This window comes from Saccoglossus kowalevskii, chromosome 1 (genome assembly GCF_978046115.1).
Source record: "Saccoglossus kowalevskii chromosome 1, keSacKowa6.1, whole genome shotgun sequence".
NCBI lineage: Eukaryota > Metazoa > Hemichordata > Enteropneusta > Harrimaniidae > Saccoglossus > Saccoglossus kowalevskii.
This window is the reverse complement of record NC_140641.1, coordinates 34,510,766-34,632,248: the sequence shown is the minus strand read 5'-3', so window position 1 is coordinate 34,632,248 and position 121,483 is coordinate 34,510,766. Positions and strand designations below refer to the sequence as shown.

Sequence of the window (121,483 nt, the reverse complement as noted above, 5' to 3'; positions counted from 1 at the left end):
GTAGTGTATCTAAATACCTAACTCGTATTGTAGTGTATCCAAATACCTAACTCGTATTGTAGTGTATCTGAATACCTAACTCATATTGTAGTGTATCTAAATACCTAACTCATATTGTAGTGTATCCAAATACCTAACTTGTATTGTAGTGTATCCGAATACCTAACTCATATTGTAGTGTATCTAAATGCCTAACTCATATTGTAGTGTATCAGAATACCCCACTCATATTGTAGTTTATCAGAATACCCCACTCATTGTAGTTTATCAGAATACCCCACTCATATTGTAGTGTATCCAAATACCTAACTCGTATTGTAGTGTATCTAAATACCTAACTCATATTGTAGTGTATCCAAATACCCCACTCATATTGTAGTGTATCCAAATACCTAACTCGTATTGTAGTGTATCCGAATACCTAACTCGTATTGTAGTGTATCCAAATACCTAACTCGTATTGTAGTGTATCCGAATACCAAACTCATATTGTAGTGTATCAGAATACCCCACTCATATTGTAGTTTATCAGAATACCCCACTCATTGTAGTTTATCAGAATACCCCACTCATATTGTAGTGTATCCAAATACCTAACTCGTATTGTAGTGTATCTAAATACCTAACTCATATTGTAGTGTATCCAAATACCCCACTCATATTGTAGTGTATCCAAATACCTAACTCGTATTGTAGTGTATCCGAATACCTAACTCGTAGTGTATCCAAATACCTAACTCGTATTGTAGTGTATCCGAATACCAAACTCATATTGTAGTGTATCCAAATACCCCACTCATATTGTAGTGTATCCAAATACCTAACTCGTATTGTAGTGTATCCGAATACCAAACTCATATTGTAGTGTATCCAAATACCCCACTCATATTGTAGTGTATCCAAATACCTAACTCGTATTGTAGTGTATCCGAATACCAAACTCATATTGTAGTGTATCCGAATACCAAACTCGTATTGTAGTGTATCTAAATACCTAACTCGTATTGTAGTGTATCCAAGTACCTAACTCGTATTGTAGTGTATCTAAATACCTAACTCATATTGTGTATCCAAATACCTAACTCGTATTGTAGTGTATCCGAATACCTAACTCATATTGTAGTGTATCTAAATACCTAACTCGTATTGTAGTGTATCCAAATACCTAACTCATATTGTAGTGTATCTAAATACCTAACTCATATTGTAGTGTATCTAAATACCTAACTCATATTGTAGTGTATCCAAATACCTAACTCGTATTGTAGTGTATCCAAATACCCCACTCATATTGTAGTGTATCTAAATACCTAACTCATATTGTAGTGTATCCAAATACCTAACTCGTATTGTAGTGTATCCGAATACCTAACTCATATTGTAGTGTATCTAAAAACCTAACTCGTATTGTAGTGTATCCAAATACCTAACTCATATTGTAGTGTATCTAAATACCTAACTCATATTGTAGTGTATCTAAATACCTAACTCATATTGTAGTGTATCCAAATACCTAACTCGTATTGTAGTGTATACGAATACCTAACTCATATTTTAGTGTATCTAAATGCCTAACTCATATTGTAGTGTATCCAAATACCTAACTCGTATTGTAGTGTATACGAATACCTAACTCATATTGTAGTGTATCAGAATACCCCACTCATATTGTAGTTTATCAGAATACCCCACTCATTGTAGTTTATCATAATACCCCACTCATATTGTAGTGTATCCAAATACCTAACTCGTATTGTAGTGTATCTAAATACCTAACTCATATTGTAGTGTATCCAAATACCCCACTCATATTGTAGTGTATCCAAACACCTAACTCGTATTGTAGTGTATCCGAATACCGAACTCATATTGTAGTGTATCCAAATACCTAACTCGTATTGTAGTGTATCCAAATACCTAACTCGTATTGTAGTGTATCTAAATTCCCAACTTATATTGTGGTGTATCCAAATACCCCACTCATATTGTAGTGTATCCAAATACCAAACTCATAATGTAATGTATCCGAATACCACTGAACTCATATTGTACTGTATCTAATATCCAACTCATATTGTAGTGTATCCCAATACCAAACTCATATTATAAAGTATCAAAATACCCTACTTATATTGTACTGTATCCAAATACGCAACTCATATTGTAGTGTATCCAAATACCCAACTCATATTATAGTGTATTCGAATACAAAACTCATATTGTAGTGTATTCGAATACCCAACTCATAATGTAGTATATCCGAATACCAAACTCATAATGTAATGTATCCGAATACCACTGAACTCATAATGTACTGTATCTAATATCCAACTCATATTGTAGTGTATCCAAATACCAAACTCATATTATAAAGTATCAAAATACCCTACTTATATTGTACTGTATCCAAATACGCAACTCATATTGTAGTGTATCCAAATACCCAACTCATATTATAGTGTATTCGAATACAAAACTCATATTGTAGTGTATCCGAATACCCCACTCATTGTAGTTTATCAGAATACCCCACTCATAGTGTAGTGTATCCAAATATCCCACTCATATTTTAGTTTATCAGAATACCCCACTCATAGTGTAGTGTATCCAAATACCAAACTCATATTGTAGTGTATCCGAATACCCAACTCCTATTGTAGTGTATCCGAATACAAAACTCATATTGTAGTGTATCCAAATACCTAACTCGTATTGTAGTGTATTCGAATACCCAACTCCTATTGTAGTGTATCCGAATACAAAACTCATATTGTAGTGTATCCGAATACCCAACTCCTATTGTAGTGTATCCGAATACAAAACTCATATTGTAGTGTATCCAAATACCCAACTCATATTATAGTGTATTCGAATACAAAACTCATATTGTAGTGTATCCGAATACCCCACTCATTGTAGTTTATCAGAATACCCCACTCATAGTGTAGTGTATCCAAATATCCCACTCATATTTTAGTTTATCAGAATACCCCACTCATAGTGTAGTGTATCCAAATACCAAACTCATATTGTAGTGTATCCGAATACCCAACTCCTATTGTAGTGTATCCGAATACAAAACTCATATTGTAGTGTATCCGAATACCCCACTCATATTGTAGTGTATCCGAATACCAAACTCATATTGTAGTGTATCCGAATACCCAACTCATATTGTAGTGTATCCGAATACCCAACTCATATTGTAGTGTATCCGAATACCAAACTTATATTGTAGTGTATCCAAATACCAAACTCATATTATAGTGTATCCAAATACCAAACTCATATTGTAGTGTATTCGAATACCAAACTCCTATTGTAGTGTATCCGAATACAAAACTCATATTGTAGTGTATCCGAATACCCCACTCATATTGTAGTGTATCCGAATACCCCACTCATATTGTAGTGTATCCGAATACCAAACTCATATTGTAGTGTATCCGAATACCCAACTCATATTGTAGTGTATCCAAATACCCAACTCATATTGTAGTGTATCCAAATACCAAACTCATATTGTAGTGTATCTGATTAATGGGGCTCTTGCCATGAGAACAATGTTTTGAACGTACAACTGATTTGAAAGAATGGGAAACAAGTAACCATTCAAATATTTAAATAGTTCTTTACTTGCCGCAAAGATATTTAGAAGTTGCCCTAGAGTAGTGCAAAACGGCACAATATATACTAGTATACGAGTATATATATATGCCGCCTTTTTGCCAACTCTCTACAAATACAAATTCTGGTCGGTAGAGGGCGTTCTCAGGGTAAACCTTGTATGATTTTGTACGCATATGTCGGTGACAATAAGATTTGTTTTGTATTTGACCACGATGTCCTCAATTAGTGAGACACTATTGGAAAACTTAGACTGGATTCAGTAGGACGATTAATTTTGTATAACCATGGAAATGAAGACTTCATTGTGAAATGCGAATGTACACGCGAATTTCATGTGTGTATCATTATTTTGCAGTCAAGTGATGAATTTCAAGAATCTTCAATGTTCAATTATTCATAGTAAACAAAAACCTACTACCATCGAAACACTATGACTAAGCGTATATTTTTTAAAATCGTATTTTAGTTACAATGATGATACTAGGTCACCATTGTGTGGGAGAGTTGTACGAGTAGATAAGAGATCTTGACAATAAATGTCCCCTAACGTACGCCGTACTTGCAAGGTGCGAGTTATTGGTAAATAAATATAAATGTTAAAACCACATGTAAATATATAAAAGTACGCTATTATATTCGTAAATATAATTATTAATTAAATCTTAAGATATGTATATAACTGCAAGGACGCAATCGATAAGATATAAAACATATGTGTGGTCAAAACTATTTCTGGAGTGGCGAATGGTGGCCGACTCCCGCCCACTGTATATTTCATACATATTACAATTATCTTATTAAAATTATCTGTTGTTGGAAGTGACGGGAAACTGATACCAAAGGTCATGTTGCAGAAACTACCAGTAAATACAAATAATACATTTATAAACAAAATACAACAAACTATCAATATCACAAGCACCTCTGTTTGTTCGCATCTTGGCAAGTGTATGTGGAAGTTCAACATGCAAACACCAGATGTGTTATTTTATTAAGGATTATAAAGGATTGACATTATTTTGCGCGACGTTGTACATATTGCTAGCCTGACATGTAGGCGTAAGTAGCGCCTTCGCCGGCTGAACGGCATCTAACCTCACTAACTGTGTTGTGTTTGGCACCGCGGAGGGCGCAACTCATGTGACCTTGTCAGGCTATATATAATACGTGTCGCATTTTAGTTCTCTTCTATTGTTCCCTTATATTGATGATTAAAAAAAACATCTCAAGAATGACCACGTACCTTTTTACCAAACATGAAAATAAATAATTGCTATTAATTGAGAATAGTATCGTCACAAAAAGAAAATATTCCAAGATGCCTACATAACATGTACCAATGTATTTCTAATGTTTTATCTGGCATCAGATTTGTTTAACTTAATTTGTCACTATAGTACTTATTCTAATAACTTGTCAAAAGATCCCATCCTTATCTCCTGTATCTGTATAGATTATGCATGTTATGATCATATGCGTGTTTAATTTGTTTGCTTATTTGCTAAAGTAATGCGCCATTTACGTTGGAAGTTAACACGATGTTCCCTTATATTTTGACTTTTACAATGACATGTACGCAATACTCTCTACACCTGTTTTTAGTAGAACACCGGGAAGTATCACACTGGAAATAATATCGCACGTTAACGTTCTACATTATTTCCTGGCCTGATTCGCGCATATGCCATCAGATTTGATTCTTAAACACATATTATCAAATATATTAAAAAACTGTAAAATGTAATTATGAATTTGTTTTATCTATTTATTTATTTGTTTACTGTAAATGGAACTTTCATTTCATTTCTTGTAAAAACGTAAAATGTCTTTTTTATTTTCTGTAACCGTACCAACTACCCCCCTTGCCCTCAATGAAGTTGGTACAGATTTAACAAACAAATGTTTGGAATGATTCATTTCTATAAAACACGTGGAACATAGCAGGGTGCTGGGCTACATAGTATGATGACCAATGGGATATTCAGTGAACCAGTGAACAATAGTCTCAAACAAGAAGAGTCCTTTAAATTACAACATATATAGTGTTTTAACTAGACAAAATGTGATGTGTCATTCCCTAATAACTGTCATATATGAAGCCTAATTACCGCACCCCACAAGCAGCAGGCGCGTTTGTCGATAGCTATTCTCCAATACCCATATAAATATCTAATTTTTAATAACAGAGAGGTATTTGTTCATGTTCCGGAAATGTTATAGACTGCGTGTCGAACTAAGCAGATTGAAAGTTTGTAAAACAGTTTAGCATCAATAACAAACTAGGCTTTGTTTTAAAATAACGACGATTGCCTAAATTCTGCATATCCCAATCAATATTAAACAAACATTAGTAACTTAATACCCCATTTACAACGTGGGTTAGCAATATTGACCCATTTACACTGTGGGTTAGCAATATTGACCCATTTACACTACAGGCCAGCAATATTAAACCAATTACACTGTGGGCCAGCAATATTAACCCAATTACACTGTGGGTTAGCAATATTGACCCATTTACACTGTGGGTTAGCAATATTGACCCAATTACACTGTGGGTTAGCAATATTGACCCATTTACACTGTGGGTTAGCAATATTGACCCATTTACACTACAGGCCAGCAATAATAACCCATTTACACCGTGGGCCAGCAATATTAACCCATTTACAACGTGGGCCAGCATTATTAACCCAATTACACTGTGGGTTAGCAATATTGACCCATTTACACTGTGGGTTAGCAATATTGACCTAATTACACTGTGGGTTAGCAATATTGACCCATTTACACTACAGGCCAGCAATATTAACCCAATTACACTGTGGGCCAGCAATATTAACCCAATTACACTGTGGGTTAGCAATATTGACCCATTTACACTGTGGGTTAGCAATATTGACCCAATTACACTGTGGGTTAGCAATATTGACCCATTTACACTGTGGGTTAGCAATATTGACTCATTTACACTACAGGCCAGCAATAATAACCCATTTACACCGTGGGCCAGCAATATTAACCCAATTACACTGTGGGCCAGCAATATTAACCCAATTACACTGTGGGTTAGCAATATTGACCCATTTACACTGTGGGCCAGCAATATTAACCCAATTACACTGTGGGTTAGCAATATTAACCCAATTACACTGTGGGTTAGCAATAATAACCCATTTACACCGTGGGCCAGCAATATTAACCCAATTACACTGTGGGCCAGCAATATTAACCCAATTACACTGTGGGTTAGCAATATTAACCCATTTACAACGTGGGCCAGCAATATTAACCCATTTACACTGTGGGTTAGCAATATTGACCCAATTACACTGTGGGTTAGCAATATTGACCCAATTACACTGTGGGTTAGCAATATTGACCCATTTACACTACAGGCCAGCAATATTAACCCAATTACACTGTGGGCCAGCAATATTAACCCATTTACACTGTGGGCCAGCAATATTAACCCAATTACACTGTGGGCCAGCAATATTAACCCAATTACACTGTGGGCCAGCAATATTAACCCAATTACACTGTGGGCCAGCAATATTAACCCAATTACACTGTGGGCCAGCAATATTAACCCAATTACACTACAGGCCAGCAATAATAACCCATTTACACCGTGGGCCAGCAATATTAACCCAATTACACTGTGGGCCAGCAATATTAACCCAATTACACTGTGGGTTAGCAATATTGACCCATTTACAACGTGGGCCAGCAATATTAACCCATTTACACTGTGGGCCAGCAATATTAACCCAATTACACTGTGGGTTAGCAATATTAACCCAATTACACTGTGGGTTAGCAATAATAACCCATTTACACCGTGGGCCAGCAATATTAACCCAATTACACTGTGGGCCAGCAATATTAACCCAATTACACTGTGGGTTAGCAATATTAACCCATTTACAACGTGGGCCAGCAATATTAACCCATTTACACTGTGGGTTAGCAATATTGACCCAATTACACTGTGGGTTAGCAATATTGACCCAATTACACTGTGGGTTAGCAATATTGACCCATTTACACTACAGGCCAGCAATATTAACCCAATTACACTGTGGGCCAGCAATATTAACCCATTTACACTGTGGGCCAGCAATATTAACCCAATTACACTGTGGGCCAGCAATATTAACCCAATTACACTGTGGGCCAGCAATATTAACCCAATTACACTGTGGGCCAGCAATATTAACCCAATTACACTGTGGGCCAGCAATATTAACCCAATTACACTGTGGGCCAGCAATATTAACCCAATTACACTGTGGGCCAGCAATATTAACCCAATTACACTGTGGGCCAGCAATATTAACCCATTTACACCGAGGGTTAGCAATATTGACCCATTTACACTACAGGCCAGCAATAATAACCCATTTACACCGTGGGCCAGCAATATTAACTCATTTACACTACAGGCCAGCAATATTAACCCAATTACACTATGGGACGTCAAGTTCTGCGTTTTAAGGACGTCTGCAAGCGTGACTTGAAACTGACAGGCGTCGATCCAAATTTCTGGGAACAGCTTGCGGACAACCGCAGTGGATGGAGACAGGCAGTGAGAGAGGGAGTCAGGCGAGGCGAGGAAAAAAGAAAGCAACAGTTGGAGGAAAGAAGAGCAAGAAGGAAATACGGGCAGCAGAACCCGGCCAGAAATAATATCCCATAATTACAATGTGGGCCAGCAATAATATCCCATCATTACACTGTGGGCCAGTAATAATATCCCATCATTACACTGTGGGCCAGTAATAATAACCCATCATTACATTGTGGCCAGCAATAATATCCCATCATTACACTGTGGCCAGTAATAATATCCCATCATTACATTGTGGGCCAGCAATAATATCCCATCATTACACTGTGGGCCAGCAATAATATCCCATCATTACACTGTGGGCCAGTAATAATATCCCATCATTACACTGTGGCCAGCAATAATATCCCATCATTACACTGTGGCCAGCAACAATAACCCATCATTACAATGTGGGCCAGCAATAATATCCCATCATTACACTGTGAGCCAGTAATAATATCCCATCATTACACTGTGGGCCAGTAATAATAACCCATCATTACATTGTGGGCCAGTAATAATATCCCATCATTACACTGTGGGCCAGCAATAATATCCCATCATTACATTGTGAGCCAGTAATAATAACCCATCATCACATTGTGGCCAGCAATAATATCCCATCATTACACTGTGGGCCAGCAATAATATCCCATCATTACACTGTGGGCCAGCAATAATATCCCATCATTACACTGTGGGCCAGTAATAATAACCCATCATTACATTATGGGCCAGTAATAATAACCCATCATTACATTGTGGCCAGCAATAATATCCCATCATTACACTGTGGGCCAGCAATAATATCCCATCATTACACTGTGGGCCAGCAATAATATCCCATCATTACACTGTGGGCTAGCAATAATATCCCATCATTACACTGTGGGCCAGTAATAATATCCCATCATTACATTGTGGCCAGCAATAATATCCCATCATTACACTGCGGCCAGCAACAATAACCCATCATTACATTGTGGGCCAGCAATAATATCCCATCATTACACTCTGGCCAGTAATAATATCCCATCATTACACTGTGTGCCAGTAATAATATCCCATCATTACACTGTCGGTCAGTATTAATAACCCATCATTACATTGTGGCCAGCAATAATATCCCATCATTACACTGTGGCCAGTAATAATATCCAATCATTACATTGTGGGCCAGCAATAATATCCCATCATTACACTGTGGGCCAGTAATAATATCCCATCATTACACTGTGGGCCAGTAATAATAACCCAACATTACATTGTGGCCAGTAATAATATCCCATCATTACACTGTGGCCAGCAATAATAACCCATCATTACATTGTGGCCAGCATTAATATCCCATCATTACACTGTGGCCAGCAATAATATCCCATCATTACACTGTGGCAGCAATAATATCCCATCATTACACTGTGGGCCAGCAATAATAACCCATCATTACACTGTGGGCCAGCAATAATATCTCATCATTACACTGTGGGTCAGCAATAATAACCCATCATTACACTGTGGGCCAGTAATAATAACCCATCATTACATTGTGGGCCAGTAATAATAACCCATCATTACATTGTGGCCAGCAATAATATCCCATCATTACACTGTGGGCCAGCAATAATATCCCATCATTACACTGTGGGCCAGCAATAATACCCCATCATTACAATGTGGGCCAGCAAAAATATCCCATCATTACACTGTGGGCCAGCAATAATATCCCATCATTACACTGTGGGCCAGCAATAATATCCCATCATTACACTGTGGGCCAGCAATAATATCCCATCATTACACTGTGGGCCAGTAATAATAACCCATCATTACACTGTGGCCAGTAATAATATCCCATCATTACACTGTGGGCCAGCAATAATAACCCATCATTACATTGTGGCCAGCAATAATATCCCATCATTACACTGTGGGCCAGAAATAATAACCCATCATTACATTGTGGCCAGCAATAATATCACATCATTACACTGTGGGCCAGCAATAATATCCCATCATTACACTGTGGGCCAGCAATAATATCCCATCATTACACTGTTGGCCAGTAATAATATCCCATCATTACACTGTGGCCAGCAATAATATCCCATCATTACACTGTGGGCAGCAATAATATCCCATCATTACACTGTTGATCAACAATAATGACCTATTTACACTGTGGCCAGCAATAATAACCCATCATTACATTGTGGCCAGCAATAATATCCCATCATTACACTGTGGCCAGCAATAATATCCCATCATTACACTGTGGCCAGCAATAATATCCCATCAGTACACTGTGGCCAGCAATATTATCCCATCATTACACAGTGGGCCAGTAATAATATCCCATCATTACACTGTGGGCCAGTAATAATAACCCATCATTACATTGTGGCCAGCAATAATATCCCATCATTACACTGTGGCCAGCAATAATAACCCATCATTACATTGTGGCCAGCAATATTATCCCATCAATACACTGTGGGCACTGTAATAATATCCCATCATTACACTGTGGGCCAGTAATAATAACCCATCATTACATTGTGGCCAGCAATAATATCCCATCATTACACTGTGGCCAGCAATAATAACCCATCATTACACTGTGGGCCAGCAATAATATCCCATCATTACACTGTGGGCCAGCAATAATAACCCATCCTTAAATTGTGGGCCAGTAATAATAACCCATCATTACACTGTGGGCCAGTAATAATATCCCATTATTACACTGTGAGCCAGTAATAATAACCCATCATTACATTGTGGGCAAGTAATAATAACCCATCATTACATTGTGGCCAGCAATAATATCCCATCATTACACTGTGGGCCAGCAATAATATCCCATCATTACACTGTGGGCCAGCAATAATATCCCATCATTACAATGTGGGCCAGCAATAATATCCCATCATTACACTGTGGGCCAGCAATAATATCCCATCATTACACTGTGGGCCAGCAATAATATCCCATCGTTACACAGTGGGCCAGCAATAATATCCCATCATTACACTGTGGGCCAGTAATAATAACCCATCATTACACTGTGGCCAGTAATAATATCCCATCATTACACTGTGGGCCAGTAATAATAACCCATCATTACATTGTGGCCAGCAATAATATCCCATCATTACACTGTGGGCCAGAAATAATAACCCATCATTACATTGTGGCCAGCAATAATATCCCATCATTACACTGTGGGCCAGCAATAATATCCCATCATTACACTGTGGGCCAGCAATAATATCCCATCATTACACTGTGGGCCAGCAATAATATCCCATCATTACACTGTGACCAGCAATAATATCCCATCATTACACTGTGAGCCAGCAATAATATCCCATCATTACACTGTGGCCAGCAATAATAAGCCATCATTACATTGTGACCAGCATTAATATCTCATCATTACACTGTGGCCAGCAACAATAACCCATCATTACATTGTGGGCCAGCAATAATATCCCATCATTACACTGTGGCCAGCAACAATAACCCATCATTACATTGTGGGCCAGCAATAATACCCCATCATTACACTGTGGGCCAGTAATAATAACCAATCATTACATTGTGGCCAGCAATAATAACCCATCATTACACTGTGGCCAGCAATAATATCCCATCATTGCACTGTGGCCAGCAATAATAACCCATCATTGCATTGTGGCCAGCAATAATATCCCATCATTACACTGTGGCCAGCAATAATATCCCATCATTACACTGTGGCCAGCAATATTATCCCATCATTACACTGTGGGCCAGTAATAATATCCCATCATTACACTGTCAGCCAGTGATAATAACCCATCATTACATTGTGGCCAGCAATAATATCCTATCATTACACTGTGGCCAGCAATAATAACCCATCATTACATTGTGGCCAGCAATAATATCCCATCATTAAACTGTGGGCCAGCAATAATATCCCATCATTACACTGTTGGTCAACAATGATAACCCATCATTACATTGTGGCCAGCAATAATATCCCATCATTACACTGTGGGCCAGTAATAATAACCAATCATTACATTGTGGCCAGCAATAATAACCCATCATTACACTGTGGCCTGCAATAATATCCCATCATTGCACTGTGGCCAGCAATAATAACCCATCATTACACTGTGGGCCAGTAATAATATCCCATCATTACACTGTGAGCCAGTAATAATATCCCATCATTACACTGTGACCAGCAATAATATCCCATCATTACACTGTGAGCCAGCAATAATATCACATCATTACACTGTGGGCCAGCAATAATATCCCATCATTACACTGTTGACCAGTAATAATATCCCATCATTACACTGTGGCCAACAATAATAAGCCATCATTACATTGTGACCAGCATTAATATCCCATCATTACACTGTGGCCAGCAATAATAACCCATCATTACATTGTGGCCAGCAATGATAACCCATCATTACATTGTGGCCAGCAATAATATCCCATCATTACACTGTTGGCAAGCAATAATATCCCATTATTACACTGTTGGTCAACAATATTAACCCATCATTACACTGTGGCCAGCAATAATATCCCATCATTACACTGTTGGTCAACAATGATAACCCTTCATTACATTGTGGCCAGCAATATTAACCCATCAATACACTGTGGCCAGCAATAATATCCCATCATTACACTGTGGGCCAGCAATAATATCCCATCATTACATTGTGGGCCAGTAATAATATCCCATCATTACACTGTTGGTCAACAATGATAACCCATCATTACATTGTGGCCAGCAATAATATCCCATCATTACACTGTTGGCCAGCAATAATATCCCATCATTACACTGTTGGTCAACAATATTAACCCATCATTACACTGTGGCCAGCAATAATATCCCATCATTACATTGTGGGCCAGTAATAATATCCCATCCTTACACTGTGGCCAGCAATTATATCCCATCATTACACTGTGGCCAGCAAATAATATCCCATCATTACACTGTGGGCCAGTAATAATAACCCATCATTACATTGTGGCCAGCAATAATATCCCATCATTACATTGTTGGTCAACAATGATAACCTATTTACACTGTGGCCAGCAATAATAACCCATCATTACATTGTGGGCCAGCAATAATATCCCATCATTACAATGTGGGCCAGTAATAATATCCCATCCTTACACTGTGGCCAGCAATTATATCCCATCATTACACTGTGGCCAGCAATAATATCCCATCATTACAATGTGGGCCAGTAATAATATCCCATCCTTACACTGTGGCCAGCAATTATATCCCATCATTACACTGTGGCCAGCAATAATATCCCATCATTACAATGTGGGCCAGTAATATTATCCCATCCTTACACTGTGGCCAGCAATTATATCCCATCATTACACTGTGGCCAGCAATAATAACCCATCATTACACTGTGGGCCAGCAATAATATCCCATCATTACACTGTGACCAGCAATAATATCCCATCATTACACTGTGAGCCAGCAATAATATCCCATCATTACACTGTGGCCAGCAATAATAAGCCATCATTACATTGTGACCAGCATTAATATCTCATCATTACACTGTGGCCAGCAACAATAACCCATCATTACATTGTGGGCCAGCAATAATATCCCATCATTACACTGTGGCCAGCAACAATAACCCATCATTACATTGTGGGCCAGCAATAATACCCCATCATTACACTGTGGGCCAGTAATAATAACCAATCATTACATTGTGGCCAGCAATAATAACCCATCATTACACTGTGGCCAGCAATAATATCCCATCATTGCACTGTGGCCAGCAATAATAACCCATCATTGCATTGTGGCCAGCAATAATATCCCATCATTACACTGTGGCCAGCAATAATATCCCATCATTACACTGTGGCCAGCAATATTATCCCATCATTACACTGTGGGCCAGTAATAATATCCCATCATTACACTGTCAGCCAGTGATAATAACCCATCATTACATTGTGGCCAGCAATAATATCCTATCATTACACTGTGGCCAGCAATAATAACCCATCATTACATTGTGGCCAGCAATAATATCCCATCATTAAACTGTGGGCCAGCAATAATATCCCATCATTACACTGTTGGTCAACAATGATAACCCATCATTACATTGTGGCCAGCAATAATATCCCATCATTACACTGTGGGCCAGTAATAATAACCAATCATTACATTGTGGCCAGCTATAATAACCCATCATTACACTGTGGCCTGCAATAATATCCCATCATTGCACTGTGGCCAGCAATAATAACCCATCATTACACTGTGGGCCAGTAATAATATCCCATCATTACACTGTGAGCCAGTAATAATATCCCATCATTACACTGTGACCAGCAATAATATCCCATCATTACACTGTGAGCCAGCAATAATATCACATCATTACACTGTGGGCCAGCAATAATATCCCATCATTACACTGTTGACCAGTAATAATATCCCATCATTACACTGTGGCCAACAATAATAAGCCATCATTACATTGTGACCAGCATTAATATCCCATCATTACACTGTGGCCAGCAATAATAACCCATCATTACATTGTGGCCAGCAATGATAACCCATCATTACATTGTGGCCAGCAATAATATCCCATCATTACACTGTTGGCAAGCAATAATATCCCATTATTACACTGTTGGTCAACAATATTAACCCATCATTACACTGTGGCCAGCAATAATATCCCATCATTACACTGTTGGTCAACAATGATAACCCTTCATTACATTGTGGCCAGCAATATTAACCCATCAATACACTGTGGCCAGCAATAATATCCCATCATTACACTGTGGGCCAGCAATAATATCCCATCATTACATTGTGGGCCAGTAATAATATCCCATCATTACACTGTTGGTCAACAATGATAACCCATCATTACATTGTGGCCAGCAATAATATCCCATCATTACACTGTTGGCCAGCAATAATATCCCATCATTACACTGTTGGTCAACAATATTAACCCATCATTACACTGTGGCCAGCAATAATATCCCATCATTACATTGTGGGCCAGTAATAATATCCCATCCTTACACTGTGGCCAGCAATTATATCCCATCATTACACTGTGGCCAGCAAATAATATCCCATCATTACACTGTGGGCCAGTAATAATAACCCATCATTACATTGTGGCCAGCAATAATATCCCATCATTACATTGTTGGTCAACAATGATAACCTATTTACACTGTGGCCAGCAATAATAACCCATCATTACATTGTGGGCCAGCAATAATATCCCATCATTACAATGTGGGCCAGTAATAATATCCCATCCTTACACTGTGGCCAGCAATTATATCCCATCATTACACTGTGGCCAGCAATAATATCCCATCATTACAATGTGGGCCAGTAATAATATCCCATCCTTACACTGTGGCCAGCAATTATATCCCATCATTACACTGTGGCCAGCAATAATATCCCATCATTACAATGTGGGCCAGTAATATTATCCCATCCTTACACTGTGGCCAGCAATTATATCCCATCATTACACTGTGGCCAGCAATAATATCCCATCATTACACTGTGGCCAGCAATAATATCTCATCATTACACTGTGGGCCAGCAATAATAACCCATCATTACACTGTGGCCAGCAATAATATCCCATCATTACACTGTTGGTCAACAATGATAACCCATCATTACATTGTGGCCAGCAATAATATCCCATCATTACACTGTGGCCAGCAATAATAACCCATCATTACACTGTGGCCAGCAATAATAACCCATTATTACATTGTGGCCAGCTATAATATCCCATCATTACACTGTTGGTCAACAATGATAACCCATCATTACATTGTGGCCAGCAATAATATCCCATCATTACACTGTTGGCCAGCAATAATATCCCATCATTACACTGTTGGTCAACAATATTAACCCATCATTACACTGTGGCCAGCAATAATATCCCATCATTACACTGTGGGCCAGCAATAATATCCCATCATTACACTGTTGGTCAACAATATTAACCCATCAATACACTGTGGCCAGCAATAATATCCCATCATTACACTGTGGGCCAGCAATAATATCCCATCATTACATTGTGGGCCAGTAATAATATCCCATCATTACATTGTGGGCCAGTAATAATATCCCATCATTACACTGTTGGTCAACAATATTAACCCATCATTACACTGTGGCCAGCAATAATATCCCATCATTACACTGTGGGCCAGCAATAATATCCCATCATTACATTGTGGGCCAGTAATAATACCCCATCCTTACACTGTGGCCAGCAATAATATCCCATCATTACACTGTGGGCCAGCAATAATATCCCATCATTACACTGTGGGCCAGCAATAATATCCCATCCTTACACTGTGGCCAGCAATAATATCCCATCATTACACTGTGGGCCAGCAATAATAACCCATCATTACATTGTGGGCCAGTAATAATATCCCATCATTACATTGTGGGCCAGTAATAATATCCCATCATTACACTGTTGGTCAACAATATTAACCCATCATTACACTGTGGGCCAGCAATAATATCCCATCATTACATTGTGGGCTAGTAATAATATCCCATCCTTACACTGTGGCCAGCAATTATATCCCATCATTACACTGTGGCCAGCAAATAATATCCCATCATTACACTGTGGGCCAGTAATAATAACCCATCATTACATTGTGGCCAGCAATAATATCCCATCATTACACTGTTGGTCAACAATGATAACCTATTTACACTGTGGCCAGCAATAATAACCCATCATTACATTGTGGGCCAGCAATAATATCCCATCATTACAATGTGGGCCAGTAATAATATCCCATCCTTACACTGTGGCCAGCAATAATATCCCATTATTACAATGTGGGCCAGTAATATTATCCCATCCTTACACTGTGGCCAGCAATTATATCCCATCATTACACTGTGGCCAGCAATAATATCCCATCATTACACTGTGGCCAGCAATAACATCTCATCATTACACTGTGGGCCAGCAATAATAACCCATCATTACACTGTGGGCCAGCAATAATATCCCATAATTACACTGTGGGCCAGCAATAATATCCCATCATTACACTGTGGCCAGCAATAATATCTCATCATTACACTGTTGGTCAACAATGATAACCTGGTTTGCCGTAATCACATAGGTAATAAAACTTTGTAATCAAAACCTAGATGCATAACTAACAGGAATGATTTTATTTGCAACATAGCTTTCATTATATGAACTCACTTTCCAATGTGTTACCTATGTAATTAATGAAAAAAGTCTCATATCCTCGGTGACGTGAATTCCTGTTTTATGACATACATGACATTAACACAATCAGTGATACCACATGGTACTTCAACTCGAGACTTCCTTTTGATTACATTATTAATTCTCAACATTTTTCTTTCCATAAATACCACATTATTGCTGCTAATATAAGTGTGTAGTATGGTTTTCAGGCTCGAATCGAATGCCTCCTATGGTAACTATGGTAACAAGATTAGCTACATATTATAAGCTCGAATCGAATGCCTCCTATGGTAACTATGGTAACAAGATTAGCTACATATTATAGGCTGGAATCAAATGCCTCCTATGGTAACTATGGTAACAAGATTAGCTTTATATTATAGGCTCGAATCGAATGCCTCCTATGGTAACAAGATTAGCTACATATAGGCTCGAATCGAATCCCTCCTATGGTAACTATGGTAACAAGATTAGCTACATATTATAGGCTCGAATCGAATCCCTCCTATGGTAACTATGGTAACAAGATTAGCTACATATTATAGGCTCGAATCAAATGCCTCCTATGGTAACTATGGTAACAAGATTACCTACATATTATAAGCTCGAATCGAATGCCTCCTATGGTAACTATGGTAACAAGATTAGCTACATATTATAAGCTCGAATCGAATGCCTCCTATGGTAACTATGGTAACAAGATTAGCTTCATATTATATAAGCACGAATCAAATGCCTCCAATTTTAACTATGGTAACAAGATTAGCTACATATTATAGGCTCGAATCAAATGCCTCCTATTGTAACTATGGTAACAAGATTAGCCACATATTATAGGCTCGAATCAAATGCCTCCTATGGTAACTATGGTAACAAGATTAGCTACATATTATAGGCTCGAATCGAATGCCTCCTATGGTAACAAGATTAGCTTCATGTTATAGGCTCGAATCGAATGCCTCATATGGTAACTATGGTAACAAGATTAGCTACATATTATAGGCTCGAATCGAATGCCTCCTATGGTAACTATGGTAACAAGATTAGCTTCATATTATAGGCTCGAATCGAATGCCTCCTATGGTAACTATGGTAACAAGATTAGCTTCATATTTTAGGCTCGAATCGAATGCCTCCTATGGTAACTATGGTAACAAGATTAGCTTCATATTATAGGCTCGAATCGAATGCCTCCTATGGTAACTATGGTAACAAGATTAGCTTCATATTATAGGCTCGAATCGAATGCCTCCTATGGTAACTATGGTAACAAGATTAGCTTCATATTATAGGCTCGAATCGAATCCTTACAAAATTAGCTACATAGCTTTGACACATACTAATTGGCCAATCAGAGATTTTTTTTATTTAGTGAGTTTGATGACCAATCGAATTCTGGATAGTGAACTACTTCGGTAAGTGTGTCCCGGTCGACGTTCTACCAATGATACAGATCAATGATCAATGTGTAACCAATATTTCCAATATTATTCCTCAGCGATCGCCACTATGTCTGTGGAAGTACTATGGAAGATTGCATGATGGGAGAGAAAAGTCTTTTGATCAGTAAAATAATTTTAGAAACGTGAAAAGTAGAGTGACTGTGAAATAAAGGTTGGTTTTAAATATTAATATCATGGAATTTGGATGAAATAATGAAAAGAAATTGACCGGTATGAAAGGGCAGTAACTGCGGTATGAATGCAAGGTCAGAATCCACGTGGTCAGAATCCGGGGGTCAAAATACATCCATCATGGCGGCTGTCAACAACTATGGATGCGGTCAAAGTCTTGATTTGCGTGAATGGTCGGGGTGGTGATGCAAATCCTCTGCCTCAGTAACAGTATTTGCTGCTTTTTGTGCAATGGAAATTAATACAAGAAATGCTGCCAAGGACATTTCCTTCTATTAAACAAAACAACCTTGGGACGTTTATCTTGAGAAATTGAAAAGACGAAAGTCCCTTGGGACAGTCGTTGTTGTGAAACAATGGACATACTTCTCCAGGCTATCAAGGATATTTTTGATTATTTGCTGCTTTATGGAAGAGCAAAGTTCAATGTCATTGGCCACAGTAATTCTAAATCGATGTTGGTTTTCAGATCTGTTACCTGGTGTAGAAGTAATAACATTACGATGTTTTCGAGTTTCTCGCTTTACGTCTTGTACAAGCCGAACCGGCCTTGATAATTTATCAATATACATATTGTAGTGATGTATAGGGAGATGAAATTGCACTAAAATCACCAATTGAAGATGTGAATATAAATTATCTTTGTTTTCTCTTGGGGACATCCAAAAATACCACAACAGTGGACTTATACGATGAACTTAGGCGTTTTATCAGAAAACAAATGATAAAATATTTTAATCGTGTACAGAACTCGTCAAATCCATTATTAAAACAAGCTTTCTAAGAAAACAAAGAAATTAATAGTAAATGGTACACTAATAAAGACTCCCTTTTGAATTATATAAACCAGACTGAGTCTAACCTGAACATTAAGAACATTTGCATTTTAAACCTACCTTTTTACTCTGCAAAATTTTGAGATGCGCAAACATTTAACTAAATTCCGCCTCAGTGAAAATTTAGACTGGCAATCACAAAGGAATACCCCTTGAAAATATATTATGCAACCCTTGTGATCAGTATCAAGTAGAAGACGAGTATTACCTCATGATGTCATGCAAAAGTTATACCCCGGATAGAAATGGCTTATTTGTAATGGCAAAAACCACAATTCAAAATTTGTCACCAAAGACACAATTCATAGTCTTGCTAAACAACAGTGGTCTAACACTCCCTGTAGCAAGGTACCTAAAGAAGTGTTTTGAAATAAGACAGCAGCCCCAGTGACAATTTTCTTTCCCAGTTAAACTTTGCATTTTGTTTTCTATCTTTTTATAGTATAATAATTTAGTCTTACAATTTTTCTCTGTAATGTATTTACTTATTTTTTGTATTTTTTCTATACTATTTTATTTATTTATTTATTTATTTATTTAAATTTTTTTATTCTTTCTTAAACATTTGTAGCCATTGCCAAACCCTCCTGGGAATGTGCAAGTGTTAATAAAATTATTATTATTATTTAATTAATGACCCCGCACATTAGTGATTGACCTTGGCTAGTTGAAGAGGTTTTTAAATGGGTGCTTTGCTAGAAGTATTCGCCGTGACTCCGGACTTTTTTTTCGGGTTTATACAACACTTACCTGTTGTTTGTATTTGCACAATGTGAAAGAGGGGTTTAGTGTCAAAATATATATGGGTGTTTGTATGCGTATTGAAACTACTAGTATGCAAAATGTTACTTATGTCACCAAACTGTACGTTATGATGACTCGTATGCAATTGTAAGATTATATTTCAGGTATACTCGAAGTGAATCTCAGCACTGTGCTTTTTATAAATGTTATGGTTCGGTTGATAATTTTCTGAAAACTGTACAGCAAATCACAGATTTTCATTATTTATTGTTCATAGTTTTTCTAAATTTCAGGTTTTTTTTGTTCATAATTATTTATTTACAGTAATAAAACAGTTTTCCGTTCTGAAACCATGTCTATTTATTATGATTGTGTACATCACAGCTTTGATATGGATATGTGCGAGTATGTTTCATGGGTTAATAGGCTACTCCTTTGCTTCAATTCCAACTATATCTCTGGAAATATTACTTCCTGTTTATCATCCATATTCCGATATCCCATAATGTCTGGCAAAATTTGCCCAGCCTTGCTTCTACTCCCATACTGTCCTTAACAGTGAAGGTTAATGCATATATATTGTAAATTACACAGAGGTAACACTAGAATACATTTCCCTTTACATTCCCTTGTATTACACAACAGTCATTGTGCTGAGGCAGTTATGGTTAACAACCATCGTCAGTTCTCTTATGATTATTGAAGTTCAATCCACAAATCAGGATAATCGAGAGAGGATATGTGTGGTCAGCTACCAGTATTTGCCGGCTATATCCGCGTTTTCATGCCACGTCCTTTTCCACCCATTTCGCATAATGACGAGTAGTGAAAAGAGGCGTTACCGGGCCGATGGGTCAAGGAGGAGCCATGCCCATTCTTTGAAGACTACGCTACCCACATGCTAATTGTTGCTATGCGTTCCAAACAGCACCAATGAACGGTCTAAGTTCATTCAACCCTGTACCTGGTTTTCATTAGTATATTTAATGTATAACAGTAGCAAGTTTGTGATTATTGTGATCATGTCGAGTGTTCCCATGCCAACCCTGGACGCCACTGATCACGAGTCCCAAACACAATACACCATTCCATACGTTTTACGCATACGTTTCATAAGTTATGATTATGCGACTTCCGTTAGAATATTATGAAACAAAACAATGCACAGTACTATTGAAAAGAAAGTACTATTTTATTTGAGTTCTAATAATTAGAGTAATTTCGATACACGTTTCATGTGAACCACGAAATCCACGTATAGTTCATTGTAGGTTAATATGTATAAAAGCTGAAAATTGTCATAAAACTCACGAAATCAGAATCATACATATCGTTTTAGCAGGCAAATGACTGACTGGTTTTATTCTTGACAAATTAGTGGGCATTCATAGCAACCGACCTGGCAAGTTTTTTTTTTTAAGTTATTCACCGGATGTTGTGTATTCATATACAACTATTGTCATTATTGTTGTCAGGGTACTCATCACATGATCAAAACTAACAAAACTTCATATGCCATACCCAAATACACCCTTTTTTTAAATGTTGGCTTCCAAAATAGGACATGATTGAAGATCAGACATTGCTCCGAGTAAGATCTCAAGATGACCTTGTCGGTGAAAGGAGTGGTCTGTTCATGGTTGCCGAGACAACTGTTTACAAATGATAACACATTTCAATTTCAATATTTTTTTTATGTTATACTCTTCAACAGTGTCTTAGTTCCCTTTGTGTGCTTTAAATATTCAAGTGTAGGAGTAAACTGCCCTGTGATCGTTTTTCAAACAAACAAACAAACAAACAAACCCACGTATTATAATTTGCGTTAAAATATAACGTCGCGGTATCTTAGGTTGTTATCGTGATCTAACTATTAGCTCTCGTTGTGTAATGGTGATTAACATGATCATAGAACGGTGTTCGAGTTTACTCAGTGGCCTTATTTATAACGTGTTACATATATATAAAATATTTATAATGTATGATACATATCAATACACACTTTCTGTAGTTTTGTCATTTGTTGGAACAGCCTCATATATCACATAAATATAAATGTCAGTGAGGTGAACACATTTCAGTACAGTCACTTTGACGCAGAGACCTGATTCAGCCTATTCTGGGTAATATAGCACAAACTTCCGAAGTGGGCAATAAACTTAAAAAGTTCTTCAATATGGTTCTGGTGCTTTTGTCCCGAGATGAGCAATACGCACTTCCTGAACGTCACTTCCGGGCAACCTGCGTATGCGAAAAACTAAACGATAAGGGACTGTGCTCAAGGTCACTCCATTGGTCGGGCAGAAATGTCGTGTACTGACGTCATTGTGCTTTGACACGTACTACGAAGCATCGCCCGAGACGCTTAGACAGAATAAACGATTATTGTACCTAAACATTTTGAAAAGTTGCCATATAATATGAAAGGTATATTCACTTGAATAATTCACTGCGTACTATTTAAATACAATGTATCCAAATATCTACTGAACTCACAATCGTCATTCTGGTTGGTTCTTAATGATCCACCCTGTATTCATTTCACATATAGTGAACATCTATGTGTAAAAGGTACATGTGTTGTAAGTTTGGTTAGATCACGTGACACGCAACTTACAGATCATACAACCAAGTTGATATATGGTTCAGATAGTCTTACTTTCAAACTTATAAAATTAAATGTGTTTATTGAGTATTTTATTTACTACATGTAAATAAGATTGTATTGCGATTGGATGAGTTTTGAGCTTCGCAGTCGCGATTAATTTTATTTGAATTAACTGGTACTGTTCACTCTTTCTTCTGATATATGAGTCGCCATTATACATTCTGATTGGGTGTAGAATACACATACTAGTAATCTTATTTTATGATAATGTAATACGTGTGATTATATTAATTAATTGACGATTCCATATGTCCTAGGATTGAAAGACACAGTAAGTTGACTTGATGAAAACAGTGAACATAGATTAACAACATGTTGTGTTTATTTAGTTTATGTAGAGTGTTGCTGTTACCATTATCACGTCATCGGTATTATTTTTCGTTACCATTGTATGTTAACTTACTTATTAAAGCATGACTGAACCCATAGAGAACGCCTACGTAATAGATAATAGTGTTAACATGTCGCTATACTCCCTGGCAACATTCCAAACCCGTGACAATCATGAATTAGGTCGCCACCCCTGCTGCGTTAACATAATCGCCCTGTGGCATTTTGATTCGACAGTCACATCACCTGTCGTTTGTTGCGTCATCCTATGATGTCACGTGTACATATTTTGTATATATGTCACGTGATGAATTCAGATAGATTATTATTACATGGACAAAGTGTCGGATCTTGTGATATGCCATTTCCAATAGCAAATCTAGCAAAAAAATATCTTAAAATAGAAGTGTTAAGCTTTAGTAGTAGTAGTATCAAATTGGAAAGTGTGAAGTAACCATGGTTTCAGGAATGTGAATGCTCTTCTTCATGATTCACTATCTTTTTAATGTGCAAATGCTCGATTTTTTCAAAGAAAAGAAATTTAATTAATTCAAGTTTATTTAGCCATACTGCTAACGGAAATAATTCGGTTTATGCGCCCATCCCATCGTCGCCAAAATTGTTCCCCTGAGGTTAAACATGGTCATTTAGGCTACTGTATTGTAGGAACTTTAAATTTTATTTATTTATTTATTTATTTATTTATTTATTTATTTATTTATTTATTTATTTATTTATTTATTTATTTATTTATTTATTTATTTATTTATTTATTTATTTATTTATTTATTTATTTATTTGTTATATCAAGAATATGTAAATGTGTTTATGAATAAAGATTCAATTCTATAGTCTGATATTTGGCACAGGCAAAGCTCAGGCTGCATAGCTGCAGCTATTTGAGTCATATACTGTAATATCTTTGATAGGACGTGAGTCAATGTGAGTTACTTCCTAGATTGCGTCCGATTGGCTACCAAACCCTAATTTTTAACAGTCAGACCAATCCGAGAGCAGCTGGTTTGTTGGCAGGTTTATTCTTCGACTCATCAGGAAAATGGTTTGCATATGATTTTGCGTCATGTATGGTGGGTACATTTCACTTCATGGTATCTCCATACCTCGACCATACTATACCATAACAGTTCATTGTCACCTAAATTTAGGATAGAACGACAAAACGATAAGTTTATTACAATTTCATCTCGTTGAATAATCACCCCTCATTACTCATTAGGAAACCAGACGTATGTATGAAACCTAGTAGTTGTTATGAAAACAAACAGGAAAGAAATTCACACTTCACGGTTGGAAGAACACTTTCTCCGGCCCAGATGGTTAAACAAGGCAATGTTTTAGTAATTACAATAGTAGGATCAAATTCCAATACAAGAAAAAAGTTTATTTTGAATAGCCGCCAAGAAGTCCTTGCTGTACTTAAGACCCTCCGTGTGTTGACATGTATTCCACTGAGAGGCACGTGCACGACTGGCGGGGTCCCAACTATTCGACGTTTTTTTTAATATATATAGTGTTAGTAAAAAGTTTGTCATCGATTAACCCTGGCAACATATCAAGAAATAGTGCAACGTAAAACTGAGCTCGGCATTATACCCCCTGGTCTGAGAGAGCATCATGGCTTTTAGTCTTATTAACATACGCCATGCTGAGAAGCAATAGCAGTATTAAGGAGGGCTACAGTTAAGTAAACACATCAACAATTAGAGCGGCATCAACTGAGATTACCATCGTACTAATATGGTAATCAAATTACATCAAAGAGATAAACCGAATACGTTCAAGTTGATGGATGGTGACACAGTAGCGTGTGCGATCTACGTGACTCTTTAGTTTCCATGGTTACCGACTTATTGTACTGGAATGTGGGGTCGCAATGCGTGCGCATAACACGTGGATGAAAAGCTATGAGATGGAAGGTAACTTTGTATGCTTTTCCCAAGTGATGAGCATGGGGTGAAAATAGATCTTTTTACCTCCATGGTATAATGTACTCGTGTATACGAACCACCGACCCTCTCATAGACTTCATTCTAATATAAAACCAGACATTTTCACGACAAATTCACGGAGTCAAACAAGTTTAATGTGCATCAGTGAGCCACATCCGTTAGTGGTCGGCAGCATTGCGATAACGTGTCTGGCGACCCAGCCATTGTTATGGAATGTCTGTGTGACGGACAGAGATGACATATTTGAAGTTTAACAGTATGCATGCTGGTCAAATCAACATATGTAACCCTACATGTGACACAGACAGACGCAGAGATGTATTCACATGGAAACATTTGTGAAAGTAATGACGTACGTTGCTGATATTGTTAAATAAAATGGACGAGTGGTCTCTCTATTCACTGTGATAACCTAGATACTGAGGTTTAATGTCTGTAAACATGTTTATCGTACTGTATGACAACATGGGTCGTTGACGTGCCATATTTGTTAGTTAGTCACTCGTTTAACAAGTTTGACGCACAATCATGCTATCAGCAGAGATATATCTGCTATACTTCAAAAGGCTCGCACACTAGAACCCCTCTAGCAAAATGTGTAGTATTCAGCCGAATTGAGCCCGCCAGGTGCTTTCGTGTTTTTACCTTCATTATCATTAAAACTAGATTGTTGTCAACATGTTTAGTGTAGTAATGTCAAAGTGTCTGCATGCCTCGTCATTTTGTATTGTCGGTGTTCTTGTTGTATGATAGGAAGTCTGAGAAGATATACACCTCTACTCGTCCTTGACTCAACTCGGGGTTTTGACAATATATGGAATAGCAGGAATGTTCCATTTGCTAAATTTGTAATAACCTATAGGGGCATGTCACTTCTATAAGGGGGGCATGCCGTGTTCTTTAGTTTCCAGCAAAATATTGGCGGTTCATTTTATAATGTATTAAACTTAAGCAAACAAGCATATTCAAATTTTGATTATTTAGAATTGGTTTGTTTTACAGGGCGTAAGAATGTTTATATATGGGAGCAGTTTATGATCGTCCCTCTGGTCGGTTACTAGTATTTGACAGGGCAGTCATTGACTGACTGCTATTGAATACATAATAAACATTATAAATGCGACTCGTGATCCATTTCATGAATGAGTGTGCAGGAGACACCACAACATACACTCACTCTGAACTACAGTGACCGGAAATAAGCAGTGAGTTCTACCCGGGCAACAAACAGACAGCACCTTGAACGCTCGGTAGCCGATTATTGCACACATTTTCACCACGCTGTAGTCGACGATCTGTTGGTCACAGTATCCAAGTAAGAGAACAATTATATTTCTTTGTATGATATTTTTACACGTGTACGTGTTTCTTGCTTGCGTGCGAACACATCGTCTTTACCGGCTAAACAGTGGTCCACAGGACTGTGAGTGGTTGTGATTGTTCGAATAAAATTTGGCAAGTAGCTGTATAGACCGATAACCGATGTTATCACAATATGAAATATGCATTGTTTTATATCAGTAAATCTAAGCAAGCAGTCGTTAGAAATGTGTAACTGATTTGTTAAGTTTATTGATTTTATTTAATATACCGAGTTAGAAGCAATTCGCGTGTGTGAGAGGCATAACGTCTAAACAAAGACGCCGCAGTTCCCTCAATGACGGGCTCGGTAACTCTACACGGCCGGTAGTTTATCGCCTGCTAAACACCGTCAAGGCCTATGACCCTGTGAAAAGTCACTTTGTTGAACTGCTTTGAAATATTGTCAAACGCCCCAGGTGCACAAGTACGTGCTTTTGTATGAAAGGTCTGCAAAAAATCCAATTGGATTCCACATCTAAATTCAAGTTACAATTGGTTGACTACTGTGTACTACACATATCCTCTCATAAAATTCCCTGCCTTAGGCACTGAGACTCGTATTCTGTTTAGTGCAATATGGCTGTGTCAGATTTCCAAGTTACATGGTCCTTTACCGTTTCGGAGTGTCGATTTATTTTTAGACTGGCCGCGATTTGAGCAGGTACTAAGAGACCCTTGAAAGAATACCGGGACGCCGGCTAGACTATAAGGTCATTGTGGTCTGTTCAAAATCTGTTAGCGACAACAAATATACCGTGCAGGCTCCAGGCGGCTTCGCCTTCTCTCTATTTAAATTTCGATAAAAAAAGTTTGACAATCCTCTTTTTTGATATCTAAAAAGCCACAGTCTGAAACGTATCGGCCCGTCCGGCTCTGATTGTACAGACGCATTTGTGTAGGCCGGGGCTTCTCCAATTACTCGTGTAGTTATTCCGCCCACACAGCCTGTGCAAAACAATACAGTACTATCGTAAAGTACAACTTAGACATGCATTTCCGGACACCGTGCATAGATAGGCCATGGACGTTCTAACACAATAATTGATTACAAGCAGACGAACAGAGTAAGTTTGTTATCACTTTAAAGAGCAACTGTGTTGTGTCATAGACCCTAGACTCAAATCTTTGCAAATGCAGACAAGTTGACAAAATAAAGGTAGTAATCGAGACAGCCGCTGCAGACAAGCACTCTTAACATATATTATCCAGGGATCTTTTATCTCCCGTGTATTGTCTTCTCAGATCACACAATTGACAGGCCTGGCAAACACTGTGCAGTTATAGATGAGCCTCGCAGTGGAATCTATAAAATCATTTTGGCTTCACTGACTTGACTTTTTATTTTAAAGACCCTCTCGGTCCTCCATGTGACGTCATTAGTTCTGCTTTGCATATACGTTTCGAAGCAAAATTTTCATTTGAAATGATACTAGGAACGGGGGTTAATAACTAGGGAAGGTGTGTGTTTGCTTGTTTTGGAGGGAGTGATTTTAAAGACCCTTTCAGTTTTGACGTCTTTTGATTCCCCATTGCATATACGCCTCCAAAATAAATTGGCCTTTAAGATGAGACTGGGAACGTGAGTAATCACTATAAAGGTGCGTGTGCGTGCGCTCACGCGCGCGCGTGTGTATATAAGGGTAATCTGTATAATTTATTTCTTTGTATTATTTTAAATGAGATTACAATCCATTGATAATTCTACCAATCAGTGGCTATGCGCGTGCGTATCATGTGTGTGGTTTTGTTGAACAACCAGTGTGCGGACAAGGGCAATCACCAATATTCACTGAGTATGCTTTACAAAGCAATGACTCGGGTTCTCAGCACTTTTAGCGGAATGACAATAATGCCAGTGACTGTACCATCCGCCAATCACGTCGGTCTGAATGTATAGCAGGTGTGGTGTGGATTTGTAAGCGCGTTATTGTACACTATTTAGTACACACGTACTCTTTGTCGACACTAGTGGTCTCGTTGTATGTAAAGACACCTTATAACACTAAAGGCAAAAAGCAATCGAGGAGAGAGCCGCATTGTGGGATATCAGGCCACCATCATTGAAGGTCGCCAATAATGCTCGGTCGAATAAATAAAAACATGTCACGTGGTTTATCCAATCATCTTTCCCCCAACCACCTAAACATCGTGTCTGTACAGAGAGTGTGTTAGCACGTACTTGTGACGAGTCATGAATATATTATGTGTATAGCTGTGATCACAATGTCTCGAAATGAGGAACCCTCTTCAATTCCCGTACACACATTTGTGGGAGTGTCATCGAAATCACAAACCCACCTGCAGCACACGTGTTGTACCTGTGTATCTTTGTCGAGACAGCTGGATCCCAGTTTACCTGTACAAGGTCCCGACTAATGCACACAGCAAATATTTGTGGACGCAGAGGATCGCACCGACAATTTCGATGTATCCTAGCATATGTTCAAAATGTAACGTACAATCATGGCATAGACACTTGTGAATTTCTTATTGGATTGTGGTGTAACACACTTAATTGGCGTACAGTTGTCGACATTTAGTCAACATACCGACGTATTTGTGGGGCCAACTCAATAATATATGCGTCAAACAGACTTCCCAGAGACATACCGAAGGCTATTTGCAGTGTCTATATCTGCTCAGCGACTTTTTCAACATTTTCATGGGGAGACGGGAGAGTTATGTTCCAATAGAATGACACTGAAGCGTACATTTGCGTGCAACCACCATTATAAGTGTTAAACTTGATTTGCTGCAAGTAGTCATATGTATTACCGTCGGCGGATCTCTGTTTTATATTAATATTGCCAACGCATACAGAGTACTACGTGTTTAAATCACTTTTACAGTCGTTCAATGATTGATTCTTTTTTAATGTTGCTAAATATCATTGGTCGATGTGTACACTAAAAACTGACCAATGGGCAGCCAGCTTTGATGGGAACATTTCTGTCTGGATTAGCTAGTGACTCGAGTCTCCCGAGATATCATATCGGAAATGTGTTGGTACTCATAAATGGTGTTCATTTCCCGCGAAAAGTCTAGGATTTTCAGACGGCAGACAAGTAACGAAAATCACCAGGGCATTACCTGGCATGGAAAGACCATTATCGCAGTTTGAGTGTTTGATTGGAGAGGTTCGACGTGAAAGAATTTCTCGTGCTCTCGTTTCAGTTTTACCTGTGTATAAATTTCACTGAATACTTCAGTAAATTGATTTTCACATAGTAGTATTTTCTGCACTTGATACATATATCGTATGTAAAGTAGTGCAACCCCATTCCCCGGCGTTCTTAATCGCGTGAAACCCAAAGTCAGATTTTAAAGAATCTGATCAAGACTTTTGGCTAGAACAAACAAAATATCACTATTCATATAAACCAGGGAATTATTAGAAAAACGCTTACGGCAGTACAAATTATGTCGTTCTTTGAACTTCCAGGTTCAGGCTTATAGGGAGCCGAAAGCGGGCAAACTGTACGAAGTTTCTATGTGGCTGAAACGTACTCTTCAAAATTGTTTTAATAAACACTAATGTTAACACGTGATCTTGAGTTTATCACTGCTGACATATTGACTTTATTGACAGGTAGTGAAGTTTAAGCTGGTATCAATACCGACATGTAAAAAGCAACTGAAGTTAACGTACTAGTCTCTAGACGGAACCTCGACATACGATACTCCAATATAGTACGTGTTTCAATATAATTTACACAGACTGTGTTTAAGATTGCCACACACCTCTTAGACAAATGTTTTCGTTTCCCACAGTTGTATAAACAAATTAACTTTAGAAAAACATTGCTCGTGGACTTAACCCTGCTGATGTGATTATAGACGAAAAATGTCACCTCGTCATGAAAAAGGTTATGTTATCAACACTCTCAGTTATCCGCGATTACGTCATAGGTGTAAAGATATGCACTTTTGAAAAATATCACCAAGACGGTCGTTTTTTGCCGATCATTATTTAAAATATGTGTTTATGGCTATTGGTCGAGGATAATATACATTTATTCGGTCTTATTGTAATACACATTGAAATTATTAAAATGGTAGACGTAAAAAAACGCAATCACGTCAGTAATTACAAACAACGTGTGTGGCGTGGTTTTTATTTACTCTTTGCCCCGAAAACGACACAGAGCAGTACGCCCAAAAGCGTAACTAGTAGTATGTTTGTGTACGCTTGAGTAGAGCTCAAAGCTCCTGACAATCCCTGCATATGGTATATACGTTTGATGTTTACTGAATTCAATTCGAATAAGTCATCTATAGTAATGTAATGTGTAACCCTCACCAGGCCAGTCAGTTTTCCTCTCTTGTTATCGTACTCTTAAGCACACGACACATTATACTACTCCAACTATTACCGGCAATAAACTGAATATCTATCCAGACACTGCGTTATGTGTGTTAATATAATTACATGGCCTCGTTTTTTACATATCGTGAAATCAGATATCAGGACTTACTATGCTTGCAAAAGGCGTGTCGTTCTTATCGAACCTTTCATTTTAGTAATTCGTAACTGGTTTGACATTTCAAATACGATAGTATCGCAGCTTTAATATATATACATTGGCACATTTTGGGCAGGCTACAAACCTTGAAATATTCTCACGTGACGAATTATATTATTTTCAAGTGAGAGTGGGACCATGCATAATTAATGAGATAATGAGGTAAACAGATTGTCTTGACCATAGTCCCTCCATGATAATGGAACGTGGCTTAGTAGTTTGCCGATAGAGATGAGATGAGAAAAGTACGGAGAAATTGACATTTTCTGTACAGATTTATCACAAATGGGACCCCGGGAAGCAAACGTCGTGGTTTGCGCAATTTATTACTCCACAGCAATACAGTGTACTTATTCAATGATAACTATACACATTTTGTTGGTATGTTTATTTTGAAGGTGTATTGAGCATTGAGGTTATGTAGTTTGCAATTAGATTTGAAAACAAAATACCTAAAAAATAAAGCATGATACTGCGAACTGTTCACAAACTCCAGATACTATAGTACTTCGACGAGGGAAACCTAACACTAGTGGCACTATGTTTTTGTTGTTGCCAGGTGCATGTTAAAAGATACTGCCTCCGTGTTGTTGTTTAGGTTTATGGCAGTTGAAGCAACATTCATATCCTGGTCATAGAGATTTAGAGATTCAAAAGCCGATACAATTTGTTTATAAACGCCTGGTGATATGCTTTGCTGATGTCAATGACAGTTCTTGAAGCGGTTAACTGGCCGGCTTCCAGTTATTCACATGTTGAATTGTTTAAATATCACCTCGTGGAAAACGCGCCTTTGGACCAAGTCACGGACAACCTGAGAGTCCTGGCTTTGTTAGAACAGAGTAAAACGGGTTGTCACATGACGTGTTGTACTATTTTCTACCACAATACATCTCTATTGTTGTTCAATTTCCGTTTATTTTGTAGCCATAATGCAGATTTTCAACTTCGTTTGTATGCAATCGGTGGAGCAGATTTTTTCATAATTTGTGTGAAAATTACATTTTTGTTCGTTTTCTGAAATCATTGACTTCTCGTTGTAAGCAACCTCTCTAAGTGTGTGCCGTTTCTGTATGACAACGATAATTTTCAACACTCGTATTTATTGTATTAAAAATTTACTAAGACCATGGAGCTCCGTGATATGGCCAACCATACAAGCACCATGGGGTATTTTCTGCCGCCTCCTTTGTGGCAAATGTACCAGTGATTTTCATCAACTTATCCATCCTAGGTATATTTACGCTACTATGGCAATGGGATGCAGAACAAGAATTGCATGCGTGGGCGATAGTTTATGAACACGTACCTGGCATCAAGGAGACGTACCCGTAAAACAAGGTCCCTGTCTAGTCTACGAGACCGTTGGCTAGACCACATCCACACATTTGCAATAACAATAGTGTCAATGATGTATACCGGGTGGACTGTTCAAAACTAAGATAAAATCTGTTAATGAACTTCTTATATTAGTAACATACGAATGCCCATTGACTGATTGTTCCTGTCTGTCAATCCATCCTTCCCTATGTATGCGCAAATATACGTGTTGTCAATCTCAGATGTTCGTGGGTCCCCTGCTTCCCTGCCACTAGGCCGAGTGATCAAGATTCACTGTTATGATGATTGATAACACATTTATAATATTCTGCGAAATACATTACCTCTCTCAAACGCCAACAATCGCATATCAGCTCATTGTGACTACTATTTATATTCCTATTTTCGTTATCTGTAATAAATTGTTTTTATTTTCGTAATAATGTAATGTAATTTGAATAAATAAAAAACGTAATCATGGGCAAGGTGAAAAATGTAATCAGCTACTTTATTCGTCCGTAATTTGTACAAAGATTTTATTTTTTGTAAGAGTATGAAGCATTTTCCACATTGAATCTTGCAATTCGTACGCAATTTCCAATTTTGATTCTTAAACACAAATTATCAAATATATTATAAAAATGTTATTAGGAATTCGCTTTATCTGTAAAGTATAAAAACCTATTTTTTACTTTCATTTTATTTTCTGTAAAAAAACGTAAAATGCCTTTTTTATTTCCTGTAACTTGTACCTGCTGACCCCAGCCCCCTTCTACATACACACATGATGAAACTACAAATAATATTTACATATTTTTCCAACAGGAGATCAATCATGTTGACCTTCCAGACCATCCTCGTCCTGGCTATTGTATGTTTCGTAGCCTCGTTCGAGGATACATGTCCAAAACAATGCCATTGTCTTCACGTATCTCATGAAGAAGCGCCACATGTAGACCAGGTGCACGAGTACATGGAAAAGTATAACTGGGTTGATGGGAAGATGGCTGTGGCTTGTTTTGGGAGATCACGCATACCAACTGATTTAAGTGGCGATTTAAGACGAGGTAAGACATTTGTATGCATCGCCAAAAGTTTTATATACTGAGACATTGAAACTTATAACACATAAATAACGAAATATTTATTTCAATGACCTCATTCAACAACGGGGAACACAATCTATTTAAGTACCTTCGTAACTGTTGTTTTTTAAAAGCAAACATTTGTTAAACTTTATTACCACCTTAAGAAGATACGTATTTGACAAAACGTTAACCACACTGAATGTACAATGCCTAGATAATAAATATCGTATACTTGATCACCCCAAGGGAATTTGGTCTCCAATGGAACAATAACAATGACATTGTTCTACTGGTGCATTACCATAAATAATGTACAAATGCACGCCCAACATTTTGTGTACGTACTCGTTCAATAAGCAAACATACATGTGTCTTTCTTCGAATTAACTCGTGTGGAAAATGTAGGATAGAATAAACTGAGGAGCAAAAAGTTAATGTCCCAGAGAGCTATTATAATGGCAACATTTTAATGCAGTGATTTTAACTTTCATAGAGGCAAGAATTTAACGAGGAATTATAGCAATTTTGAAAGCGTGATTAACTTACCGTCATTCAATGGCAAAGACAGTTAATGCATGGTTCATCTGACTATTATAACCCTAGAGTGGAGCCAGATTGTTTTCCAGATTTAAGGAAACAAATTTTAAATAAACACAACTGTGCTGGCCATACTTTTATCTTCGTTGATTCAATATCTAATTTCTCTGTAGATGTGAATTATATTTTGATGATTGGATCAAAGAAGAATAGGAACAATATACAAAGTGATCAACCAGGATACCAATCTCTGACACCCGTGGCGTCTCGTGGCATAGTAAAAAGACCTGGTCAGTTAAAGACTATACCAATTGATTCATTTCAAGGCATGACAAATCTTCTGCATCTTGATGTTAGTGAAAACCGAATAAAACGTCTCCAAGGTGACGAGTTTGATGATCTACAAAATGTGAGGATCCTGTCATTACGCGGCAATCGTATTAGAGATCTTCCAGCGGGTGTGTTCAAGAACTTGTCAAGCATTCAAACATTAGACCTGTCTGAAAACCGTCTCCATGGTGTCAAAGAAACGATATTTTACTTCATGCCGAATTTACGAAAGCTTTTAATCAATAATAATTTAGTGACTGCTTTGACTGACTCGATTTTTGAAAGTTTGCCAAACTTGGAAGTCTTGAATCTGGCACATAACAGGATCCGATCCTTCTCCCCAGAGTGGCTAAAGGATTTACGGCAGCTCAGAGAATTGATTCTCGATGGTAATCGTATTGACTTACTGTCTTACGAGTTCTTCACTGGTATGGACAGCTTAGAAACCCTTTCTTTGAAGGACAACCGGATCGCTCAAATGTCCCATTATGTGTTCTATTATTTACCAAACTTACGATCCATTGACCTTTCCAACAACCAGATCAATGATGTCGATTCCACGATGTTGTGGAGTCAGGAGAACTTGTATGGAATTGACCTCTCCTATAATAATATCTCAAAAATTGACGATCTGGCATTCCAACACACAGCAAACCTGGTTCAACTTAATTTGGAAAACAACAACATTGATACGATTTCATCGAATACATTTTCTGGACTTAGAAACATTATTCAACTTCGTTTATCCTCTAACCAAATTGCTGAGATCCAATCAGATGCGTTTGCAGACATGTTACAACTGCAAATCATAACTCTGTCCAATAACCGTCTTGCGAGAATTGAACATGAACTTCTCTCTGGTCTAGATATGCTTCACACATTATACCTTGACAACAACGAGATCACCGACTTAAGTGGCGAAGAATTGAACAGATCCCCAAAAATTACCTGGTTATATCTGAGAAACAACAAGCTTCAAAATTTTGGTCCCCAAATATTTCATGGTCTACACGAATTGCAACTTGTAGATGCGAGTTATAACAGCATAGCAAATATTGACATTGATACTTTTAGTCGGCAGATGAACTTAAAAACCCTGTTTCTCAACAACAACCAACTAAGAAAGATAGATGATGGAGTATTCAGAGCGGCAAATAATCTTGAGATCTTTGATGCAGGACATAATGCCATTGAAGAACTGTCTCGAGGTGCATTCACAGGAATGGAGAAGATAAAAATTGTGAACTTAGAAAACAACCGATTGGAGGAAATTTCGCCAACGGTGTTGTATGACATTCATGGTGTCGAGCAACTTAATTTGAATGGCAACAATCTTCAGTTGCTACCAACGGAAATGTTCACCACGATGCATAGCTTGAAAATTTTATTGCTCGCCAATAACCGCATTAACACATTGACTATGCCACTGTATCCCCAAGTACAACTTGTAAAACTAGATCTCTATGGCAACGAATTGGACAGAATCAGAGGTTATATCACTGTGGCTCTTGCTGACCAAGCCTCTGTAAATTTGGCAGGTAACCCATGGAGATGTGATTGCCACATAAAGAATATATTAGAACTGTTCAAAGATGCAAACATAGAGATTACAACATTAGACGAAATGCAGTGTGCTGCTCCAGAATACTTGAAAGGTCAACAGGTGAGCTTTACTATTCAACCGTATTGTTGATTGTTGCACATTTGTATCAGATATCAGTATGTTGACATTTACGCACATCACATTTTTAAAATCCTTTTTTTATAACTTTCAGCTTGAGGGATTGAATGCGGATGACACCACGTGCGAATTAGCTGTCCATCGACAAAAATCATCCAATGTATTTCAGACTTCCTCAAAAGTAGTGACACAACAACCAAAACAAAAGCTGCCCCCTTCTTATGACCAATTCGAGTCATCAGACAAGTCACAACCGACACCACCGTCCTCAGCTCAGTCACATTCATCAGAGACTCAGAAGGAACCTGTACGTGTTATTACAAACAATCGCCAACTGCCAGCTAACTATGGCCACGAAGATAAGAGGTGTGTGATTGTTAAGTTGTTTTAATTAATTAATTTGTTAATCCAAACCATATTAAACCAGACATAAACAATTGCCGCCGTTAGCGTGGTTAATGGAATGCAGAACGGCCAAGATTGACATGGGCGTAAACAAACTCGGAGTATGGGTTGGTGAGGTATCGCTATTGAGAAAATGCATGTGATGATTTGTGTTTATGATTTCTATGCTTGAAACAGCGATTTAAAATCGTTAAAAATCATTTCAAGAATTAAAATGTATATTTGGATCGCCGGTGAAATGTTAACAGACAACATCTGTGCATGATTATGATCGACCGGACCATTGAAAAGTTATAGGACAGTGACAAATCTATATACATGTCTTAACGCATAGCTTGCCTAGAGTAACGATGTAAACAAGGTCATAAACCACGTGTGTTGAAAGGCATTTAGCAGATGTGAGAAAAGTAATATTATTGTTGATAATACACGCAGGAATGCTATCCAGTACATGGTTATTATGCTACTAAATTACACAGACTACTTAGATAGCCAAACGATGTAATCATGTTTTACTGCTCATATGCGCTGGCACAATGTTTGATCTGTGATACCCAAGGATCATTCACCAGGTGGTTTAATATCAGGTATATAGTATATCACATCATGCATGTCTTCATGTAGTACTATATTGAGTTCAATGTCTGGAACTTCAGAATACCATTCCAACAACGATGTAGGTAATTGTGATGTAATATTGACGGGGCTGTGGGTGTAATATGAAAATCGTTATCTATAAATTCAACAGGAAAATTTACACTATAATGTGTATCGAGGCGCTGGGTCACTTAGACACGAATGTAACCCTCTAAATCGTGAAAGCCACTTTTTGCAAGAAAGTGACGTGCTTGTATTTCAAAATGTTGTATTCATTGTGATACCAGAATAAGAAAGCCTTCGAAATGAATGGGATTTCAGCGAAAATCAAATGGCGTACTGTTAAATTTTGAGTGAGTACTCGGTAAGATAGGACAGCTTTTCTAATGATAATAATAATTGTCTAATTGCCAATACCAATGTAGATAAATCGCTTCGATCCTGTGATCATGCTGTTTACTATTTTTAAAAAAACTAGAAAAATCGCTATTTTATTTATTTTTTAAATTGTGAGTTCTATGTGTGAACTAGGCTCTACTTTTATATTGTCGTCTATGGGGAGTTAAACTGAAAGTGCCATATAATACATAATACGACACTGGTTAGTATGTCGGATGATAGCTTGATATATGTCGTTATTTAACACCTTATTACGTGATTTGTATCGCCATACCGCGGCAACTACCGATGATTGATTTGGAATGATAATACCTCGTATGCGTACTCTACTTCTGTGTTTTAATGAAAAGCACACAGTGTTATGCTGCTGTGTCAGCATTCGTGTGAAATATGCACCTGGGTTACGAGCGTTCCGAACTGTGTTTTGTTTATGCCGCCATCCTGACATAATCACACGTGTTGCGTGTAGAACGTGGACCAACCTGACTAACAAATACCCTATTTAGTCTAAAATGTATGCCTTTTGACGTTTAAATATTTATTTCTAATGGAATGCGAGGTCTGCCAAGCCGTCTATCACACGTTGGTTTAATGACATCATTTACATTGATAGCAAACGTGATAACACGCATCTACCGTATTAGGACTAACATCGTTCAATGCTCAGTCAAAAATACGCAGCTAATACTTTTAAGTAACGTCAAAGGTGTCCTATTTCCAATATGTTTTATTCTATTACAGTTCATCTTACTCTGGGTCAGCATTCAAACAATTCTTGGTCATTTAATTACGAAACCTTGAGTGTATGTAGGTCGGATAATAATACATACTGCTGTGTGGTTCAAACGGTCAAGGTGCATCATATCACTAACACCCGCATCCGTCTTAAGTCGCACTATATAATCAATTTCAGAAACTATTCGTATTCAGTGTTAGACAAATTGTACCATGTGGCAGGGTCTAATTTAGTGGGATGGGTGTCAAGAGGTGGTGATACGTGTTAGTGAGCCGGATGGGATAGTGGCACGTGCTAGTGGGTCAGGGGTAGAGGTTGGGATGGTAGTGGGTTGGGAGGGGTGGTGCCTTCATTAGATGTGATTATAAATGAAGCAATCGTTTGGGAATTATAATTAATTGTCTATTAATTATTTTTAATTTTTACATTGAATGGGGGTTAAACGTGGGTTTAATAATTTTAAAATCTTAAAACTTCTGCAGAATATTCAGAGCAAAATAATATTATCGATGTTTTACGATTAATGCAAATGAAGCATTATTAAATACAAGCAATAACTCCTAGCAAACATACTTGGTAACCCCTGTCTGAACCTGCCCCACCAATGTGAGAAAAATAATGAACTCGTCCAAGTGGCTATTGAAAACATTAAACACGGCAGTTTTCATTTGGAAGAAAAAACATTTAGGTGGTTATCTGTATCCTCTGTGAATATATGTGTACTATCTTTGCTAGTTGACCGTGGAATATAATTATTTGATATAATCATAAGATTATGCGTACATTCTTATCATCGTTATGATAGTATCTCCTAATTCACCCCTAATTAATGTGTTAAAACTGAAACGTATACTGTGTGAAATTATTGCCTTCAGAAATTATGTTTTGTGTTTGCTACATTTTGTTTGTATGTATATAACTGCTTTTTACGAGAACTTATCTTTTGATAGAAACATCAAATTGATTGTTAAACTCCTTTTTGCAGTGAATTTAGATATACAGATAAGTTTTATACGCTATCTGGAAACATTAAATTTGGCCTTTATCAATGAACCTGTTTGTCAAAGTCGATAACATACCAGCCCTCATTACAGTGTAAAGGAACCGTCATTATCGGCGTATTTGTTGACCATATGTAACCGGCCATGAACAATAAAATGTACTACGTTTATCGCCAACAAGTGTTCTTTAGATGGCTCCTTAATTTATGTCTATTTTTAGGCATATCCTCATTTGTTTGTAAATAGATGTACTGTTTGGTGGAGTACCTTGATAACGGGCATTTTACGGTTCATTGCACATTAGGATGTTTACCGATGGGAAATATTTGTTCGTTCGTTTGAAAATTTAATTGAAGGTAAAGTGTAAAAAAAAAAGTGAGCTCCGTAATATGGCGGCACTCCCATGATGCATCTTTCTTAATTCGAGTCTTCTGTTTTTGTACGCATACAAGATGCATCATGGGAACAGTGCACACATGGCTGTATTTATTAAAGTAGCATCTAAATATAATTTGTATTTAATTATAGTTTTATCGGCGTATTAAAGTAATGTTGCTGTTCAGACCCGGGCGATTACAGCAATGCAGTGCATACCACTATATAAATGTTTTTGTGTATATATGATATATAACACTGATGCACACATATTGAATAGTATCGTGTTTCTGGTTCACCATATTTGAAATGAATTTAGCAGTAACCTCGAAACCAGGAGTTGTAGCTAATTATTCCGTTTACGTTGTATCTTTCAGGATTGTGGACTATCCGACTCTGTGGCCTTGGCATGCCTTGGTATGGGATGACGCGTCAAACACCATACTCTGTAACGCGGCCATAATTGGGGCCAAATGGATCATCACCACAAAGAGCTGTTTCGACAAGAAGTTTCTTATGTACGATTGGCAGCCTATCGGAAACTACGGTACAACAGACCTCATTCTCAAGCCTCAGAAAATTATCGTCAAGCTAGGAAAAAACAGTGATCTTTTTGGGTTTGAAAGAAACGAAAAGAATTTCGGCATCAGAAACGTGTATGCCCCCAATTCGGCGTTTGACTTTGAAACCTTGGTGAGCGGTCGTGATTCTCCCGTGCTGATAGAACTACAGTCATCTGCCATGCCCTTCACTGCATACATCCAATCAATACCATTAAAGTTTGGTGGTTTTTATGGAAGCAACACACGAGAAAAAGATAAATCTAGAGCGGTGATGTCCATTTGGGGGTCTGATTCACGAGATTACTACCCAAAAGACCAACTTCGACGCAGTCCCATGGAAACTGTTCCATGCTCGTTTTACAGTGAGCGATATAGTTTATGCGCAGGGAACGCGGATAGCATGGACACACTGACCCCATCTGTGGAGCAAAATGTAGGAGCTCCTCTTGTTAATAAAGAAGGGAATGATGACTGGCAACTAGTTGGATTGAAAACAGAAAAGACGGAAGGTGACGTTGATGTTTTTGTTCGACTAAGAGAATACACCGACTGGATTTATCGAAGGGTGCAACTATGAAAGAACTATGACCACAAAAAACATGAAACTGCCATTCCAACTTTTCAGTGCAAAGTTCTTGTAAAGAAAACTATCTGAAATCTGAAAAGACCTAGCTTCTCAGAGTTAGCTGGACTAATTCAATATAATATCGAATAGAGCCACCACAAGACGTTATGAAGCTAGTATATCGTATTGATGTGTATGCATTGTTACTGACGTGGCTGATTTAACATAACATTAACGAGGCAACACGGATAGATATTTTTAAATAGTCCTATTACATTTTGCATGCTGATATACACTGGCGTATAATTTAACATAAACTAAACTAGTTTAATAGCAACATATATAATAGTATTGGATGGAATCAGAATAACGCATGCATGTTTAAGTAATTCATTATCTCATTCAATGAAAAATATTCTGCATGCAACTACAGTGTGTATTACTTTCCCATACGCCGTAACTGTAAATTAGCATGCAATATACTGTAGATGGATTATGTATATATATCCACATTGTCTCTTAAAACTTTATAAGAAAATTAATTAAATGTTTAGTTCTATTTTCAGAACTGCCTTTTCCAAACTAAATGGTGCTGAACTGTTTTAATATTCAAATTTGCAAGATATAATTTAATCAAAGGCATTTCCCGTAAATTGGGTTGTATGGCGCCATCTAGTGTCGAATATTTAATGGCAGCACCAAACCTCAGGCGGTGCTGCTTTAATAGAATTACAACTCCAAATCCATTGGAGGAAAATTTTTATACTTTTTACCCTTTGAATATATGAATTTTTAAACATATTTCTAGCGTTTTTCTCTCTAAATATCTGTTTTTAAAAACATAGTAGTACGCATTATAAATTTAGAGACTAGTTTCTATGCACAGCCTTGACTTTTGTATGAGAATAATATATTGTTCTATTCTCTTTTCACAATTAAATTTTCAATTTTTATAACACCCTATTGTACAATTTATTTTGCGTAAGTACCATATTTATATGAACCATATGTTTGTTTATGGGATAATTGACGGACATCCCCCTTTCCATTCACATGGTAGTAGCATTGTTGCTCCTCTCCCACTCTAGAACTCTGAAGTTGACCACCTATCCTAAAACTGTGGGGTGTATCTAATAGTATCGTGCTAGAAGTTTTGGGTTGATTGTCCACGCCAACTTTGTGGGGTTCGTCTCCCATGTTAGATCTATGGGGTTGATTCTTCATGCTAGAACTGTTGGGTTGATCTCCCATTCTTGAACTATGAGGATGATTTCTTATTCAAGAACTATTGGGCTGATCTTCCATGCTAGCTAACACTGTGGGGTTGGTCTCCCATGTTAGAACTGTGGGGTTCATCTTCTATGCTCAGAACTTTAGGGGTTGATCTCTCATGCTAGAAAGTGGGGTTTCCTAAACTGGATATGTCTTGATGATCACAGTAAAAAAAGTAATAAGTTTCTACCCCAATCTTGTTGAAGTTACACAGGTTACAAAATCGATTGTTTCTCTTGATGTTACTATACCAGCCTTTTTAAATTCTAACCATGTGATGAACAGAAACTATATTTTTTACTAATTTCATTCTATATTTTCATATTGCAAATAGGAGTGGTTTACAGTGGATGTTAGAACAGAGCTGTATGGAAAATACTAGTATGCGACTCCCTCCAACGCCCTCTATAGTTCAATTTTCAATCCCACGATCCTTTTCTTCCGTATAAGTGCAGGATGTGTATTGGATAATTTGTCCTAAATGCATACGACTTTTTCATTGACAATCTCTATACACAATATAAAAATATGCCCAGAAGTCAAATATCTTGTACATATATCAGTGGAAGTGTTTTTATCGACCATAACACCATATTTGATGTTGTGTTCTTGTTTTGTTTGTTTTTTTCTGTTGACTTATTATGCATTTGAAACAATTCACTACAATGCCATTAACATCCACAGTATTGACCTCGGAGACAGTGGCGGATCCAGCAAAATGTATTGGGGGGAGGGTCCAAGCTACGCTTAAAATATACGGAGCGTAAATCGCAGAGAAGCTATGCGTAATCCAGATGATATGAATCGTCATGCGTTTGGGGGGGGGCATGGCCCCCCCCCCCCTCTGGATCCGCCACTGCTCGGAGAAACCTGAAGATGATGACTTGTAGAAAGCTACAATTTTTCCATCAAGTTGTGACCCTGGAATGTGAGATTTAAGTGGGCGTCATTTCACAGTATCTGGATATAATTCTTGAATAAAGCCATATTGAACTTGTCTGTACAAGTTCCTGTCAAGATATTGTACCCAGTAGCAGGCTGTCCACATTGCAATAATAGTGGTATTGTTGGAACGAGATTAAGGGGTGGTATCATGATCAACAACAACAACGATATTATTGGCTGGAATTGGTCCAAATCGTGTAGTTATAGCGCCACCAACGCCCATAATATGGCGGGGTGTTCTCATATTTATGGTTTACGAGTTGTATTTCGATCAACTGTAGATTAGATTACAGTGAATTATAAATACAATTACGGTTTCTTTTTATCGAATTCCTCCAAAATATTAGATTAGGATCAGTCAAGTGACGTTTCGGTGCAGAAATTAAGTGAACCCAAATCCAAATTAAATCAAATCACATAATGACCGCCAGCATACACGAATGGTGACGTCATCACCATGTATCATTTGTAAAACTTCCTCGACTCCCTTGTTATAGCATTACTTAATTGGGTTGGCTCGAACGAGGTTTATACTTCAAATTATAAAACAAGTTGCATTATTCTATGAGTTAAATATGGCCTGGCAACCATATGTTGACAATCTTGTAGCGTCAGGGTATATTTCAAAGGCAGCAATCCATGGACTTGACGGAGAAGTGTGGGCAAGCAGTAGCGATCTGTTGGTGAGTCTCGGGTTACTACTTCCGTCTATTGTACTTAGCTTGTGTTGAAAACGTAAATGGAGGAAGTTGAATATGAAACAATTTCTATGGCATTTGTCGCAAGGTAAACTAGTAATTCTGTGTATGTATATGAGCAGTATTACCATAATAAATAAATGTGTAACACACAGGGTTGTCTACAACTTGAACATTTAGTAATTACTGTTCGAGTTTAGTAACATATGACATAGTATGGGCCATATTAAATGTGTGTTATGACCAGGAATTCAGCGGAAAATAGGAATAATTTGCATGTACCTTTAAAGTTGCTCAGCAAACATTCCAGGGATATTTACAACGTTGCAAACGTGGAAACGTACAGTGTTTGTGTATTTCACAAGTCGAATCGAGTATCAAAGTATGAGATTTAAATCAAATGGCCTGCATTCACATGATACTGATAAACTTTGGTTGTCATGGTATTAAGAGAATGCGTGAGTTGTAAAGGATTTTAATAATTTACAGGGAATTCTATCATTTGACTCCCAGTACTGTCACGGAAGTTTCTAAAATATTTCGCTATATAGTTTGACCTCGCTTCTATGTTCCGAAGTCCACATGCGTGTCCGTGTAATGTCCATACTCGTTAGTGTGTAGTGGATGGAAGTAGTTATATCATTCCCATATATGATGTTCAAATAGGGACATGTGACGTAAAGTAGTCAACTTATAATAAATTTCCTATTTTAAGATTTCTGCCAACGAAGTGGATACAATTCTGAATGCTCTTGAAGGAGACGTCTCCATGGTAGCTGTTAATGGAATTCTGCTATCAGGTCAACACTATATGTTTTTGCGATCAGACCCGGGATCATCTATTTATGGCAGGAAAGGCGACAGCGGGTGCTGCATAGTGAAAACTAAAAAAAGTGAGAATTGTAAATCATTTTCTTTCGAGACCGGCATGATATCTTGCTTCCCAGTAGCTACATCGTCGGTCTCCACTCGTTTAGGTTCGAGCGAATCGGTCTGTGGGGCACTAGATGCGTATTGAATATTGAAGTTTTCCAATTTTCACTTATGTTTCCGCATGATTTTATTTCATATATATATATAAAGAGAGAGAGAAAGAGGGATAAATAAATGAGCTAAATAGAATAGCATTAGTTTATGGTTTGTGGTGCTCATAATTAAACAAAATTTGAAACGTATTTTCATATTGACAAACAATCATTTTATGTCGTATTTAGTGTATTGTATAGTACTACGAGTATGTTGATATACGTAACACTATACCCAATCATGACAATTTCATTTATTTCGATATTTCACAAATACATTATTAAACAAATATATAATAAAACAATTTTCTGGGGTCAGTCCACTCATCACGTACAACCAATGAGGAGAGTACTAGTACCAGCACGAGGGCGTGATTCCTCTCTGTATTGCACCATTCGTAATTCACTGTTACGGGCCGGTTCGGCAGACTTTCAATGATAAAAGCAGAGAAAATGGAATGGGGTCTGATGTTTTGGAATGGACATTGGCGATTCATTTATTACATACCAACTAGTTCTTGAAATGATATTTTCGAGTGGGCGAGTGCTCAGGATTTCAGCATTTAAATACATCGATATATGCAGTGTCTTTACCGTAAATTTCAATTTGCCGTAAATAGGCAATGTTTACGACAATATTTCTCTATATTTATATTCATTTGTTTCTATTCACATAGGTGTATTAATTGGTATCTATGGCGGTGGTATACAGGCTGGATCTGCGACTGTCGTAGTTGAAAAGCTTGGTGACTACCTTAAAGCGCAGGGTTTTTGACATTCGACTTTAGAGCCTATTCCTGTCATTATATTTCAACTAACTTTAATTTATGGCCAGAAAAAGTTTGCAATTTTGAGTTTATTTTAGCCATAATTACCCTGACCACGATGCTGATTGTGCGGATTGTTCAATGTTTATTTATACATGATAAGTTTAGGCTGTAAACAAGTTACATAGTTGGTACAGACATTGGTGTTTGACTCTAATTACTGAATTGGGTAATAGTTATAGAGGATCGTGTACAGGGGTTTATTTCAAAGCATATGTACTGAAGTTATGTTTTGTTGGTGATTAATTTGTCTTCACAATTATACTTTGACATTTTTTGTGGGTAGTTTTATTATTGTGTTGGTAAAATAAATAAACAAATAAACAGACAAATAAACAAATAAACAGACAAATAAATAAATAGCGCATTGTTTACACTGGCATCACATATACGTTATACAGACCCATATTCACATAAACACCACTAGCATCGCCTTAATATACACATTTTGATTATAAATAAAGAGAATAAAAGTTTCCTGTTGGCTATCGAATTAAAACTATGCAGACTTGCCATACTTTGCCCGATTGATTGAAAAAAAAAGGATAAAATATAGCTCTATGGGATTTGTATCAGTAAACTAATGAATCTTAGATGATCAGATTATGGTTGAGTAAACCATCCTGTACATGAAGTGTATGTCGTTCTTGTCTTAAATAACAGGATAACAGGAGGCGCATGTAATAAGCCAAGATGATAGTGATCTCTTCATATGTAACGAACGACTAGTTTGTTTTATAATTAAATGAGTATACATGACAGCTGATATAGTCAACGTAGGCGGCGTTACTCTAAGAAAGCAAATCGCACGCCGCATGACCTTTCAATTGTCACGTTTTTGAATGAATCTTTACGTACAAGTACTAGTAGTTAATTTGTGGCATTCTTGAAAATTTGCTTTTTGGTTTCTAAAAAAATGCACATATTTTTTCTTCACCGTCCTTCATTATTGGAGTCTAAAAGTTGTAATAATCAAGAAAATTCGAACACTTTTCCTCTATTAAAATCCAGTAATATTGAAAATGTCTGGTTGGTTATAACTGTAAGCAAAACGTAAAATATTATATTTACATTGAGGGCGCACATTTTACGCCACTGTTGCACTGTCTCACTGTCGCTGAGACACTGAGTTGATCACTGAGTCACATGCTCTCCATAAACGCCCTCAGTGTGCATGTGGAGAGTGAGTGTAAATAGTTCACCGGATGCATGATGAAATCGCCGGCCTCTTCACCTGGTCCGCAGCGGATAAATATATCGAAAACACAAGTTTTTATTCAACCAACATGCACATATGACATTGCATATGACAAATTTCACTTAATTAAATAGATGTATATATAATGTACTTGAAATGTGTATCCAAGAAAAAGCAAAATAATACAATTCCGGAACTACGTTTTTGTGTACTTATATGACATACAGTACGCCATGGGACGATCAGACAAGGTTATTTTAGGTGATTGACTTGGCGCTAACAGAAACGAAATGAATTCTGAGAAGTACTGTCGCAGATATCTCGCGTGAATTCGAGTATATACGAGTTTTACCAACCCTCAAGACACACAACATGGCTTCAATATACATTTCAGGATATAACAGTGAGATACCAAGCTTTATGATTCAGTATTACTATCAGTCCGGCGTTGACGATTTCAAGAAGACCTCCAACAATAGCTCTATTTGGAACTGTTTTGATTTCCACGGCAATTCTAAGTTGTTTTTACCTTGTCACAATCGACTGCATCACCAGTACCAAGAAACTGAACTTATGGATTATCTTACAGTTGTTACACGAAAGACAATTGGGTTAGTTTAAGGTCTATTAACACAGCGATACAAGTGATAAAATGGCATTTACTAAGTCGTTTGTCGCAAGTTCTGACAAGAAAGGAAGCCCAGCAATGTGGCCGTTCAACAACATTTTGCAACTTGGACGTATCGGCAACAACACAGAAGCATTGTGCCACTCTGAAGTCCAAAAGGAAACCTACAGACCACGGTTCCTACGTTTGGACAGTACGGGTGAAAACAGTAACGGATTTGATTTCCGTGAAGCCAGTGATCGTACCTGCAGAGGGCTTTCTGATAATCTCCAGACTGGGGGTAATCTAATGCAGACAAAAACCAAGAACCACTACCAGAGTGTGACAGACCGCGTACTTGACGCAGTTCACCAGTTATTTAACTCTAGTACCGTACTGAATCAGTCACAGAGATACGGAGTGCAATCGTGGCCCGTTTGTGGTTCTGAATTTGATTTTAATTTGACTAATTTCTGTCGCCAATACATTGATGAAATTTGCGACTTCAGTCGAGTTAACAATAATTTCCACCCGTCGAGAGAGAATCGCGTATTTATGTTTGGCAGGTTGTCAAATTTGATAAACAACATGTATAACACTACAGCTGGTGCAATAAGAGACAATGTTACTTCAGATATGTTGAACTCCGGTCAAGTGTGCACAGAACAAATGACTCAACCTATGACTAATAGTTTACAAATAACACCACAAACGTATCCAATAAATTGTGATACAACAGAAAAATTACAGGCAGAGACTAATACCCAAAAAGGTCACATTCAGACTGATGTGAACTCTCATCTCTCTTCTTGTGGTGCAGTGTTATCTAACAGTGTGATTGATAGTTACCATGGTGATACCTGTACTTATCAGGACTATTGTGATACTGAATGTGGCAAAGTACACTCATATCGGACTGATCAAGCTGGACACAATGGTTGCATCATCTTGCAGGCTGACCAACACCTGGATGAAATATCTCAGTGTAGGAAAAAGTTGAAATGTTCTTCTTTCTCTGATTTGAATATATCGACCAGTCAAAATGAATTGGTGACTTCAGGGCAGAGTCAATCGATACATACCTCTGAACAGAATTCAACAATGCCTGTTGAAAATTCCAAACCCACATGCTTACAAAGCTGTACTTCAAATGACGACAATTTTAATGATTTTCAGCCATTTGAGTTTTGTCGCAAAGATCCACTGCTTGAATCACAGTCTGACATTTCATTCCAAAGTAGTCTTAACTGCTCAAGAAATGACACTACCGAGTCAATGCTCTTTGAAGTTGCTCATAGGCTCTCTGCTTGTAGCCTACTAAGCAATGAAAGTGATGTGTGCTTCCAGGGAGACACATTTCTCCATGGTAACAAGGATGGAAGTAGTGATGATGTAGTTGCTGATACAGGCTTTGCTAGTAAGAACTCATCTAGAAGTATTTCTTTCATTGTTGGCGGTGATGATTTTGACTCTGATTGGTCATCTGATAGTGATTATGATGAATGTGACAATGATGCTGCAGATTTACAAGAAAGCATATGGAACTCTTTTATGACCTCTGGTGACCCTTACAATCCAATATATGGATGGCAATGTAATATGACTGAATCAACGAAACTTACTAAAACAAATTCTTCACCGAACCTACTAAGTGGTGCAAGCACACCACGTGCCATCCCTCATCATAACACAACCCCAGAATGCAACTCTCCAGAAATTACATTCTGTTCAAGCACACCTCTACACCAAAGACTTCAATGGGAGACAGCATCATGGAAGAACACAGGACATTCTAATAGTGAAGTCAGTATTGACATTCATGAATATGATAACAAACCCTGTCATACAAAATTTCAAAGAAGTATTAGTAATGCCAAATCTGCTCCCCACCTGTCACTTGGAAACTCTTCATCTCTTGAGCAGTCCACAATCAACACAAAGCCAAAAAAGAAGGTATGTTGTGTAATTTACATTATCTGTCATTTCCGTACATGTTTAGCATAAGATGGCACTTTTTACCGGTGTGCTGTTAGCCATGATTTATGCTGATGATAAATTTATTAGCTATTTTACAATGTTTGGTTTACCACTATAATGGGTTTTTATTGCACAATAAATTATACAGAACATCATTATGAAAATTAATCATACTGTAATGTGAGAGGAAAATAACCTGATGTCACACCTCTCACAGCCACAAAATTGTTATTTATTTACTGCATCTCCTTATTAAACATTTTGGTGAAGATCTCATTTGAAAGTATTTATTCTTTATACGGTGTTAGTTGGTCATAGTGTATAAAACTGATGTCTTTCAGGTTCATTTCCCTGACAAAGAGAAACATCTGGCAGTTACGCATCATATTGTGGCTTGGCGGTACGCTTATCAAGCAGCTCGTAAAGGTCCTTGGGAAGAATGTGCCAGAGATCGCTGCCGTTTTCAGAGACGAATTGAAGAGACTGATTTATCCTTAAGTCCATGCCTTACTCCAGAACATCGTGGGAAAATTTTTAAAAAACTCCATGCATGTTGAATACAACAGTATTGCTGTCCAACTAGCTGCAATGGCAGTTGTTGACCACAGTTGACACTAAACGCAGTGCTGAGTGTTTATGAATACAGAAAAACTGCTGCAATACAAAATGTATTAAGAAAAAACATTTTGTTTACAGTTGTATTAAGGGTTGTTACCAAATTATTGAAGTTCATCAATAGACCCAAACAAAACAATATCACAAGATTTTGAATTTGGGTAATTATTTTGCCATTTTTTTGCTGATCAGTAATTAGTAGCAAATTAGAAATTTACTGACATTCACATAAATGATACATTGTACTAATTAATGGTTTAACATGCATGTTATATTTTTATCAAGTGACATTTGGGAGAGTGAGAGAAATAATAAGTCACACACCACAATTAGTGGCTGATAAAAACATGTTTTTATTCATGACAATTTTAGTATACTCAGACTTTCCCTACTTTGTTGATCCATGAAAAAATACCAAAATAGGCACTCCAAAATAAAAATCTCATGGTTTGTATTGAATAGACTTGTACTTCTTAATTATATGACTGTTTTTGCTTACAATTTTGCCTATACAGTCAACTGTGTTGTTGACATCTGGGAAACTAATACATACTCAGACTGATAAGCTCTATCTGTAGACAATTTCCTAACCATTATTTTGTAAACATTCTTGCTTTATAGAATAAATGTAAAAACATAATAGAATTACCGCGCGTAAAGCTGAGGATGTTATAAATGTTTTATAAATATCAATTTTTAAATATAGGGGAATGTGCATCAAATAATGGACAATCGATTTTAGAATATTTTATCTTAAATTCAATATTCAGTATTTTACTAGTTTTTCAGGCACATAAGTTATGCACGTCATCACTCCTTATCATCTGAAGAATAGGATAGTTCCACTCTACTACTGTTTAATCAAATCAAAATCCATCAGAATCATTTTTCACTACTTTCAAGTCATCACTAACTATTTTTAGTCATATCCTCAGAACGATAAATATAAACTCTCAGAATGGTGTGAGAGACCACTCTTGACTAACAGCACAATTTGGATAGCAAATTTTGATCTGGTCCAGTTTTGAGTAAATTCAGTTTTTTTTTTCACTCTTCTTACAGTTTTTAGGGGTAACTTTTGACTTCCTCTCCTGTTCCTCAACCAACTTATTAGTCCCTGTTCGAACGTAGTCCGAAAACGGGGACTTATGTTTTGCCCTGTGTGCATCCGTGCGTCCGTGATCACCTGTATCTCGAACATGCATGGACCGATTAGGTTCAAACTTCACTCATACATCACACATTATATGGGACATATGCACATGCATTTTTTTCATGATCCGATTAACGATAGCCGAATAGCGGCCATTTTAAGGCCGAGAATGCATCAAAATCGCACATTTTCACCATTCCGGACCCGGATCTCAGTTATGCATGGACGGATTTTGTTTAAATTTGGTACATACATTAAACATAATAGGACCTTGATGCACGTCATTTTTTTTTTTAATTGGGTTTGAAATGGCCGACTGGCGGCCATTTTGTTTTAAAGGATTCGGTTCTGGATCCGTATCCGAGACATGCCTGGATTGATCGAGTTCAAACTTCACACACACAAGGTACATCATGTCACAAATATGTATGTGCATTTGTTTCATGATCTCATTATCGATAGCCAAATGACTGCCGCTTTAAGGCCGAAAATGCATTGAAATCGCACATTTTCACCATTCCGGACCCGGATCTCAGTTATGCATGGACGGATTTTGTTCAAATTTAGTACATACATTAAACATAATAGGACCTTGATAACAATTACTGAATGATGGCCATTTTAAGGCCGAAAATGCATCAAAATCACGTATTTTCACAATTCCGGAACCTGATCTCAGTCATGCATGGATGGATTTTGTTCTGAAAGGGGTCTGAAATTTCGGTCATGATCTCCTTTGAATGTATATGTCACTCAAATATGAACGGAACGGGGACGTGTCATTGACAATGACTTGTTTCAAATGCAATTTTTAGATATTTTTAGGCATAGGAACTTCTCAAGACATTTTCTGTAAAATTATACATAAAAGCACATTATATATAAAATACCATGTTGTAATCTAATTTTTACAGGCTAATAAAACTAATGCTGATAATATGTGAATTTGTCATTAGAATTGCGCATTAGTAGGGTTAGAAAAATGGACTTGGACATAGATGAAAATGTGATCTAAATGCTGTGCAATTAAATATAGCAAATATGGAATTATTGTGCAGTATTTGCATTGTATAAAGTGTAGATATGTCAATATGATTCTGTTCCATTGCAATATAATTTAATGAATTATATTTATATACAATTCAATTATTTTTATTTCTAACCTGGAATAAAATACAGTAAAATTACATGTGTATTTATTTGTTTTTCATCACTGCAACAGTATCGGGAGTTTACAATATTCACTATCATGGATACTATTTACCTTTTTGTTGCTAGGGTCACTGATGCATTAAGCCAAAAATGACAGTTCGACATTCATAGCATATATGGTATTTACAGCTTATAAATGAACTGAAACTGATTTATAATGGAAAATAACTACATATACCGGGTATATCATGTATTGCATGAATGTTATAGTCCTTGTAGGGATGCTATCCATTCTGTGTAACAGATGTCCACCCTGTATAAACAAGTGCACAAAATTCAGACACTGCTAACAGAATTCAAGTCATACTTATTTTATGCTGTAACTTAAATATGTGTACATGGCCAGCCATATCAAATCTCCAATATAGCTACAGACCAAAACATAGTTGAACTCTGGTGACTTGCCCTTTGTTATATAATGTAATTCCCTTTATCATAGTTTGTTTCAATATAAATATGCATTGTCATAATTAATTTTGAATACAAACAAGTTTTGGGGTTGATACAACAGTGGGGAATCTGTCAACTGAATGTCCTTAAAAGATGTAAATATCTTACAAAAACATTGGTGCCTTATTTGTTTAATTATTTTAAGGGACATAATTTCCAGCTTTATTCAAAGTAATTCAAATATTTTAGTATAAAAACAAATTCCTCATCGCAAAAAAAAGTGCTGCATTTAGACGTGAATAGATTCATAAAACATGCAAGATAACAGAAAATCTTAGCTGGCTTTTGTCCAAGTATTTTGTACAGGTGTCTGTTAAAAATTAATGATTCAATGAGACAAATATGAACTGCCTCATTGTATGACTACTGTATTATATGAAAAGTAAAAAAACACCCTCTATGAATAGCTATCATGTTGCAAGCTCTGCTTTGTATGCAAATCGACTTAAATAGTTAGTTGGTGTCCAGTGGAGAGAGAAGTCAACAGTACTGTTGCTTCCTGAGAATCTACATCTTCAAACACTGCAATCTTTGTTTTTGAAGTGCGTTTTTAAACTAGTATTATAAAAACTCTATCATTCTGTTCTAATAGCTGAAACATATTCCTGTGACGTTTCATTTGTAGGATGAACTGTTTGTCAAATACAGAATACATATATTTGTGTACAATTTTCTTTTCAAAATGTGGATGTTTTGCTTTTTATGTATTTTTTTATGTATTGTTTTTGATTTGATAACTTTGAATTAAACAGATTTTCTATTAGCTTCAGATCTTGATCAAAGTTTGGCACCCAGTTCATAGGAGTGCTTATATTGATTTTCTGACATCTTGTTTTGAAACTTAGTACTGTACTTGGCTGTTTGGGCTGAATAATTTGAATAATTAGCCAATTTTTGGCTTTTACACTCATGGTACATGGAATGTCTGTGACATTGGGCAGACCACAGTAATTTACATTAATATCTGTGCACATTAATTATCTGATTTGCATAATAATTTTTAAGAATTTATTATCACATTAATGAAACTTGATACACATGTGCCCTAGAACAATACACTGTCACAGACCTAATTAGTTTTGAGTTTAAATCTATGCATAATGATTAGTTAATTTGCATAACAATTGCCCAATTTTTTACCTATATCTCAAAAACTAATTATTGCATTTCAATGAGAATTGAATTGTATATGAAGTGCCTGGGAACAATGCTGAAGACCTGATTGGTTTTGGATAAAAATTTGAGCATACTGAATTGCCTAATTTGCATAATGTGCATAATCATCACACTTTATTGAAATTTGGTTCATAGATGTTCTTGGGTAATCCACAGACATGATTAGTTTAATGTAGAAGACATTCATATTGATTATTTATTTATTTATTTATTACATTTTGTATTATTATTAGCCAATTTCTAATATCTCAAAAATCCAGATTTAAATTGCACTTGTGGTAGAGGTGCTCTGGAATAAATTAAAGGTCGGTAGTCATCGCACCATGCATGCATGAGATATATGGGTCTCTTATAAACAAAGATGCGACTGGCTGTTGCGCAGATCAACGAGTACAAACTGAGCTTTAATTATGTATTTTTAAGGTGATTGAAAAGTTTCGGAGGTAATTAGTGTATGTCGCACCCAGGTCAAACCTCATACTTGTCATTTCCATTAGAAGAGTGCATTGCATTGTGGGAAAATCAATCAACACAAATGTCGCACATAGGGGTCATTGACATCATTTTGGGATAAACAGGTTTTTATTAAAGCTGACAGTGTTAGTGGACAATGTTGCTATGTCACTGTTAGATCTATTTGTCAGAGCAATGTGCATTAACATGATCTTTGTATGACATGGATTGAAAGTATTACACCGCTCACTGAGATCATGGAAACCATTGTTTAGCATTTGTTTACTGGTACGATGCAAAGCAATACAGATTGTATCATGACTGTCAAAGTAATATAGCAACAAATTTACATATCACAAATACACTATTGATGTGAAGCAAAAGTGCCCTCTTTGATCAGTTTTGACAATAATTCAATTTTACCTACTACTTAAAATATTTAAGAAGGACTAGCTTTTTTTGAAAGTTTTCTTTTTCAGTCATGTGATATTACATGAATATTCACTTTTGATACATGTTTTTTGTACCCCTGTGTTCTCTGATATCTAACCTAGGTGGTTCACTACGTTTTTTAGTAATTTGGACTTTGCAGGTTTCATAAAAAGCTATTGAAATATATATTGGTAAAATATATTCAAGTTCTTCATTTTCTGATGATGACCATTGTTTTTTACTTTGTGAATTATCACACCATTGAAAGCCAGTAACATGGGTTTCACATTGTGGATATACAGTCCCACTTTAGCAAACAAATAATTAAGTATTAACTCATAAGCATTTTTTCTGCTAATTAAAGGATGGTTTGATGGGACGTGAGGAGTTGTCATGTCCATGTAATTGAACTTCCCTACACAATTGTATCATCCTCATAATGTCATACACGATATAGTAGATCACCATGGATACATTGACAAATAAACATTATAATTTTGTACGAACTAATAATAATTACAAAGAATATGGTATAATATCCAAAATTAATGTGAATTGTTATAATATAATAATGTACAAAATATGTAAGGTATGATGTGCCTATTGCTGATAGCATTAAAACATGGAATACCAAATATCATGAAATGTTATGGTTGCCATAGAAACACACTGCGAAGCACGTAGTTACTATTTATAAAAAGTCTTGGATGTAAATACCTCAAATCAAATGGTATTAGCTTTGAATATATTTATTACAGAAAATGTGTTCAATGAAAAAAAAAATGAAAATCTACACATTTGTAAAACTTTATAAACTTAAGGTGTTATTCAAGCCCGTTGTAAGGACTGTGTAACAGTTCAGCCTCGTACATACGAAAAAATGTGGTGACGTATATCACCAATAAACTAATAGTACTAAAGAAAACAATGATGAAAATACAAAGTGAAATATGTCATTTATCTATAGTGTTTCCTTTCTCTTTCTAACATGTGACAATAATTGCTGCCACAAATAAGAGAGAAGGTTAACAATGTATAAAAAGTTTTCACTATTTAGTGTATATGAATAGAAACTGAGTTGAAAATACAATACTTGTTCTTATATTTCACCCAATATGCAATACACAATTCGTTGCTCATCTGATCAGCACTGTACTCTATGACATCACAGTGACGTGATTTAATCCATTATTTCGTTGCCGCAGTTATATGACAACATCCTTTGTGAAAATAATATTAAAATATGTGTTATTAACAATACAATATTATCGTTAGGTAAGAGTGTAAGCTGAACTATTTTCGCATTTTTATGAATAATAGGAATATTATATAGGTAAGGGATTAATTATGGTGTCAACACAGTTTTAAGAAAATATATTTTAATTGTTTTATTCTATGTTAATTACTCAGTGGTAATGTGTAAATACAATGATATGGTCATCGAACGATCTTTTGCTCAAAACTGGCATATGGAAAATTGATGTGTCTTTGCTCAATGGTAAAGGGTCTCATCATATTTCGGAATTCGTTACAGAGGCTGAAAACCTGTGAGTTTAAGATAAGTACATGTTGTCAAGGATTACTTAGAAATGCTGACGAATGCTATTCATTTGATATAAAATAATGCAATGGCCACTTTAGCATTGTTTTAGACAGTTTTACTCAAGACAGTAAGTACTTCGTACTGCGTAAAAAAAAAAATCAAATTGCTCGCCGTTATTTAATTGGTCGGATTCCGCAAACGATCTTCAGTGAAGAAATAGTTTACAATTTTCAGTTATTATCAGACGTATACTGCATTTATCTTGACAACACGATTCCAGTTTAGTTTGAAGCTCTTGGCTTAGATTTTTTTGTTCGTTTCCAAAAAATTAAGTTACTTGGACATATTTATTTTCTTTTTTTATTATTTAAGAAATGTTTGTAGCAGTAATCTTGTTACTGTAAGGTGCTATATTTTCACTTAGAATTCCGAGTTCCCTAACCCTTTCTCGTTTGCAAGGCCGAGGTTATAATTTATCCAATAATGTTTTTCCCGCAGCAGGCGTTGCCACTGAATGCGTGGGAACCTACTACTGTTATACACAGCAACACTTTCAGTGTATTTCCCTTAACGCTATCTCTTTTCGTCTCTTTTTAATCCCGTACTATTTCAAATACATGATGGGAGGTAAAATAAACTTTTCACAATAAAATATTGTCACATTCGTCTAGCATTTCGGAATAATATTGTTTAGTAATTTCACTCTCTGTACATTGGTTTTTGACTAAAACACGATTATGTGGTCACAGAAAGCATTTGAACATTTGTTGAGTGTCACTGTTTTGCCTTGAACATTATAGATTCATTATAGATTATTATAGATTCAAACACTCCATCCGAGACTTGGCACGGAGAAACTGTATCTAACTGCGGTCAGGCACCCGATTTTATAGGAGTCTTTGTAGTCAATGGCATCTACCATCCTCCACTAAATAGTGTATTAGAGCTCGGGAATTTAAAAGTCACCACCGTGGTATTCAGATTTGATTTTGTGCCATGGAGTAAAAAAACGAAAGTAATGCGCATAATGAAAAGATATGGCGATGGGGCGCCCCCTTGGGTTACCTACGGTGCAATTGAGAACAAATATCAGGGAAATAGACTATTATTAATTACACAGCTCCCAGCCAACAACCTCCACCAATTCACGTACAAAAATCTTGAGAAAAATATAAACTTTGTTGATGAACTCCATGCACTTGTATCAAACACTTTCTTGTAATCGAGTTAATCCAAATTCAAGCCGAATTCACAAACTAAAAGGTGGGTATTGTCTCACAAACTAACTTTATATTTGACCAACTTCTTAAATTGTGAGTATGATTAGCCTTTCGGGGGGGGGGGGTAAAGACTATATTTAGTGAGTTCAGCATCATACACATCACAGAATAAAATGACAAGTCATATTGTAAACATCGCGGTGTGATTGTTGATAATAGGTATTAAAGGCATACCATAAAATCAAATTAAATTATTAAATTTTCAAATTTACAGGCCGAATTAGTTGAACATATATACCACGTAGATATTGTCATTGGATGTGAGTGAACCATTGTCATCAAGAGGGTCGATTAGGAGTTGACTATCGTCATCAAGAGGGTCGATTAGGAGTGGATCTTGTAATAGGGAGGGCTCAAATGAACTTCAATCAAAATCAGTTCGAGAAAATGAAACAATATGCAAAAATCTATTTAAAAAAATAGCATAAGAAAATACGAAAGCGGTGCAGAGGTAATAATTTTCATAAAATGCTACCCTCTAGAAGCAATGGGCCACCCCTTAGTCTACTGAAAAACTTACATGTTCACGACGATTTGTGTTAGATATATACATTCTAATACCCACAATGCATACTACGAGATTGCCTGCCATGATAGCAACTCCAAGCAGCACCAACATCGTGTTAAACGCAATCCTTTGGGACTGAAATGAGAAAGTGAATTCAGAAAATAATAGCGACACTAACGAACGAATTGAGAATTACTTTTTTTTTTACTGACCTTTTCTCGATATTCACAGTCTAAGTCGGGGTTGTCTGATATGCAACCAACATCACGTGTATACGCGTAGGAAACCGAGAAGAAGTTCAGAATACAGAGAAGTACAATATTGATGAGTGCAGATACAGAAACTATCAGCAGCTGTAGGAAAAAATAACATATTTGGGGAAAATGTGGTTTATTTTTCGACAATTCGAGCTCTTAGATTGAACCACAGTTTGTGAGAATATTGATACAAATTGTTTATACCCCAAATAAGCGCCGTGGCAATATGCCAACCTTTATATAAATTGCCCCTGTTCTACGTCACTTATTTGTTATGCCCATATATGTAACACCCGCCTGTCGTAAACGGTACTATATACTTTTCATTGCACAGGTATTTTACAGTCATGCACACAAACGTTTGTTAAACATTAACTACAACCATTCACAATAAACTATATTATTGTCAAAATCGCTACAATCTCATAAATAATAACCGACACAAATTTATTTTGCAACATTGAAATGTGAGGTGTTTCGCTGGTTCCCAACGTCTTCTATGCAAGCTACCGAAGACGGGAACGCCAGGAACCAGCGAATTTGGAGTGTATAACAGGAGTAAAATATTTATAGTCAGTAGTAAGTATGCCAGTGGAAACAATTCTGCGAGTCCCCTCCCCGTCTAAAAATTTCTGAACTGGAGCATCGAAACTTTCTAGGCTTATGATTATACTCAAACCTATACCTCAATCCCTGGACTATATAACAAAGTGTTTCACGGTTGCCATGAAAATGAATGAATTAAAATACCAGTACTGAAATAATGTATATATTCTAATTTATTTTTAGGAAGCTGTGTTTCACATGTGACCTCATGGGTAAGAAACACCAACTCGTATGCTTACCGCGCTAGAATCTTTTCTAAATCCAGAGAATACGCATATCATACCCCATAACATACTCTGAAAAAATAAACAATAAACAAATCAAATATTGCGCAAATTAAACGTTAGTAGCTCGGAAAATAGAAACTTCTGGATGATGTGAAAACAAATTTTGGTTTCTCGTGGGTTTCATCGTGCACTAGTCATAGACATGCAACATATAAGTAAACATTCTATACACTGTATATTAACAAGAGATTATTTCCGTTTAATCGGACACACCCTTAAGGTAGAAGCTTACTCATACGTTTTGAAAAAAGTGGTCATAAATCGTTTGACACTGTTCATTGGTTTATTATGTAAAATCATGAAGCTATTGTCCCATGGTACCATGAAATAACATTCTTGATGTATTTTATGAAACTTGTGCTAATATTTTTCAAAAATCGCTATTTTCCATGGAACACAATGTTAAAGAAAAAATGCTTTTTCGACACTTTTTAAATACAGATTTTTGAAATAATTCAGGTTAGCAAAAAGTGGTCCATCAACAATATTAGATTAATTGCAATTTGTAATGTACAAACCAGGTATGTAAGATGTTAATTTCAGTGCAAACTCCAATAAAAGTTTATAAATACGAAAAAAAAATGGTTCATCATTAGCAATATATGATTTCAGCCTATGTCACCTAGCCGATCTCTGACATAGAAATATATGATAAAAGCACTATAATACTGAAAAATTGTCACTATCCACTCACATACAACCAACATTTTCTAGAAAATTCTAGACTGGTGATCTTCAACTTTTTCAAGTCAGTATCCTTATACAAGAGTACAATTTAACCCAAATGAATAAATTTATGAGTTGGCTTCTAGCATTAACATACAGTGGCAGTGCGAAACTACCTGTATTCAAAGCGCAACGTTTACTTGGCAGTTTAAGCTTAATTGACGAGTGACATTCCACACAATGACGACCTGACTGATATTTAGTTACAAGTTATATAGTACGATTATTCTAATAATCTAAATTCGAAGTTGCAATTATTCAATGAAAAATTGAAAATGATGTATAAAACATGGCTAAAGTATGCTACCCTTGCACGATAGAATCGTTCTAATGTAGCCATGATATCATAGGATTGGCATTTCCGGCCCAACTTTAGATTACTGTCATGGTATCAGGATAAAAGTAATCACATTTCAAATACATTTTATTCGTTTTTCTATATTTCTATATGATATTATGTATATTGTTTATTATGTAAACACACGATTTAAAACTAGTCGAAGATATGAACCTGAATATTAATATTATTCTGTTGAATTGTAGAACATTTCAACAAACACCCGATCAGCTGCTGTCAAAAATGATTTCATTTCTCTTAAACTTAAAGTTTTGGAATACATGTATATTTATGGCAATGCAACACTGACACATATATTAACGTACTTTAGTTTTGAATTGAATCACTACATGTATGATTATGGCAATGCAACACTGACACATATATTAACGTACTTTAGTTCTGAATTGAATCACTACATGTATAATTATGGCAATGCAACACTGACCCATACATTAACGTACTTTAGTTCTGAATTGAATCACTACATGTATATCTAGAATGAATACAATACACGTGACCATAATACGTGCAACATTGACCGCCAGCCACTTTCCATACGTCGTGTCCGTATACTTACCGTCCCTCCGCACACAAATGGACCCCACGTAATGAAAAGGGTACTTCCAACAAGACTTACACCTGCCGAGAATCCAACTAGAAGAATTGAGAGAATTATAACAGTAATTCCAATCCCAATAAGTAGTTTCTTCATGGTTCTCCGACTGCGGAAATCGGCAGGTGCGCCATCGTCCTTCACTCGTTCATTTCGTTCAGTAACACGGCTTGTCGGTTCCGAATCGTAGTCGAATTCTCTGTTGTCCATTGTAACACTGGAAAAATACTAGATATTATGTAGGCCTAATTATAAACGTCTTGGTATTGTATACTAATAAATACAGAGTTTGTTTCGTTGAGTGACGCAGGCAGGTAAATACGGGGATAAAATGGGTGAAATTAAGGTAGTTTGTACGAAATCACTGTATCACATGACAGAATGTGACGACGCACGATTTCCTAGCCAATTACTTTCTAGCATTCCTACTGGACTTTGATCTCATACACTAGACCAGTCAACACTGTACAATGCGAAGGCAATATATCGACACTGTCAACAATATTTTATATGCATCTATAGCTCACCGCCATATCTCGCGTTTATATGGTCTTCACCTTGACTAATACGACGAACACGTCAGAGCAATGTGAAACATTTGGTTGAACCACAGTCTATCAACAGGGTTGAACCATGGAAGGTACTATCCATGGTTGAACCACAGTCTATCAACAGGGTTGAACCATGGAAGGTACTATCCATGGTTGAACCACAGTCTCTCAACAGGGTTGAACCATGGAAGGTACTATCCATGGTTGAACCACAGTCTCTCAACAGGGTTGAACCATGGAAGGTACTATCCATGGTTGAACCACAGTCTCTCAACAGGGTTGAACCATGGAAGGTACTATCCATGGTTGAACCACAGTCTATCAACAGGGTTGAACCATGGAAGGTACTATCCATGGTTGAACCACAGTCTATCAACAGGGTTGAACCATGGAAGGTACTATCCATGGTTGAACCACAGTCTATCAACAGGGTTGAACCATGGAAGGTACTATCCATGGTTGAACCACAGTCTATCAACAGGGTTGAACCATGGAAGGTACTATCCATAGTTGAACCACAGTCTATCAACAGGGTTGAACCATGGAAGGTACTATCCATGGTTGAACCACAGTCTATCAACAGGGTTGAACCATGGAAGGTACTATCCATGGTTGAACCACAGTCTATCAACAGGGTTGAACCATGGAAGGTACTATCCATGGTTGAACCACAGTCTATCAACAGGGTTGAACCATGGAAGGTACTATCCATGGTTGAACCACAGTCTCTCAACAGGGTTGAACCATGGAAGGTACTATCCATGGTTGAACCAGTCTATCAACAGGGTTGAACCATGGAAGGTACTATCCATGGTTGAACCACAGTCTATCAACAGGGTTGAACCATGGAAGGTACTATCCATGGTTGAACCACAGTCTATCAACAGGGTTGAACCATGGAAGGTACTATCCATGGTTGAACCACAGTCTCTCAACAGGGTTGAACCATGGAAGGTACTATCCATGGTTGAACCACAGTCTATCAACAGGGTTGAACCATGGAAGGTACTATCCATGGTTGAACCACAGTCTATCAACAGGGTTGAACCATGGAAGGTACTATCCATGGTTGAACCACAGTCTCTCAACAGGGTTGAACCATGGAAGGTACTATCCATGGTTGAACCACAGTCTCTCAACAGGGTTGAACCATGGAAGGTACTATCCATGGTTGAATCACAGTCTATCAACAGGGTTGAACCATGGAAGGTACTATCCATGGTTGAACCACAGTCTATCAACAGGGTTGAACCATGGAAGGTACTATCCATGGTTGAACCACAGTCTATCAACAGGGTTGAACCATGGAAGGTACTATCCATGGTTGAACCACAGTCTATCAACAGGGTTGAACCATGGAAGGTACTATCCATGGTTGAACCACAGTCTCTCAACAGGGTTGAACCATGGAAGGTACTATCCATGGTTGAACCACAGTCTCTCAACAGGGTTGAACCATGGAAGGTACTATCCATGGTTGAACCACAGTCTATCAACAGGGTTGAACCATGGAAGGTACTATCCATGGTTGAACCACAGTCTATCAACAGGGTTGAACCATGGAAGGTACTATCCATGGTTGAACCACAGTCTATCAACAGGGTTGAACCATGGAAGGTACTATCCATGGTTGAACCACAGTCTATCAACAGGGTTGAACCATGGAAGGTACTATCCATAGTTGAACCACAGTCTATCAACAGGGTTGAACCATGGAAGGTACTATCCATGGTTGAACCACAGTCTATCAACAGGGTTGAACCATGGAAGGTACTATCCATGGTTGAACCACAGTCTATCAACAGGGTTGAACCATGGAAGGTACTATCCATGGTTGAACCACAGTCTATCAACAGGGTTGAACCATGGAAGGTACTATCCATGGTTGAACCACAGTCTATCAACAGGGTTGAACCATGGAAGGTACTATCCATGGTTGAACCACAGTCTATCAACAGGGTTGAACCATGGAAGGTACTATCCATGGTTGAACCACAGTCTCTCAACAGGGTTGAACCATGGAAGGTACTATCCATGGTTGAACCACAGTCTATCAACAGGGTTGAACCATGGAAGGTACTATCCATGGTTGAACCACAGTCTATCAACAGGGTTGAACCATGGAAGGTACTATCCATGGTTGAACCACAGTCTATCAACAGGGTTGAACCATGGAAGGTACTATCCATGGTTGAACCACAGTCTATCAACAGGGTTCAACCATGGAAGGTACTATCCATGGTTGAACCACAGTCTATCAACAGGGTTGAACCATGGAAGGTACTATCCATGGTTGAACCACAGTCTCTCAACAGGGTTGAACCATGGAAGGTACTATCCATGGTTGAACCACAGTCTATCAACAGGGTTGAACCATGGAAGGTACTATCCATGGTTGAACCACAGTCTATCAACAGGGTTCAACCATGGAAGGTACTATCCATGGTTGAACCACAGTCTATCAACAGGGTTGAACCATGGAAGGTACTATCCATGGTTGAACCACAGTCTATCAACAGGGTTGAACCATGGAAGGTACTATCCATGGTTGAACCACAGTCTATCAACAGGGTTGAACCATGGAAGGTACTATCCATGGTTGAACCACAGTCTCTCAACAGGGTTGAACCATGGAAGGTACTATCCATGGTTGAACCACAGTCTATCAACAGGGTTGAACCATGGAAGGTACTATCCATGGTTGAACCACAGTCTATCAACAGGGTTGAACCATGGAAGGTACTATCCATGGTTGAACCACAGTCTATCAACAGGGTTGAACCATGGAAGGTACTATCCATGGTTGAACCACAGTCTATCAACAGGGTTGAACCATGGAAGGTACTATCCATGGTTGAACCACAGTCTATCAACAGGGTTGAACCATGGAAGGTACTATCCATGGTTGAACCACAGTCTATCAACAGGGTTGAACCATGGAAGGTACTATCCATGGTTGAACCACAGTCTATCAACAGGGTTGAACCATGGAAGGTACTATCCATGGTTGAACCACAGTCTATCAACAGGGTTGAACCATGGAAGGTACTATCCATGGTTGAACCACAGTCTATCAACAGGGTTGAACCATGGAAGGTACTATCCATGGTTGAACCACAGTCTATCAACAGGGTTGAACCATGGAAGGTACTATCCATGGTTGAACCACAGTCTATCAACAGGGTTGAACCATGGAAGGTACTATCCATGGTTGAACCACAGTCTATCAACAGGGTTGAACCATGGAAGGTACTATCCATGGTTGAACCACAGTCTATCAACAGGGTTGAACCATGGAAGGTACTATCCATGGTTGAACCACAGTCTATCAACAGGGTTGAACCATGGAAGGTACTATCCATGGTTGAACCACAGTCTATCAACAGGGTTGAACCATGGAAGGTACTATCCATGGTTGAACCACAGTCTCTCAACAGGGTTGAACCATGGAAGGTACTATCCATGGTTGAACCACAGTCTCTCAACAGGGTTGAACCATGGAAGGTACTATCCATGGTTGAACCACAGTCTATCAACAGGGTTGAACCATGGAAGATACTATCCATGGTTGAACCACAGTCTATCAACAGGGTTGAACCATGGAAGGTACTATCCATGGTTGAACCACAGTCTATCAACAGGGTTGAACCATGGAAGGTACTATCCATGGTTGAACCACAGTCTATCAACAGGGTTGAACCATGGAAGGTACTATCCAGGGTTGAACTTATAACACATTCCATATGACAAATATAAGAAACCTAAATAAACACATGATTAATAATAATTTACGAGCTCGGCGTCCGACCATTCACTCACAGATCTTGAAACAAAGAAAGATAAATATCATAATCCTGACTTAAACGTCTGTTGACATTCCTACTGAAAAACAGTATACTAGTATATGGCATGCAAACTTTTTATTTAACTCAAGATAAAAAAATATGATCCCGAATTTCATCTTTTACAATGTGATCACACACATACAACTGTTTACAAAACACTATTTTGTAGAAACAACGAGACATTGAAAAACACATAAATCACAGAACTGAGAAGTGTAACACGATTTATGACAGGGTAGGGAATGTGTTCAAGAAGCCCAACCCATTGGTCCAGCTGTAGAATGTTGGTTTATCCCCCACAAGCAATTTGGTGACCAAACCCACTGACACTGATGTATATGTTGGTTTATCCTTACTATAAATTACGGGACCAAACCCACTGACACTGGTCTAGGTGTACTCTGTTGGTTTATCCCCACAAGCAATTAGGTGCTTAAACCCACTGACACTGATGTATTCTGTTAGTTTATCCTTACTATAAATTAGGTGCCCCAAACCCACTGACACTGGTCTAGGTGTACTCTGTTGGTTTATCCTTACTATAAATTACGGGACCAAACCCACTGACACTGATCCGTGTGTACTGTGTTGGTTTATCCCCACAAGCAATTAGGTGTTTAAACCCACTGACACTGATGTATTCTGTTGGTTTATCCCTACAATAAATTGGGGGACCAAACCCACTGACACTGGTCCGTATGTATTCTGTTGATTTATCCTTACTATAAATTAGGGGACCAAATTCACTGACACTGATCCAGGTGCACTCGGTTGGTTTATCCTTACAATAAATTAGGGGACCAAACCAACTGACACTGGTCCGTATGTATTCTGTTGATTTATCCTTACTATAAATTAGGGGGACGAAACCCACTGACACTGGTCTAGGTGTACTCTGTTGGTTTATCCCTACAATAAATTAGGTGCCCAAATCCACTAACATTGGTCCAGGTTCACTTGGTTGGTTTATCCTTACAATAAATTGGGGGACGAAACCCACTGACACTGATCCAGGTGCACTTGGTTGGTTTATCCCTACAATAAATTAGGTACCCAAACCCACTGACATTGGTCCAGGTGTACTCTGTTGGTTTATCCCCACAAGCAATTAGGTGCACAAACTCACTGACCTTGATGTATTATGTTGGTTTATCTCTACAATAAATTACGGGACCAAACCCACTAACATTGGTCCAGGTGCACTCGGTTGGTTTATCATTACAATAAATTAGGAAACCAAACCCACTGACACTGGTCCAGGTGTACTCTGTTGGTTTATCCCCACAAGCAATTAGGTGCTTAAACCCACTGACACTGATGTATTCTGTTAGTTTATCCTTACTATAAATTAGGTGCCCCAAACCCACTGACACTGGTCTAGGTGTACTCTGTTGGTTTATCCTTACTATAAATTACGGGACCAAACCCACTGACACTGATCCGTGTGTACTGTGTTGGTTTATCCCCACAAGCAATTAGGTGTTTAAACCCACTGACACTGATGTATTCTGTTGGTTTATCCCTACAATAAATTGGGGGACCAAACCCACTGACACTGGTCCGTATGTATTCTGTTGATTTATCCTTACTATAAATTAGGGGACCAAATTTACTGACACTGATCCAGGTGCACTCGGTTGGTTTATCCTTACAATAAATTAGGGGACCAAACCAACTGACACTGGTCCAGTTGCACTCGGTTAGTTTATCCTTAAAATAAATTGGGGGACCAAATTCACTGACACTGATCCAGGTGCACTCGGTTGGTTTATCCTTACAATAAATTAGGGGACCAAACCAACTGACACTGGTCCAGTTGCACTCTGTTAGTTTATTCTTAAAATAAATTGGGGGACCAAACCCACTGACACTGGTCCGTATGTATTCTGTTGATTTATCCTTACTATAAATTAGGGGACGAAACCCACTGACACTGGTCTAGGTGTATTCTGTTGGTTTATCTCTACAATAAATTAGGTGCCCAAATCCACTAACATTGGTCCAGGTTCACTTGGTTGGTTTATCCTTACAATAAATTGGGGGACGAAACCCACTGACACTGATCCAGGTGCACTTGGTTGGTTTATCCCTACAATAAATTAGGTACCCAAACCCACTGACATTGGTCCAGGTACACTCGTTTGGTTTATCCTCACAAGTAATTAGGTGCTTAAAGCCACTGACACTGATGTATTATGTTGGTTTATCTCTACAATAAATTACGGGACCAAACCCACTAACATTGGTTCAGGTGTACTCTGTTGGTTTATCTTTACAATAAATTGGGGGACCAAACCCACTGACACTGGTCCAGGTGTACTCTGTTGGTTTATCCCCACAAGCAATTAGGTGCACAAACTCACTAACCTTGATGTATTCTGTTTGTTTATCCCTACAATAAATTACGAAACCAAACCCACTGACATTGGTCCAGGTGCACTGGGTTGGTTTATCCTTACAATAAATTGGGGGACCAAACCCACAGACACTGGTCCAGGTGTACTCTGTTGGTTTATCCCCACAAGCAATTAGGTGCACAAACTCACTGACTTTGATGTATTCTGTTTGTTTATCCCTACAATAAATTACGAAACCAAACCCACGGACATTGGTCCAGGTGCACTTGGTTGGTTTATCCCTACAATAAATTACTGAACCAAACCCACTGACATTGGTCCAGGTGCACTTGGTTGGTTTATCCTTACAATAAATTGGGGGACCAAACCCACAGACACTGGTCCAGGTGTACTCTGTTGGTTTATCCCCACAAGCAATTAGGTGCACAAACTCACTGACCTTGATGTATTATGTTTGTTTATCCCTACAATAAATTACGAAACCAAACCCACGGACATTGGTCCAGGTGCACTTGGTTGGTTTATCCCTACAATAAATTACTGAACCAAACCCACTGACATTGGTCCAGGTGCACTTGGTTGGTTTATCCTTACAATAAATTACGGGACAAAACCCACTGACACTGATCCAGTTGCACTCGGTTAGTTTATCTTTTCAATAAATTGGGGGACCAAACCCACTGACACTGATCCGTGTGTACTATGTTGGTTTATCCCCACAGGCAACTAGGTGTTTAAACCCACTGACACTGATGTATTCTGTTGGTTTATCCCTACAATAAATTGGGGGACCAAACCCACTGACACTGGCCCAGGTGTACTCTGTTGGTTTATCCCCACAGGCAACTAGGTGCTTAAACCCACTGACGCTGATGTATTCTGTTGGTTTATCCCTACAATAAATTGGGGGACCAAACCCACTGACACTGGCCCAGGTGTACTCTGTTGGTTTATCCCCACAGGCAACTAGGTGCTTAAACCCACTGACACTGATGTATTCTGTCGGTTTATCCCTACAATAAATCGGGGGACCAAACCCACTGACATTGGTCCAGGTGCACTTGGTTGGTTTATCCCGACAATGAATTACGGGACCAAACCCACTGACATTGGTCCAGGTGTACTCTGTTGGTTTATCCTTACAATAAATTGGGGGACCAAACCCACTGACACTGGTCCAGGTGCACTTGCTTGGTTTATCTTTACAATAAATCGGGGGACCAAACCCACTGACATTGGTCCAGGTGCACTTGGTTGGTTTATCCCGACAATGAATTACGGGACCAAACCCACTGACATTGGTCCAGGTGTACTCTGTTGGTTTATCCTTACAATAAATTGGGGGACCAAACCCACTGACACTGGTCCAGGTGCATTTGCTTGGTTTATCATTACAATGAATTATGGGACCAAACCCACTGACACTGGTCTAGGTGCACTTGCTTGGTTTATCTTTACAATAAATTGGGGGACCAAACCCACTGACATTGGTCTAGGTGCACTTGCTTGGTTTATCTTTACAATAAATTACGGGACCAAACCCACTGACACTGGTCCAGGTGCACTTGCTTGGTTTATCATTACAATGAATTACGGGACCAAACCCACTGACACTGGTCTAGGTGCACTTGCTTGGTTTATCTTTACAATAAATTGGGGGACCAAACCCACTGACACTGGTCTAGGTGCACTTGCTTGGTTTATCTTTACAATAAATTACGGGACCAAACCCACTGACACTGGTCTAGGTGCACTTGCTTGGTTTATCTTTACAATAAATTACGGGACCAAACCCACTGACATTGGTCCAGGTGCACTTGCTTGGTTTATCTTTACAATGAATTGGGGGACCAAACCCACTGACACTGGTCTAGGTGCACTTGCTTGGTTTATCTTTACAATAAATTACGGGACCAAACCCACTGACACTGGTCTAGGTGCACTTGCTTGGTTTATCTTTACAATAAATTACGGGACCAAACCCACTGACATTGGTCTAGGTGCACTTGCTTGGTTTATCTTTACAATAAATTGGGGGACCAAACCCACTGACACTGGTCTAGGTGCACTTGCTTGGTTTATCTTTACAATGAATTACGGGACCAAACCCACTGACATTGGTCCAGGTGCACTTGCTTGGTTTATCTTTACAATAAATTGGGGGACCAAACCCACTGACACTGGTCTAGGTGCACTTGCTTGGTTTATCTTTACAATAAATTACGGGACCAAACCCACTGACATTGGTCCAGGTGCACTTGCTTGGTTTATCTTTACAATAAATTGGGGGACCAAACCCACTGACACTGGTCTAGGTGCACTTGCTTCGTTTATCTTTACAATAAATTACGGGACCAAACCCACTGACACTGGTCTAGGTGCACTTGCTTGGTTTATCTTTACAATAAATTACGGGACCAAACCCACTGACATTGGTCTAGGTGCACTTGCTTGGTTTATCTTTACAATAAATTGGGGGACCAAACCCACTGACACTGGTCTAGGTGCACTTGCTTGGTTTATCTTTACAATAAATTACGGGACCAAACCCACTGACACTGGTCTAGGTGTACTCTGTTGGTTTATCCCTACAATGAATTACGGGACCAAACCCACTGACATTGGTCCAGGTGCACTTGCTTGGTTTATCATTACAATAAATTAGGGCAATCTGTCCATACATGACCGTGATCTGGTTTCGGAATGGCATAAACTGGAGACCTAATGACCTGTGTGCTGATTACCCACTCTCCACTAATCCTAAGATTTTGCTCATTAACCAAGCAAATGTATTGCAACATCATGAAGAACTTCACACTTTCATTTCTATGACAACTATAGCTTGATATAGTGCTTGAGGAAAACGTAAAACTGTTATCTGGCAAGTAATTGCATTACATAATCCTTATCATGTCCCTAGTTTAAGAAATATATGAAGCTTCTTCAGAACGCGTTTCACTAAAACAATATGGCCACCAGTCGTCCATTTTGAATTTGATCTGACAAATAAAGTGACATGCATTAAGGTCCTATAAAGTTCAATGTGCATACCAAATTTGAGAAAGATTCGCCTATGCATGATGGAAAAGCTTGATTTTGATAGTTTTTTAACATTGAAAAACAATCACAATTTGGCCATTATGAATTGGTCAATCAAATGAACAATTATGCAAATTTATGACATGATGTATATGTAAAGATTGAATATGATTGGTCAGCACATGTTGGAGATATAACTCTGGAACTACATTCGTTAAAACAAATGGCCATCAGTTGGCAATTTTGAATTTTTTAAAACAGGCAGCCAATCTGAAAAACAAAATGACTTTCATCCAGGTCCCATAATATCTGATGTTAGTAGCAAAAATCTGTCCATATGCAACAGAGATCAAGTTGTGGATGCAATGCTTAATTTTGATGAATTTTCATCATTAAAATGGTCAGCATTCAGCCATTTTGAATTTGATCTGAGAAATGAAAATAATGTCTGATGTATGTACCAAGTTTGATCAAAATTTGACTAAGATCTGATTTTGGAATGACAGAAATGCTTGATCTTGTTGAATTTTTAGCACAAAAATGGCCACCATTAGGACGTATTGAATTGGATCACCAAACGAATGGTTGTGCATACATCACTCAAGATATGTACACACACCCACACACCCACACACCCACCCCCCCCCCCCACACACACACACACACACACACACACACACCCACACCCACACCCCCACACACACTGTTGCTATCTTCTGTTGCTATCTACTAGTCATGATGGTCTACAGAAGGGCATTGATGCCATTCAAAATTACTCCCAGAAATGGAAATTAAAGGTTAACATAAACAAATCTAAAATTATAGTTTTCAACAGCACTGGTAAAAATCTTGAAGACAAATTTCAATTCTATATTAATGGAACACAACTTGAATGTGTGAATTTTTATAACTACCTTGGCATCACTTTCCAATCAAATGGGAAATTTAGTGCAGCAAGGTTGTATGAAAAAGCTCACAAAGCATCATTTAAAATGTATAAAATGCTTTGGGATTCAAATGAATGCCATTCAGTGACTCTAGCCTGTAAACTGTTTGATTCTGTTATTAAACCAGTTATTCTTTATGGGTCAGAAGTTTGGGATAGTTTTCTGACTACCGGTAATCTATTTAGAGGAACTGGCAATAGCAAATCAGAGATTGATAATACTGTTTTTGTATCAAAGCTATTCTCTGACAAAATATTACTAGAAAAACTTCATATAAAGTTTTGTGAGAGAGTTTTGGGAGTACATAGGAAGGCATCAAATATTGCTTGTAGAGGTGAACTTGGTTGTTTCCCACTTGTGATTGATGTTTGTACTACTGTTATTAAATTTTATCAAAGGTTGTTGTAATGTCTGTTCCTATCAATAAATAGTCGACACATTGCTTTTGAATGTAATGTCTGTCCCTAGCAATAAATAGTCGACACATTGCTTTTGGTCCCGCTATTCAGCCATGTTGGATTCTATATATTTTTAGTAACAACGCACAATGCAATGCGCATCTCAATGACGTCATACATAGCAAAGATATAACAAGCGCCAAATGGCAACAATACTAAAACTATCGCTTAACGTCTGGATATTACAGTTGTCATGTAAGAAAACAAACAACATAATTATCGAAGCTGCTTTTAAAGAAAGTAGTGGGTTTAAATACGATCCCTGGTATAAATTTGTCCAAAAACTTCTACAAATTACAAATATGACAAACACGGATACTAATCAGGCAAATTTTTGCAATCTGTTTAAAGAAAGGTTAAACCAAATTTACTCAACAAATGTGGAAAGTCAGTTGAACAAAACTGGTCATAATAAACTATATAAGTACTTATAAAACATTCAAAAATAATTATAAATTTGAAAAATACTTGGATGATATAAAAAACAAAAACCACAGAGTAGCATTAACCAAATTTCGTATTTCAGCCCACTTCTTGCCAATTGAAATAGGTCGTCACAGGGGAATAAATAAAATTGACAGGGTATGTAACAAATGTGACTTTAAAGATGTGGGTGATGAAAAACATTACTTTTTTCATTGTGACAGTTTTTCAGAACACAGAAAAAAATTCCTCTATACATTGTTCAAATACTCATCTGACTATCAAACATTACCAAATGGAGAATTGTTTATTAATGTTTTCTCTAGTGTAGACAATATATTTGTAGTATTTTAGCTAATTTTGTTTTTCAGATTTTAAAATTATTTTAGTTTAGTTGTGATACTGTATGTTTCTTACGTTGGACTTTACTCAAGCATTTTTGTGTACGTTCCAAATAAAATATCCTATCCTATCCTATCCTATCCTATCCTATCCACACACACATACACACACACACATACATATACATGCAAACATGCATTTGAATAGGGACTAATTATCATATTCAGATTTGCAGCATGTATATTTGTTGTGATCACCCACTGACCATTGGGACCAGATTCCAATGTAGAGGGAGCAACCAGCACAACAGTAGTCTGGTATCCAGGCTAATTAATTTAGCTCTTTTCAGGATACAGAATCAGCTGAAAACCATTACCGGTAGTTAACATTTAATGATTAAATGCAAATTACTCAGATATTCAGCTGCATGTATAAATTTCAACCATTTACTATATAATATAGAATTGATGTATATGTTGGTTTATCCTTGGTGAATTGGTATACAAATCTGCTAATTAGCATGCACAGATATTCATTAAATAGCAGGCACATCCATTTAAGCAAACTATCAGGATATCAATGAAATTGTTGCAGAGACACACAACGAACATACTGAAATTGCACATCACTTAATTATATATGCATGAATTTGTACTAAAATCTAGCTGGAGTTCATCATAAGGTAATTCTGCACCACGTTTTATTCCAATTCACCAACTTTTTATTGAGATATTTGTAGAACAAGATTAGATGTACACATTAATACAGACAGACATCGGCCTCCCATTTGAGCTTAACATATAATTATTTTTTTACTATTCACTACTTTGAGGTAATTTGTGACTTGTAAAGGGACAATATCCTGTCAGCCTCCCTTTGACCTGAGAGCAATGCACCATGGGTAGTTGAATAAAATGTGCGATGAGTGGCTTCTCCAGCAAATAGTACTTGAAGCTGAAAGGAAAGAAAATGTGATGTGAATAAATGTGATTTCTGAATCAAAAATTCAATAAAACCTTTTAAATTTCAGCAGCTTTCTGAACTGGTATGTGATGGCCATTGGAACACATGGTCATTGAAACACTTAGGCCACACTGATTTAATTTTATGGATGACATCCTCTGAAGACCCCAAAACTAATGCGAGAGGGCGAAAAAAAAAAAAAAAATTCGGCCAAAAAAAAAATGCTGCTAAAACCACAGGACTACGGAGCTATTATTACGAATTTAATCACAGTGTATCAAAAAAACAACAAGTCTTTATTTGTAGGAGGCACATGCTGATGTACACATTTCGTACTGTATTACTGTCACAGGTATCATCACCTTTGATTTTGAAAAGGCAATAGGGTAAGGCAGATGTTAGCTTTGCCAAAGGCATATACATCAACTCAATAATAAAGAAAAACTTACTGTGTTGTATTGAAAAAAAAATAATTAAAAATGAACAATAAGTTTGTCAACAGCAACCTGGAAATTAACTTCTTTGACATTCAAACTACAGCTTTTAAAGTGACACTTCAGATAGACTAAGTGTAGACACAAATGCTCAAGAACTACTTCAACTCTGTAACAAATTATAAGAGGCTCGATATTGAAAAAAAAACACCAACAGAGAGTCAACATAAATTTGGATGCAGAAAATTATGTACATGTATCTTGATGAAAATGCGTCATATGATCAAAATATTACTGAATGTGTGTGCAAGCAAATTATCCGAATCAGAAAATGAAAAAAAAAATAAGAAGAAAATTTTCTTCACCCCGTAAGGGGACTTCGGCCAAGGAGCTTCTGCTGCTTTCGTTGCAGTTTTGTCGACTTCAATGCGGACAAAGCAACCGAACTGATTTGTCGCCTGACCGACTTTTAGGCCACCATACACCTCCACTCCTCTCCCATTTCTCTCGACATTGCAGAAGAAACGCGGGACAGCCACTCTGGACAATATGTTTTCAAAGTTGTCTGGGCGAAACTCGCTTGCCGCTACCGACCTCTCGTATAGCTGTAAAAACGTCTCTCTGGGGAAATGACAATTGCGTACCAGTCTACAACAATCCCTCCGTTTCACCTCTGAACTTTTATGCTCATGTATTTTGGTGGTGTGGTCGCCATGTTGGATCATTTATGGCAAAATTTGCATGTTTTGAGGCAATCTCTTTCCCATAGGTCTTTGCGCTTTACGTAACGCACATCTAACTGTGCGGAGTTTGGTTTTGAGGTTGGCTGGTTCCCGCCTCAAGTGTCATGGCGTACCAAGCCACAAAAGGCCGGTAACTAGTAATGAATCCGGCATTCTGATTAGTCCGTCACTTTCTCGTTGCTTGTTCTATTTCCCTTGCTTACCTGACGGCAGCGCTTACGCTCGTGGCCGTTCAGGGGTTTCCTTTTACTTTCGAAAGTTGGGTGAATAAAAAACTGTTTCTTTTGTTATAAATTTTCATAGAAACAGCGAGGAATGTCAGAAACATCTCAAATGTGTAAATCTAAGCAGGCAGTATGTTTGAGCATGGCTTTATTGTAGTATTATAGACATGTTTATGCAGAACGGAACTTGGAATGTTTTCAAATTACGTCACTCAGTCACGTGCCTTCCGGCCGGAAAACCAGCCCAAATGGAACAATATGGCGATTACTAGTTACCTGCGTCCTACCTACCATTCGCAAAGGACGCCGGGAACCAACGAAGTTTTGAGGTAGTCCAAAACGAGTTTTACGACAAGTCGGCGCTTTGCGACAATATGAGTCGGCAAGTTCCGGACAGAAAACCGATCTGAGAACAGGCGAAAACTAATGCGCGCGCGGATGTCATCCATAAAATTAAATCAGTGTAGCCTTATCGGTATATACTTATTTTTTTTAATAGTGTGTGCATGTATGGACCCAATGTCACAATGTCACACAGACTCAATGTCACATTGCCTACCACAGATCTACCGGTACTATATATACCACACTAAACTTACTTGGTGTTGTGTACTACTTGTCATATGTTCTGAGTATGGTAACGGTTTCGATAATTTGTCAATATCATCTCCTGAGGAACCCACAGCAACATATGAATATGAACCCCTTGTGTAAGGATTACTGTACCAGGATGTCTGGTTGACTTTCTGTGGTTCAGGTATGTCGTCTCGTGAAAAGAATTTCCTTAAAATAGCTGTAAAATAAGGACAATAGGAAACAATATATCTAAATATATGCAACACAATTCTGAATTGATATACTGTAAAATGACTAATTTTCACTGGGTTTAAATTTTGCTGATTTACCATTTCAGGCATATTCAGTGCATTTTAAAGTACGTCAACAAATTGTTTGTGAATGCAGAGCATTTCCCCAATATATAAATATTACCAGTTATTTACTTCCTTTGATATGCTCACGGACACCGTATTAATGCATATGATTATTTAATCACATACTATTGTATTGTACAATCAAAGAAAGCTTAGAAAGAACTCCTGTGTGCTGAAGGTATTGGAGGCATGAAGTACAAATAAGGAATACTGTATTTACTATATTAGAAACAAATCTTCAATACGCATAAAGAAAAATATGTCATATTTTGACCATAGACTTGTCTTTGTCCTTTATATTTACAGAAAGAACATGTGCTTCTAGTAAAGCAAATACTGCATTTAAAAATATGAGAGCAAGCAATGATTCGGGTGGTGCAGAGTAGCTATGGTTTAACAAATATAAATATTTAATGAAATAATGACCATATATGATGACTTGACATTTTGGTCATACATCATGCCATAGAACAAATTATAGCACCAGTTGCATGTCAATGCAGGATATGAAATCATTGTTGTTTCATAAAAAAAATGGCATTAGGGGTTAGAAGATTTTGTTTACACAGGCTGAAATGAGGCAGTATGCAAATTAGCTACTTAATATGCATGAAACTAAAACTAATTATGTCTTCACATTACTCCAAGGTACATATACATACTAAATCATACATATTAAAATCCACTTGGATTGACAAATATCTAACCTGTACATGTGATGCCAACCTCACTCTCTGAGAGTGTCTCCATATGTTCTGCTTGTTGTCCGGCTAACCATCCAACTACAACATTAGGATTAGTCACAACAACACCAAAACTATACAGTTTATGGTACCATAGACCCTGTATCAAAAATATAAATATATCAAATATTAATTAAACAGACTCTGTATCAAACATACAAATATATCAAATATTAATTAAACAGACACTGTATCAATCAAATAATCACACAGACGCACGGACGCACAGACGCACGGACAGACGGAGACCGAATTATAAGTCATAAGTCCCCGTTTTCGGACTTCGTCCGAACAGGGACTAATTAAACAGACTCTGTATCAAACATATGAATATATCACAAATTAATTAAACAGACTGTATCAAACATACAAATATATCAAATATTAATTAAACAGACTCTATATCAAATATACAAATATATCACATATTAACTAAACAGACTCTGTATCAAACACATTAATAAATCACATATTAATTAAACAGACTCTGTATCAAATATACAAATGTATCGCATATTAAATAAACAGACTATCAAATATACAAATATATCACATATTAATTAAACAGACTCTGTATCAAACACATAAATAAATCACATATTAATAAAACAGACTCTGTATCAAACATATAAATATGTCACATATTAACAAGTCATTGAAAATGACACAGTCCCCGTTAAAATTTTTGAAAGTTCTCTTTGTGCTCGTCATATTAAAGCGAAGGGGTTGTCGCGAACGTGTTCTTGAAACTTGAGTTCCAAGTGGCGTATACAACAGATTGCTTATTAACATCAAAACACGTGTTACGTGTACCGGTAGTAGTAATATGGCAAAAAATAAAATAAACGCTATTCGTCCATTTTTGATCTGATTATGAAACACACTGATATGTATGTGCCAAATACGAATGAAAATGGTACATAAATTGTGGAAATATAGTAGTAAGGCCAAAAAGTCAGATGGCTGTCAATCGGCCATCCTTGACCAGATTTTGAAACAAACTGTCATGGACATGCATCCTAACATGTATAAAGTACATGTATGTGCCAAATTTGAATGAAAACTGACAAAGCACGTCCAAAATACCACATAAAAAACAACAACAAGATGCCGGCCAGTCGACCATCTTTTATCGAATTGCGAAATAAATCGTCATGGACATGTATCCTAACATGTATCATCTATGTACCAAGTTGGAATGACAACTGACAAAGCATGTCCAAAATACAACATTTTCAAAAAGCAAGATGGCTGCCAGTCGGCCAATTTGAATCGAATCGCTAAACCACTGCATGTGCATATGTCCCCCATAAGGTACTAGGCACATGCTAAGAATAAACGGAATCGGTCCACAGGACTCTGAAATACGACTCTGGACAGACTGACAGACGGACAGACGGACAGACTCAGGAACTCATGGACGGTCGGGGACATGTATCCTAACATGTATGATCTATGTACTAAATTTGAATGAAAACTGACAAAGCATGTCCAAAATACAACATTTTCAAAAAACAAGATGGCTGCCAGTCGGCCATTTTGAATCAAATCGCTAAACCACTGCATGTGCATATGTCCCACATAAAGTACTAGGCACATGCAAAGAATGAACAAAATCGGTCCAAGGGATTCTGAGATATGACTCCAAACGGACGCATGGACACACAGACACACAGACGCACGGACAGACGGAGACCGAATTATAAGTCATAAGTCCTCGTTTTCGGACTTCGTCCGAACAGGGACTAATTAAACAGACTCTGTATCAAACATATGAATATATCACATATTAATTGAACAGACTGTATCAAACATACAAATATATCACATATTAATTAAACAGACTCTGTATCAAACATATAAATATATCACATATTAATTAAACAGACTCTGTATCAAACATATGAATATATCCCATATTAATTAAACAGACTCTGTATCAAACATACAAATATATCACATACTAATTAAACAGACTCTGTATCAAATATACAAATATATCACATATTAATTAAACAGACTATCAAACATATAAATATATCACATATTAATTAAACAGACTCTGTATCAAACATATGAATATATCACATATCAATTAAACAGACTCTGTATCAATATTATAGACATTAAAATCGGCTTATTCTAGGTCCATTATATAATCAGAATGGCTGTCTAAGTCAAAGTCAAATGTTTTAATTACATGCATGAAATGGAGTCACCTGTTGTTTCACTGCATCACCAGGTTGAATTTCATTATCTTCATCCCAAACCAGGAAGCAAGTGAAACTCTTTGACCACCACGGGACAGCATAATGCAAATAAATCTTGCCAACTGTGCCAAAACCAAGTGCCCGGATTGCCTGGATTTTATCATCTGGAAGACGAGGATCCAGGAATTCCTCAACATGCTCTTTTAGGAATCCAAGAGAAGATGTAACAATGACATGATCAGCTGGAAGAGTTACTCCATCTTCACACTGAACATATACTGGGCAATTATGATGATGGATGTTTGGAACCTCAACGTTATCTCCGGAGTTAGAGATTCCAGACTCAGCAATCTTACTTGACGTGATCTTTGATAAACCCCAATGTATTGTTGACACTGTCATATTAATCCAAATATTCTCCTGGGGGATTCCTTTTTGAATGACTTTGATAAGTGACTCATACCCAGATGGTAATATCCTGTGCTCTCCTGGTAATTCCACATATTCCCCAAATGGAATCAAAGCCACATCATTCATTGAATTACAGCCGCTTATGCAGCATTCCAAGTTTAAAAGACACTCGTAAAATGATTTTTCCTGTTTTGTCAAAAAATATGATTTTGAATAATCAATTATAGTTTTGTTCAAAAATTCACCAACACTCGCTGTATGATTGTGCTCACATGACTTATCAGAATGTTTATTTTTTTCATGGAAAGTTTTGGTTTCATCAAGACTACTGTAATACAAGTGTTTGATTTTTTCCACTATATCTGAATCTATCTGAGTTCCTTGCGATGTCAAAGCTTGAATTCCATTAGACTGAGTCCTTGTCACAGACAGTTTCTTGTTGAATAGTTGGTGTTGTGCAGCCAGAGCATGTACCGGATTATTGCTGGTGCCATGGATCCAGTTAGCTCCCATCTCCAGTAAACCTGAGTCTGAAATTGAAAAGTTATTCACTAAATAAGTAATCAAAGAATGCTTTGAAAGCGCTTCTATGTGCAGAGAGCATTGGAAGCTTTTTAAAAATAATTCAAAATTTAAGATGCCTTTCAAACAAAAAGCTTGGCAACTAATATTTGTTTGCTATTTGAGATGCACAACATGAAAACAATGCAATTTGCAGTAACGAAGTTTATAATACTGATTGTACTGATTGTGTGGTTTGCATTTTAATTTGTTTCAGACCACCTCAACCGCAAGTTCAATTTTAATGGCTTATAATGATTAGATTAGATCATCTCTGTGGATTACCCCCAGAGCGTATACATGTACCAAATTTCAATGCAATGTGATGATTATGCATATTATGCAAATTAGGCAATTAGTATGCTTGAACTTCAATCTAAAATTAATCAGGCTTCGTCCACAGGCACTTATATATCAAGTCTTATTAAAATGCACACATTGGTGTCACAGATATCATTGTTGAAAAAATTGTATGTTCATAATAGCACAGTATATATACACGAACTCTACAAGAAAAAGTAAAATGTTTCACTTTCAAATAATACAAACACATGTCACTTTTTTGAATGTTTCTGAGTTCACATGGAAGCGGTTTTGGTAAAGAAACCATAATGACTATTGTCAATTATAAATATTCTAAATTAATATATGTTATTACATTTTCTGAAAACATTTTATTCTCAATACAATAAAAATGCAAAAAAAAGTATTTATGAATAATAAATCGCTTTTCTTTCATTCCACGGTTATTTAGAATTATAGTATTATGCCCATTAATGAAATGGCACATTCTCATTGGTCAATTCGTACCATGTGCAGCCCTGTTTTTAGATGATAACTGGACAGTTCTTGAGCTTGTTCTTGCTCTATCGCACAATAATAGGCAGTGCATTGTCCTTTATTCCTCAATCAAATTGAGCATGGAGATGCATGATATACAAATAATTATTGTTAATGTTTGTAAATAATGATAATTTGAGTACTTTATTACATATAATGGCAATGTTTAAAATTACCGGTCGCCCAAGTCCATCAAGTTTTCTGCCGGGCCACAAAGGTTTGTAACGTCGTTGCTCTGTTGTCCATTTAATTTTTTGAGCAGTAGGTTATATGATTAGCGTCGGTAATAAACTATCTAGTAAACCTGTTTCGCTTTGTATTTTTTATTCTAAACAAATATTTGCTGCTTGCTGTTTTATTCCCGATACAACATCATATGTTCACTCTATGATATGGAAATGTTATACTAACAGTGGCAATACGGGTGGATATGCTACGCCGCACTGCAACTCAACTATGCGAGTCTAGCAACTAAAATAATAATTATGCACGGGCAATGACTTGATCAGGTGAAAGGTGAGATCAACTATTGTTTCACATTCTTTGTTATGCATCGTTCACCGGCCCTTAAATATTATATCTTTTTTATTTTTGGAATACAACCACCGAGTAAGAAGCCAAAATTAGATTCAAATATCATCCGCCAAAATACTAGAAATATGTGCAAGGCAAATTTTTTACCGGCAGTACCCATCTCAAGAGATACGGCCCAAAAAGTGCGAGAAAGGTGAAGTTCACCATTACCGGTAGCTTTTAATTTTCAGAAAAATAAAGATGCAACAAGAGGTGAACCCCCTGCAGAGAAAATAAGTCAGCAGCTACGTCAACACCAAGATATGGTATTGTATGTATGTTTGATACATAGTCTGTTTAATTAATATACTCATTCTGAATTTGAAGTTAAAGTCCTGAATATTGTTGCTGATTGAGGATGAGGATGAGGATGTTTTTTTGTTTTTTTGGCATATGTTGCTCAAAATGAACTTTTTTATATTTATAATACATGTAGTATATATAAGTATATCTAATTAATCTATTTTAAACAATTAATAAATCACACAGTCAGGTATTTAGAACATCTTTAGATGTTTTACTATCATCTATAATTTCCCGGGCGTCAAGATTTCATGACCATAAAAATAATAGCAACTACACTATGCATCTATTGATATGCAAAGTAGTATATAATATTGATTAAAATCAAACTGATCAATCAATCAAACAAATACTTCTCAGCAGGCACTCATCAGATCTTTTCACTTTTTCCAGAGATTTTATGTAACATATTTGAACATAACAGTCATAGTGATCTCAATTCACATTCTATATCTGTAAGTAAAAACAAACAACATTTTCTGGTGAAAGTAAAAATTCAAAAAATATAAAAAGGTATCCAAAATCATTGAGACTTTTAATCTACATTTTTCAATAAAATTACCATACCTAACATAATATAGATTTTTAATAAGTGTAAATTACAAACCACCCTTGTAGTTCCATGGTATCTATGTTTTTTGTCACATGTATTTGTGTCAATGAAACACATCATTATTCAGTGTTATACTGCATATTGCTTTTGCTGATTTTAACAGTCCACCAACTTTTCATCACTAACTATTAAGAGTTGGTATCCCTGGTGTCTATCACATTATTTGTGGGAATTTATAACACTGAAAATAGGAGAATTTGTGAAAATGACATTAATGAAATCAATACACAAACCATAGTTAACCTCTTTCGACCAAGAATGTTATGAACATTTTTTTTAAACCAATTTCATAGTTTTTACTTTCTATCGTTGTATATAGGCGTTTTTAAAAAGGTGATGCTTGTCAACTCATTGCTGATTTTTTATCCTCATCACCAACAACATAAGTTACCAGTATTCAAGGAGGCAGTTGAATTTGAGCATGTTTATATAATAAAAACATGATGAAATAACGAAAATATTGAACTAAAATTTATTGTTTTTATTATTTATTATTAAAATGTATTTTCAAATAATAGTACAATAAATATTTTATTCAATATCAAATACATGTATTTATTAGTTTATTTTGTTCACACCACAGTTGAATCGCCTTTACTCTCTGTAACTACATTTTATTTTACCGTAGTTCAGTGCACCCCCCCCCCTCCTCCGACACAGTAACCTCCCCTAGATGCTTACCACTTTGCACTGTATAAATACGTCCACCAATTCGGTCACTCGCTTCTAACAGCTTTACGTCAGTAATACCATTTTCAATCAATTCCTTAGCAGCAGATAAACCAGCTATTCCGGCTCCAATCACCACTACCGTGGCCTCGGACATCGATGGCGTCGACAAGTATTATGTACTTTTCAGTCGGCGACTGACCACAATCTAGATGGTCGATGATGACCTTGGAGCTAAATTTCTGGCGACAGACGTGAACAAATTTAAATATAATTCCAAAATAAAACTACAAATACCTGAAAGAGAAACGTCGTTATCACGCATGCGTGATCATATATTATTGCTGTGGAGTTTTCTCGCCGAAAAGCACAAATATAGCATTGAAGAGCGCCGCCTGTATTCGTTATTTGATAATATCGCATCGCCGTCTACCATAAAAAAGCGATGGTTTTTTAATGATTTTATTTTATGTTCAGTTATACAAAATATTTCCCGTGTTCCATGGGTGTCCGCCAAATGTGTATGCTTTTATTTCTATCTTTGAGCTAAATTATACTAGCCATCATGGTATCCAACACTTTTATTTGCTGCCAAGAATGTGACATTATTTTCAGACTCATTTATAAGCTTGAACTGTATTGTGATCGTTGAAAGATGTCGGTAAATTTAGACAAAACAAATTTTTGTTGTATTCAAGGAAGGTGGCCGTTTATCTAAAAGAGAGAAATTGTGGCCATGTGTTATCGCGGTGATGAGGATAATAAATGTTGTATATTATACATATCTTGGTGTAACGTTTTCCTCATGTACACTCCAGTGGACAATGGCTAGAAAGCTATTGGCACAGCAAACGAAATTACTATAGGTCTATAAAACTGTTAGACACATTGTCATTTAGTATATATTTTAAAATATTTGACACAGCAGTTCTTTCAATATTGACGTATGAGCGGAAATATGTGACTTCCAAAAGTATGATCATCTGGAAAGAATTCAGTATCTTGCTTGCAGATTGTTTCTTGGTGTATCTGTAAGAGTGCCGAATAATAGTGTAATTGGTGAATGTGGTAGATACCTGTATTATTTTTATACAGCAAAGAAATGTATCAAATATTGGACGGAATTAATATGCATGCCAAATTCAATGTACTCTCACGAGAACATGCTGCGATATATGATATTGAAGAGTCTGGATCCAGAACAAAACACACCTGGCTCAGTGAAATTAAGAACAAAATACTTTTCCTTGGTTTGCTCAAGAATTGGGCATATTGGTAAATTTGTAAATAATTTTATTATAAGATTTAAGCATTATTTAGCTCTTGAATGGTCATTTGTTCTTTTGTTAAACAGTTTTCATCTTAATTTCGTTTGGTTACATATGGAGAAAACATCGCATGTTGTTATTAGATGAGTACTTATGATTGTCAAGAATTGTTATAACATTCCGGATATTACTATTCATTTATTAATTGAAACAATTGTTTACACTCGATTCATTCAGCCCTTGAACAAATAGCTTCATGTAAATGCTACTATTATCAATGTATCTGTTACTGAAACTCAACATTGATGATGTCACTTATTCAACACAGAGAGGAAAGCTGCAGTACAATCGTCGGGAGAATATACATGTTTGGAAACATTGATAAAACATTTAAATGGCTTATTGGCACACGTTAACAATCACAGTTGTATATTCGTATGAACTAGCATTTTTTAATGGATTACAATTGTTAACATATGTATATCACTATTAAAAAAGGTTGCGCAAAGTATCGTTTGTGACAGCTTATCACCCGTTATATCAGAACCGACAGAGTACAATGTGTACAGATAAGATGTTATCAAGTAAGCCGTCCCAAAGATAAACATTCTGCAAACGTCCACGAAATGACAGTTGTAGTTAGTCGTGTAAGCCTCAGACAACTAATACATTTATTTATTACAACTACTAGTAATACATTTATTAGTTGTCTGAGTGTAAGCTAATTTGAGCAGCGCTTTTTCGAAATTTCGATCTTTAGAATTGCTCAACTTTTTTGATGAAAAGATTGGTGTTTTGGATGAATTTGGCAAATTCATTCTCGGTTGCTGGTGATGTTTTATCATGAATAACTGCGTTTTTCACCAAGCGCGACAGTCATCTAGGACCGAAAGCCGACTTTTACATAGTTTCCACTTTACTATTTTTACTAAACTATTTTTTGTGACACTTTTGGAACCAAAAATTGTGATTAATTTCTCTTCTGAGAATAGAAAGAGTTAATAAACTTGTTCCCGTGGGTTGAACCTGTATATACTAGGGTAAATAGCTAATACTCGGCTGATAAAGCCACATACATTTCTCAGACAAGTGCAACAAGGAAATGTTTTTATTGACAACATCCTTCGTAATCCGAGTAGTCGCTGAGTTGCTGTGGTTTGTTAGCTGGTTTGTTTTATTTTCATTTTTTTATTATTACATGTTTTTGACTTTATTGTACTTTTTGTCAAGATCTCAAATGGGATACGATAGCAATAAAGAATTACTTACTTACTTACATCTGGTAGCGTCGCTTATTTGTAGGCTTCGAGCACGAAGACAACGTTCAGCACCATCAATGTGGTTTGATTGACAAACCTCATAGATCGTGTTGAACGTTACCGTGCATAAAAACATAAACTGCAATTGACTTCACTGTAATGACGCATGTGTTGTGGAATATGCAAAAAGGGCCCAAAGCATGCGCACTGCGTTCACAATATGCTAAAAACTTTAACAAGGTTATGATCTCGACATATCTCATGAATATCATGCCAGCATGAGCGTTGGCAAGCCTAAATAGGTTTTGATTGTATATAGCGCCACCAGTGGCTGTTCCCGGCTCCATGCGTCTAGCCACAGTTCTATATAGGAATAGAGGTGATCTAGTTATCAGTGATTGAGGCTGTAATGTTGTCATAGTCAACTTTTCATTATATTCGGCAAGTAAACGGTGTCACGATAGTTTGGAAAGTGGGACAGCGATTATGATTTTATTTGGGTCACGCAGTCCCAGGACAGCGATTATGATTTTATTTGGGTCACGCAGTCCCAGGACAGCGATACAGTGAATACAGTGGTAGGCAGTTGTCCATTTATTTATTGGGAGATCACACTGCGTTGAATAATTGCTGTCTTACGCGGGGTGGGGGTGGGGGTGATACATAGCTGGGTAGGGAGGTGCCCCTGAGTGCTCAAAAGTGTGACCATTTTTATACCTGGATAGTGGCAAAATCTATACTCATATTTATACCAAAGTAACATTTCTGTCATCAGTTTATTCCAAATAAAACAGTTACCGTATTTGCTCTATTAGAAGAGCATCTACAATAAAAGCACATGTAAGCCAACAGTTGCATTGTATCATGGTACCTTCCATGATTGTATATTGATTTATAAATATTTATTTTGACCATATAAACACCTCTGTCAATTACATAAAAGCATATTGGACGTGGGCGTTTCCTTATCCAGGACATTATTATTGATCGTTTATTTAATTTATGTACATTTTTCACTTGATTTTTTTTATAATGTTGTCTATAAATAAATTTTGCACACAAAAAAAGTCAATTGTTCCAATTCAGTTACACTTTAACACAATGTTCAGGTTATTTAGGTTGAGAAACAACAGTTCGCTTTCTCTTTGATCTCCTTATGGGTCCGCTATCAGAAACAGGGGGTTGAACAACAGTGCGCTCAGTGCCATCAGAGTTCATGTTCTGATCCCGATATCGGAAAAATATTACCGATATTTATACCTATCTTGACCAGAAATAAGACCGATATTTATACCTAAGATCCCAAAACGAGACCAATTTCAGGGGCACGTCCCCATTAGGCGAGTTCTATGTATTTTGTACATAGACTATTGTTCACCGGACATTGGACATTGGACATTTCCTTGTGTCATCTACTGCACTGGTGAGACTGGTCAAACTCTCACGTTCGTCGGGAATCTAAAAATAGACAGTCAAACTATATCTTCTCAGCATGCGGTGTAGATTCAAATGACAAACGTTGTGTTTTGAAGAGGAAACGTTTTTCGGCACTTCGCCTAAACGTATGCATATCATGCACATCTTTCGTGATATATCACGTAGACAATAATTATTTAATTCGAGTTTGCGTAATCTCTAATCGAATACCCCCTCACAATGGCACGTACTCTGGGTAGTATATAGCCCGTCTTCTTGCCAGAACATTTTATCGTTCGTACATTGAACTTTATTGTTCCCGTTACAAATTATAGACTACATACATGATAGGGTGTTTGCAATAATTAGAATGAATGTACCAGTGGCGGATCTAGGGGGGGGGGATTTATTCAATTTGTTTTTGTATAATATAAAAAATCAATAACTTAGTCTGCCAATTTTAAAATTTGGACCCCCCCATAAAAAATCCTGTATCCCTGTGTACTTAAAATCGTCAAATAAATAAATAAATAGAATCTGAATGGTATCGTATTCACATAAGCATTGGATTCAAAATATACCAATTTAAGCATTTTCACTTGTTTTCGCACATTCATAGGTAAACAGATTTCAAAGATAGAAAACATTCTTCATAGTGAATTATGTATTCTTGTTTGCTTCTGAATATGCGAAAAATAATGAAAAAGCTTATTTGTTGTATATTTTGAATTAAATGCTACTCCGATGTCATTACGATGCCAAACCGAGACCAATCCGATTCCAATAGCAACTTCACGCTGCTCATCGGTCAGTCATTCTTGAATACTGAACAGTTGCTCAGGTCATGAATTAAAGGGTCAGAGCCTCAATATGGATACAGTATATTACACATATGAACATAAATAATAAAGTACATTCAGTACATTAAACACTTATAAGCAGATTGTAACATTTGTGTACGGGATTCTAGAATTGCAATGATGTTATTAGCTTCTTTGGGATCTTTGAAAGCTTTAATCTGTGTTAATCTGTGCCAAGTTTGTGACCCATCTAGGAATACACCAAGACCTCAATGCTGATCAGCCTTCAAGTTTGTGACGCATATAGGAATTCACCAAGACCTCATTGCTGACCAGTCTTCAATTTTGTGACGCATCTAGAAATTCACCAAGACCTCATTGCTGACCAGTCTTCAAGTTTGTGACGCATCTAGAAATTCACCAAGACCTCATTGCTGACCAGTCTTCAAGTTTGTGACGCATCTAGAAATTCACCAAGACTTCATTGCTGACCAGCCTTCAAGTTTGTGACGCATCTGGAAATTCACCAAGACCTCATTGCTGACCAGTCTTCAAGTTTGTGACGCATCTAGAAATTCACCAAGACTTCATTGCTGACCAGTCTTCAAGTTTGTGACGCATCTAGAAATTCACCAAGACTTCATTGCTGACCAGCCTTCAAGTTTGTGACGCATCTAGAAATTCACCAAGACTTCATTGCTGACCAGTCTTCAAGTTTGTGACGCATCTAGAAATTCACCAAGACTTCATTGCTGACCAGTCTTCAAGATTGTGACGCATCTAGAAATTCACCAAGACTTCATTGCTGACCAGCCTTCAAGTTTGTGACGCATCTAGAAATTCACAAAGACTTCATTGCTGACCAGTCTTCAAGTTTGTGACGCATCTAGAAATTCACCAAGACTTCATTGCTGAAGAATTCACTAAGTGCTCAATTTTGGCAACGGGCTTGGGAGCGTCTGAAAATGAAATAAAATAATTTTGCACCCCCTTCAGCCACGTCCTACAATCTGTGTTTTCATGACTGTTCCAATGGGTTTTTGTGGCCGTTGCAATCTGATTAAAATCTGATGTAGTGTACGGGCTTTAATTATTTTGGCTATAAACTTATTTTAATTTAATTTGTTATTACTTTTGTTATTAATTCCTTTTTATTTTATTATTATTTTACTTTGATTTTGATTTTTTTTTTTAATTCCGCCCTACATACATCTGATCCGACGCCTATGTAAGTCCCGTTCAAATCTCGCGTAAGTAACAGCCAATCACAGCCCCCCTTTTATACAGGCTGTCGGTTGGCTACTTTTCAGTGTAGCGATACTCTACGGGTAATCTTTCTGTACATTATATTTTGCCCACTTGAATAAACCATTAATAGAAAATTGCTAGTATATTTTTATTCACAAAAGAAATTCCACAGCATTTTACAATTATTGTCATTACATTGAATACTTTTTTCACTTCCAACAAATGTGTACACTTCCAGATACATCTTCGCCAGCCAACTTGAAGGTTCGTTCATTCAGTCATCGCTTCAATTTTACATCAAACACTGAGCATAATTATCTAGAATGGAAGCAAAAAAATAAGTAAATCGTAATGATTAGAATACTGTAAACAGCTATAGTAAACAATGCAAACTGATTTTACATTATATAACGGTCACCGGCCCACGGCATCGACGCAGAAAATTGGAGCAAACAAATATTTCCTGATCAATTGCGATGTGTTCCAAATAAAAAATATTTTATTCCAGCCCAAATCAGCTTAATTACTTTATTGTTATTGTATAATGTACAAAATGTTGATACATTTTGATGAATATTTACAGCTACGGCTTCAATATCGTAGACGATTTTGGTCCGATCGTCAACAAAACATCACCCGTCTCCAGGGCAAGCGACTGGAAAAGACACCGGTGTTCGGTGGAACTAAAATCGTCACTCCCAGAATAACTACGCAAAATAACGATCTAAACTCGAACCATTCGAGCCACAATAATAACATAAAAATGACTTTCGTTGCATTTGACAATGATAAACTTACCGAAAAGCCATGTTATTCTCGGTCGCTAACGTCGGTATAATCCGCCATTTTATTTGAGTGTGTTTGCCCGGTGACGTCACCATGTGCGCTATAGAAGGAGGTCTGTGATTCGTTGACTAAAATCGTCGATAGTGGGTCTCGTTGAAATCTCGTTACATAGGCGTCGGATCAGATGTAGGTAGGGCGGAATTAAAAAAAAAATCTCAAAATCAAAATAAAATAATAATTTTAAAAGGCATTAATAACAAAAGTAATAAAAAATAAAATTAAAATAAGTTTATAGCCAAAATAATTAAAGCCCGTACACTACATCAGATTTTAATCAGATTGTGGCCGTTGCAGAGGAAAATAAAAATACCCACAACTCATTTAGCCACCTGTTGTCAAACTACTAGTATTCCAGAGCAAATTGATCATAAAGCACGCAACTCAGCTAAAAATAATTGTCGGCGCAGCACATGTTTTTGCATGAAATTAGTTTTTTTCGAAAACTTAATACGTAATGCATGCCTTCATTGTGAGTCAGCATGTCTGACGTCAACATCTGATAACAATAACATCTTATTGTTATTGTTATCTGAGCGTCAACACATGCACCTATTAGGTGTTCCTTAGCCCGTGCTAATCTCTGTTTCCTCCTGTGCATGAACGCAATTGGGTCTATCCGATGCCAAACATATTAGAAGTAAATCTCTGTCCTGTCAATACATTGTATTTGTTATCCCAGTAATCTGTATCAACAAACTTCAAGGAGCATTATCAAAATTCATAGCAAAAATTTATGTTTTGGTGTAGTATAGTGTTTCCCAGTAATTTACCTTTTGTACATGTGAAACTACTTTAAAATTATGTCTTTTTTTGATTTTGTTGCAGTGTATCTGTTTTGAAAAATATTAAGTAAAATAAATTAAAAGCAAAACAATATTCACACAATATTTTTGTATAAATCAGATCTACTGAAATATAAAAGCGTCTTTAAGGCGAACACCCACATTCATCCAACGTAGATATGATATTTGTTTCAGAACGGTGGTTATATAATGAAGTATTTAATTCATATTATTGTCTTTTTCAGTTTAATCAGTGCCATCACTGTCGACGATGTGGCAGAGTTGTTTGTGCCACGTGTTCTGAAAGACGTTCAACTGTTCTCGGTTATGGTGATATACCTGTTAGAATATGTGATGATTATTATGATGATGTCTTTGTTACTAAGAGTACAACTATTAAGTCATGCAATGTTTATACCAATATGATATGCTTTTATCACAACAATTTTCAAATGTTTAATTGTGTTTTCTCTTCACAGAAAATTTGAACTTGGACCACTTTATATCAGTCCATATTATGTTTTATGTTTTAATGAAAATTACTCTGTCAATCAATTGCTATATAAAGTGTGTGTTCTCCCTATATGTACTACTGGTAGGTCACTGACTGCACACATATTTGAGATGAGAGTACATGTACCAATGTACCAGTTGACATTGAGCCAACATTTTCTCAAAATTAGTATTTCAACCCCAACTTGTTAAATCAATATTTCATTGTACAACAGTGATACATAAAAAGTTTTCTAATTCTGCAAGCATCAAATTTTCTCAATTTTTAAGAATAAGTAAAAATTGACCAATTTGTGTACCCATGCAAATTTCACTTTAGTCCTAAAGTGATGAAGTCGACGTAACTTTTACAAATGTTGTTCTTATGAACACCACTAAATCATAAAAAAATGGTTTACAATATGGCATGGTGTTTTTATTAGGTCTGAACATGGAGTGGCAGCACATTTATTGGATCAGAAACTGAAGGAAAGATTATCAGGTATTCTGATTTTAATAATAATGTATTATCTTTATGTACTGTGTTTAAAGCGGGGGAGTCATCACCTGCGCATGCGTCAGATAGCCATAGCATGTTATTGTTTACAAACAAACCTTTACCCATGAACCGTTTTAGTAGCATGTGTTGTTATCACTTGGGACTCAATGTGGACAGGTGACGACCCTCTCACTTTAATATATTATGTTATCAATTCATGATTCAGTTTTATTGATTACTGATAAATAAATAAATGAATTTACTTTATAGGTGTTTCACAGAATGCTTATAGTCCTATAGTCATAACACCATCCAATATTTCCAGCCATGATAGTAGTATAACAACCCCGATTGAGACAATAATGGAATTACCAGAACCACAAGACTATGTACCGTATCAAACACAAATATGGAAACTAACAACTGATGAAATGTACAATGCTACTGTCAGAGATGATTTTTATCATGAACAGGTATTTTCACATTACACTAGCATTAAAATTTCCTGATATGTATATTGTGTCTGTGCCAAAACATATTCTATGCATTTACCATGTATGTGGTAACAGTGACTGTTATCTTGTGCTAATATACTAGCGTTTGTTTGTATGCATGCATGTATGCTTCCACCTTGTCCTACATACATATTATTATTACATGCACAAGCCAAATTATTCCTTGCATCATGAACATAAAATACAGCTTTTATTCTCCAGTCGCTCTTACTATATCAAGATTGAACTATTTCTACCAAGTTAGAATTCTTAAAATAAACAAAATAAATGGTTTTTGCTTTTTTACATAGTGACAAAAATTAGAAAACATTTTGATAGAAACTATTTTCAATAAAAAAAATGTATACATGTATTAGCATAGTGAGTCACCACTTTACTGAAGCACCGCATTCAATCTTCAGAAATGCAGCATGTGTCAGCTGAGGAAGTATAAAATATTAGAAAATAATATATAATTGAATTAGTACACTTTTCCAATAAGTGCAAATGAGATCATTTGACATAAATAAGTGAATAGAAGGCCTTTCATGTGTGATCACTAATGTTCTGATTTGTATAAATATGTATTTGTATATTTTGAAGAATGAATAATTGCATGACCAAACAATGTTGTCATGTACTTTTTACATGAAATCAAACAATGTCACTCTTAATCTGTCTCTAAGATTTATTATCCAACATATTTATTGTTATATTATTGTATTGAAGTTACAGTTATGACTATAAATTATGCATTTGTTGTTACTCCTGCTGTACTATTTTTATCTATACTTTGTTGTATTAAAACTTCAAAACTAAATACAAAATATCTTTGTTAATTATTAATTAATACTAATTGGTATTCCTTTCTGTTACATATATAAGAAGATGTTATTAATTCTTTTTGTATGTCCATATTGGATCTCCATAGCAACCCTTTGGCATGTGCTCAACAAATTCTTGTATTTTGTCATGATGTTTCTGAATATTTAAAACCTATCAAGCCTGGTATACCCAATCCTGAAGTGGATTATAATCTTGTTATCAGGTAATGAATGTGTTTCTTTTTATGTTAGATAAATTTTATTGAATTTCTTGGAGGAAGTCTTTGAAATTCTTTTTCAAAAGTTATTGTTTGTAATTATTCATCATTTTGTTTTCGATGTTGTTCAGTTTATTTTGTTCTGCTCACATTAGCTTTTGTTTAGCTGTCACATTATGTATTTACAATTTCTGGCCTTGTTTTGAAATTTACTACCATGCTCTTCAGCAGCTGATTGCATTCTTTTTTCATATATTTTATTTTTGAAAGTATTGTGGAAATTGTCATAGTTTAATTAATATTGTACATTGGATGTATGCAATGTGTCCTAGATGTCATTTAATCTAATTAACACATTAATCTTTGGTTTCAGTATGATTCAGACACTGCTGATGAATGCTAAAATAAAATTTATGAAGAGTGGTGAGAGTTCTGGTGTTGCAATGTGTGATACATATCTCAGTAGAGTGGATATATTGACTATGATGTTATCATCCAACTACCAAGATATTCCTACCATTGAAGAAATTACAAAAGCTGATTCTGCAAAGTATAGTACTAAATTTCTGTATTAGTCTATACCACTTTAGTTTCATTAAATGAAAAAACCTAAAAAATGTTTTTTTTTGAGTGAAACTGAATTTAAAAAAAAAGGTAATGATTAAGCCAAACACACATGGGTGCTTGAGATTCATTTCCATTAGGAAGTTTTCAAAAGTAGAGATAAGCATTATTAAGGTATATATATATCATCTGAAAGCTTAGATATAGGTTATATGCTGCTACTTTAAACATGATATAATGGAAATGAGTATATTTTTACCATCAAGTTTTATATTTAAGCTGATAAAATATATTTTCAAACTCTTCACTCAAAGTATACCATAGTCATACGCTGATTTAACCTTCTTTGATTACCGATATGTTGAAAGTTATAAGTGCACTATATTTTCTAGGCGTATTCGTGATCGTCTAATTGAAAATGAACGGTTACAATTGGCAATGGAAATGAGTACTAAGTGTGGATTAGACATTGTAGCCGTGTGGTTAGCTTGGGGTATGGCACATCTGAAAGCTGGAGAATATCATCAGGCTAGAGACAAGTTTAGCAGATGTTTGAAAGTATGTAATACATGTAGCATATAAAATGTATGTGATCCATTTGATGTTTATTACAAGGATACCAATACTTAATTCCTTTGTTTAGCTTTGTTCTGATAACACACACATGAAATCTTAAGAAGAATGCAAATAATAAGCTATAAAGTCATTCACTTTATGAGGGGAAAATTGTTGGAAGCATGGAAAGGACTTGGCCAATTCAAAAACAAATTTCTGATTGACTTTTCTGAAAAAAAAGTTTATGTACAATGGACATACATGTAGTCAGTTGTTAAAAATGAAAATTAACACAATTCACATTATAGTGACAAAAAAATATATCACTCCCTCTCACATCTTTCAAACCCTTCTACAAATTTCCCATCCCTCCCCAAAAGGGGAAAAAAAGGCAACGGTACATGTTGATAAATAAAGATGACCTGATAATCAAACAAGAAATGATTTGCGATGATATGATATGAAAGAGAAACAGCATGAAAGTCAATCAAATTTAGTCAAATTAATTTTGATTTCATGCTTGACATATAACTGCTGTTGAGACAAGATAACACATATCCTATTCAACTGTTACATGTATTCTGTAGGTGCCAGCAGACAAAAACCTTATCGTCCCTTCTTCTCCATTACTGGTTGATATTATACATATATTGGAGCAGTCACCTAAATCAAACATCAGTGCTGTAAGTTTTCTTTATTAACACCATTCACCATATAATATAAATAGAATTGAATATTTATTTTAATATTTAGTGATTATGTTTTACTAAACCTAATGTATCTAACTCTAGTTTAATCTAGCTTGTCTGATTTATGGTTGGATTATCTCAAGTTTTAATCAACTCAGCAAGTTAGCAAAAACACTGGAGAACTAATTTAAAATCAGTTTTCACATTCAGTGATTATGGTGGATTTGAAAGTGGTTAATGTGTTTTATTTTGTCATACAGATGCAATCTCTCCTTGCACCATTAGCTTCAGCAAGAGAATTAATCAGTGATCCTACTAAAGTGAGTAGTAATTACCAAACGCTTCAGCGTAGTATTAAGAGTTTGTTTTCAGGGTGGGTGATACCAAGGTGGAAAATGGATGCACATATGGGGGTAATTCCCGGGATTGCAATAGAGAGGGTTCAGGCCGAAATACAATATATAGTGTTTATATTTATATAGTGATATTTCTCTGGTATTCTGCTGCTGTAACTAATGCAAGATTTGTTCCGAAATTCAGTATGTTGTGTGCATTCCAGGGTTATTCGTTTTTGCTGAAAACACCCCTATTTTTTAATGGCAGAGTCGAACTAGTTTCACCCCCAGTGGGAAATCTGAATTGAACATATTTTCCAAACCGGAGAAAGAGTATGTAACAGCCAATTTTAACAGCCTATCATGTGATTTTACTCAAAATGTCAACATGGAACGAGACTAGTCCATTTTACGCAGGAATAATTGGGAGTAGAATATGTGAGGGATAGTATCAACAGAGATGTGTATACTGAAATTAGTATCTATCCTTCTTTTGCATCTCTGACCATTTCTGTTTTAGTATACTTGTTTGAAAATGTTGAATTTGCATGTTTTTTTTTTACTGAAACTCCCCTATTGATTGAATCCCAGGTTTGAAGGAGAGTGTAACAGCACACCACGTGATTCATTTGAATACAATGGTGATACAATACGATAGGGAGCCGTTTGAACTCAATGGAATGTTTCGAATCAGTCATACCATGGTCATACGTAGTTTAAATTAGGTTAAAAGTTCCTCCACAGAATTGTGCATTGGCAAACATACTGTCCAACTGTGGTACTCCACTGAAGGGATGACTTTGCTGAGCTGCACGCTACAACTTCGCTTGTGATGTTGCTTGTTAGCCGTGGATTGAATGAATCTTGATTACTGGTTGAAATGTCGCTCATTTGGCGTTGGTAATCTTTATTTGGAACTGGGTAATGCCGCAACATCGTAAGCAGAAACCTCCTGGTACTTTGATGTTGATGGTCTATGATAAAACCCAGTCAACATACATCAAGTTCTCTCAATCGTAGTATTCCATGTGATGTACAACTAATTATTCACTGGCAAAGAACGAACCCGACTCAAGCGAATTGGCGGCAAAAGAAAATAAAAAGTTAGTTTAATTCTGTTGAATCTAAAATTACATTTCTGGCATACAGTGAAATACAGCATTAAAAGGCAAAAACAGAACTGTGTCAAAACGATAAAAAGCGCTCAAAAACAAGAACGAAACAAAACAAAGCGTGATACTAATACAAAATGATAGAAAAATGGGTGGGTGGGTGGGTGAAAATAACCCGAACACAAATGACTGGGCACGAACAGCGTGCGATGTAAACAGTGCATGTAAACAGAACGAAGCGAATTGGCTACAAGAAACATGCGCAGTGGAGCAATTAAACAAACAAACGAAGTTATGCAAATGAAAAGTATGCAAATGAATAATTAACAATTTTGAACTGCGTACAAAATACAACAATTATTCACTGGCAAAGAACGAACCCGACTCAAGCGAATTGGCGGCAAAAGAAAATAAAAAGTTAGTTTAATTCTGTTGAATCTAAAATTACATTTCTGGCATACAGTGAAATACAGCATTAAAAGGCCAAAAATGAAAGCCGCCAAAAGCAAATGTTCAAAGTGTCAGATCGACTTGGCCAGACTTGATAGCAGCGCGAATGCATGATGCCGTCCTGAGGCGACGACCGAATGAAGATTCCATGTAGAGCAGGTAAGCTTGTGAGCGCCAGTCGCCTTGCGCTTTAATTGCTTCAGGGTCGGCACCCGGCTGAAATGCGAAGGAGGCACCGCCGCGACGAAAGCTGTGACCGGAGTAGCTGTTTGGGTCCAGCCCTGTGGAGCTGAGCAATGATCGCAGATGTCGAACAAGAGACTGGTAGGTCAAAGGATGCAGTCTGCTGGTAGATGACGGCGCGAGGAACAGGGGAGCTTCTGAAGGTGCTGGCAACATGTCCACCATCTGCTTGTAGGCTGATACTGGGCAGAGGGCGGAGCCAGGGATAGCCAGGATGGGAATGTGCAGAACCCGTTCGCCGAACTGTATGGTCTTGGACCATGTGATACGAATGATCTAACCTGTGGTGTTGTATCCGACGCTGCCCCGCGAGAGATGAATGCGGGCGACATAAGCTGTATCTGAAGGGGGCACCAGGTTGGACTTACGCAGGAACGAAAAAAAAATGCGATGAGGAAAGCGGACCACAGCGTAGCGTGCAGCGCGCGTGTAAAGTCCAAGAGACGATGAATTCGAAGAAGGATATCCGGTGTGATAGACAACTTGCGGCGAGGCTGGTGCACTGTTATACGCTGTAATCCCCGGAGGACAAGGCGCAGTTCGAATGAGTCGAGTGAAGATGGGGTCTCGGTGACGAAAAGATGCAGCAGCTGAACACCGTTGAGGTAGTTGCGGATAGATGCCGTGCTTGAAAACGAGTGGGCGAGGAACTGTGTGTAGCGAATAATCGATCGTGTTGTGGCCGGAACTGGCTGGGTGCAAAAGAAACGGCAGAAGAGGAAAAAAGCACGCCATTGAGTTGTAATGTTGCGCGATGAACCAGAAGCAAAAGCTGAGTGGAGTGAGCGGGCTTCGCCAAAATCGTCAATATAATTGATCACCTCGTGCCCTCGGTTGCGTAGGATGTGACGCACTGCGTTGGTTGACCGTTCACACATTAAGGCCGCTGTGCATAACCCGAAAGGTGGTGAAACATCAAAGTAGTATTTCCCTTTCCAAGAATAGCCGAGAAGGTGGTAGTCTCTCGGATCCACGCGAAGTTGACGGTATGCCCTGCTGAGGTCTCGTTTATAAAGGAGGCAAACGGAACCAAGTGTACGGATGTGATCTAACGTGGAGTCAACTGTAGGATATCTGAGCTTGTAATCATCCCCGATGTAACTGTCCCCTGGGATGCCGTCGTTGACCGAGTAGCCTTCTGGAAAACTTAAGTCCACGACCACGCAACGGGAAGATGAGCCCTTCTTAGCCACGGTCGTTAATGGTGAGGTAATGAGCGGTGATACAATACGATAGGGAGCCGTTTGAACTCAATGGAATGTTTCGAATCAGTCATACCATGGTCATACGTAGTTTAAATTAGGTTAAAAGTTCCTCCACAGAATTGTGCATTGGCAAACATACTGTCCAACTGTGGTACTCCACTGAAGGGATGACTTTGCTGAGCTGCACGCTACAACTTCGCTTGTGATGTTGCTTGTTAGCCGTGGATTGAATGAATCTTGATTACTGGTTGAAATGTCGCTCATTTGGCGTTGGTAATCTTTATTTGGAACTGGGTAATGCCGCAACATCGTAAGCAGAAACCTCCTGGTACTTTGATGTTGATGGTCTATGATAAAACCCAGTCAACATACATCAAGTTCTCTCAATCGTAGTATTCCATGTGATGTACAACTAATATGCCAAAATGTTGCTGAACGATTTGAACTGGATAAAAATAGCAGACGAAAATTTGTTCACAAAATAAAAATACTTGGTTGCCAATGAAAACAAGCCGGTAGGCTGATTGGCGGTCCGCTCCGCTCAAAAAACAAGCAATATGTTTTCAGCTGTTGCCATGGTAGGACATGAACGTGAAGCTAGCGTCGGTTTATAACTAAAACCGGGCACCTTATACGAAGTTCGCAAAATAACATTCAGTCTTTAGAAGTCACTTTATTTTATTGCTAGGACGTATTCTGCCGTTAAATGTATTATTTCCAACTGTTTTGCGATAGTATTTTCTAGATTGCAGGCAGCATTTACATTTCATTCAAAGTTGCGTTTGGATTACGTTGATACAGTGTAACAATGTCGGCGCCGGTATTTAAAAAAACAGATTATGGCTGTAGCGGTCAGTCAGGATTGTTTTTCCAATTAGTGACGGTACGACCTGCCTGTCAAGTATGAACAAAATCAATCAAGCCAAAAAAAAAATCACAGAAGAGTTAAAAAGCTATTCCAGGTGAACAGTTACTGTTACTGTGGGGTCAACTTTCTCATTAATGAAAAAATATATAAAAAATTCAATTAGTAACTTTGTGCCTACACTCAAGCCAAGTACAAAGAGCTATGTCTGAGGTGTTGTATCCTAAATTTGTAGAAGATACATTTAGCGCAAAGCTATCCAAAAATCAGTTTTTTGACTGTTGCTATGGCGACGGTGGGCCACAATTTTTTCACAGATTTTTCCTAATAACTAGAGTTAAGGTGTGAATTACCTGCCAAGTTTGAGCGAAATCGGCCAAGCCAAAATAAATCACAGAAGAATTAATACGTGAAAACACTAGAAATCACACACACATGATTTTAAGGGCAATCCTAGTGGAGCTGATCACCAATACCATGTTCATTTGCATATTGACCGTGAAAATACCGAAAACATTATTGCATGGGTGATACGCAAATTAGCCAAAATAAGTGACTGCCTAGAAGTACGATTACTGTTGTTCAAATTTCATTTCAGTCGGCAATTATTTCATGTACCCCAATGGTAAAATATCATTCTTCTAAATATTGTTTATTTCTGCTATGTTTCGAAAACGCTACATCCCCAAAACATCCTTTCACCCGTGTATTCTTTTTGACTTCAGGAGAAATTGAAATAAACAACTTATATGACAACAAACTTAATTATTATTATTTCAGCCTCTAGTTCAGCACTGATTAAATAAACTACCTCGTTTTCATGCCAACTTGAAGTTATTCAATGCCTACATCAGTGACTTCAAAATATATGTTTCAATCCCAGGAATTTCACTCGCTATTAATTGCATGGGAGTGCCAGTCTTTCATGATTTTCTATAGTAATGTCAATTTCTTGTGATTACTCGGAACATGAAGCTGTAACCACAGACCCTCTAGGTGCTGTAACTAAATCCTGGTATAAACACCAGTTAGGCAGGCTTGAATTATGCATATAAAGCCAGCTGAGAGGTATATCCAATCCTATAGATTTCTCATTGTTTGGTAACTATTTGCTGCAAATGCAACAAAAATCAATATAAAAATATTACCCACACAGCATTCTACAGGTTACTTGTTTAGTGTATATACCGGTACTATCATCTCAGTAAACTATTAATTAGTCCCTGTCAGACGAATTTCAAAACAAGGACCTATGTTTTGGGTTCTGTCGTCGGTCATTTCTCGGACATGTCTGGACTGATTTTATTCAAAGTTATAATATATATACCAGGGTAAATAGCTAATTGACTTGTTACTGTGGGTTAAACCTGTATATACCAGGGTAAATAGCTAATTGACTTGTTACTGTGGGTCAAACCTGTATATACCAGGTTAAATAGCTGATTGACTTGTTCCCATGGGTCAAACCTGTGTATACCAAGGTAAATAGCTAATCTACTTGCTACTGTGGGTTAAACCTGTGTATAACAGGGTAAATAGCTAATTGACTTGTTACTGTGGGTTAAACCTGTATATACCAGGGTAAATAGCTAATTGACTTGTTACTGTGGGTCAAACCTGTATATACCAGGGTAAATAGCTAATTGACTTGTTCCCATGGGTCAAACCTGTATATACCAGGGTAAATAGCTAATTGACTTGTTACTGTGGGTTAAACCTGTATATACCAGGGTAAATAGCTAATTGACTTGTTACTGTGGGTTAAACCTGTATATACCAGGGTAAATAGCTAATTGACTTGTTACTGTGGGTTAAACCTGTATATACCAGGGTAAATAGCTAATTGACTTGTTCCCATGGGTCAAACCTGTATATACCAGGGTAAATAGCTAATTGACTTGTTCCCATGGGTCAAACCTGTATATACCAAGGTAAATAGCTAATTGACTTGTTACTGTGGGTTAAACCTGTATATACCAGGGTAAATAACTAATTGACTTGTTACTGTGGGTCAAACCTGTATATACCAGGGTAAATAGCTAATTGACTTGTTCCCGTGGGTCAAACCTGTGTATACCAGGGTAAATAGCTAATTGACTTGTTCCCATGGGTCAAACCTGTATATATATTTGCCTGCTTTCTCTGCTAATGTTTTCTTTGCTTCTATAAAATTTCCAGATGATGAGATTATTATCCCAAGATAAGTATAACTTGTCACACAGCTAATAATCGTATTTTTGTAATATAAGTATTCAGATGTTTTTAATGATTTATTCCTAAAAATTAAGATTTTTGTTTTAGATAAATTTATTTCTAGGTTCCATTCCTTTTGTGTAGATATGCCCCAAAGGTGTTTATTAATTATGTTTATATTATCATCGTCTTGCTCTTTCTTCATGAAGTAAATGTGAATAAAAATAGCCATATTCTTTTCATTGTAGTATATCATGGATTACAGTGTATCTGAAATTGTGTGTGTGTGTAGGGAACAGTATAGAGGGGAGTTTACATGCCAATGTGATAATTGCAATGAGTGGTTTCATCCCCGGTGTGAGAATACCTGCAAATATGATATGGAGCAATCACGGGTTTATTTTTGCCCAGTGAGTACAGAAGGTGAGTCTGCTTGTGAATAATTAAGTACCGGTAATAATAATTTCGCAATATACAATTAGTGAAGAACAACAAAACTTTGGCCTTCGCAAGCTATAGCTATAGCAAATAGTGTTGTTTATATAATCTATAACAAAATATAATTTTCTCATGCATGTCTTGTAAACACAGAACATCTGAAGTTGAAAGTAATCTTCAAATTGAAGTACTGGGGGTATTCAAGCAATTAAAATGTTATTATTATTTGTATATTGAATAAAATTGTTTGGTTTTAACTACTATTAATCTAGTATCTTTTATGTATACATATTGTATATTAATTATGATTTTATTTAGAATTGAATGCCTTGATTAATGCATGTGTACCCCTGACAATTTTTTTAAGGTCGTCGTAACATCCCAAAATACATACAAGGACATCTTGTCCACAAACATGACTTTGCTTGCTTGGAACCAGGGGAACAGTTGAATGATGTTGTTGTGAATGTATGTTTAAAGTAAGTACAATACTCCCTGAAAATATTATACAGAACTCTGAATATGAAACTATTATAGTGTGTATTCATTAATAATGAAACAAATATTTACAAAAATAGTTGATTTTTAAAGTTAAATGATACTTTTTTTCTGTACATTGTATCAATACATGGGTACAAGATGTCATGTTAGCAATTTTTAAGATTTACTTGTAATACATTTGTAATAATGATACCTTTATGTTGAATCTCGCCATTTTTTTTATTATTAGTTTCTGTTTGACAATGAATTATTTGTTTTATTTCAGGAGTGTTGCAAGCCAGTTGGAGCAAGTATCAGTATGTGTGCTTGATACTTTCTTTTACAAGAAACTTTCTGTTCTTGTTAAAAGACATCCAACTAGATAAAATGACCTGAAGAGGTAAGATATAGCTTATACATAAGGCAAGACTTTTTTTAATCCTTGTTTCTCAAGTTTTTATAAGGCAATTTTTTTTTGAGGAGGGCATGACAAACGTTAAATTGTATTCAACGCATTATTTTCAGCTGATATTTATTAAAACTGCAAATTTGAGGACACTACCTTCACCATATTATTCAACACAAGAGGGCGCTTGACTTGTACAATGGGTCTATTAGCCACTTTAGTCCAGAACTGACAATACAATTACAAAAAGTTGCAATTGCTGTATTTGCTGTATCAAATTTGGTCATTACACATATGTGAACTTTCAAAAATTTAACGGGGACTGTGTCATTTTCAATGACTTGTTTTATATAGTTTCTGATTATAGACAAAGCCTATTCACTGTAGTACACTTTTCACATATAGTCAAAACAAACCATATCCATTCTTTATAGCGTTCATTTGTTCAAGATGACATGAAATGACTTTTACTATTATAGTGAATGGAGAAGACTTTTAAAATGGTCTGACAATAAAAGTATATCGGCATTTAAATATATGTGTATACCAGTACATCTTCAAGGGTTGAAAGCAAAGTGGTGAGTATTATCACCACGGTAGACTGACTCCCAATTATAAAGTAAAAACATTATTTACTAAAATAAGTGATTTTCATAAAATGCTCGCCATGGCTCAGAAACATTGTTTAGTGTTAATGATTAAATGGTATGCACATAATTATTCCAATATATTAAATTTTACATAGTGGTTCTCATGATTGGACATTACAAAAAAAGTGAATTAGATAAAACAAAAAAAAAAGGTTGGTCTCATTGTGGTCTAGATCTGCTGTTCTATCCCGTAACCTTGTGTTTTTGAATTGCATTGATCCAGATGTGTGTTCATAATTTCATTTGTCAAAATGGCCTCTGGTCTATTGATTGCACTTCACTATGAATTTGTTTTTTGATTGAACCCATACATATGCATGCCATTTGAAACCGCTTGTTTACAATTGGCAAGTGCCTGTCTGTTTCTATAAAACTGTTAAAGATGAATGCATGTACCTTAATTATCCTTACTGGTATTATTTTTATAATTTTTTTCTATTACTACGTTTTGTATTAGTGGCCACTGGATGCTTTCTATTATTTGTTTAATTGGTGGACCAATCAGTGAGTAAGTATGTCTAAACTATATTAAGAACATGCCAAAATTATGATCTTTTGATAAAAAATGTTCAAGTTTATATTATATGTTAACAAGTTATATTATATATTAACGAAAACAAAAATTAGTTGTTGGGATGGGAATAGATTGTATTCTACGCATTTGCATAAGCAAAATGTGAAGTGTATTTCTATCATCCAAACAAAAAATATCCTAACAAAAATAGAAATAAAATTGAGCCAATATAGTTATTGTACATGGTTCTACATACTGAGTATATAGTTGCTTATTGGTTTCAATTTTTCATACTGAATTTGTCTTTGTATTTTCTCAACTTTCAGAGCACGGATACTTTTTTTTGATTCAAATGCTAACTGTCTGAATAACAGTCACATTTGAAACTTTGGTGCAGTAAGTTTACATTTGAGTTGTACTATATTATAAACTTTGTAATATTGTTGATATCAAATTCTAAATATCGAAACATGGTATGCAATTCCCTATAGTTGTACTAGACATCATTATTCAATAATAGTAATTTATTGTTCAAAACTGTTCTTAACTTTAAAATGTGAGAATTTTTGAAGATTATTTGCAGAGCTTGAACCTTGTATTTAGCATGTTTTATTCTGAAACGTAACTAATTTCACTGCCCAAATTTCTAAAAATCTGTTGGACTTAGTGAAATTGTAAAGAAAGTTATGATGCATGGGCATGAAGGTATTCAGATAGGGCATATAGAGACAATTACTTCTATGCCCCCCATGAATACCAAACCCTGCATTATAGTATTAGATTTAAACTTTGTAGGTAGATGCATGTGTGTATGCACTAAAAACAAGTCTCATAAAACACTTAATACTTTATCTGGAACATATGAATGTTCACTGATTTCATGATCTTATCAAAAATGGCTAATAGGCCATTTACAGATATTTTAGGGTTCATTTGTTTCAAACCTGGTTTGGTGAAAATTGACGTTTGAATATTAAATAGTAAATGTATGTTACTCTTGGAATATTGTGTCGCACGCAGTTATCTGACATGAACAATTTTACATTTCTTTATGATGTGTTCTAAGTTAGTTTGTAAATTCAGACATTGTTTTGATAACCACGAGTTGAACCCTGAGAGACCAGATCGGTTTCTGTAGCAACTGTGACGTTATCTCCAAACGTTCGATACATTGTTTCCCATCCCATTGCGTTCTCAGGATACTTTATCTGCTTACTGCCAAAATTCACACCAAAGTTCTGTCTCGTGTTAGTCACGTGTCATTCCTAATATGGAATGACAGTGTTACGTTTTGTTTGTATGCGCCAATCATTAGCGTTGTTTTATTATTTTACAGGACCTGATTATATTGAGGTATAAATACATGAACAATTAATCATAATCCAGTTTTCTGATTCAAATAAAACTCAGTTGCATACTGTGTATATCAATTTTATTTTTCATCATTTTCTCAAAAATTACCATACATTTCACAATAAAATTCATGCACATTTTAACGTCTGAAATTGCTATTACAAGGGCCATGCATGGATTTTTTTTTTTAATATTCAAATTTTTATTTCACTCTTTTTATGTTATTCACAATTAAATCTTGTATTGTCATCATTCTAGGTATACAATATCTGAGGAGGAAATAAAAAGACGAACTGGATCCCCAGAGAACTTGTCTGCATACAGTCTGAACTGTATGTTGAAAAAAAGAAAAGACAATATAAAAAACTTAAAGAAAGAACTTTCAGAATTGGAAATTGTCACAAACAGCCAATCATCTCTTGTGACAAGTATTACAAAACTTTGTGAAGGTATAGTTTGAAAAATATGATCCTAGATGTTTGTTGAGGTCACAGAGCATTTACTGTACAGGGCCAAGTAATAATGGTCAATTTCTATTCTTGAAATACATCCAACTTCCTGTATAGTATTGGTGGTTGAATGTTTAATTTGATATACATGGCAGATAATTGTTGCAGTTGCACATTAATTGAATTTTACTTGATGTGCTATTATCTGAGAGAACATTCATACAGTCACACTATTGCTGGCCTGGTGGTCAACAATAAAAAATTACTATTAAAAATGTACCAGTTACAAATATGGCATTACACAAATCTTTATTATACTTTTATTAATCAAAAATACCAACATTATTAGACAATTATAACTTGATCAATAATGTTTTGTAATAGTTTGTAATTATTCATTATAATGTTTGTTAATTTTGAACAGATCTGTATTATTATTAATTATTATAGATATGACATCCAAACCAACATACTTTACCCATCTGTAAAACACCATACAGATGAATGAAAATGTTGTACAGTGCGAAAGTTCTTCTTTGCTAGTTCGACTGTTATAGCTCATTAAATTATTACTACAAGCATGGGAAAGATGTATAATAATAAGGTTATCATGAGAATACCGCAAAGTATGCACTCAGGCAGTACAGTAATGCATCATATTCATCTACATGATATTATATTTATGCTAATTTGCTATGCTTTAATTTTATTACCTTTAGGAGAAGTGGGTGATTTGTGTAAGGATTTACATACCATCTGCTTCTCAGAAATTTCATTTGAAGAGGCTGCAAGACCATTTGACCAAAAAACCAAGCCAGAGGACCAGATGGCAAAAATAAATACATTCTTGTATAAAGTAATAAAATATTTTGTACAATTGTACCAATATCAGTGTGTAATATGAAGCCACATGCATTGACCCATTATTTGCCAAACATTACCCCCTGGTATGTAATGATACATACTGTAAGCTGCTGTACTTTTGTGAGAGACCAATTTTCACTATTTAGTGAAAATCTTGATATTTTTTAGTAATAAAGGTTCTCTAGGGTCTTTGGATATTGTGTACATGTACCTGTCAGATTTTTTTATTTAAGTTATTAGTCCTTATTTATACATAATCCGCACATTATAATCTCACCTCTGTGTTGTAATTCATGCTTGCAGTTCAAGTGTCATATCTCTGTTCTGCTCTTACCGATCACTTTTAAATTTTACACATACAACAAGAATCATATCATACACAAGCTCATGCACTTGTTTCATGGTTCAATTTAGGATGACCATATTTAGTACTAAAAATTCATCAAAATCATTTCTGCCATCCCAGTAGATCTCAGTCGTACTAAATAGAAGAATGAATCGCACAAATAAACTTTGAATCATGTTGTCAAATGAGTGACTTGTTTTATTTGAATTCACAGGGAGGTTCTAAAAGATATCTCCTATGGTTTAAATGATTGTTGTGAACGTGCAAATTTGGCATCCCATGGCATGGCAGGACAGACCATGACAATTGTTTTTAATGTCCTGAAAGCCATTGCAGAAAAGAAGCGAAACTTGTGTGCTTCTGCATTGGTGAGTATATGAAAACTAAGATTGAAGTGTAATTATAATGAGTGTTGTTATGAGTACTATATACTAATAATTAAAAATATGTATTTTTAAAGTTGCATTCCAACTTTGCAAAAAATGTTAAATGCTATATATGAATTCCTATAAGTGATATTTGAAGGAACGAAAGTGCACTTATAACGAGAAATCTGGCCAAAAATGCGAATAATCAAACTTTCCTGGTCACTGCCGAACCGTTCCGATCATTTTCGGAGACCATCATTCCACAATCAAATGTTAGAACACTATTTCTAGTTCAACATTGTACGCTGCTTTCTACTCTAAATACTATTCACACGGCGTATTTGACTTGCCAGACGACATAAAACATTTACCAAATATTTTGTTCAGTATTATTCACCTGATAGTTCACCCCCAAATGTGTACTTATTAAAGTGGTGAACGCAAATTGTCTGAATATTTATTAGCGGCAGTCGGGGATTTGAGATGAACTGCCTTCACCCTATTGGTCAGATTTGGATTGGAGTGGGCCATGCGGAAAGCACGCCGATGTTTGTTCGTTGGTCTTCGGCTAATAATTCAGGTGACCCACCTAAAATAAAGTTTCAAGGTCGTTTTCTTGTTATTCGCGCACTTTTGTAGCTTCGAATATCTCTCATAGTAATCCATATATATTATTTTAAATATTTACAAAATAGGAATGTAACTTCAGGTTTAAATATCTAAGCATCTTTTAAAGGGCATGTGTGACATCTTATACATTTTAATGTTGTATTTGAACTGTCAACTTCTGATAAATTTATTGCCCATTCCTAAATTCTTTTTAAGCCTTTTTAATTTTGGGTAATTACCTGAAAAGAACAATCTAAATAAGTTGCTTTTTCAAATATACAAAAGTTTATTGAATCTGATTATCAAAATGAAAATGCAGTCAAACATTCATCAAAAATCTCACATGCATGTTTAACATTTCCCTGTACATAAATTCAATTAAATAAATTGCCTTCAATTTACTGGTAAGAATACTTAATTTTATTGTATTTGTATGCAGTATTTATTTGTGAACATGTATTACCTCCTCTGGTATTTTCTATGTTATAAATAATATCTTTAAATTGTATTTATTAATTTTTCGAAGAAATGAAACCAGATCTCATTCAATCTGAACAAGAAGGGGTTGATGCGCAGTAAAGCGAAAGAAAGACAACTCTCTGTCGTTGTCCGTGTCAACTTTTTACTTTTTTTGACTTCTTGAAAACTACAAACTACCTTGGGTAGACCTCTCTTAGATTTGTTCAGTTCTTTAATTGAAATGTTAACAGTAGAACTATCTCAGCCGAGTGGCTGCTTGTTTTATCATTAATTCGAATATAACTGACTGGTAGTTCTCAAATTTGCTAAATTCTTGTACTTGAACAGTTTTCATTGGATAAATAAAGTAATTTCATGCATATTGGGTGATAGTTATATTTTTTGGCAGTGCTATTATAATTGAACATTCTGCACTTTCAGTAATTTTGGCATGCAAATAATGCATACCGGGGTAGAACCTATTGGTAGACCACTATGTCTACATCAGTACGTTACAGAAAATTGAGATTGATTACTGGTAAAACCACACAGATACTGCATTGTCAACTTTTTATTATTCTAGAACATTGTGGGGATACCCACAATCTATTTGGGAACGTCTACGGTCGATTCAGAAATATCACTCAGTCACGAGAATTTGTTAACCATTTGATAGTTTTATTTCATACACCAAGAGATAACAAGATGGTGGCACAACAGCAAGAGTGATAGATTGTAACAATCAAAATATTTGAGTGGTAAACCATGGGATTGGCTGAATGCTATAACATTGTAGCTAAAGGTAACAATGACGTAATCATATAAATTTCTACATAAAGTAAGACATGTGTAGGTTCCAGCGATAAACATTTTTTACACATCTTATAAAATTCAAAAGTAAACAATTTACAATTTTACTGGGAATCCAGTGTGAAGTGAAAGAAACACTGAAATTGCATACTGTTACTACCATGATGTCCGGACAAAGTCTGGCAGAGACCAAATAAAACATTGATTTTATCTGTTCTTGTATGGCACAATTCGAACTTTGTTTGTTTTAACTACATAATCTCTATCACTATCACGAGGGGTATTTCTAATGGGTCGTTTAGAGTGTAAATCGGAAATTTCATATTTGTGGTCCACAGAGAGTATTTTACAACTTTTTTCAATTTGTCTCCTATATGGATGCAGAGATTTTATGAGTTTTGTTCTTGTTTTTATTTTGTATGTTAGGAATGCTTCATTTTTAACACTTCTCAAAGCATTTCTCAATCCATCACTTTCCACAAAGTCGTCACTCTCACTCCACTCATATAATTCTCTAATGAGCTCTTTAGAAGATTGGTTAGAAATAGATTCCTCTGACACAATGATCGAACACTGGTCATTTTTAGAATCACTAGATTCAACAGAAGCATCAATATTGGTATCCGTACAGACATACTTCCATGCAAGCACACACAAACAGGTTTCACCATAACTGCTGGCTATGCAGGAACAACGGCTATGCTTAACATCAACAACAGAAATTAAATCACTGTCGTAGACTGTAAATTGCTCAGATTCATTTTTAAAAGCGCCCTTTTCAATTATACTTTTACCAATTTGGTAACGCAAACTAGAAATATCTATACCATTTTTGACTGCCAGTATTTTCACAAACAAAATGTGCTTACACACATCTCCTTTACAAAATGACCAGCAGTTGCACGTGTGTCTAATCAGGTCTACAGTGTACTCCAGTCCTTTTGTTTTCTCAGATGGTACAGACCAAATACCATTTGATATTTTCTTCACATGGCTCTCAATACCACTTTTGAGCAGGTGTTGAGCAGAAACTTCATGACCTCTCTTGTCAGATGGTAATCTACCTGCCTCTTTTAAACCTTGCAAATAACTGAAAAAAAACATGTTTAAACAGTTAGTAAAAATGAAGGTTGATTGCATTAGTAATGACCTGTGTGCAAACTTAATGTTCTAATGAATCAATGAGTATTGTATTTTTTTAATCTACTTATCAAAAACATCAAGTTTTTAGCTATTAACATCTTGAAAACCATTGCAGCATCGTAAAATGTTAAGTATTAACGGCATCATTGCTCACCTGTAGTATACATCAACCTTGGCTGAAAAAAGGTCATCAATCCTTCGATTGGCCATACCTTTCAGAAATTGATACTTCAGTGAATAAAAAAACCTATCAGAAACTTAAAGGATAAACATAGATTAACTATTACAACCTTTCCCATTAAAAATTTAGATATTGTATAAGACACAAGGATGAATACAAACTGGACTATATTGATCACACTAATATTTATATGACTAGGGATATAAATTGAATAAATGATGGGACATGTATTAATATTTGAATAATAACACTTTGTTTAACAACTTTTTAATTATGTTCTAGTCTCAAGGTTATTTACAGAGTAGTATTATAACATTAATTGTATAAAAGATGCTAAAGAGTATAAAAAATACCTTTGGCAGGAAAATTATTTATACCATCAGACCTTCATTTTTGCAATTATTGCTATTGTAGCCGAATTTTCAATCTTGAAAATCAGATGTGCTCGTCCCACCAAAATCAAATTTGATTGATATTTTATAGTAATTCATAAGTGTGTTAATGTTCAGATAAAAATTGTTTGATTTTTTGTACCCATGAGAAGGAGCCATTTTTATAGATACCCAATTAGATGGGTTGAAATTTTTTTTACTGAGCTTTATCTGAAATAATACTTGTTCTAATTCAATGTACCTGCTCTGTCTACACGTTAAAGGAAGGAATCACTAGGCATTACATTTATGTTTTAAAGTTATCCATTACTTTTCTGCAATATTGATGGTATTGTGTCCTGCATGAAACATTTTACGCCCAAATTGACACCACATTATGGCAACGGAAATCCACTGGTCACGCAAGTAGTTAGAGATACAAGTATTTCCTACTTTATTATCAATTTCCTCTGTAACAACCTTGGATGTCTCGTCAAACTGTTCCTTCTGTTATAAATACAAATTAATTATAAAATATCAATAAAAGAAAATTTGTCGAATAAATATATAATCATACAAAATATTAAATGGAATTGTGCCTGAAAGATATAGGTAGCCAATTGTGTAATATTTCAGTATAACATTGGCAAGTCAAGATGCTTCAACTAATATCAATTCTCCATTTTTGCACAGGGCTATTACAACTTGGCTTGCTCAATTACAGAAATTGCATGTATTATCTATGACCAGAATCAGCTATTCACTATATTCACTTACAGTTAAACAGTCCCTCATTTTATACATGGCTTCCATCACCAAGTTTCCTTTAGCAGTGTTACACTGGCCTGACAGACCACCATCTCTCTTCACTAACCACCTGTGTACTGCCTGCATTATAAGGTAAGTTATTTGTACATTTTAACATTTACTAAATGAATTGCTGTTTAATTTATTTGCAGTGTTGCACACAATGCTTGTCTGAACCACTGGTTAGATTTCAACAAAACTTGGTACATACAGTAGGTATTTCGGGACTATGCATTGACCTGATCAGTTTTGGGTTAAAATCTGTGCATATTTTCATTCAATAGTTTAAAAAGTTCACATTCACTAAAATTCAAAACTTCAACACTCACTAAACCAATAAATGTCCAACATTAGAAAATGTGCAAATTATAAATCTACATATGAACAACCAAAAACTGTGAAGATTTTTAATAATATCAATTTAAAAAATGTGGGAATTACAATCTGCATGTTAAAAAAAATTAAGGTCGCTGCAAAATCTACATAGAAACAAACGACTGAGTGTATGACTTATGGAAATAAACTCACTGCCATTACAATGGGTCACATCACCAAGAGTGGTATGAATTAAGAAACACTAGCATTTGTAATAAATTAATCTACCGGTAGTAAAACAATGCTTTTACCTGCAGCACATGAAACCAGCATAATAAAATATCTGAGTTTGGAAAGGTACAGCGCAGTGCTGAAATTTCAGTGATATCTTTATCGACCATTATGACCCTAAAAAAAATAGACCATTAATATTCTTTACAAATTGTATTAATTGATAACTGTACAAATTAATTGAGCCAAAAAGGCATCATATGAGCATGTGTGTCTGGAAGAGTTTGATTATGCACAAAATTTCTCTGTCTGCCACCTAAAGAATCAAACTAGCAAAATATGCTCCTGATATGGTTATTTAAAGCCTAGAGATGTTAAACGACACAGTACAATAGTAGCCAATCATATCAGTTTCAGATTGGATCTTTGCTTCTGATAAGAAACTATTATTGTTGGGGTAGCTTAAATACTAATACATGAGCATATATTACCATATTTTCTTGAAAGATTGGTAGCTGTTAGATTATCAACAGTTGCCTTGCCTGTGTTTTCGTACCAAAGATACAGAAACACGAGTGCCTATGGTACTCACGTTTCATACCATTGGTTAACAAGCAGAGAAATGGTACTCTGGCAGAAACTTATTTAATTTTGTAGGCAAGACAACTGTCAACAAGTCTAAATTGTTGTGGTTTGATGATGAATTTTCTTCAGTATAGTTTGTTCAAAAAAATATGAAGATGCTTATAACAGGTTTAATCTGTTTCACAGTGTCACTTTGTGCTAATGCTAAATATTAAATAAACTATATTTTATAATAAAGATAAATAAAAGAAAACTCAGAAAGAACTCCTGTGTACAGAAGGTATTTGAGGCATAAAGTACAAATAAAGTGCCGTAAAATCTGTATTAGAAGCCACATCCCTAATAAAAGTCGCACACATTCTCTTTGAATAATTGGGAACAAACATTCACCATTTCTCATATGTGTAGATGCTTTAATATAAGTTGTATCCCCTTTGTTGCATTGTACCTTTTTAATAGAAGCCGCGGTTTCTAATACAGATTTTACAGTATTTACTATATTAGAAGCATATCTTCAATACACCTGAAGCAAAATTTGTGTGCTTCAAACATGAGTCTAATATGTAATTCACAAATCATTTAGCAGGCCTCTGATATTGCTGAAATTGAATTACCAGTAAGTGATTATTATACCCTTCAAATTAAAAAAAATAAAGAAGCTTAGTAACACTGAATTAGCTTATAGGTATTGTAAAGGGACTATTAAATCTAATAAATAAGAAAAATAACACCATGCTGTTTGTACCTGTTATTCTAGAGTACTTACCTAGGATACACAGAATCACATGAATCTCGTATTTTACTAAAACATCGTTCTAAAACTTCTTTAGTTTCTTTACTAATTATCACATAGGCTACTGGTACACCATGTCCAGCATTATTATGAACCATGACACAGTAAAATGCATAACCGTAGGCTGTTACACCTCGGTATGTTGCATCTATAAAGACCATTGTATTTCCAAATAGTTGGTACTGTTCTTTCTGAAATGCACTCATATATACAATCTCCAATGGTTGGTCAGTTTGTCTCGATAATGGTTGATAGTGTACTATATTTTCTTTCAAGTCACTTTTAATTAATTTGTCTACACTTAATGCATCATTTTTGTTGAACCTTAACTCGTTAAGCACTTTACTCCTTAAGTAATTAATATCTGCAGGGGTAGGATAATATTGTCGATATCTCATGTCTTTATGACCTCTGCTTTTTGACCAATTGTTACATTTAACCAGTATTTCACTGCACTGCAAATTCTGCATTGTCCAGATCCTTATTAACTCTAGCAAATCAGGACATATTCTATTGGTACAATACTTCTCTTTATTCAATGGATTGTGACCAACATGCTCTTTCTTTAGCCGAATCACACAATAATGGTCATTTGCATTTTTGGCAAATGTGAATGACACATATGAACTACATGAGTTGGCCCTGGTTTTGGAAGGACATCCTTTGGATTTTCCAGTTGGGTTATTACATCTTTCACACTTGTATAATATCTGATGGCTACTTGCCTTTCTTAGATTAGTGTACCGACCTATGGCTTCATCGGCAAGGTGATTCAAATGTTTGTTTATAAAATCTTCTTGGGATTCACCATCAAGAAGTACTATTTTACGTTCAATCCCATCTCGTTCTTTCCTCAACCGACCTTCAATAGCTGTTAAAACATCAAGATTCATATCTGAAAATAATCCAAGAAGAAACATCAGCAGCAGACTTACATCACTGGCCATCAGACTTGCATCATAGTGGCAGATAACTATAATATAAGAACAGAGTAGATTATGCTGCCCTAGGGTCAGATAACTACAATATAATTAGAGGGTAAGAAATGTTGCCCTAGGGGCAGATAACTGCAATATAATTACAGAGTAAAATATTCTGCCTAGGGGCAGATAACTACAATATAAAATATTCTGCCCTAGGGGCAGATAACTACAATATAATTAGAGGGTAAGAAATGCTGCCCTAGGGGCAGATAACTGCAATATAATTACAGAGTAAAATATTCTGCCTAGGGGCAGATAACTACAATATAAAATATTCTGCCCTAGGGGCAGATAACTATAATATAAGAACAGAGTAGATTATGCTGCCCTAGGGTCAGATAACTACAATATAATTAGAGGGTAAGAAATGCTGCCCTAGGGGCAGATAACTGCAATATAATTACAGAGTAATATATTCTGCCTAGGGGCAGATAACTACAATATAAAATATTCTGCCCTAGGGGCAGATAACTACAATATAATTAGAGGGTAAGAAATGCTGACCTAGGGGCAGATAACTACAATATAATTACAGAGTAAAATATTCTGCCCTAGGGGCAGATAACTACAATATAATTAGAGGGTAAGAAATGCTGTCCTAGGGGCAGATAACTGCAATATAATTAGAGAGTAAAATATCCTGCCCCAGGGGCAGATAACTACAATATAATTAGAGGGTAAGAAATGCTGCCCTAGGGGCAGAGAACTACAATATAATTACAGAGTAAAATATTCTGCCCTAGGGGCAGATAACTACAATATAATTAGAGGGTAAGAAATGCTGTCCTAGGGGCAGATAACTACAATATAATTAGAGAGTAGAATATTCTGCCCTAGGGGCAGATAACTACAATATAATTAGAGGGTAAGAAATGCTGCCCCAGGGGCAGATAACTGCAATAAAATTAGAGAGTAAAATATCCTGCCCCAGGGGCAGATAACTACAATATAATTAAAGAGTAGAATATTCTGCCCTAGGGGCAGATAACTACAATATAATTACAGAGTAAAATATTCTGCCCTAGGGGCAGATAACTATAATATAAGAACAGGGTAGAATATTCTGCCCTAGGGGCAGATAACTACAATATAATTACTGAGTAAAATATTCTGCCCTAGGGGCAGATAACTATAATATAAGAACAGGGTAGAATATTCTGCCCTAGGGGCAGATAACTACAATATAATTACAGAGTAAAATATTCGGCCCTAGGGGCAGATAACTATAATATAAGAACAGAGTAGAATATCCTGCCCCAGGGGCAGATAACTACAATATAATTAGAGGGCAAGAAATGCTGCCCTAGTGGCAGATAACTACAATATAATTAGAGGGTAAGAAGCGTCAAACGTCAATACAAGGAATCAGTATCCACGCAATGCGTCTGCATCGCATAAGTATTTGTTGTAGACATGGTCAGCTGGTTGCTGCAGTTTAGCAGCTCTTATTGGCCGCTTAAGCTATTTTGATATTACGTTGCGGCCATAGAGCTGCAGATCGCGTCCATTGAGAACCGCACAGTTCGCCGCCCCGGGATCCCGGGGCGCACGCTATTTTTGATGTTATCGAACGATTTCAATGAAATTTAAAACGAATAAAAGTTATCCTTGCAAACACAAACATCTTAGGTATCTACTGACCGAAAATGAAGGACTATTTCTTCTTGAAAAGTATATATTTCTGTGTATAATTAGACCGAACGTAATTTACTCGATTGAACGACGGATTTCAAGATGACCTCTGTCATGTGACCGGATCACATGACAATGACGAAGCATGCGCAGTTGACATTTTAACTGAAAATTGAGAATGGCAGGTTCTTGCATTCATTGTGGAGATGAGTTCCAGAAGAAAGTTAAAGGGTATCGCAGGCAATCCATTGCATCTAGACTTAAAACCTCAGAAACTGTTGACAATGCATTAGTGAATGTTCTAAAGCTGAAACTCATTACCCCGTTGGCTTGTTGTCTCTTTCCGCATAATATTGAGGAGCATTGGTGGTAAAATATACATCATACTTTTGCCATACCCTGTTAGTAATATGGCCAATGTGTGTATATTATTTAAAATACAAGTAGTACCTTCTACTTGTTGAGCTTTTAGGTAAAATTTAAAAATATCTTTCAGATTCTGGTCAAAAGATTCAACAATTTTGTCCTGGGGATTGTCCCAGGGTCAACTTCGCGATGTTGTTCCTGGGTCAACTTCGACAACCACCAATCAGCGTATGCCTTACATTTATTAAGCATTTACCATGATACGTCATTGTTTTCTGCGCTCCTCTCACCAGCAGACGCCGCCACAACGCAGTCACCATTATTCACTCCGCTAGCCTGCCTGCCTGTTTCTTCGCCATCTTGTTATTTAACGAAGGTTAGTAATTATATGTTCAATAGTTGTGGCACCATGTTTACGTGTAGCATTACTCGTTAATTACCACCCCCATCGCTACGATCCATAGGATTTTCACGTTCCCCCGGCCGAAGGGAATTAGGTGGCGAATATGAATATACTACATCCTTATGAAACCCCTCTCGGTTGCCGCCCGACTTTTTTCTTGTTCGACGATACTGACCGGCGACTGACAACATAAACAAGTGAAAGACGGATCCAAATATAAAAGAAAACGAAAAAATCAGCTGTCAGTCATAACGACCACATGTTCGTTGGTTAACGTTATTCCATTCATTGACATATTCTGAAAATTTTGTTGACTCAGGGATTAAACATCTTGATTTATATCAATAATCATGGGTCAACATCATACTTTATATTAAACTAACTAATGCATTGTTGTTCCTGGGACAACTTTAATTCATTTTTGTTCCTGGTGTAACACACCGTTCACAAAGCCTCACAGATCATTGATTCAGTGGGACAAATGTGTACGGGAAAGATAAATTTTGGGGCTCGGCACAGGAAAGATACATGTGGTTCATCGATATAGTCACCAAGACCGGAAGCAGGGGCAACAAAACCAGGCGGCACACACAGGCACTTTAACTCCACAATCTTTAATGTAATCTACTTCAGTAAAATAAACAAAGGTACAATAATTAGCATATGCATATAAATATGTGAGATAGGATATCCTGAAAATATATCAAGGAAAGAAAGAAAACCTAACCTTAGCTAATTAGTGTTTGAGTTTAAATGTGCTAATTGGCCCCTCAATGAATAATAAAATCAGCTAATTTGTCCCTAACAAAGCCAATGTTATCAACAATAAATGAACAATAACCATCAACCAATCAAAAAACACAAGTGTACATAAGTAACAAACACATGAATATGTCAACAGTTCAGCATCGATGTTCACATCAGGTCACAGTTCACTCACAGTCAGCTTCTGTGTGCAGTTCCTGAGGCTTGACAAAATCCACCGTTGGGGGCGCTGCACGACGAAATAGGGCGTGGCCTGGGTGTGTCCGCAGATTATTCAGGCACAGCGTTGAGGGCACTGTTCAACAACAATGTTATCAAAAGTTCATTCGTAGAAATTCTGAACAATAGTCATAATCAATCGTCATAATTCAGAAATAGTTCTCTGTACAGTGGGACACAACTTGACTATCAATCCCAGCTCGAAGTACAAGTGTTATTCAGCAGACAGTTTGAAAGTAGAAAGTTGAGAGGTAGAATTACTGTACCCTATATTAGCTTAGTTACAGCTGCTATCAGATGTCACCAGTCAGCGGTTCTTTTGATGGATGAGAACTGATGTCACCACAGAGTCACCAAAAGTTCAGGGTGAGATTCACCCACTCCCGTTGCATAGGAAATCTTGAACTACAGCTGGAAACGTTGATTCCGGTCCGATCTCCCGAAAACACAGTTCTCTGAGTTCCTCTTCTCATAAGCTCTCTGAATATGAGAACCACATCCCAGCTGACTCCTGGTTTAAGCAGGAATGCAACTGCTCCCCACAGAGCTGTCCCAAAACACTGTCGACACTCTGGGAACTATCTGCTGACTAATTCAAACCTGCAAGCTAAGCTAGTATCTTTACTGGGGGTAACTCCACCCTTGGACGCACCCCATAGGTCAAGGAGTCCATCATCTGATAATGACGGTGTACTTTACGACAGGTATTAATGACTCTAAAATTCCCCAATCCCTATATGGAGTGAAACACAGCTCAGCCCATTGTTTCTGAAAAAGTGGGAAAATTGCCTGGAATGTGCTTATAACTTTGAAAATCTGGATAATTGTGCGTGATTATCAATAACAATAAAACTAAAAAATAAAGAAACCTACGTCAATACACTATTATCATATGTCTAATTAGTTAACTTATTAATCTCGCGACTAATTAATATTAATCACCTCAATTCCTTATTAAGCTATTCTAATTAATTTCTGCCCTAATTAGTACTAAGTAGCCATTAACTTGCTTGTAATAAGTGATTTCATCTTCATCTTCAATTTGGTCTCCATGGTTACCCCATAGCTACCAAGAAAGCTATAGTACCCCGTATAGGAAACTTAAACAGTAAACACAGTAATTCTGGAAGAAATTAAGCAACGCTCAAAAGCTCCTAATAAAAATCACAAATTATCTACGATATACTACGGCTAATCTTCAAACATTAAATCTTTGCTAATTATACTCATTACCACATAATTGGCTTTGACCTAATTCTTACTTTCCCTGTAGTTTTAACTGAAGTTCACACACACTAACCATAACACTAATTAACTGTCACTCTCACCAACTGATAGTGGGTTCTCAAGTATCAATGAACACCAGCTGGTATACATATACTCACATGTACTAGCTATCGTACCCTACTCTTAATCGTATGAAATCATTAAGGTCTAATTATTTCAATCGGTTACACTCTCCCCGTCCAAAAAGAAAGGTAGTTCCAAATCCATGGAACTCCTTAAAAAACCAGTAATCTCTCAATTAGAGTCTTATCACAGTACATCTTCACTGTCATCAGGTAAACCTGATTCTAGCTCGTATATACATAAGATAAGCACACACCAGCTGTCTGGAAACAGACCAATGCTTACTGTACTAAAACGCAAATCTGGCTTCACCTTCGCCCAATACAGGGTTCCGGTTCACCAGTAGATACCTGGAATTGTCATCCCTTAATGTCCTTGCACAGTGGCCAAATGCGTCAGATCCCTCTGCATCTGTCTGCACCACCGTTCTTAGCATCCAAGGGGATTCCGTCAGTACCATTTGGATTTCTTGAGTCCAAGCTCCGCTTACACAGCAAAGGCCCATCTAAGACTGATTAAATACTATAATCCTATCATCCTGTACACAAATCAATCATTCCATTCTAACTTACCTTTATGAATTCCCACACCACCAGGATCACATTCACTGACACAGGTGTTGGGATTTCATCTTTTTCTGCCATCTACCTGGACAATTTACCATCAGTCCTAAGGTTACATATTCAACAGGTGTTTAACTCCACACAAGGAGTTTCTCTGCTATCAGAACACCTTATATGCATCACATCTCATTCAGCCCACTGTGCACAGATAATTTCATCAGTTATGAATAATTAATTTATTCTGATTAACAACTGAAAATTACATATAAAAAATCAGCTTTTCCACTCTTCGTTCTTGCAATTTTCATCTTTGTACCTGTAATCAAACAGAAAAGAAATTGTAATCATCATCCCAAATTCCATGTTTACATCCTCCCAGAACGCTCATTAGGTTGGTTTAATTCCAGACCCCACCCTGGGTGAGTTTTACATCACATCAGGACACACCGTGGGTGAGTTCTACATCATCCTAGAATGCACCTTGAGTGATTTTCATGTCATCCCAGAACGCACCTTGGGTGAGTTTTACGTCACCCCAGGACGCACCTTGGGTGAGTTTTACGTCATCCCAGGACGCACCTTGGGTCAATACAGTTAATACATACTCCACTATCTACAATGAATGGCACATAAAAGAGCAATATACAATGTATGCTACGTAAATCTGACTAGCTAGCTCTAGGAACGTCCCCCATTCACTCAGCGGGCCTTTTTACTCTATGCTCGTGGCCGATCACCTCTCCACCATAAGTCTGCCATAGCTCTGGACTTCACCGCATTTCTTCGGTTTATCAACTCCTCCAGACTATGCTTATGTGGTCTCCAGATTGGAGCTTCAGATCTCAGATTAGTCTTACTGATTAGGGTTTTTCGTGACTGATTACTACTCAGTTCATCATAATCTTTCTTCATCTCAGCCAACTGTATGGCCAAATCGTGTACCTCTTTTGCCAATGACTCTTCCAGCTCTTCCTTAGGTTTATTCCTATTAGTCTGTCGGCTATACAAATGATAATCTTCAAGTCTGACAGGTAACTGTCTAGTC

The 121,483-nt window shown here is 36.6% G+C and overlaps 7 protein-coding genes and 1 long non-coding RNA gene across 8 annotated transcripts; 5 read left to right on the top strand and 3 right to left on the bottom strand.

The window, feature by feature from the left end:
* The first annotated feature begins 26,780 nt into the window (after positions 1–26,780).
* LOC100371604 (uncharacterized) lies at positions 26,781–42,205 on the top strand. Its single transcript, XM_002731874.4, has 5 exons — positions 26,781–27,080; positions 33,796–34,037; positions 34,769–36,588; positions 36,701–36,972; positions 40,497–42,205. Exons 2-5 carry the CDS (start codon positions 33,806–33,808, stop codon positions 41,257–41,259), a joined length of 3,087 nt encoding a protein of 1,028 aa, XP_002731920.3. The 5' UTR covers positions 26,781–27,080; positions 33,796–33,805; the 3' UTR covers positions 41,260–42,205.
* Positions 42,206–43,967: 1,762 nt separating this feature from the next.
* On the top strand, positions 43,968–46,374 carry LOC102808659 (profilin-1A-like). Its single transcript, XM_006812920.3, has 3 exons — positions 43,968–44,147; positions 44,878–45,055; positions 45,865–46,374. Exons 1-3 carry the CDS (start codon positions 44,040–44,042, stop codon positions 45,960–45,962), a joined length of 384 nt encoding a protein of 127 aa, XP_006812983.1. The 5' UTR covers positions 43,968–44,039; the 3' UTR covers positions 45,963–46,374.
* A 1,088-nt stretch (positions 46,375–47,462) lies between these two features.
* On the top strand, positions 47,463–53,995 carry LOC102807819 (uncharacterized). The gene is made up of 2 exons (XM_006812916.3): positions 47,463–49,772; positions 50,138–53,995. The coding sequence occupies exons 1-2, from the start codon at positions 47,865–47,867 to the stop codon at positions 50,351–50,353; spliced, it is 2,124 nt and encodes a 707-aa protein (XP_006812979.3). The 5' UTR covers positions 47,463–47,864; the 3' UTR covers positions 50,354–53,995.
* Positions 53,996–74,107: 20,112 nt separating this feature from the next.
* LOC100372068 (peroxisomal N(1)-acetyl-spermine/spermidine oxidase-like) lies at positions 74,108–83,969 on the bottom strand. The gene is made up of 5 exons (XM_085500932.1): positions 83,641–83,969; positions 79,668–80,599; positions 77,413–77,548; positions 76,373–76,566; positions 74,108–74,363 (listed from the first exon to the last, which is right to left on the bottom strand). The coding sequence occupies exons 1-5, from the start codon at positions 83,783–83,785 to the stop codon at positions 74,232–74,234; spliced, it is 1,539 nt and encodes a 512-aa protein (XP_085357058.1). The 5' UTR covers positions 83,786–83,969; the 3' UTR covers positions 74,108–74,231.
* Positions 83,970–89,753: 5,784 nt separating this feature from the next.
* LOC146750856 (uncharacterized) lies at positions 89,754–90,664 on the bottom strand. Its single transcript, XR_014927467.1, has 2 exons — positions 90,418–90,664; positions 89,754–89,937 (listed from the first exon to the last, which is right to left on the bottom strand). It is a non-coding gene; the product is annotated as an uncharacterized LOC146750856 (long non-coding RNA).
* A 4,120-nt stretch (positions 90,665–94,784) lies between these two features.
* Positions 94,785–109,294, top strand: LOC146750854 (uncharacterized). Its single transcript, XM_085500930.1, has 11 exons — positions 94,785–94,896; positions 95,481–95,576; positions 95,843–95,902; positions 102,234–102,408; positions 102,791–102,902; positions 103,190–103,303; positions 103,789–103,887; positions 104,417–104,467; positions 104,800–104,869; positions 106,085–106,275; positions 106,995–109,294. Exons 1-6 carry the CDS (start codon positions 94,834–94,836, stop codon positions 103,287–103,289), a joined length of 606 nt encoding a protein of 201 aa, XP_085357056.1. The 5' UTR covers positions 94,785–94,833; the 3' UTR covers positions 103,290–103,303; positions 103,789–103,887; positions 104,417–104,467; positions 104,800–104,869; positions 106,085–106,275; positions 106,995–109,294.
* LOC146750855 (transcription factor AP-2-alpha-like) lies at positions 103,977–107,865 on the top strand. The gene is made up of 4 exons (XM_085497623.1): positions 103,977–104,014; positions 106,085–106,275; positions 106,995–107,124; positions 107,700–107,865. Exons 1-4 carry the CDS (start codon positions 103,977–103,979, stop codon positions 107,863–107,865), a joined length of 525 nt encoding a protein of 174 aa, XP_085353749.1.
* Positions 109,295–109,578: 284 nt separating the features above from the next.
* On the bottom strand, positions 109,579–116,877 carry LOC102808709 (uncharacterized). Its single transcript, XM_085500929.1, has 7 exons — positions 116,782–116,877; positions 114,131–115,052; positions 112,860–112,956; positions 112,204–112,314; positions 111,758–111,933; positions 111,029–111,121; positions 109,579–110,821 (listed from the first exon to the last, which is right to left on the bottom strand). The coding sequence occupies exons 2-7, from the start codon at positions 115,048–115,050 to the stop codon at positions 109,939–109,941; spliced, it is 2,280 nt and encodes a 759-aa protein (XP_085357055.1). The 5' UTR covers positions 115,051–115,052; positions 116,782–116,877; the 3' UTR covers positions 109,579–109,938.
* Between the last annotated feature and the right edge of the window lie 4,606 nt (positions 116,878–121,483).

What these genes read in the sequence shown, in the direction of transcription:
- LOC100371604 (XM_002731874.4), top strand. Translation starts at nt 33,806, where the DNA reads ATGTTGACCTTCCAGACCATCCTCGTCCTGGCTATTGTATGTTTCGTA. An exon ending in AAGTGGCGATTTAAGACGAG is followed by an intron (nt 34,038 to 34,768) that starts GTAAGACATTTG and finishes ATTTCTCTGTAG; the next exon opens with ATGTGAATTATATTTTGATG. An exon ending in TATGGCCACGAAGATAAGAG is followed by an intron (nt 36,973 to 40,496) that starts GTGTGTGATTGT and finishes TGTATCTTTCAG; the next exon opens with GATTGTGGACTATCCGACTC.
- LOC102808659 (XM_006812920.3), top strand. Translation starts at nt 44,040, where the DNA reads ATGGCCTGGCAACCATATGTTGACAATCTTGTAGCGTCAGGGTATATT. An exon ending in CAAGCAGTAGCGATCTGTTG is followed by an intron (nt 44,148 to 44,877) that starts GTGAGTCTCGGG and finishes TCCTATTTTAAG; the next exon opens with ATTTCTGCCAACGAAGTGGA. An exon ending in CATAGTGAAAACTAAAAAAA is followed by an intron (nt 45,056 to 45,864) that starts GTGAGAATTGTA and finishes CTATTCACATAG; the next exon opens with GTGTATTAATTGGTATCTAT.
- LOC102807819 (XM_006812916.3), top strand. Translation starts at nt 47,865, where the DNA reads ATGGCATTTACTAAGTCGTTTGTCGCAAGTTCTGACAAGAAAGGAAGC. An exon ending in ACACAAAGCCAAAAAAGAAG is followed by an intron (nt 49,773 to 50,137) that starts GTATGTTGTGTA and finishes GATGTCTTTCAG; the next exon opens with GTTCATTTCCCTGACAAAGA.
- LOC100372068 (XM_085500932.1), bottom strand. Translation starts at nt 83,785, where the DNA reads ATGTCCGAGGCCACGGTAGTGGTGATTGGAGCCGGAATAGCTGGTTTA. An exon ending in GGTTGGCATCACATGTACAG is followed by an intron (nt 76,567 to 77,412) that starts GTTAGATATTTG and finishes CTTATTTTACAG; the next exon opens with CTATTTTAAGGAAATTCTTT. An exon ending in CAAGTAGTACACAACACCAA is followed by an intron (nt 74,364 to 76,372) that starts GTAAGTTTAGTG and finishes CTTTCCTTTCAG; the next exon opens with CTTCAAGTACTATTTGCTGG.
- LOC146750854 (XM_085500930.1), top strand. Translation starts at nt 94,834, where the DNA reads ATGGCACATCTGAAAGCTGGAGAATATCATCAGGCTAGAGACAAGTTT. An exon ending in AGTTTAGCAGATGTTTGAAA is followed by an intron (nt 94,897 to 95,480) that starts GTATGTAATACA and finishes TGTATTCTGTAG; the next exon opens with GTGCCAGCAGACAAAAACCT. An exon ending in CTAAATCAAACATCAGTGCT is followed by an intron (nt 95,577 to 95,842) that starts GTAAGTTTTCTT and finishes TTTGTCATACAG; the next exon opens with ATGCAATCTCTCCTTGCACC.
- LOC146750855 (XM_085497623.1), top strand. Translation starts at nt 103,977, where the DNA reads ATGGCTCAGAAACATTGTTTAGTGTTAATGATTAAATG. An exon ending in TTAGTGTTAATGATTAAATG is followed by an intron (nt 104,015 to 106,084) that starts GTATGCACATAA and finishes TCATCATTCTAG; the next exon opens with GTATACAATATCTGAGGAGG. An exon ending in TATTACAAAACTTTGTGAAG is followed by an intron (nt 106,276 to 106,994) that starts GTATAGTTTGAA and finishes TATTACCTTTAG; the next exon opens with GAGAAGTGGGTGATTTGTGT.
- LOC102808709 (XM_085500929.1), bottom strand. Translation starts at nt 115,050, where the DNA reads ATGAATCTTGATGTTTTAACAGCTATTGAAGGTCGGTTGAGGAAAGAA. An exon ending in GCTGGTTTCATGTGCTGCAG is followed by an intron (nt 112,315 to 112,859) that starts GTAAAAGCATTG and finishes CTTATAATGCAG; the next exon opens with GCAGTACACAGGTGGTTAGT. An exon ending in ACCATCAATATTGCAGAAAA is followed by an intron (nt 111,122 to 111,757) that starts GTAATGGATAAC and finishes AGTTTCTGATAG; the next exon opens with GTTTTTTTATTCACTGAAGT.